The sequence below is a fragment of the Triturus cristatus genome, chromosome 8, assembly GCF_964204655.1.
Source record: "Triturus cristatus chromosome 8, aTriCri1.1, whole genome shotgun sequence".
Lineage (NCBI taxonomy): Eukaryota > Metazoa > Chordata > Amphibia > Caudata > Salamandridae > Triturus > Triturus cristatus.
The window spans coordinates 1676291412-1676435590 of NC_140591.1; positions in this window are offsets into that span (position 1 = coordinate 1676291412).

A 144179-nucleotide genomic window follows, 5' to 3' on the forward strand; every position below is an offset into this window, starting at 1 on the left:
GATATGACCGGACAGAGGGCATCTGGCAGGATCTGGTCTTCAGAAATTAGGTTGCGGTGGGCCGCGGTGACACTCGCCCCGGTATCGCGGAGGCCCTCGACTCGGTGACCGTTGATTGTCACCTGCTGTCGGTATTTCTTCGTGTTGGCGGGCAGGGGTGTTCCGGGGACCATTTCTCGATCCCCGAGGGAGACCAGGGCCATGGCAGCTGGTTCCCACTCTTCTGAGTCCTCTATCTCTTCTCCTAGGGCCACGGAGGCCATCTGCCGGGCCGGAGGGGTGGTCGTTGCGGGTCGTTGAGCCAGGGGACACTGGTGATCATTGGCGTAGTGTCCTGGTTGTTGGCAGCGGAAGCAGGTGGTCTTGGTGCGGAGCCCCAGCCGTCCCGGGGCTCCGGTGCTGGCTGGAGGTGGGGCTGGACCTGCTGACGGTTGGCTGCTGGGAGGGCTGTGCGGGGGTCCCCCCTGGAAGTCTCTCGGTTGGCCCTGGTTTCCTCCGCCCCTCTGGCGGGGGGGCCCTTGACTCTGGCGACCGTAGTCTCCCACGGGGCCTCGGGCGGCCCGGGTGTTCACCCAGCGGTCAGCCTCTGCGGCCAGCTTCCGATGGTCGGTTAGTTTACTGTCCAGGAGATGTTGGCGCAGTTCTACAAAGCAATTGGCCGCCAAATGCTCCCAAGCTATCAGGTCGAACAGCTCTTCGAAGGTGGAGACCTTGCTGCCCTTGATCCACCCGTCCAAGGCCCGGCTGTAAAAGTTCACGTACTCTACCCATGTGGTGCCGGGTATCTTCTTACAATCTCGGAACCGTTGCCGGTACATTTCGGGGTTGAGCCCATATCGGCCCACTAAGGCCTCTTTCATGTGACTGTAGGAGTTCATGACCGTGGAGGGCAGATCCAGCAGGGTATCTCTCCCTTCGCTTAGGAACCGTCCCCATAGTCCAGCCCCCCAATCCTTCTGCGGCACTCGGTGGGAGGTCATGGCGACTTCGTAGGCCTTGAACCATTGCTGGATATCGTCATTTTTATAATACTCCTTCACCACATCCTTGGGGATGTGGACTTTGGTTTCTACAGCGGGGGTGGATGGTGGATTCCCTGAGGGTCGTGACTCTTCGGTTTTAGCCCTTAGCTTGATTTCCTTCAAGCTGCGTTCATATCCCAGCTGGAGCTTCTTTTCCTTGTGCTCTCTCTGGCGTCTCTTTTCTTCGAGTTCCCCCTGTAGCCGTAATTGCTCAACGGCTAATTTTTTCTCGGCCAGTTTTATTTCTCCTTCGATTTTCAGCTTGGCCAGTTCTAGCTCGTGGTTGCGGCCTCTCTCTCTCTCGGTCCGCTAGTTCTTCGGGGGACAGGTTCCCCTCTGGCCCGCTGTTTCTCACCGGGATGCTTCGTGGTTCCTCGGCGGAATCTCCTTCCGTCTGGGTCGGGGACGCTCCTGTCTCGACCCAGGTTTTCAATGCTTTCTGTAAGTCTTCTTTCGTGCTTAATCCGGTGGTAGCGATTCCAAGGTCTTTGCAAAATTGCTTTAATTCTCGATGCGTATAATAGTCCAATTGATCCTCTCGGAATGTCGGGCTCATTTCGGTACCTGCGGCACCTAGGGAGGTTTCTCCTTCCATCTCTGTTTGGTAGTGCGTCAGTCGTTCACTGCACGCTCTCTTTCGGTGTCGGCTCGGATCCCGTCGTCTGCCACCAAATGTTGGAAAGGCGTTCGCCGGAGGGGGGTTTGATGCACGTCTCACCCACCCCTTTGACCCACCTCTCCCAAGTAGGCCGAACCAGGCGCGCACACCCTGTGGGACACCACAACATATTTCTCGTAAGACGATAGGTTCTTTATCGAAGGGTTCAAGGGATCTTTATGATCCAAGTTGCAAGGGATACACAGCACCACAAGAGACTGCAATCTTGGTGAAAGGGGAATGGGGGTAGCGGGACGGTCTTTGAATATAGTGTCGCTGCAGAGTACCCTGCGGACAGCTCCCAATCCTTGAGCTGGAGGGTGTTGTTTCTCTCGGCGTTCTCTTGCCGATCTTCTCGGAGGGGAGAGCCGCGAGTCTCTCAGCAGGCCCAGCTGGTTCAGAGTTCGGGGGCCGCGAGTCTCTCAGCCGGCCCAGGTGGTTCAGAGTTCGGGGGCCGGGAGTCTCTCAGCAGGCCCAGGTGGTTCAGAGTTCGGGGGCCGCGAGTCTCTCAGCAGGCCTAGGTGGTCCAGAGTTCGGGGGCCGCGAGTCTCTCAGCAGGCCTAGGTGTTTCAGAGTTCGGGGGCCGCGAGTCTCTCAGCAGGCCGAGGTGGTTCAGAGTTCGGGGGCCGCGAGTCTCTCAGCAGGCCTAGGAGGTTCGACGTCGGGAGCCGCGACAGCGTCAGCAGGGCTCCGATGGTTCCAGATCTTCTCTGCCGTTCGTCCCTTCGGCACCCCCTATTATACTCCCCCTGCCCTTTGAAGTCCGGAGTCCTCGCAGAGAGGGGTCTGGGTGACTGAGGGGGTTCGGCGGGATTTCCTGCCGCTCGGCCCTTTGGTCCTTTCAGGTGGGTCTGGGCGGGCCCCAGACGTTCAGCAGTTAAGGCGCCCGCGCCCCAGGGGCCGGGTGGCCAATCGAAACCCTCCTGGGAGAAGGCGATCCGAGGTGTGACTGGGCCGGCGCCTCTGGGTCTGGCTCGGGGGGGGTTCCCGCTCCCTTGGCCGGGCATGCGTGGTAGGGTGTCGAGTCTGGCGGGAGCTCTGGCCGGCCCTTGGGTCTGTGTGGCTGGGGCGGCCGGAGTCGGAGATGTCGTGTCTTAGGGTGGGTGCAGGTTTGCTTGATGGTCGGGAGGGCCTACGCCGTGAGGCCGGTCTCACAGATTTGATGGTCATTAATTTTATTGTCAATTGTAACTAGTTGAGTAATGAATTGTTAATTAATTATGTTAATTTATTAATATTTTACAATATTGGGGCCGACTCCGATCCGGGTCGGAAGGGCACCGAACGCGATCCGGCCGGAAAAACTACGAGCCGTTTTCCAGCCGACTCGTACAGCTGTACGAGCGAGCCAGTACGATGCGAGCTACATGAAATTCACCGACCGAGTCGTTTCGGGTTCAAACCGCTCCGTACGTCTCGGTCGTAAGCTAACCGTGGCGTGCAATGGATGCGATTCACGACCGAGCCAGTACGATGCACGCGTCGGACAGCCTGCGAGCCGGAGTGTCCGGCTCGCAAAAGCTCCCGGAGACGGACTTCGGGGGTCCACGTCGGACCCCCCGACACCCGCAGCCGTACGCCTCGGACCCCCGAAGTCCGACTCTGGGAGCTCCCGGAAAACAAGCGGGAAACAAGAAAACTGCGTTAAAAGGGAACCATATTTATGATGCAGCATTACACCCAAGAAAGTGGCTTAGTGCTGCCTCGTAAATAGGGAGCAGGCTTCTGCGCCACAGAACGTCGCAAAAAGTTCTGTTCTGGTGGCGCAAGGGGCCCTGAGTGCTTTACTAACAGCATTGCTCAAGGAAAAAATACCCAGGCTCATTCACATTTAAGTTTCTGTCTAGCAGGAGTCTTTTTTTTGTCCATATACCATGCAGTGTCTGACCGGGACCTCTGATGACATTCTGTGATACTGCATGCACCCAGTGTGGTGCCTGGCTGACTCCATGAGGGGCCTCTGGTGACAACCTGCAATACTGCACCCCTCATGTATATAGAGTGCGGTGCCTGACTGACTTGATTAGGGACATCTAATGACGACATGTGGTACTGCACTCATCATGAACATAAAGTGCGGTGCCTGGCTGACTTGATTAGGGACACCTAGTGACGACCTGTGATACTGCACCCTGTTGTACATACAGTGCGGTGCCTGACTGACTTGATTAGGCATGTCTAGTGTCGACATGTGGTACTGCCCCCATCATGAATATAAAGTGCGGTGCCTGGCTGACTTGATTAGGGGTGTCTAGTGTCGACATGTGGTACTGCACCCTGGTGTATTGTGGGAGCTGCCTAAAGCAGTTCTGCCAAGTACCACAAACCTGGTGTTAGAGTATCACAATTTAACAATCCTACCCATCCCCGCTGGGACTGGAGACTATCACACAATGTGTGGCACTTGGCAAGGTTGCAAAGGACAATCATGTTAATTTGATGGTAACGTGACGAAAATGCGATAGCGGTGCCTGATATAATTCTCTTGCTGCATTCACAGCACAGGGCCAGAGGTCACTGTAAACTTATTGCAGGCTGTAATAAGCGTTACCAGTCAGCTTAGCAGAGGCTATTCTCAGCTCTCAATACATTCACTTGTTTTTGGCGGAGGCTGATATGGCCCCTCCTCCAACCTCTTGATATGGACACTGAGGGGCTCATTCACAAGCCCATCGCGTTGCCGGTGCATCACTGTATTTGACGCACCGACAACGCAATAAGCTTGCCCATATTTACACTGCCACATTAAGTCACTCTGCCTAACTTTTCATGGCCTTGTAAATATAGGCCCCTTTCACGCATCATTCTGCGTACCACGCAACATACTTGGAACCTGACAGATTCCCAGATTTACAATGTTTTGTCAGGCTGGGAATGTGTCAGAATGCTGTGACCCTCTAGGGGAGGCATAGGGGTGGCACAACGGAGAGAAAATCTTTTTTTCTCCTTGTTTTTACTAGTTCTCTGCGTGCTACATTCTGCCATCAATTATTGTTTTTGTGCAGGAAGGTGTGCCTTCCTGCACAAAAACAATCATCCCCACAACACAGGCCCCTGTGCAACATGGTGCAAGGATGCCTGCATTGGCACACGGCTGCCGTTTGTGTGCCGGCGCAGGGGAGCAGGACGCTGCCGTGTGACACAATATAGTGGATGAGGTCCTTAGTGTATGTCACTGTACCACGTACACGGCATAGGTAGCGCACACTGCTTCACCAAACACAAGACATCTACTACCAAAACTTATAATCCCGGCCTCACTATTCGAAATCCGACAATCTGACAGTCACGTTAGAATCTTGATTTGAGGGAGTCTTCTGCGACCCGTGACATGAAGGGGCATATTTACAAGCCCCTATCACCACCACCACGTCACTTTTTTGGATGTTGTGGTGGAGACAGGGGCTTTGCCTTATTGACAAGGCAGCATTAAGCCACTTAACATGGCTTAACGCTGCCTTGTAAATAAGGCCCCCTTTCACGCTATACTTAGCGTGAAAGGGGAGGGCAATGGGTGTTGCAGTGGGCGTTCCAGCGCAACACTTATTGTCTTTGACGCTGCCCCCTAATTACAAGGGTGGCATAAACAGAAGGCAGCGCCAAAAACCTGGCCTTACCCTGGTGAAACAAGGAGAAATGTTTAATTTCTCCTTGTTTTTGCTGTTTCCATGTGTGGTGCGTTGTGCAGCACACATGGAAACAGCAAAACACCATTGATTGTTTATGTGCAGGAAAGTGTCCCTTCCTGCACATAAATAATCATCTAAAAAATTATGTTTTGCAACGTCTATGTTTGCTGCATTAAGCAGAACACATAGAAGTTAAAAACGCCTTTTAAAGATTGTTTATGTGCAGTAAGGCATACCTTCCTGCACATAAACAATCTTCCCCTGCATTACAGACACCCTTGTACTATGATGAAATTATTAACTACCCCCAACACACCATAACATTGTAAGTAGTTCACCAAGGACCACACGGGTCCCCTTGGACATGATCACAAGACACTATGGGGCATATTCACAAGGAGCTATCGCTGAATTAACAGCACTTTATCGCACCCAAAGTCGTGATAAATTTACCTCCCCATTCACAAGCTGGTGGTAACAGCCCACAGCACCAGTTTACCCGCGATAGCAGCCGCAAAAAACATCTCCACAGAGGACCCCCGCAACGCAGTGCACTTCGCACTACGCGAGCTACGCGTAGCACTTTGAGAACTGCGTAGTACCCTGTTCGCACTGTGCAAGATGTTGTTTTCAATGATTGCACAGTGCGGACAAGCATCCGGCACTGTCAATCATTGAAAACGGCATCTTGCACAGTGCGAGCTGTAGTTTTCTGCCGCTCGAGTAGATTTTTACTCGAGCGGCAGCTTTCTCAACCCGGACTGGTAGTTTCTCATCGCGAGCGGTCGCGAGCATACGCGACCACTCGCAATGAGAAACTTGACCTCCCCGCGTTGAGAATCTCGCCGGGAGGTTTATTTTCCACGCTCGCGTTCGCCAACTAGATGTTGCTGATCGCGAACGAGGAAAAAGTCTCACCGGGATGTCATTTTGCATGCTCGTGGTCGCCAACTTGACGTTGAGGACCGCGAGCAAGCAAAAAATGACCGCTGCACTATGTTACGCTACGCGTGTTTGCACTGTGCTACGTGCAATTCGCATAGTGTGAAGTAGCGCAAACTTCGCAAACTACGCAAGCGTAGCGTAGTGCTTTGCCCAGGCTTACCTGTGGTACCCCCGCATTGGATGCTCTTGACACTCACAGAAACAGCAACCCATTCTCCCCAACATTGCACACACATTTGAATCATTGCTCAGAGCTGTGGCATATCCTACACACAACTGCCGCAGTTCAGAAGAGTGCCGGTTCCACGAGACACACCAACGCAATGCCAGGCCATACCCAGCACATGTACAACCCCCGTCACGTGGAACAGTACCGTGCAAGTATGCTGCATTTTCTGGGCACACTGCCAATGGCAGTGCTGCGGATCAGTTACTGGCTCAGCTTCCGCATTGCCTACGTCACCTGCGTCCAGCCCTGGTTCCCCTGCCGAACATGCACATTCGAGTGTCCCATGGATGTCTGCCTATCCAACACAACTGTTGATGAATTGGACTATGACTTGTGTCTGCACCCCCTGTTGGATCATGAACAGGAGTGTACCGAGACAGCCGTGCATAGGATGCCTTGACATACTGCATATGTATTGGTAGTTGTGCATGGGAGATTACACAATTCCTCGTGTGCAGTGACCACATCGAGGCGCTCCCCTATTGGGCTGTGTTGCAGATTGGTGAAACGGCATGGGCTGCGCACACCTGCCTGGACCACTTAATGGATTGGCTCACCCTGGTGTTCCTTGAACACGACAAAACGACGTACTATTGGAACACATTGCACATGAGGCTGCACGGGCATTCATGGACAAGTAACTACATTCCTGCAGCCACATCCGATTGTCACCCACAGCACATGTCCCAACAACCTGTTGCATCGTGGGGATTGCTCACATATCCAACCACAACAGAGGAGACGTCTGCCTTCATCCGGGCTCTGGATGCATGTGCGTGGAACAACACGTGTGTACATACACCCGTGCAAGGTGATGCAGGAGCACCACAGCATCGTTTGTTAACGTTGCCAATTCAGACACACTGCTGGGGGAGAGCACACACATGGCAGTGTAGCACGACATGTGAACCTGTCAGACACTCACACCTGATCACTGTCAGCAGAGCAGACAATGGGGTCACTCCAGAGGCAGAGCACTTTGCAGATCCCATGTGCAGTGAGTCGTGCCCCCTCACACGGGGCAATGGGCAGATGCCAAACAACACATGACTCATCTAGCAAGGCAAGGTGGGCTGGGAGCGTTGCCATCTGTGATGAATGTTGTCTATTTCAGCCCCAACATTTACTGAACCTCGACATGTACCCATGCTGTGTGTAAGTGTCTTAAGCATGTCCCTGCCTGTTGTGGTCGTTGCCTCATCCGTTCTGACATGCACATGCCAATAAAGTCTATGCCACTCCACTGGTGTCTAACTGTGAGGTGTGTTGTTTAGATTGTCCACTTGTGTGCCACAATGAGCATCGTCCCTACATGGGGAGGAACTGACTGACAAATGTGCAATGGGGTTGTGTTCCTTTGTCAAGCTCCACCTCAGTGAGCCAGACATTGTTTTTGGATAGGTGCTGGACGACATGTGCACTTACATGACTTCAGCAATGTGAGTATGGTGCCCAACCTCTGACCATGTGGAGCAATGTCATATATCACAACAGAATGTGTCCACACAGATTTGTGTAAGTAGGTATGCGACGTAAAGTTCTGTTGTCACACGTGGTGTAGGCCAGCACTCCTGGCCTGCTAACCGTTTTGGTCAGTCCTACACACAGCTCTATTCAACACATGGATGTGTGCCTACGTTGAGGGGTTGTGAGATTGTTGTTGATGTGCAATGGGGACCCAGCTAGTACTCACCTTCACAGTCATCCAATTGGCCATGTGTCTCAGAAATACATATGCGCATAGATGTCAGTTACCAGGGTGTACCTTCATGTGCAATCATTGTCCCTACATTGAGCCATACTTCCATACGTGAGTGAACATAGTCATGACACATCTGTGTGATTTAGAATGTTTTATTCCCTTTCACGTGATTGACGGAGCTGGAGCTGTACATGGCCATCCAAGCCTACCTCACATGGAAGCCCAGTGGTGGGCCAACCAGAGTCCTTTGGGGATTGCACAGTGATTAGGAAGAGGGAGAGGGCAGTCCACAGCAGGATTGCTGTGTAATCGTCCAGCAGTGAATAAATTGCAGTCTGTGTCGGGGTCTGGGTGAATGTCGCAGTAGGAGGTATTTCCCAGGGCATGATACATAGGTGAGAACCAGGCAGGGACAGGCCATATGGCGGTGATAGATGCTACTGCCTTCTTCCTCACACAGTAGTTCCCATCCCCCTCTCACTCCCCTGATACGAGTTCTGTGTCCGGTGTGTGTGACAGGGTGATGGCTGCATCACTGTGTGCCACTGACACATCAGATTGCGAAGGTGATGGGGCAGCATCACTGTGTGTCCCAGACACATCAGGGGTTGGAGCTGTGTCTGTCGTTGTTCCCGCTGCAGTCATCTGGGACAGGCTCAGTGGCAGCAATGGCAAGATGAAGTACTGCAGGGCATTGAAGTTCCCAGCTACTACTCGCTGGTGTCCAGCCGTGGCAGACATATTTCCAGCTTACAACTGCTCCATGGTCTCCATTGACCTCTGCATCTGTGCCAACTCTGTGCTGTCATGGCTGGTGCCTGTCTGACCAGAAAGTTCTTGTATTCGATTCATGGCACCAGCGAGGTCAGCCAAGGTCTGTGGCGGAGCATGGTGCGTACAGGGAGTGTCCGATAGGGACTGTAAGTGGTCCCTGATGGGACTCAGACACCCATGTATGGCATAGAGTTTGGCTGCCACGATCTCGAAACCCACCCGCAGCTGATCAGCCAACTCCACCTGGCAACCCAACACACGCCGTTGGAATTCCATGTATTGGTCGGGGGTCCTGGGAGACAGCCATGGTGGTGTGTGTTTCCTGCTGTGTGGTCTGTGCAGGTGGTGGGGTCACCTCGAGGCAGCTGGCCTGCCCTGCTCCTGGGGGTGGGTTGCAGAGGCTGTCCATTATCCGTTGGAGGGTGTCTTGAAATTTGTGCAGGTTGTCCTCTTCATCATCAATGATGGGAAGTGTGGTGTGCTCTGCAAGAGGTGTTGTTTGTCCCTCTGCAATGTAAAAGGGGGATGCAGGTTAAAAGAGTTTCACATGTATGTTGATGATTAGCAGGTGTTTACATTCTGACTGCATGCCAATGTACATTGTGATTGTTTTGGGGAGCTGGCTATTTGATGGGAGTCAGTGTGTTTTTCAATACATGACGGATGTGTGATGGTACCTGTTCATTATCATCACACAGTGTCAGGCAATGCCAGATGTGAGTGGACAGTTACTACGCACAAGCCAAACCTGTTGTGAGCTCTGTCCTGTGGTGCTGGTGTTGCACTTTGTGCCACATTGCCTTCATTGCTGAGGGTCTGTGATTGCTATGTGTGATTGCTGCATTGTGAGTGAGTTGCCCCTGCAACTCTGATTTTGTGTAGCCTTCTCCCTTTGAGGCGGAGTGCCTTTAAATTGTGTGCTTTTCGGGGTTTGATTTGCTTTTGACTTGGGTCATATGTGCTCTCAGACAGATTTTGTGGCCTGGTGCATTGTTCGTCTGCTGCGTTTCTTGTATGGCATGGGTTGTCGGTGCACATGGACATGTCAGAGTGTGACCTGCTCCTTTACGGATGTGATCTGCACTGGGATACCTCCAAATCAATTTTTGGGCCATGTAATTTTTTGGGGCTGCTGTCATGCTATCAGGCATGCAGTGTTACTTGCATAGTCAGTGTGGGTCACAGAGCCGCAGCTTTGCTGGATTCAGCACATGTGCATGGGTCGGTTGTGATGTTGGTGATGGGGGGCCCTCTGTGCACATTGTGGGTGGGGGCTTACTTGGAATTTCCATGTGTGCTGCAGTGTGCCAAGACAATCAGGGACATGTTACACGATCATTGTGGGTGTGCAGTGTGCTACACATAATTGTGCATGTGTGCCATTGTGCCCATCTCCCCCGTTCCCCCCGTCCCTGGTGGTTACTCACCCTGTTGCTGTTGGTTCAGGTCGTATCGTGCTGTGTCCAGGCCCCCCAATCCTGCCACCGTCTCCACAATGCTGACTGTAGCCACCATTTGTTCCATCTCATCCAGCTCCTCGTGTGTCGCAGGTCTCCCACCTCCAGTCACTGTTGCTGTATTCCTGTTGGCGGCGAGCTTCTCCTTGGTTTGGCTGTGCACTTCATGCCAGCGCCTCTTGACCTCCTCCAGTGACCTCCTCGACACTATGACTGCTTTGAAGTTGGTAACGATGGCCTGCCATATTTCTGTTTGGAACGCCAGTGCTGCAGTGGAGGTACCGAACAGTTGTTGATGGTGTTCTGTCACCTCCGTGACGATGATCTGGTCTTCCTGCGGACTGAACCCCGTCTTCCTCTTCCTCTTGTCTTTGCCTTTCCCCGAAAACGGTGTTCCTGGCAGGACCTCCGTGGGGCTTGTGGAGTTCAGCTTGTCCTTTGCACTCGGTCTGGGTGCATCCATGGTGCTACGCAGTTTGAATAGGTTTTAGTCTTTTCTTTTTCTTTCTTTTAAGGTACTTTTTCCAGCCAGAGGCGTGGAATTTGCAGGCCTGTGGCTGGTGTTCACTGATTTTTGTACCGCGATTGGCCTCATCGCATGTTTTTTTGCGTTCGCATTTCTCCTTTTTGCAGCGTGGCGTTGATTTTCACACTGACATTTGACTCGTTATCTGGTGACTATCGCATGCTAACGCCTTGTTGTGAATTCCACGTTGACACTGGGTTATTTTCCCCCGAAAGGCTGCGATATTGAAACTTGCGCAACGCTACTCTTGCAGTAGTTATCACACATTCTTGTGAATATACCCCTATATCTTCCCCCTTGTTAAATAAAAAGTACGAACAACATATATACATTAGAGTTCCTTAATGAGTTGTGGAGGTGCTCGTACCACTCTTCCAGAAGGAGTCGTAAGGGATGAGGGAGTCATGCTGTCATCTGGCATTGCAGCTGTGGACTCTGATGCTGTCTCGGGTGCTCACATGGACTTGTATCACTTGTGAGAGCTGCGGCCAACGAAGTTCGAGGCAGATGCTTGAAGTGCAAGGAGTCTTGTGTAATTGACTTTCCAGGACTTTGGGCAGTCACCATATGTCCTTTACTTGCCATGACTCTCAAGAAATCAGCATCAAATGGAGTGGCAGTCTTGCGCTTTCGCTTCTGTTTGACTAGGACTCGGTCTCCATTCTTGATAACTTTGTCTTGACGCATCTGCGCTTATCTGCATGAGTTGTTATTTTGCGTTTGTGAACAGTGTCCTTGACACAGACTTCGTCAGTATCTATCCCTGGACTTGTTGTCTATTGCAGTTACATTTCTTCCAATGACTCTCCCGAACAGCAAGGTGGCAGGGCTTTCAATTGCTGTTGAATGGGGAGTTTACCTGTATGCACTTGGGGCTGGACACAAGGCTGCTTGAAGATCAATTCCTTTCAGTGCAGCACCCTGAACCACTTTCTTCAGGGTGCCCATAAATCCTTCAACTACGCCACTTGCGTGAGGCCAGAAAGGTCTGCTTTTCTGATGCTTCACATTCAAATGACTGACAAGTTCCCTTAACTCTTGGCTGTTGAAAAGTGGACTGCTGTCAAATGAAGGATGGAAGGAACACGCCAAGCTGAGAAAATATCATTCAGCCTCTCAAAAACATTTTAGTGACTGGTCGACGATAGATCTTCCATTAAGGGAAAACATAAGTGCTCATCATGACTACCATGGGATGAAATCCATTGTTGAGGGTCCAAAGTAATTGACTACAACCCTCTCCCACACTTATTTGGGTAGGTCGGACATATTCAGCGGATACTGTGTTGTCCTGAGAGATAAGCAACTACATAGGCAGCATGATTTCAGTTCCTTCTCGTCTTGTTTATCAAAGTGCAGAAACCAAATCGGTCTCTAAGGCCTCTCTTGGTGGCTACAATGCCATGATGTCCTTTGCGTGCCAGTTCAATACCTTCTTGTCTCAAACTCTTGGGTATGACAATTCTCGCACCTTCCTGAGTCACAGAAAGCTCTTCCTGAGTCACAGAAAGCTCTTCCTGAGTCACAGAAAGCTCTTCCTGAGTCACAGGAAGCTCGTCCTGAATATTCAAAGTCATCTTTTAGAGGTCGAGTATGTTATCTCCATGATTGTGTTGCAATGATATCCCTGAGGGCGAACATGTCTCTGTATGTATTGGTAGCTGCAAACATCTGCTCGAAGGAAAGATCTGCAAGAGAACTGGACTTTATTATGCAGTTAGTGTATTGTTCAGCCACTTTAGATGTTGCACTGTGACACTGTAACGGCACACGTGAAAAATAATCAGCGGCGTTTTGATCCTTCCCAAGCTTATGCACAATAGTGTAATTATTACACTTGCAATCGCAACCCCCACCTCTCGATGTGAGGGGGCATCTTGGCTTTCAGATTCCCGAAAATGATGAGCAACGCCTGGTGGTCAGTGATAAGTGAGAAGAACTTTCCGTATAGAAACACATGAAAATGTTCGCAAAACCACACTACAGCCAAACTCTCTTTTGCGGGCTGAGAATAGACACGCTCAGTCTGAGACAAACTTCTGCTGGCATAGGTCACAATTAGTCTCTGTGCATAGAGTGTCTATTGTATCAAATATGATTTCAGTATATTGCTTCAAATCAATATAAGCCATTACAGTCTCATTTTCAAGTGCATGTTTGATTTTCTTGAAACATCGATCACATTCAGAGGACCAATGGAAAGGACCATTTTTCTTGGCCAGCTTTCACAATGGGGCACTCACTGTAACAAAGTCACAAATGTACCTACAGCAATAGCTGACCATGCCTAAGAAGGATCGCAGCATGGTCACATCTTGTGGGGGACAAGAGGATGACAACGCTTGTAACATTTCAGGGTCAGGAGTTACTTCCCTGTCAGAGAAGGTGTATCCAAAGAATCAGACCTGCATCAGTGAACAAACAGCACAGTTGTGTTAGAGCTTTGTCATAATCCGTTCGTGTGACCCAAACACTGAAATGTCATCGCCGTACTTGAAAGCATGCGTGACAGGTTGAATCACTCGGCGAATACCCACCTGAAAGATATCTGCAGCCAATGACACCAAAGGTAAGGGCCAGATTTTTTTAAAAGACACGCAATGCAGTGCAGCACCCAAACAGGCTGCGATGCGCTGCATGACAGGGAGGGAGCAGGAGAGTGCCGTAACTGCAGAGATGGGGTTCTCGCCTCCCTTCTCCCTAGCGCCAGCGCTGATTTCTGCTGTCCTGCACCAGGAACACAACTTAGCGCCATAGCGCAAGGGTGCATGCCTGAGTCTCGCATAGGTTTTGTACAGGAAGGATATCCTTCCTGTACAAAATACTATGCCTAGACAAGTTGAAACATGTTTCCCACTTTGTATGTGTGCTGCACAATGCAGCAAGTATGCAAAGTCTGAAAAGAAAGGGGAAATTAAAAGCATTTCTCCATTTAATGGCTCCTTTGAAGTGGTGTTAAATTATTGGTGGTTAAGGCTGTCTAAGACTGCTTGTAGATAGGGTTTTGCATCAAAAGGCTTCGTGGTTGGATGGGAATGTCCATGCACCACCCATGTAACGCCGCCTTAGCAATAAATGATGTAAAGCAGTTCTTTGCTCTGCTTTGCGGCACATTTAGGGTACTTTCCAGAGCAAAGCAAGTTTTGCGCTGGAAAGTAAATTAGAACAAAAATATTTTGTGCTCGTTAGTGTCAATTTTGTGATGCTAACCCAGCGCAAAATGTTAGTAAATCTACCCCTCCGTCTTTTGTATCTGAACAGAACAACATGAGTTGGAAAAGCAATAATAAACCTACAGTTCTCTCCCAGCACAAATTGGTGATATCCTTTGTCCAAATCAAGACCGTAAAAGACTTTGGCGCCATTCAGCCGTACAGTCATATCCACTGGACGCCTTTCTTTCTCTGGATTGCTTTATTGGCCTGGCACATGTCAACACAAATGTGCATGGCACCCTGAGGATCTTTTTTGGGCACAACCCTGATGGTTTAGACCCATGGCATCAGACCAGTAGAGTGTGCTATGGCATCATGCTTTAACAGTGTCTATAGTTCTTTCTCAAATGCATCCTGCAAGTGAAGAGCAATTCTACGATTTCGCTGAACAACAGGATGAATGTCCTCATTAATGTGAATCTGCACTATCATCGTCCTGAGCTTCCCTAGTCCATGGAATTCAGACGGAAATTGACCCATGATTGTGCATGAGGATTGTAATTGATGGACATTAGTCCCATGTCAGCAGCAGTGCTGAAACTAAGGAGGCAAGCCCTGAATCAATCAATCAATCAATCAATCAATCAATCAATCAATCAATCAGGTTTCTTTGAAAGCGCAACTATTCACCCATTAGGGTCTGAAGGTGCTGACGTGGGATCTGTTGTACAGTTGAAGAGCCAGGTCTTGAGGTCCTTCCTGAATTGTGGCAGCGATGGTGATTGCCTGAGGTGCAGAGGCAGAGAGTTCCAGGTCTTTGCAGCAAGGTAGGAGAAGGATCATCCTCCAGCCGTGGTCCTGCGGATCCGTGGGATGGTGGTCAGGTCCCGTTGGGATGAGCAGAGATGTCTGGTGGGTGTGTAGAAGGAGAGGCAGTGGTTGAGGTGTGGAAGTCCGGCGTTGTGTGGAGGTCTCCTAGGTGGCCAGCTAAGTGGCTGCAGCAGGGATGTTCTGGAGTTTCTTTAGCAGCTTTTGGGTGGTGCTGGCGTAGAGTGCGAGCCTGCTGCTGACGAGTGTATGGGTGACCATTTTCCTTGACTCGAGTTGGGATCCACTTAAAAATCTTCCAAAGCAGGCAGAGCTTGTGGAAGCAGGAAGTCGAAACAGTGTTAATTTGGCGGTTCATTGAGAGCGAGAAATACAGGATGCCAAGGTTTTGTGCATGGTTCGGTGGCATGCTGGGGGTTCCGAGCGCTGCAGGCCACCAGCAGTTATCCCAGGTAGAGGGGGTGGAGCCCAGAATGAGGCCTCCAGTCTTGTCTGAGTTGAGCTTGAGGCAGCTGTCCTTCATCCAGGTGGTGAGAGCTTTCATCCTGTTGTGGAAGATGCTCTTGGCAGCTGTGGGTTCGTCTGTGAGGGACAGAATCAACTGGGTGTCATCAGCATAGGAGACGATGTTGAGTCCATGGCTTCTGATGATGACTGCAAGCAGGGCCATGTAGATGTTGAAGAGGGTGGGGCTCAGGGAGGGTCCCTGAGGCACTCTGCAGCTGGTCTCTGTGGGTTTTTGAATAAAACCTTGGAAGCCTGACTCTCTGTTTTTGACCAGTGAGGAAGGATCGAATACATTCTAGGGTTTTATCATGGTTGCCGGGAAAGTGGAGTCTTGCGCAGAGGGTGTGGTGGGAGATGGTGTCGAATGCAGCCAAGTGGTCAAGGAGGATGAGGGCTACAGTTTCGCCTCGGCCGAGGAGGGTGCGGATGTCATCTGTAGCAGCAAGGAGGACGATCTCAGTACTATGGTTGCTTCTGAAGCCCAATTGGGAGCGGGGCAGGATGTGGTTTGTTTCGATGAACTCAGAGAGTTGAGCATTGGTGACATTCTCGATGACTCGATGAAATACCTGGTAGAACATGAATTGGCACTTGCTCCGTTGTTTTTCTTATGCTTTATCCACGAATGATCCTTGACTTCTCAATGACATGGAAGCAGCCCAGGTGCACACCTTGTTTTTCGATGGAGTTAGACGTGGCACTGCAGACAATTCATTGTACTGGTCTGCCGGCATAAAGTTGAGTGATGCACCACTGTCACAAATAAACATTGTCTGGCAACCATTCACCTTTAGCGTGATTTTGGGGCAATGCCCAAATAAACGTAGTTGCTTCACATGGCAATATTTCCTTGAGTTTTGTTCTTCCTTGCAAGCAGCGAAAACCTACATGTGCACCCCGTTCGGCAATCAACATCACCATAGCACATCCATCTTCTTCATTGCCGCTCGTTACAGCGCCTTGGGAGGATGACTTTGATGATGATGGCCTTCGTTTAGTCTCTACTTGTCTCAACTGATGTTGCCATTTGGCCCTGTGGACGTGGTTCGAGTGCCTCTGGAACTTTCTGATGTCCATTTTCCCTTCTCAACGTAACACACCTAATTTCTCTTTTGTACCGCATGCTGTTATGAAATGGCTTTCTTTCCACAGCCTTTACATATCTGCCCAATGGCTAGTCATTTACCTTCGTGTGAAAATGAGAATCCACATCGGAAACACAATTTCGTTTTCTTCAAAGGCATCGTCTTTCGTGCCCCTGCTTTGTTTTTCTGCTTTCTTTTCATGATTGATGATGATTAGTTCTGGGCAGTTCCAGACTCCATTTCAGCGGCCTGTCGATCTGCCCATTCCTCAGCTCTTGCAGCCTTGAGTACCTTTTCTAGACTGAGTGTCTCTCTCAGAATGTGTCTTCGGAATGAATCAGAGAGGCAACCATCGAGGATTCAGAGACGTATGTTCTCTTCATTGTTGAATTCACCAAACTTGCAGTCCTTGATAAGGGCATCAAGTCTCTCAACAAACTCATCCATCCTTTCACCAGCACGCTGTCTAGCCTGGTTAAAGATGTACGTTTCATAGCCTACATTCGTAATCGAATTAAGATTGGCTTCTAACGTTTCTTTGATTTGACGGTAAGACGCCTCATCAGGTGGTGGCATTTTTTCATCACTTCTTTCACTCCGTAACCTGACAAGGTTCTTTAAGTATTTGATCATCTTTTTGCCATCTGCTTCTTCTAGAGCATCTATTAAGTCTTCGAACGTTTCAATCCATGCAGTCCATCCGGCAGTAATATTCTGCTTTTTAGCGGTATCGAACGGCGGTGGTGGTTTCAGGAATGCAGCCGCTCCGTATTTAGCATTCCTTTCAGAACAAATTTTACTATTCCAACTGGCTTTCATTGTATTGGATGCCACTGGGTACTTTGGATGCACCAGCCTCCAACTAGGGCACGATCCGGAGTCAGTCATCACTCCTTCGATCTTACGGGTAAGTGCACTTGTGCTTTCTGTACCTGCTTGTCACTGCTTTTTGTGTTTTCTGATACCTGTTTGTCTCTGCCCTTGGTGCTTTCTTGCACCTGGTTGTTGCTGCATTCAGCATTTTTTGCACCTGGTCGTTGTTGCCTTTAGCATTTCTGCTTTTTACAAACAATGGCTTTTGGCTTAAACAGCAGGCTGCCAGCAGGCTTTCTGGTTGTGCTCCTCTGTAGGGCCTTTACCTTCTTCAAGGGCCTTGTGGAAGCTCGAGTGGCGTTTTGAATCCACACAGGACAACCAGGGGCGGCTGGTGACATTTGAAAGTGGTAGGGTGTAAAATGATTGGCATACTGCACCATAGCGAGCGAGCGTAGCGAGTGAGCCCGCACAACCTAAGGGGGGATTTTGAAAATTTTGGGAAAAAAAGCGGAAAAATTGTGCATTTTCAAGCAAATTTGAGAAAGCAGGAAGGTTAATAAAGCAATTGTGAAAGTGCAGTTATTACATTAATAAAGAGATGCCATATAACATAGGGCGCTGCTTATTCAGTATAACCACAGAGCTTCATAACAGACTTCGAGATACAAAACAACTAAACTGGTCGCAAAGTAGCTGTTTACTTTTTGTAAATGAAATCAGCATGTCTTTCTTTGAGTGCAGCAAACTTTTCAATAATTTTAATGTTAAAAGTCTGGTATTTTTTTTAACTAGCTCGCTCTCTACGGGGAGCATTGCCGAAGCGTTCAGTCTTTCATCAAGCATGGTGTTTCTCATGAAAGTCTTAATCCTCTTTAAGGTTGAAAAACATTGTTCTGACTCTGCTGTTGTCATAGGTGTAGTTATGACAATTTTTAGTAAAGCCACTGTCTCTAACTACATAATAGATTATTTCAATACAATTATATTAGTCAAGCTGCTCTAGTCTTACAAAACGAAAAATAAAGGTGTAGCACAAGTCTTAATGTGCCGCTCAGTTTACACCAGCAGGTCACTCCAGTACCTGAATATTGCTTTTTGGTGTCCAAATTCCATTATACAAACAATTCATTCATTAGTCCATATTTAATAAAATTGTCTCCTACGAGGAAATGTCGACGTGCACCGGCCATTTCAATTGTGTGGCCTCTTTCCACAAGCACACTCGGTCGGACACTCAGTCCAAGAAGGATCAAATGATTATTGGTCGAAGAATCAGAAACGTTTATTTATTCCAGGGTTTATTTACCATTATTAAGATATGTTCCTCATGACTAGGTTTCAGAGGGGTTAGTCGGGCTGTTCCCATTGTTTATGCTTAAAAACTACAGAGAAAGTAGGTGTAAATGGTGCTGTTTTTAAGATTTCCTTGGGGAAGCAACCGAAAGAGTGCAGGGTTCGCTGACCTCGCCCACTCGCACAGTGCCACTAGGGTTATTTTTCAAAGTGCGGTTATTACATGTTTTTGGCTACTCCCTTGGAGAAGGCACAATGTCACAATGCAAAAGGATGGGGCGCCCCTGCAGAATGTGATGAGGGGCCCGTTAGTCCCCTATATATCTCAGGTATTTATATGGTCAAGGGTCTGTGGAAAAGTGGATTTCCCTGATCAGTTATGTCCCCTATCTTGGACCCCAACGGTTCTATATGCATGTTACAAATGCATGTATGTTCTCTCCAGTTCCAGTTTTGAAGACGCAAATACATGTGCGTCCACCGTCAACATGTTCTCTGTCAGATCCGCCATCAATGGGCTGAATAGTTAATTCCCAAGTAGGAAAGGCCACCGACTTTATATGGCTCAGTTACTCCATTTTTACAGTTCAGGCGAAGTAGGCCCGATTCTGTCCTCAAAACCTTTCCCTGCTCTCTGTCTCTGACAAGCGTCAGCTTGAGCTTGCATCCGTATCCATGAACTTTGTCCTATTTCCTGTGCAGCTAACGGTGCCTGCCTCGGCCAGTTTAGCCTGTCTGCCAAGAAGCTGTATTTCACCTTCGAATTATCTACTTTGCTCTTCTGCCGATGCATTCCTGTCTAGTGATTTAGGTAAACATTTCCTTTAGCTCTCGTGCAAAGGGCTGTCCTCCTGCAAGTAATTCATAGCCCAGTTGCCATGGAAAGTTTTCTGCCTCTTGCATCTCACATAGACACTTAGGCGTTTGTGCACGCACACAGTCAGTATAGAATAGATTCTGTTCGAAAGTCCTTCAGTCCTTCCTTGTGGATAACATAGTTCTTTAAACATAGGATGTTAGATATGATTTGGGATTAGGTTGATTTGACCCCTTAGACTTTTCGTCTCCACACGTAGAGTTAGTGACGAGCTCCCTTCTCCCCCTAGTTACACGTCAATTACACGTCATGCTGCTGCGCGCGCATCTATGTCAAGTATTATCTTATAGAACCACCTATATTTGATAACTTTAACCAATTATGTTTCTTTTTACTCCTTATTACGCCTAGTTTCGTTTATGTCACTTTTCTTATCAAATGTTACGCCTCCTACATTCGTTTCATTATAATGTAATAACTATAAAAATGTATGTCTATTAATAAAGAATCGTACTTCACTTCCTGAACCTTCTTGGTGACGGAACCTGAAGGCCGCCACTCGAGTCGGCCATTTTGGAATAAAGCCCATTCAGAAACCTCTTATACCACGGATTCTGCCTCTTATTATTCTGAGCTATTTGTTTAAAGTTCTCGTATGAAATTCAGATCGGTAATGGATAATAATATTTTATTTACCACATAATGGCGCCCGAACAGGGACACTTTCTCATCTCACGCGCCGGCGGTGCGTTGCAGGCCCGGTCTCCTGCCATAGCTGGACGGACCATAACGCGTACCAGCAGGATTTCCTGTAGCTCCCTCCGGTCAAGCGGGGGCGACTGAGGCTGCGATCAACCCAGACGAGGCGGTGAGAAGCGCAAAGTATCCCGACCAGAGCCTAGCTGAGAGAGCAAGATCCGAGGTATACAGAGGCCCACCAGGTTTCCGGAGTCTCGATGTCCAGAGGGTCCGATGTCCGAAATCAAGTCCAGTTTCCGAGGCCTTTCGTTGTGAGCTACTCGGTGAGTACCATCGCCGGGGAGGCATGTTGACGCGCACATAGGTTGTGCCGGTCAAGACGGATTTGGGTACACAAATCCGGTCTGCACTGTTTAGCAGTGTATATGTACGGTTTAGCCGTATATCAAGTATTCCGAAGTATCTAGTTATTATCAAGAATTCTGCTTGGTGATTAGTTATGCAGACTGTCACCATTGTTGGTCATTTTTAAAAATGTTTAGTGTTTTATTTCTAACGTGTTAAAATGTCCTGCATATTGTGGTATGAATGATTGTTTTACTGTGCTTTGCTCATTATTGTGTTTTTGTCCTAAGTGTGTTCAAGATTAAGTATCAGATCAGTTCCGTTCAAGAGTTGTCAATATGCCGCTCTTTTCAAAGTTGAGACAAATTACTACTCGAAAAGGGGTGCTTGAAGAGGCAGTCCCTATCCCTCCTAGGGACACTCCAGGACATTTCATGTACCATAAACATGGCTTAGATGCCATATTATTTCTAGATCTATGGGTGGACTACACCAAAGAGTTACCAGAGAACCAGAGGTGGCCCGTAGCTGGGACCTGGGATGCAGACTGTATCATGAAAGTAGAAGAAGAGTTGTGGAAGAGGAAAGCTAGACAGTCACAGAAAGACGCTATTGAATTATGGCGTAAAGAGTCGCATAGGCGCACTGAAAAGGCGCTGAGGCAAGAGGAGAGAAGTAAAGAAAGTGCAAATAAGGCTCGAGAGAAGCAGTTGATTGAAGAAGGTACAAGAGTACAAGCAGAACAAACAGAGAGACAAAGAAATGCCCTTATGAAAGGGATGTATCCCCTTCTGGCCGAGGGATTGCCTCAAGCCACTACGGCCATACCAAAAGACTTGCCACCCCCATTATTTCCAATAAAGGTACATCCTAAAGGACATCCTAGAACCGCAGAAGATATTTTTCTTTCCTCGTATTTAGATGATATAGTTCCCGAATATGCTAACCCTGCACCGCACAGACCGGCTGCTGGGGGGGTTCAACGTCAAGATCAAGTTTCTGTCCCGGTACCACCGCAAGCTCCGACACTAGTCACGACACAAGCCCCGGCAAGCACATCTGCTTCCGCGTCTGTCCCCGCAACTGTTTCCACAGCCGTGTCTACACCTGTAGTGGCTGTAGCACGTTCAACGAATCCCTTCACGTTTGACACCTCAGAGGGGGCTACTGGAGGTGCTACTAGCCTTCATTTCACGCCACCCAGAGGGAGTAAATTTTCTTTCCAGGAATCAGCACATGCACGTACGCCCAAACTTATAAATAACCGTACGCTTAAAGAGCTTATGGTGGATTGTAGATATGATCCGGTGCCTGGTAGAGAGGATGAAATGATTATAACCTCGTTACGTATTAGACGAGCTGCGTTATTTTTAGGAAGGCTGCCAGGAATGGCCGCGCATCTAGACAACATATATCATTTTGTCCAAACAGGGAAAGATCCTGAATGTATTAACAGAGCTATGGAATATCAGAAAGTCGAGGTACAGGGAGAATTGTTACGTTTTTTTATAAATTGTGTGATCAGAAATCAAGACCGACCGGGGGTAGACCCGGAAGTAATGCAAACTCTTACTAAATGGAGTCAGAATATATCCGATGGAAAACACAATAAACAGGGAAGTATAGTAGCCATGTGCCGAAAAATTAGGAAAGAAGTAGAACACATGCATGCAGAGAGACTGGAAACAGACGAGTTCGAGCAGGATGAAGAGTCCGAATCAGGAGATTCAGGAAGACAGGCAGACACCATAGCCTATGTGGGCAGAGGAAGGTCCTGTAATAATACCGGAGGTTTTTCTGATCCGATACACTCTACTCGTCCAACAATAATAAATATGAAATCTCCCGAGCGTTTGTTTCAAGCCGCAGATAAAATACTCCGGGAACGAAGGGGTTACCACCTCCTCGATTCTATGGACGAACAAGAATTAGCAAGGGCAGCTGTTCATTGGATGGACAGTCCCGGTAAATATGGTGACGTGACAGTCGCACACGCGTTTTTGAACCTCAGTCCAGACGAACAATGTTTAGCTGGGATTTATATGATCCAGCAACTTCTTATACAATATAAGAGCCAACATGCTGATCCTGGTCCCTTACCTGATATGTTAACCGAACTTCTCACGAATAGATGGAGAGGATCCAGTAACAAGTTAATCAAAGAAATACTAATGTCACGTAAACAGTACGTTCTTTTAGTAAATGCGGATCCTTTCTCGATTCCCAACAAAGAAGGAACACCGTACTATATGGATAGACAGAATCCTTTACGAGAGGTGCACCCGATAAAGGGCGATGATAATGAGTTTCATCGTGTATTTGTTTATACACCCATATCAAAAATGGAATTATTAGAAATGAAGAAAGTAGTGCCCAGTCATGACAAAGACCCAGCGGGTTTCCACCGAGAAATTAAAGACATGTTACTGATGGGAGAGTACACCTTTCCTGATATTATGACGATATTAAAGGTGCTTTTACCTGCTGGCATTTATGAAAAACTGAAAGAAAAGGAGTGGGAAGTGGGAGACCAAAAGATAGATTGGACCGCATTGGCAGCGGAGGAAAGGGACCGGACTGCAGGGTCAGGGCTCGGGGATAAAGTCAAGCTGTTACCAGGTTTACTAGTACAAGTACTGCCACGTTTACTAGCGACGAAAAAGGAAGATTGGGGTGCAATCTCAGCCTGTAAACAAAAGCAAGATGAAGACACAAGTGATTATTATGCCCGATTTGAAAAATGTTTTGGTATAAATAGTGGTATAAAGGCAAGCAGTGACTCATATCCACATTTATTTGTGACTAAGTTGGTGGAAAATGCGTTACCTCCAGTGAAGAATAGAATATTGAAATTCGAGAGTACCTGGCAAAGTAACACTCCGTCACAAATGCTACAAATGTTACAGTATCATCACAATAGAATTAGGGATGAACAAGAACACGAGCATAGACGCATGAAGGATACTAAAATGAAAATGCTCGTTTCTCAGACAGTACCAGCGGATGGTCACAAAAAGGGTGCGACACATTCTGGAGACTCTGCAGTCCCTGTAAAAGGAACCTGCAATTACTGTAAACAGCCAGGCCATCATGTACATGATTGTCAAGTCCTGAAACGTAATATAGCCTCAGGTATTGCAAAAGAGAGACCACGATTAGTTAGACAGGACCAGAATGAACAAGGAACTATGCAGCATGGACAGTCCATGCCAGGTCAGCAACAGTCTATGCCAGCCGCACAACAGCCCATACAGTTCGTGCCAGCTGCACCACCGTTGCCTGCTGCTGCCACACAAGTAACTTCACGACAAATGTATCAGACCGCACAGTACGAATACCCTGAGTATCAACGTTACGCATGAAGCAGCCTAGAGAGGGAAGTTGACTTACCCCTTATCGAGATTCCGGTAGATCAAGAAGGACCTTATGTCCATAGTGAATTATTAGGTCAAGACAGAAAATTTTTACTCGATACAGGGGCAAGTCGAACGACCATAAAAAGAAGTGAAGTTCCAGGGGCACCCCTCTCAGGCTCTCAAAATGTTTCCCTTGGTTTTTCAGGAAAGCCTATTGTTAATGAAGTAACACAGCCACTCCCGCTTACGATTGGTCCCTTGACACAAACTACTGACTTATTGCTTACCAAATCATGTCCAGAAAACTTGTTAGGTATAAAGACATTGAAAGCCCTAGGGGCTATTATTTGTTGTTCTCCGGAAGGAGTAAGATTGTTTTTACGTGATTTTAAAGGTCATTATGTATCCAGAGACATGGATTCCCGATTACAGAACTTACCAGCGCATCTATGGGCACAAGGCCCTACTGATGTTGGTTGCATGAACATTACACCCTATCGAGTTACACTGAAGGCAGGAGTAGTATTGCCACGCATGCGACAATACAAGTTACCACCGGATGCTGTAGCGGCTTTACTGAAAATCATTGACGAGCTAGTTGCGCAAGGAGTGGTTGTAGAAACCAACTCCAATGTGTGTAATTCACCGATAATTCCGATTCTTAAACGAACTGATCCTATGGCCCCACCAGTATATCGATTAGTTATTGATTTGCGTGAATTAAACAAATGCATTGTGCCACAATTCCCCGTGGTCCCCGATATCTCATCATTACTGACAGCCATTGATTCTCAAGCTACATTCTTTACCGTAATTGATCTCAAAAATGCCTTTTTCAGCGTCCCAATAGATCCGGAAAGCCAATACCTATTCGGATTTAGCTTAAATGGACGAAGCTTTAAATTCACACGCGCTCCCCAAGGATTTACAGAAAGCCCCAGCATCTATAGCCAAGCACTGAAACGAGAACTTGACAGTATACACATGCCAGTTAACACTGCATTGCTTCAATACGTCGATGATCTGCTGATCACTGCACGAAGCGAACCCGAATGTGAAAAAGCATCACTGACAGTTTTACATTTTCTAGCCGACAAGGGGCACAAGGTGTCCCCTTCTAAGCTGCAATTCTGTGTTCAGCGAGTTATTTATCTTGGTCACTCGCTGTCCAAGGAGGGAAGGCAGCTTACACCTGACCGCATTCAGTTAATTGCAAACATGCCAATACCGCAGACACAAAAGGAGGTGCGGGCTTTCATAGGCCTCACTTCATACTGTAGGCAGTGGATTCCTCAATATGCATTTCTAGCAAAACCACTCATTCAGTTGACATCACAGGAGGCAGCCACGTCGACTGTCCTCCCTTGGACTCAGGAACACACACTAGCTTTTGAGAGCTTAAAGAAAGCTCTATGTCAAGCACCTGTTCTAGCGACACCATGTTACAGCAAACATTTTACACTCTTTGTTACAGAGCGTGCAGGTACTGCCTTGTCAGTACTCACTCAGGAACAAGCAGGAGCATGTAAGCCATGTGCTTATTTTTCCAGTACATTAGATCCCGTAGCTCAGGCTTTGCCTGCGTGTCTGAAATCAGTAGCAGCAACAGCTTTAGCAATCAGACAAAGCGATGCCATAGTGTTAGGACATCCATTGACAGTACAAGTACCACATGCAGTAGAGGTTCTCGTGAACCGAACGCAAACGCAACACTTGACCATAGCAAGACTTACTGGCTACGAACTGACACTGTTTCAGCCACACATAGAAATCAGACGTTGTAATACACTGAATCCTGCTACACTTTTACCAGTAATTGGAACCGACCCACTAGCTCATGATTGTGTCGAAGTTATTGAAATAAAGACAAAACCCAGACAAGACTTAACAGACGTTCCATTGTTAGATCCAGACCTGACGTTGTATGTAGATGGTTCGTGTATGAGGACAAGTACAGGAAATTTAGTTGCCGCATACGCAGTCACTACAGACACCGAAGTTATTGAAACAAACTGTATAGATACTTTGTCAGCCCAAGCAGCAGAACTTGTTGCTCTAACACAAGCCTGTATTCAAGCCATAGACAAGAAAGTCAACATATATACTGATTCACGTTATGCATTTGGAGTCGTACATGACTTCGGGGTGCTTTGGAGAGAGAGAGGTTATTTGACTTCTCATGGAACCCATATTCAGCACGGGTCCCTCATTCATGCTTTGTTAGACGCAATTCATTTACCGACTGCAATATCAATTATGAAATGTAAAGCACACACGAAGGTTACTGATATCATTTCTCAAGGCAATGATTTAGCTGACAGAACAGCCAAACAGACTGCTCAGACTCGTACATCCGACATGACAAAGCCGATAGTTCAGACACCAACACAGTGTATGACAATTAAGGATCCCGCACTTGACGTAATTGACATACAGACACATGCTACAGAGGAAGAAATAAAGAAGTGGACTGAACTAGGAGGGATTCAGACAGATCAAGGATGGATGACGAAGGGAAAATCTGTGTGGTTTCTCCCTGATTCCATGGTTCAAGTCATTATAGCTACAGTTCACAGTCCCGCACATTTAGGAGAGAAGGCTATGTTAGACAGCATTCAGCACATTTGGTTTAACAAACATTTGCGAGCCGCTGCTAAACAAAAGGTCCGTACCTGTATGATATGTTGTCAGTTTAATCCAGGAAAGAGTGTCCCCGTAGAACAGGGTGGATTTCAGCCTCCTGATCATCCTTTTGAAGTCCTCCAGATGGATTATATTCAGATGGAACGTTGTCGAGGATTCAAATATGTTCTCGTAGTTGTCTGCGCTCTCTCCCGTTGGACAGAGGCGTATCCTGTATCAGATTACACTGCCCCGACTACCGCAAAGCAGCTAGTCCGAGAATTCTTCCCACGGTACGGTTTACCACGTGTGGTATATTCAGATAACGGCCAACCCTTCTCATCCGAATTAATGAAACATGTTTCACTTCTGCTGGGATATCAGTGGAAGTTCCACTGTGTCCGACACCCCGAGGCAGCAGGTCTCGTGGAACGACATAATCAACTTTTGAAAATCAGATTGTCAAAAATATGTCAGGAAAAAGGTGTTGACTGGATAGTAGCCTTACCAGTTGCACTGTTTTACATGAGAATGGTACCACACTCTCGAACAGGGCTATCCCCGTATGAGGTAATCTTTGGCAGACCGCCAAATATGTGGGGGACGCCTATACCACGTAAAATAACTGATGTTGACTGTAATATGCTGACAGATTACCTGGCTTCCTTGATGTCTGCACTACAATCTTCTCGTTCACAGGTGGTCGCAGCTTTTCCTGACAACACTGAGGTGAAACCCCATGACGTGGTCCCTGGGGACTTTGTTCTGGTCCGGAATTTCGATAGGAAAAGCCAATTGGACCCCAGGTGGAAGTTACCTAAACAAGTCCTGTTGACAACAAGAACAGCCGTGAAGATCGAGGGGAGGAAGGGCTGGCTACATTCCAGCCATATAAAGAAATTTCATGGACTTGCTCCTGATATGAACAATACTTCCCGTGCATCTTCTCCCATTGACTCAAAGCTACCTTTGGCTGAGGCCAGTAGCTCCGAACTCTATAAACAAAAACTTAGGCCCAGGCCTACACTGTCGGACGATTTGATTGTTTAAGTCCTCTCCAAGGTGAAGCGGTTGAATCTGTCCTGACATGTCTCCTTTAGGTCTGAATCATGAAGAGTTCCGAATCATAATGAAAAGACATACATACTGTAAATTACTGCGTAGCCACTGTATTGTGACTTTATTAATTTTGTTTTTCTTAAGTTTTATAATAGTTGCTGCAAGTATATTATTGCATATGTATTATCCTGTTTCTAGACGTGCTATTAATATAACTGATGAACATTCTTTTAGTGACCTACCCCCACATGAGTTGTCCTACAGACTTGCGCTGCGTAATAACACTTTCATTAGTATGTTACATCATTCTCACCAGACTAGTAATGCCACTAATTGTTGGGTGTGTGGTCGACTCCCTCCCTATCAGAATAACAAAGGAGTTCTGCCTTTCTTTCCACATCCGTTCACATATAATGGCACCTGTGGAGCATGGTTTAGTTTATTGAATTCCATAGATTCAAACACAGCAGTTTATCAACACCATTGGATATGGGGAAATCTGAATATAGTGTTATACAAAGTCTGTCATCCTGACAAGGAGGGTCACCCTAGTAGAACAGGAACTGACCTAGAAAACGAAGTGTATAGATTGGGTAATTTTACACCCAATCTCATGATTCTGAATGTTAAATCCGAAGTTGAGTTAATTTTGCCCACCATGTCAGTATTCCCAGTTAAAGGTGAATTATGTGTAAGAAAAGTTGGTTCCATACCTATGGGCCATAGCAAATGTGTTACTACAGTAGAATATAGTGATGAAGGAAAATCTACATTTAGAGCTTCTCGCCATTCCTACTTTATATGTGGTCAGACGGCATACATGCGTCTACCTCTAGATTGGGATGGTACCTGTTACATTGCATTCCTTCTGCCACCTGTTTTCTTAGCTCCTCCTGATTATTATCGAAATACTCGTTTAGCACACAATAGAGAGCGAAGAGATCTCCCAGTTGTCGATTATACTGAGACAGCGTGGGATAAGTATGTAGATTTCAATAAAGGTATCTTCCCATATATAGGTACAATTACAAATAGTAAGCTAATACGTAGACTAACTAAAACTCTTGAAGCTGTAGTGAATGAGACTATAGCCGCCCTAGGCAATCTGACAGAGGAACAATCAGTGATGAGGATCGTTGTCCTTCAAAATCGACTTGTCCTTGACGTCATCCTGGCCGATAGGGGCGGAGCTTGTAGGGTCATCGGATCCAGCTGCTGCGTATTCATACCAGAAAATTCGCCATCTGTATATAAAGCTATAACCCGCCTTCATAAGATTGTGAGCCAGATACACGAAGATCCAGGCACTTGGACTTGGTCCGGGTGGTTTTGGAGTCTGATATCAGCCTGGGGATGGAGAGTTCTATCCTTCCTAGGTATTGGCCTTCTTATACTACTCAGTTGCTGCTTATGTCTGCAATGTGGACCAGCGATTTGTGGTCTGTGTGCCACATCGTGTATTCCACATCAAGGTTTTCGTTCAAAATCTCGGAAGAAGAAAGAAGAAGAAATGATGCTCCATGAGCAAATCGATGGATTAATGAAGATTGATGTTTCTTGACGGGCAAGTAAGGGGACAAGGAGGGAATGTGGAAAAGTGGATTTCCCTGATCAGTTATGTCCCCTATCTTGGACCCCAACGGTTCTATATGCATGTTACAAATGCATGTATGTTCTCTCCAGTTCCAGTTTTGAAGACGCAAATACATGTGCGTCCACCGTCAACATGTTCTCTGTCAGATCCGCCATCAATGGGCTGAATAGTTAATTCCCAAGTAGGAAAGGCCACCGACTTTATATGGCTCAGTTACTCCATTTTACAGTTCAGGCGAAGTAGGCCCGATTCTGTCCTCAAAACCTTTCCCTGCTCTCTGTCTCTGACAAGCGTCAGCTTGAGCTTGCATCCGTATCCATGAACTTTGTCCTATTTCCTGTGCAGCTAACGGTGCCTGCCTCGGCCAGTTTAGCCTGTCTGCCAAGAAGCTGTATTTCACCTTCGAATTATCTACTTTGCTCTTCTGCCGATGCATTCCTGTCTAGTGATTTAGGTAAACATTTCCTTTAGCTCTCGTGCAAAGGGCTGTCCTCCTGCAAGTAATTCATAGCCCAGTTGCCATGGAAAGTTTTCTGCCTCTTGCATCTCACATAGACACTTAGGCGTTTGTGCACGCACACAGTCAGTATAGAATAGATTCTGTTCGAAAGTCCTTCAGTCCTTCCTTGTGGATAACATAGTTCTTTAAACATAGGATGTTAGATATGATTTGGGATTAGGTTGATTTGACCCCTTAGACTTTTCGTCTCCACACGTAGAGTTAGTGACGAGCTCCCTTCTCCCCCTAGTTACACGTCAATTACACGTCATGCTGCTGCGCGCGCATCTATGTCAAGTATTATCTTATAGAACCACCTATATTTGATAACTTTAACCAATTATGTTTCTTTTTACTCCTTATTACGCCTAGTTTCGTTTATGTCACTTTTCTTATCAAATGTTACGCCTCCTACATTCGTTTCATTATAATGTAATAACTATAAAAATGTATGTCTATTAATAAAGAATCGTACTTCACTTCCTGAACCTTCTTGGTGACGGAACCTGAAGGCCGCCACTCGAGTCGGCCATTTTGGAATAAAGCCCATTCAGAAACCTCTTATACCACGGATTCTGCCTCTTATTATTCTGAGCTATTTGTTTAAAGTTCTCGTATGAAATTCAGATCGGTAATGGATAATAATATTTTATTTACCACAGGTCGAAGGGGTCCCACAAGGGTTCATGATTGGCCCCGAGAGTGAAGAATTAAGGGTATAAGACACAAAAGGGATGGATCCAAGAGGAACTTTGTTCATACACAGAATACACTAGACTTTGCAGTTAATGGTACTTAGAAATGGAATGAACTGTGTCTGCTGAAGTATATTGTACGCCTACACTACTACTGTCTATATACCCATTGCCCAGACAAACAGAAGAATAACTATGTGACCGATAACTACTATGTCTGGATTTAAATTATGTCAATATAAGAATGTATGATTATTAATGCCAATAAACATATATATATTTTTTTTTAAAGAAGGGGTCCCTGAAAGGTGGGAGCCCCTCTGTGTTATGTCCCTGCTTGGGGAGAAATTAATTCGAGAGGGCCCCACACATCTTGGTGGAAATGCAAAGATAATGGTCCGTCCATGGGGAGGGGGGCTGGGCTGTATAGAGAGGTTGGAAGTGAAAGAGGGTGCAGTAGAAGCTGCCAGTGACCTCGAGGTATCTGTGACCTCCCAATCCAGCCCTGAATTTATAGCTAACCACACTTTTCATGGTGCTGGATATTTGGCTATTGTAAATATTAAACCAATATTTATCATTGAAAAAGCAAAATTGTAAGGCCGAGAATGTCTTGACTGACCGAAGGCAGTGGTGTGGCAAGGGGGCCATGGGCCTTGGCACAAACAAGGGAAGTGACAATCCCTTGCCACAGGTTGGCTATGAAAAGGCTGGCATCAGTGGTATGCAGTGGACGGACCTGGTGCCAAGCATGTTTCGTCAGCTGACTCCCTTACGGGGGCTGCAATGCAAGGCGAGGGTGTCAGAGACCAACTCTTCTGCAGAAAGAGTGGACCACCCATAGTGCCCCATGTCACGAGACCTCTTCAGCTAGTCCAGGATTCACAGCCAAGGCCACTTCCCGCCTTGTGTGCTGTGATTTGTAAACGAACACTTATAATTGGGAAAAGCAAAACTTAAACTTCCGCAATATCGTGTCCCGCTTGTTAAATATCAAGAAGTAAACCAAACGGGCCGTACCTGACATAAAAGACTCGGCCCCCTTGCCTGTGCCTCCTGGTGGCATTTTAAGGAGACCAACCCACCCAGCTGAGTGCAGTGTGAGGAGACCGACCCATGTCTTCAGGGGGTAGTGTGAGGAGAGAGGGATTCCCTTTAGAGGTCAGTGCAACAGAGGGAATGAAATCCTTCCTGGAGGCAGAGCCCGTCGCTCACAGCCCCAGGCCTGTACCTGGGAGGCTGGAGCACGGAACCGGCTGGGTGTCACAAGTCGGCAGCGCATCTGGCCATATTGGAGATGTGTCCAACATAGTTCCAGGAGGGCCAAATCCACGCCAGATTTTCAGGATAAAATAAATGTCGGTAGAATTAATCTAAATGCTACTCATTTACATACTAATTAGATATTTTGAATCTGTGATGATGGATCCGGCTCTCCTGGACCCCTGCTTTAGAAAATGGCAATTTTGTGTAACGTTTGTTGCTTTTTGCTGCACCCTAAAATGGATACCTTCGCTACCGTTAGGGAAGCGCCAGACTCAAATCAGAGATAACATCTAATAGAAAAACATAATAGTAAAGGGGACACTTATTTAAAGAGACAGCATGCATTTTACACAGGGCCGTCAGACAGAAGGGGCTTTTGATTTGGGACTGTACTTTACAAGGCCCTTTGTTGCTGCTTCAAATGTATAAATTATAAAAACAGGTCTTGCTTGCTTTTGTGGCATAATCGCAACATGGCAGATAATGGCGGCCGCCTATAAATGGCAGCATATATTAGTGTAGCCTTCAAACTTACATTATTTATTTCTAGTCTGAACGACATGGTCGTGCTGCCGGAAAACCATCTTACTGCCTGATTTTACTGTCTTTATGATTACCAAAAGCACACGGTACTCCTCTGTGAAGGAAAATTTCAAATGGAGTCCCATCTCTGCTCCCAGAACCCTGGGAATATTTGTGTTGAGTGTCAAGCAATGAAACGTTAGTTGGCATGGTGCTTCAACATAAAACAAAACCAGCATTTGTTAATGTTGCATACATATGCAGTATTTGAGCAAACAGTTCTGGGCAGAAAACAATTTACTGTCATCACACTAAATGTGTGAGGATGCCCTGGGATGTTAATAATTTAATTGCCTCGACACTGGTGCTGAAAATCTCATTCCAAGTTTTAATTTGATTAGTGTCTGTTCTCTTCCTGCCATACGTTAGATTAGCAAAAACACAGGCTGTGAGCTTTCTGCTAAATCTCAAATAACCTCTCCGTGGTCGACACGCAGCGGTTCGGTCAACAAGTCTTGTAAAGCAGAAATCTGTGATGTCGTCGCCCTTCCCCTGCGCTCCCGCCCTGATGTTTTTAAGAGTGTACTCAGAACACAGCAGATGAAAGTAGTATCGAGTTTGAAAACGTAAGTAAAGCGACATTGGCTCCCAAATGCAGTCCCATCACGTGCACTTAAATATACATATTATTTAGACCACCATAAATTACCTGAGTCAAAGAATCTGAAGCAGCATAAGCGAACTTACTTCAGCCAGCACAGAGGGCTACTAGTGCACAACTCGTGACGCGACGCGAGCCACTCAGCCACAAGCTAGCACACCGGCACGACGAGCCACCACGAGGTCTGAGGTGTGATGATGGCGGTGTGTGTCGTCGTGTGCAGCGCGATGACGTGACTGAGTCACCTGACGGACTGCTGCGCTGCGCAGTGGCTCAGCCAATCCTGGCGCTAATAGCCAGCAACAATGTGCAGGATTGGCTAGGGGGGCAGGGTTACTTCTCGCCCATAGATGTGAGACCCAGGGGGCTGCTGTACCCTCGGGTCCCTCCCAGCTCCCTTCCTCACCAGCAGCAGCTCTGCGGGAAGCCTTCAAGCTACTGCGCGCATGTTAGGGCTGGGGCATTGCCCAAAAATGAACATGCGCACACTACTTCACTACAGTACTGCCGCGCTGAGTGGTCTGTCACTCCAGCTGCCGCAGCCCCGCCCCCAGGCCACCCCCTTCAGCACCGTCCGCGTTCGGATAGCGCAGCAGCCAGCCACGAATCAGCCAGCGGCAGAGAGACAAACTTTAAGTTTTAAACTTTTAAATTATATCAGCGGTGATGATGGCTGGCTCCATGTCCATCTGTCCTTGTGGCTTAGTGGTGGGGCAACGCCCCAACGCCCCAACGGACGCACCGCCGCTGTGGACAACCATTGACTTTTCCTCGTGGTGCACGTGGCACACACAAGCAATTTGCTGGACCACGGGAAACCTTCAGGGAAAGTAATCATGTTCCTTTGTGGCACGTATCCCCTACTCATCGACAGTTGTAGCATTCTCCCCAGCTCTGGAGGACGGAAATGACCATGCCACACAAGTAGCTCTGTTATGCATGCCTTTATTCTTCAGCGTGCATCCGTTAACTGAACGCATTGCATCACAAACTTTATTAACCACACCCAGACACACCCCAACGTATAACGTAACATTGTGAGGATTCCGCCGAGGACCACACAGGTCCCCTTGCACATGACCATGAGACACTACGGGGCATATTTACAAAGAAAGTGGCGAAGCATGTCGTTAAGCCTAGAAGGATAACAACACGCTCCGTCACTTTAGAAACACAGGGCTGCACCATATTTACAAGAATATGGTGCAGCTCTGCGTTTACCCCTGCGCTGGCCCTAAATTTAGCTGCCGAACGCCAACGCAGACACCCTTGCACCATACCTCAACCTGTGTTGAGGGGAGTGATTGTTTATGTGCAGGAAGGTGTCCCTACCTACACATAAACAATCTTTAAATGATGTTTTGTAACTTCTATGTGTCCTGCTTAATGCAGCACACATAGAAGTTGCAAAACGTCATTTTTTTATAAAGAATGTTTTTGTGGAGGAAGGGACACCTTCCTGCACATAAACAATCATTGGCGTTTTCTTGTTTCGCACAACGCAGCACACCTGAAAAACACCAAAAACTAGGAGAAATTAAACATTTCTCTTCGTTACGCCAGGGGGATCACTGGCATAATGTCGACATACAAAAATATCGGCACTAAATTATCGATTAATACCAGAATCCCTTGCAAACCTAAAAAATTGCCCAAGAAAACGCATTTTCCCCACATTTCTCTGGTGGAAAGGTCTGGATTCTGCGTGGATCCACAAATTTCCACCTACCCCGCGTTCCCCAAAGTCTTCAGAGAAAAATGGTACCTCACTTGTGTGGGTCAGCCTAGTGCCCGCGACAGGAAACGGCGCAAAACGTAACGTGGACACACCTCAATTTTGTAGCGAAAAATGACCCTTTTTTGGCAAAGTGCCTAGCTGTAGTTTTGGAACCATAGCTCTGTCGTCACCTAGGGAAAACTAGCAAACCTATACATTTTTTAAAACTAGACACCCGGGGGAATCCAGGATGGGGTGACTTGACACTCCCTGGTGTCTAGTGGGTCGAGCGTGAGCTGAAGGAGAGTTCCTTCCAATGGCAACGCGTGCACGTCTGGCGATTCACTTGTGGGAGCGAGCTTTTTCGCCACGTGTTATCAATTATCTCTCCTGGCGCTGCTCGCTCCCGCAAGGAAAACGCTGCCTGCTCTCGTCCGCACTCCACTCCCTACCCCCTATACTTGCGCGAGGCGCGCGCATGCTTGTTTTTCTAAGCTTTTGGTCCTAATCACAGATCATCAAGAAGTAGATTTTCATCTGTAAAAACGTGCATCACCAAAGATCTGCCTGTGCTTTGACACTAGGGCGCACTCTCGCTGGGGCGCTGCAGAGAGACTGCGTAGTACGCACGATCACCGGTAGTAAAATGCCACTAAAGTACACTCCCAGATTTGCAGAGAAAAGCAGAACAAAGTCGAGCACGTGAACACTTTTGCCCGAAAATAGGCGTTTTCACTAGGTAGTGGGGAGGTGCGGCCCCAAGAGGAGTGTTTGCCAGGTCTGCCAACCCGAGTGCTATTAATAGCCCATGTGCGCTGAGTTCCCCCAGGGTTCCCCATTAGTAGTCGCAGCACCCACAGCAGCAGTAGCAGTGTGTCCTCTGCTCTGCCGCAGTCCCTGCCGCCAGGTCCGCCCGCCTGAACCTTGCTCTGGCTAGCAGGCTCCGCTCTGGCTGCCTGGCTGCATCTACTCGTTCGGCGGTTCTTGGGCACTGGGGATGGCGGCGGCGTTCCCCGGGTGGCAGCGGGCAGGAAGCACTGGACCCGCCCTGGGCCTGGAGGACAAGCCGCAGATCCTGTCTCTTCCTGTGTTCCTTTACCTTGCTGTCTCTGACCTCATACCCTGTTCGTGTCACTTGCTCATGGCTTGCCCTGCTCACTCCAGCCGTCTGCCCTGTTATTTCTGTCTTTAGCCCCTCGCCATGTTGTCTGTGTTTCCAGCCCATTGCCTGCCCCTGCTGTCTTTACCACCGCCCCTTGCCGTCTCTTGATGCATGCCCTGTTGTCTGTCACTGCACCTTGCTCTCTTGTCTCTTTCACTGTCTCTTGCCCAGCTGCCTCTCACTGCCCTTTGACCTTTCATTTCTGTTTCTGTCACTGCCCCTTCTACCACTGGTTTTCATATTAACCCGTTGGTCTGCTGTTTTAGTCACTGACCCCTAGCTTTTCTCCCTCCGTCACTGGACCCTTGCCCAGCTGTCTCTGACGCTGCCTCCGTGCCCTGCTGTCTCTGACACTGGCCCCTTGCTAACAGTGAGGTATGCCTCAGATGGTACGGACGCAGCTTCGGAACCTGACATGGGCGCTAACGCTGCTAGACAGCGCGGCGGAAGTTACAGTAGTGCGACAAGCACTGCGTCCCCATATCTGGTGGCGACAGCAACTGACACGTTCATTACTGTAGAAACTGCTGACACTAGAGTGGCTACCCCTGACAGATTGTATAATATAGTCCTTTTAATTGAAGGTGACTGTTAGACGGCGACCTCAGAGGAGCCCGGGAAGGGAGTCCTGACTACCCTGAGACCCACCCTCAAGTATCGTAGCCGGCCACTGGCGGGAGACTCCTCAGGAGGAGAAGTCTCGTATCGAGGATCGTACTTCGGGCACCACACGACACAGAAACAACACACCGTGCGTTCTTAGGAACCAGTTTTTATCAAGTAGGTTAGCACTGCAAATATGTACAAGGAGAGCGCGGGCTCAATGAGTCTCGGAAGGGGTAGGGGGTAGCGGGACAGTCTTTGGCACAAAAGTTCAAGGTAAGGAGGTACCCGGCGCACAGCTCACAATCCTCGAGCTGGGGGGTAGGCTGGTTGTCGTGGGGTCCGGCGGGACCAGTGGAGTCTGTGGAAGCTGCGAGTCACTCAGCGGGCTCAGGTACAAGTTCGGAGGTCTTACGATCTTCAGGGAGCCGCGAGTCACTCAGCAGGGCTCAGGTACAAGTTCGGAGGTCTTACGATCTTCAAGGAGCCGCGAGTCACTCAGCAGGGCTCAGGTACAAGTTCGGAGGTCTTACGATCTTCAGGGAGCCGCGAGTCACTCAGCAGGGCTCAGGTATAAGTTCGGAGGTGTTACGATCTTCGGGGAGCCGCGAGTCACTCAGCAGGGCTCAGGTAGTTCCAGTTCCAGGAGCCGCGACTGCGTCAGCAGGCTCTCGTTGTTCCAGCGTCGAATCTGCCGGACAGTCCCAGAGCACCCCTTGTTATAGGTCGACCCCTCTTTGATGTCCGGAGTTGGTCCAGGCAGGGGTCTTGTCACCTGGGGGTCGCTTGTCGGGGGTTTCCTGCCATTGTCTTTTGATCCTTTCAGGGCCGGGTCGGGAGGAGTCCCAGACACCCAGCAGGCATGGAGCCAGCCTCCAGGGAGGCCGGAGGGCCGATCGAAACCCATCGTCCCAGGGGAGTTCAGAGGTGCGATAGAAACTGCTCCTCACTCTCTCAACCCCTGGAAGCGTGATGTCCTCCAGCCGGAGTGGCGCCTCTAGGCCCGGGTCGCGCTGGGGCCAGGCGGCCTTCTTGGTGCATGAAGTGGGCACGCGGGCCCGTGGTGGCCGAAAGGAAAGAGGCCATGGAGGAGGATGTCCGGGTCGAGTGCGTGTGTTCTGGTGGAAAGGCTTGGTGCGGCCGGGGGAGTGGGGCTACCGGCACCAGGTTAGGTGGTGTGGGGACCAGTAGAGCCATGTTATGAGGCCGGGTCCAACACGCGTCCCCCCCAGCTGAAAGCCGGAGAGAACTGCCCATCATCTTGGGGGGTTCTCTTCGCTGAGGCGGAAGAACCGGGAGAGGCCATCGGCGTTGGCGTGGTCCGTCCCAGGACGGTGTTCCACGGTGAAATCCATCCCCTGAAGGGAGATTGACCACCGCAGTAGCTTGGGGTTTTCTCCTCGCATCTGCATGAGCCATCGCAAGGGCCGATGGTCGGTTTGTACTTTGAAATGGGTGCCGAACAGGTAAGGGCGTAGTTTCTTGAGTGCCCAAACCACGGCAAAGGCTTCGCGCTCAATGGTACTCCATCGCTGTTCTCTGGGCAACAGCCGCCGACTGTGGAAGGCGACGGGCTGGTCCAGGCCTTGGTCATTCATCTGGGACAGGACGGCCCCAATGCCATGCTCGGAGGCATCGGTCTGGACTACAAACTCCTTGGAGTAGTCGGGAGCCTGGAGGACGGGGGCCGTGCACATGGCCTTCTTTAGGGCATCGAACGCCTCCTGGCAGGCGGTTGTCCACTGAACCTTTTTTGGCTGTTTTTTGGATGTGAGTTCTGTGAGGGGACCGACAAGGCTGCCATACCCCTTGATGAATCTGCGGTAGTAGCCAGTGAGGCCCAGAAAGGCTCGGACCTCCGTTTGGGTGGTGGGGGGTTCCCAGGCCACGATGGCGTCGATTTTTGGCTGTAGAGGGGCGACCTGGCCACTCCCGACCTGGTGCCTCAGGTAGACTACTGACCCTTGTCCAATTTGGCACTTGCTGGCTTTCACTGTCAGGCCTGCCTGGCGCAGGGCGGTTAGCACTCTCCGGAGGTGCTGGAGGTGCTCACTCCATCCGGCACTGAAAACGGCGATGTCGTCCAGATAGGCCGCGCTGAACTGTTCTAGCCCGGCCAGGACTCTATTTACCAGTCGCTGGAAGGTGGCCGGGGCATTTTTCATTCCGAAGGGCATTACGCGGAAGCGGTAATGCCCATCTGGGGTGGAGAAGGCAGACCGCTCCTTGGCCCCCTCGGTGAGCGCAATCTGCCAGTATCCGCAGGTGAGGTCGAAGGTGCTGAGGAACCGTGCTGCCCCGAGTCGGTCAATGAGCTCGTCGGCTCGTGGAATGGGGTGGGCATCGGCTCGGGTGACGTCATTGAGCCCCCGGTAGTCCACACAGAACCGGAGCTTGGGGGCGACACCGGGGGCCGCTGCCTTCGGGACCAGGACCACGTGGCTGGCCCAGGGACTGTCAGATGGCTCGATCACTCCCATGGTCAACATCTTTGAGACTTCAGCTTGAATGCAGGACCGGACCCGGTCGGGGACCCGGTAGGCTCGGTGTCTCACCGGCGGGCTGTCCCCGGTGTCCACGTCATGGACACACCAGTCGGTGACTCGGGGGATCAGGGAGAAGAGGTCGGCAAATTGTCTTAGTAGCTGGCGGCAGTCCTCTTGTTGCTGGGCAGTGAGAGCTGGGGAGAGATTCACTCCCTCCACGGAGCCATCCTGCTCCTTGGCACACAGGAGGTCCGGGAGGGGATCGGACTCATCTTCGGCCCCGTCATCTGTGGCCAGCAGGGGGCTTAGTTCTGTCCGCACGAAGTGAGGCTTGAGGCGGTTCACGTGAAGGACCCGGAGGGGATCCCGAGGCGACTGGACGTCCACCAAGTATGTGACTGGGCTCTTCCGCTCAATCACTTTGTAGGGCCCGGTCCACCTGTCCTGGAGGGTGCCTGGCTTCACGGGAGCCATGACCCATACTTGCTGGCCCGGCTGGAACTCGACCAGAGTGGCATTCTGGTCGTACCAGCGCTTCATCTCTTCTTGGCTTGTCTCTAGGTTGGCCTCGGCCAGCGCTCGGAACTTCCTGGTCTGGTTCCGGAGGGTCAGAACATAGTGGAACACATCTCGTGGGGTGGTCTGGGGGGCCGCCTCCCACCCTTCCTTAACCAAGCTGAGGGGACCTCGGACGGGGTGTCCATAGAGCAACTCAAACGGGCTGAACCCTAGGGACTTCTGGGGGACCTCTCGGTAAGCGAACAAGAGGCAGGGGAGCAGGACGTCCCACTTACGCCGGAGGGGCTCTTCTAGGCCGGTGATCATCCCTTTCAGAGTCCGGTTAAACCGCTCTACTAGGCCGTTCCCTTGGGGATGGTACGGGGTAGTGAATTTGTAGGACACACCACATTGTTGCCACAGGGACGTCATGTACCTTGAGATAAAATTAGTGCCGCGATCGCTCACGACCTCGCGGGGGAACCCTACCCGGGAAAAGATCCCCATCAGGGCCCGGCCCACTACGGGGGCCTGTTACGGTGCGTAGGGGGATCGCCTCAGGGTATCGGGTGGCGTGATCTACCAGGACCAGGATGAAACGGTGACCTTGGGAGGTGGGGGGGTCCAGGGGCCCCACGATGTCGATCCCGACTCGTTCAAAGGGGGTACTGACGACCGGGAAGAGTTGGAGGGGGGCCTTGCGCTTCCCCCCACTCTTCCCGCTAGCTTGGCACGTGGGACAGGACTTGCAGTGGGCTTCTACGGCTGCTCTCATCTTAGGCCAGTAAAAATGGGTCACGAGACGGCTGTAGGTCTTGTCTTGACCCAGGTGGCCGGCAAGGGGGGTGTCGTGGGCTAAGCCCAGGAGGAAGTCTCGGAAGCGGAGGGGTACCACCAGCACCCGTCCGGATCCCAGCTCCACCGACTTCTGCTCACTATACAAAATGCTATTTTCCCAATAAATTCGGTGCGTGCCAGTTTGGTCGCCTGCGGCTTGGCCCTAGGCCTGGCGCCGCAGTCCGACCAGGGAAGGACAGGTGGCTTGCTCCCGGCAAAACTCCTCCCCCACCCTCGTGGCGCCATTGGGCCAACTCGGGTAGATCGCCTAACTCAGGGACCGGGGCGGTGTCGGACAGGGAGGGCTCGTCGCTGGCGACGGGCCCCTCCGATGGGGGGACGGGAGGACCCTCGGGGGTTACTGCTCTGACTTCTTCGGTCGGGGCGTCTTCGACTTCTCCCAGGGGGGGGAGTCGGGCTGACATAGATCGGGTGGTGGCGCACACCCACTCGGGGAGCCCCATCATCTCTAGGTGGGCCTTGCGTTCGACGTGCTTCCAGGGCGAACTCTCCAGGTCGTTCCCTAGGAGGCAGTCGACCGGCTGGGAGGTTCTTACGGCAACCCTCAGTTTACCTACTACTCCACCCCACTCAAACGGCACCAGAGCTACCTGACACATACTCTCCCTATTATCGGCGGAAATGACTGGGCAAAAGACGTTGGGGAGGATCTGCTCCTCAGGGACTAAGTGCCTGAGGACACCGGTGATGCTGGCCCCGGTGTCCCGCAGGGCCTCTGTTTGGTGGCCATTGATCTTAACGAGCTGCCCGTATTTCTTTGTGTTGGAGGGCAGGAGGCTACCAGGGATCATCTCCCTATCTCCCAGGGATACTAGGGCCATGGCTGCGGGTTCCCACTCCCCGGTTTCCTCAACCTCCTCCCCCAGAGCTACGTTGGCTATCTGTCTTGCAGGGGTGTTTTGGGTGGCCATGGGGCACTCTGGGTCATTGGCGTAGTGCCCGGGCTTCTGGCAACGGAAACAAGTGACGGTTACCCTGTGTCCCCGTCTCCCGGGGGGTCCGGATACTGGTGGGGGGGGGGTGCTGGGAGAGGTGGAGATTGGGTCTTCGGAGGACTAGGCTGGGACTCTCTCTGGCCTCCCTGGTTCCCCCCTCCTCTCTGGCGGGGTGGTCCCTGACTGGCTCGGGGGTGTTCTCCTACCATGCCCCGGGTGACCCGGGTGTTGGTCCAGTGGTCTGCTTCCACCGCCAGCTTCCTGGGATCGGTGAGTTTGCTGTCGAGCAGATGCTGGCGTAGTTCCACAAAGCAGTTCGCAGCCAGGTGTTCCCACAATAGGAGGTCGGTGAGCTCCTCAAGAGTGGTGACTTTGCTGCCCTTGACCCACCCATCGAAGGCCCGACTAAAAAAGTTTACATATTCTACCCAGGTGGTGCCTGGGATTTTCCTGCAGTCCCGGAATCGCTGACGGTACATCTCGGGGGTGAGACTGTACCTTGTGAGTAGAGCCTCCTTCATGTGGCTGTAGGAGGTCTGCAGAGAGAGGGGTAGGTCGAGCAGGGTGTCTCTTCCTTCACTCAGAAACCGTCCCCACAACCCTGCCCCCCAGTCCTTCTGCGGGACCCGAAGGGAGGTCATGGCGACCTCGTAGGCCCTGAACCATTGCTGAATGTCATCGTTTTTATAATATTCCTTGACCACATCCTTGGGGATGTGGACCTTCTGCTCCGCTGGGGAGGTCGCCTCTCGGTTTCCCGGGGGCCTCCCTTCCTCACTTCTGGCCTTGAGTTCGATTTCCTTTAGGCTGCGTTCGTGCTCCAGTTGGAGCTTCCTTCCTTCGTGTTCCCGTTGGAGCTTCTTCTCTTCTAGCTCGCCTTGCACGCGCATTTGCTCTACTGCTAGCTTTTTCTCTGCTAACTTTAATTCGCCTTCGATTTTGAGCTTAGCTAACTCGAGTTCGTGATTGCGGCTTCTCTCTCTGTCCGCGAGTTCCTCCGGGGATAGGCCCCCGTCTGGTACGATGTTTCGCACCTGATTGTTGCTGCTTTCGCCTTGGGGAGGTTCGGCCTCGTCGGGGCGCTCCCCCGTGTTTTCCGGGCGGGAGGCCCCGGTATCCACCCAGGCTTTCAGTGCTTTCTGCAAATCTTCCTTGGTGTTGAGACCGGTGGTAGCGATTCTAAGTTCTTTGCAGAATTGCTTTAGTTCTTTGTGTGTGTATTCTTCCAGTTGTTCCACCTGGAACACCCTGTTGGCGTTGATTTCTGCGGGGATCCCGGTGTTTCCTTCTGCCATCTTTGTTGGTAGTGCGTCCGTCGTTCACAGTACGATCTCTCGGTGATGGGCCAGAATCCCGTCGCTTGCCACCAATGTTAGATGGCGACCTCAGAGGAGCCCGGGAAGGGAGTCCTGACTACCCTGAGACCCACCCTCAAGTATCGTAGCCGGCCACTGGCGGGAGACTCCTCAGGAGGAGAAGTCTCGTATCGAGGATCGTACTTCGGGCACCACACGACACAGAAACAACACACCGTGCGTTCTTAGGAACCAGTTTTTATCAAGTAGGTTAGCACTGCAAATATGTACAAGGAGAGCGCGGGCTCAATGAGTCTCGGAAGGGGTAGGGGGTAGCGGGACAGTCTTTGGCACAAAAGTTCAAGGTAAGGAGGTACCCGGCGCACAGCTCACAATCCTCGAGCTGGGGGGTAGGCTGGTTGTCGTGGGGTCCGGCGGGACCAGTGGAGTCTGTGGAAGCCGCGAGTCACTCAGCGGGCTCAGGTACAAGTTCGGAGGTCTTACGATCTTCAGGGAGCCGCGAGTCACTCAGCAGGGCTCAGGTACAAGTTCGGAGGTCTTACGATCTTCAAGGAGCCGCGAGTCACTCAGCAGGGCTCAGGTACAAGTTCGGAGGTCTTACGATCTTCAGGGAGCCGCGAGTCACTCAGCAGGGCTCAGGTACAAGTTCGGAGGTGTTACGATCTTCGGGGAGCCGCGAGTCACTCAGCAGGGCTCAGGTAGTTCCAGTTCCAGGAGCCGCGAGCGCGTCAGCAGGCTCTCGTTGTTCCAGCGTCGAATCTGTCGGACAGTCCCAGAGCACCCCTTGTTATAGGTCGACCCCTCTTTGATGTCCGGAGTTGGTCCAGGCAGGGGTCTTGTCACCTGGGGGTCGCTTGTCGGGGGTTTCCTGCCATTGTCTTTTGATCCTTTCAGGGCCGGGTCGGGAGGAGTCCCAGACACCCAGCAGGCGTGGAGCCAGCCTCCAGGGAGGCCGGAGGGCCGATCGAAACCCATCGTCCCAGGGGAGTTCAGAGGTGCGATAGAAACTGCTCCTCCCTCTCTCAACCCCTGGAAGCGTGATGTCCTCCAGCTGGAGTGGCGCCTCTAGGCCCGGGTCGCGCTGGGGCCGGGCGGCCATCTTTGTGCATGAAGTGGGCACGCGGGCCCGTGGTGGCCGAAAGGAGAGAGGCCATGGACGAGGATGTCCGGGTCGAGTGCGTGTGTTCTGGTGGAAAGGCTTGGTGCGGCCGGGGGAGTGGGGCTGCCGGCACCAGGTTAGGTGGTGTGGGGACCAGTAGAGCCATGTTATGAGGCCGGGTCCAACAGTGACATACAGCGTACGATTCAAGGGATTTTTTGGGATAATCTGACCTCTTCGTACGATATTCTATTGGCAGAGGCAGACTGGCCCACGGCTTTCATTTTGGATGCTACCAGAGGGAGGAGGTGATCCTCCCGTCCTTTGCGCACACAGTGCCAAAGGACCAAGCTAAAAAGTTCGCCGAGGAGTGGGCTCTGGTGCTAGCACCGGCTTTGTATCGTAATCAGGTAGGCTGGGATAAATTGTCCCCCAGCCATGAGATTCCGTTGCGGTCCACGCCCCAGCCACAACCCCAATATCCCATGCATCGCGAAGCAAGACCTCACGTCGCGGCTATCCTTGAACAATTGGAATATCAAGGTGGAATTGAAACATGTGTGTCACCAATGAATAATCCTTTATTCACTGTGACGAAGCCTGATGGGTCGTACCGCCTGGTTTTGGATTACCGGCATTTAAACTCTCATTGCCGGACATGCGCAGTACAGAATACCCACAGTTCGGCTCTCGTCGATAGTCTCGTGAGAAAATGGTTTAAAACCACACTTGACATTTCCAATGGCTTTTACAGCCATGACCTATCCTCTCTCAGTAGTGAGTGGAAGGCGTTTACCTCGGGAGGCAAACAAAAAAATGTTAAAAGATTACCGATGGGCTATAAAAACAGCCGTGGTGTCTTTGCCGCTCGTGTAGTCTCTCTGTTAGAGAGTATAGACCCTGATGCGTACTCGTATGTGGATGATATTTATCTCACAGATGACGAGTTGTGGCCGCATCTGTGTCGCGTTGATCGCATTATTGTTTTGTTTGCAGACTTCGGTTACAAATTTAACTTTGCGAAGTCTCACATTGCGGAATACACAGTGTTGTTTTTGGGATACGAACTCAACAATGAAGGTCGAGGATTGGCTCCGCACTTCCTAGAGAAATGCGCATGCCTGCGTGCTCCTACGACACTGAAGAAATTACAATCTCTGCTGGGCTTTCTGAATTTCGGTCGAGCGTACATTCCTGATTATGCCCAGCGTATCAAGACGCTTTATGCCTTGGTACAACCTACTTTTTCCAAATCTTGTTGGCTGCCGGAGCATTCAGCTATATTGCAATCATTGCAAGCTGACCTTCTAGCTTCAAAATACTTACTGACGCGTAATAACCACACTAACCTGGACATAAGAATTGTGCCGGGCGCAGTAGGTTTCACATACTTAACGTTCAATGAGGGCGACACCGTCCCCATTGCCTACAAATCACACCTGTACACTTCAGCTGAACTGCGATTTTCCACTGTCGAGAAAGTTCTGACGGCAGCGCAGATGGCGATTCAGAAAGAACGAGCGCTATCGCAAGGAAAACGCATGTTGGTGGTAACACCATATCCTGCCCTTGAAGCGGTGACGAAAGCAAGTGTACCTAATTCTAAGGCTTTGCATCCAAGGTGGATACAATGGGCCACTTCCTTGACCTCGCCCGACGTCACATATATCTTTGACGCGGCACTACAGACTCAGGAGTTCTTGCAGTATGAATTCGTTCATCCAGCTCCTCTGTCTTTGCGCCCGCTCGAGGATTACCATTGTGTCATTTACACTGACGGTTCTGTGCAACCAGCTACTGGATCGAAGCATGCCTATTCAGCGGTCTGCGCAATTGTGGTCGGTACTTTCGTGAATGGTGAATTCCAATCCGATGTCGTGCATACGCAGTCATTGGGTGATTGTACCTCACAGTTGGCCGAGCTTCGTGCTCTGGTGCTTGCACTGGAGTTTGCTGATCCTCGAGTCACTACTCTTATAGTGAGTGACTCGTTTTATTGTGTTCAATCTTACAACGACAATCTACATTTTTGGTCTCGAAATGACTATCGTGATTCCAAAGGTAGCACAATTAAGCATAAAATGCTTTGGGCTCGAGTGACAGAACTTAAAGAACATCTGCCTCTCGTGAATGTTATTCACACTCTTGGTCACCAACGAGTTGGCGTCCATGCTGTCGGCAACAGCCTAGCTGACAAGGCAGCAAAAACTGCAGTGGCAACATACTTAGTAGCGCAGCAGTTACAAGATCACAAAGTAAGATCGATGATGACATCTTGGCAGCTATTGCTGCTACAAAAAAGGGAAAAAAAATTCCAAGAGGTTTCCCTTCTCGTTACCATTATCGCTTAAGTCCTGATAACGTCCCATTAGTGAGGATAAACGACGTTGGTGACAGATTGATACCCAATGCGGACTGCAGACGATCTTTGATATTAGCAGCTCACGAGGGCATGGCGTCCGCGCATGCCGGCGTTGCAGCAACTGTATCTCTGTTACAACAACGTTACTGGTGGTGCGGTTTCTACAAACAAGCTCGCGCTTATGTTCTTAATTGTGACATTTGCCAGCAGATAAAACCTTCATTGGCGGCGCGCCCACCACAAACTCAGTTGTACATATCTAATAAACCACTGGGTTGTGTTTATTTAGATCATTGCGGTCCTTTTTCCTCTGATACTGCGTACAAATACATCTTGGTTGCAGTGGATTCGTGCACACGTTTTCTGTGGGTGTGGCCACAAAGGAGTGCTGATGCCTGTACTGTCATCAAGGATTTGCGTATCTTTGTTGGAAGTTTTGCATGTGGTACCTTTCATTCTGATCAGGGCCCTGCGTTCGCCTCCAAGGTGTACAAAGAAGCCATGAGAAATTTGGGGGTCCAAGTCAAATTTTCGTCTCCATACCGACCTGAGGGTAATAGTGTGGTGGAGCGAATGAACCGTGACTTAAAGCAATCTTTGACCGCCAGGGTTTTAGGTACTGGCCGGAACTGGCTAGCCCACTTGTATAACGTACAACGTGCACTTAATAATCTCCCTAGAAGGTCTCTGGGTGGGCGGACCCCATACATGATGATCTTTGGCATACGAATGTTTGTCCCGGACCTTGATGGTCTAGACATGGTGGCGTCAGCCGCACCCTTTGACGTAGAGGATCACTGTGCTGTATTGCAGAATCTACAAGAAGCCAGAGACAGTCTAGCGAAGGAACATGTACCCCCCACATCTGATGCTGCGCTTCAGATTCCGGTAGTCGGCTGGTTACCTCGAGTTGGTGATCTGGTCCGCGAGAAGGTGGAGAACAAGAAGGAGTTCGGCCCCTCTTACCGTGCACCAGTTCCGGTGCTTGGAGTACAGGGTACACTTACAGTCATTTTACCTCCACTTCCTGGTCGCAAAGATAACAGGTACATCTCTATTGACAATGTCAAGCTACAGCGAGTGGCTGATTCTTCTTAGTATGACACCATCAGTTTCTTGCCCTTTGATGCCGAGAAATTCTGTTGCGGCCCCAGCTTCTAACACCTTGCCTGATGTTGCCGTCGAGATGCATACAGTTACTGGTCCTTTATTGCCACCAACACCTGGTCTATCTGAAGATATTGAGTATGCTTATCCTGCGGATGTCCCGTTGCCTGTTTTACAATCCACCACAGTTACCCAGTCGCGTTACTCCTTTGACACTAATTCTATGACTTCCATTGCCCCATCGAAAGTTTCGATTTTTGTGGCCTGGTTCAAAAGACATTTTTTGATTCCCCCTTGGACTTACATTTGGCTGGTGCTCACATGTATTTTTTTGTTTATGTCCATTGGTTTTGTGGTAGTGTTTTTTAGACTTATAAATGGACACTATCTGAATGAAGGATCTACAATTGGACTAATTGATGGAACTTTGGTCCCCCACTCCTCATCACATATCATGAAAAGGGACCAGACTTTTGTGAACATTACTGCCTGGCCTGTACATGATGGGATCGCTTGAGATGCTTTAAAATTTCAAATTCATGGCCCCACTGAAGTAATCAATGTGCCAAATGTATTTCGTGTTTCTATGGGTGATGTAGTTAAGCAAAACATCCGATTGGATGACTGGGATGTACAAGCAATAGAAGCACTGTTTTCTGATTTGAAATATTATGCTGCATTTGATGCTGAAGATTTGTATTTAGACACTGCTAATTATGATGAGCAATTCTTCTATCAACATTATGGCACACATTTCCTACACAAAGCAAATACGTTTCGAAATTTTGTAAATTAAACACAATGGGAACACTGTCCAGCCCCTAGGCAGGGCAGCTCCGCCACGTTAGTGGACAAATTCACATATTTTTCTGATGTCAGTGTGTCGAATCCGGCCTCCTTTTATTTTAAGGTTGCGGCTGAGTCTGCTTCTAAAGTTAGACTGACACACACCAAATTGTTGTATTCCAAGTCCTTTATGAACAAATTGGCCATTGGAGGATATGATCTATGGAAAGCTACTATCGATCTAAAATCGATTTGGGGTTCTAAACCGTGGCAGGTACAAGGAACAGAAGCTTTGCATCGTGCCTGCCTCATCCCGAACCACATGTTATTTTTGAATTCGTCAATTTTTCAGTCCGCCTGTTTTGGATTGGCTACTTCTAAAAAATTTAATTCCCCCTCCACTCCGGGTGCTTATCCTAATTGGGATAATCATACGGATCTGTCCCTTGCTACGTTGCAGTCATACATTTCCAACACATCCTTCAATATTTCTGAATTGAATCCGGAAGGGTGGTTGGTTTGGCAAACGAGCTCAGATTCCTGTCAACATCGATTTTTTGGATTTAGCACCGGGCTATACACAGGTTCGTGTAGACCCCCGTTTTGAATCATCTCACACTGTAACTACCTACTCGGTAGGGAAGTTATGCCAATCTTGGCTGCAACATTCCACCTTAGCATCTGTTAAACTACATTTATCACAATCGAACCACAAAATAGATTTGAATGATTTTGTTAAGGGTCCTGCGGTTGGCAGGTCCAAGAGATGGGTATATGCTGTTTACAACGAAGTTTGGAAGCTATCACAGATTGAAGCTGCATCCAGGCTACGAGCTATTGATCAAACTAATATGGAGAAGGTATTGGCTGTAATAGATAATAGCATTAACACCCTGTCTTCCAGAATTTATACCTTAGATAATATTGTTTCGTCTGTGGTAGACATTGTGAAGGATGATTTGTCTGTATTGTATCATGGTCAAGATCAATTGCGTTCCATTATGCAGTTTGCATGGACTTTGCAAACGTTAAAGGCTGGGAAAGTCCCTTGGGATTACATGAATACTTCATCTTTGTTCCTCCCTTTTAATTTAACTGCAAAACAACAGTTCATGTCCATGAAGGATGCGACATATTCATTGCTGCACATTGAAAAGTTAGAACCTTTATCTTTCTCTGTTGCCGAATTAAACTCCGCTGTATGGCTTATCCACGGGTTGATAACGTTACCATTCCCCCTGTTTAAGTTCAGTTTGTGCATGAAACATTATGCCCTTGGCAGATATGAAAAACTTGGTACCGCCTTCCTGCACGAAGTTTGGTCACTCCCGTTCACGTATAGATGCGTGAGGGACTGAAAAGAGGTTTACTTAAAAGGTGAAGAGTGCACTTCCTCCCCAGATCACTCTGTGGTATGTAGGCACATTCAATTGCATAGTGCATGTAATGTGCACGCTCCTAATTTAGCTTGCGTCCTGAAAGTGATCCCGGTGCCAGTTATAACAACGTCTTTTACGCTGCTTGCTACCGGTAGTTATTTGCTATTAAATAATGAAGCTTGCTGTGGGATGCTAGTGGGAATTCCCTACATAGTGACTGTATCACAGAGAGTAGTCTGCTGTAATAACGTCCTTTTCCCACCCCCGCATGGACGGCTCGATGTATCCATCTGGCCTTCCATTCCAACCTTGAAGGCAGAGTTCAATAAGATGAGCAGAATAAGGGCTCTATTGTCTCAAAAAGAAGTCGCGTTGACTTCGTCCAGGGAAACATTTGTCCTTCACGTAGCAAATACGCGCACAGAGGTGCAGGCGCTTTTGAATACTGATCTCCCACTTCATTTTGGGGGCCTGATTCAGACTATCTTTAATGCCTCGTCAACAAGTGGCCTGGCTCATTTTTTTGAAATTGTGGGCTCCGACCTCGTGACCTCCTTTCAAACTATTTTTGGTGTGATCCCGGCATTTTTTCATTCTATTTTTTCCAGCGTCTTCGGAGGTCTCCCTTTGCTTCTCGCCCTCGTAGCTGGAGTGCTTTTGTTGATCTGCGTACTACGCTATGGATGCACAACTTGCGTCACACTACAGCATGCCCCGGCTGCTCCTTCTTCGTAACCGGATGCTTGAACACTATGGCACTTTACCACTGGCGACCTTAAGCATAGCTTATGGATTGTCCTTCCGGTTTCCCTACTTTACTTGTGTGCAGCCTGTCTTTCATTGCCTAGATTGTCCATTCCAATGGGCTCTGGATTTGTGCCTGTCGAACTCGGTGTCTCCTGCCCCGGATTATGATCGGATAATGAGTCCATTAGTGGCTCATTAGTTGGACTGTACTGGCGTCAGGATTATGGCCTGTGGAGCAGCACATGGAGTCCTAGGGAATTGGGACATCGGAACGGCTGCAGCTGAATTCTTAGCGAGGAGTTATCTTGAAGAAACCACCTGCTGTCCTCGAATGGTGCTAGAGGCTCCGGTTGTCGAGGAACACGTGTGTTCCTTCCCCTTGCTGAACTGGATGGCAGATAATTTTGCAGAACATTCCAATGATTTCCTCTTGGAAGCTGTTGCAACTAATTGTGCTTATACCTTGATGGATTGACTTTTTTCCCCCTTCGTTTCATTGTACAGAGACCTTTTATTAGTCTAACAATAACCATATTAGTTTACTAGTGAAAGGAAGGTGGTTGTCATCCACCGTCATTTTTATTATGATTACTCCTTTAATTTTCTATGGTATTGTAACTATGCAGATGGTTTTAATCTTAATCATTTGTCTGCTTATGTTAGCCGAAGTACTGCATCTTAGGACACGAGGTTTATAAAATAAACTCTTTAAACTTTACTGTGTCTCTGTTTATTCTGTTGTGGACTGATATGAGAATAATTACGAACAGGTATTTCTGATTCCCACCATTCCTGAGAATACCCTAAGTCGCTTGTTCTGGGTTGTCTATACATTGGGACCGCCGAGATAAAACTCGGATAACTAATGGGACACTGATGCTGGTCGGATGAGGGGTTCTGGGTTCTGAGGTGAGTTTTTGGTACACCACAATTCACTGAGGTCCTGGTTTCCTGTGCATAGTTCTGTGCATAAGCAGAATCCCTGCAACACTGCCCTTTGACCTTTCGTTTCTGTTGCTGTCACTGCCCCTTCTACCGCTGGTTTTCATATTAACCCGTTGGTCTGCTGTTTTAGTCACTGACCCCTAGCTTTACTCTCTCGCCCAGCTGTCTCAGACACTGCCCTCTGACGCTGCCCCCTTGCCCTGCTGTCTCTGACACTGGCCCCTTGCTTGGCTCTCTCTGTCACTGGCCCCTTGCCCGGCCGTCTCAGGGAACTGCCCCCTGGCTTTGCTCTCTCAGTGACCGGCCCCTTGCCAGACTGTCTTTGACACCAGTCCCTTGCTTTGCTATCTCTGTCACTGCCCTTTGATCTTTCGTTTCTGTCACTGTCCCTTGTGCCACTAATTCTCACATTAACCTTTTGCCTTTCTGTTTTGGTTACTGCCCCAGCCTTTCTCCCTCAGTCAGTGGCCCCTTTCCCTGCTGTCTCTGACACTAGCCCCTTACCCTGCTATCTCAGTCACACCGCCCCCTTGCCTTTCTGCCTCTGACACTGCCCTCTTTCCCTTATGTCTCGGACACTGTCCTCATAGGGGCATATTTACAAGTAGGCGCTAAAAAATTATCGCCGCCTTTGTGGCCGTTTTCGGCCGAAAAGCGGCGATAATTTTATCGCCTACTTAGCAAGGCCACGCTAACGAGTGAAACCTTGCTTTAGCGTGGGGATTCTTTACGCCCAGCTTTGCATCTCTAATGAGATGCAAAGCGGGCGTTCCTGACCTAACATGACAGGAGAAATGTCGCTAAGCGACATTTCTCCTATCATCAAGCCCTACGCTATGAAGCATAGCGTCAGGAAAAGTAGCGATAACACCTGATATCGCTACTTTCCTTACGCCTGCTTCAGCACTGACTTAGCCATGATATCCTATGGAAGGTGGATATCATGGCTAAGTTTGTGAGTCCCTATCAGCAACCTAACGCCACATTGCATGAGATTATCGCTGGGTTTCCAGCGATAATCTCACGTTAGGCAGTTAGCGCTAGGATTTTTATCGCTGAGGAGATAAGCGTTGCTAATTGTCCTCACGCTAAGAGCGCTGAGCGATAATTATCGCCGGGTGTTGCTGATATGCCCCATGGTTCGGACACTGGCCCCGTTCCCTGATGCCTCTGACACGGGCCCCTTGCTTTGCTCTTGCGGTCACTGGCCTCTAGTTCTGCTGTTTATCTCAGTGAGCACTTTTGTTTCCGTCGCTGGCCCCTTGTCAACCCCACATGGCTGTCGCATCGAGTCACGCGCCAACTCAATCAAAGGACCGTCTATGTCTAGTTTAATGAACTCGACTTTAGATTGACAGTTTCAACTTTTATCAACTCAAAAGAATACAACGTCCGAGTAGTTTTTTCCATTTTTCCAATTGTTAATCAGGACTACATATCCCACAGTGCTCTTCGCTGCTCCGAAGGCTCCTTACCAATGTTGGGGCACCTGCTGTTTTAATTGACGGTTCCTGAGATTTAGAGGCCCCATGTATTAAAGGACTTTACCCATTTTGTGTCTATGGGAAAGGTATTCATACATGAGGGGCCTAATCTTCAGTCATCGTATTAAAAGTCCACAGTACATTAATTCATGAATTCCTAATGTCGCTTTTCTTGTCTCGGGGTATGTTACCATGGTAGACATGCTTACGGAAATCTGGAAAAACAGTACTGCTGGTGAGATTAGAGGGGCATTTACAGACGGCTATGGACGTTGATACTGCTTTGGGGGACTGGTGTTAAACTGCTATTTTTTGCGTGCCCTTTATTGACACAAGCGCCTAGAAGTAATGCAGCTCTCAGTGGGGCCATACAACTCATCTCTAACATCTCAGTTTAGCCCTTAGTCTGATGCTCACCGTAAAGCCAGTTTTGGTGCTAACGACTTTGCGCCCAAATCAGTATTATATGTGCGAACATTTTCCACAGGCCTGGATTTTTCTCGCGCACATCTCGCCACGTAAGAAGTGACGTTTGTATCGTGGATGGTGTGTTTAATTTGTGTTATTTGTTGCAGGTGTTGGACTAGACACCGGCACTCGTATTTGGGGCCGAGACTTTTCATCGTCAGACTTTAACCCAGGCGAAAGAAAGGCAGCAATGGCAAAATATGGGGCATATTATCAAGAAACGGGGTTAAAATGATCGCCGATTTAGCGACAGAAAACTGCCGCTAAAGCGGCAATAATGGGCTTGATAATATGCCGCAGAGAATTCCAATAGAAGCCCATGTTAGATGTGAAGGGCATCTAACATGGGCTTCAATTGGAGTTCCATAGAGCATATTATCAAGCCCATTATCGCCACTTTAGCAGCAGTTTTCTGCCGCTAAAACGGCGATAATTTTATGGCCTGTCTTGATAATATGCCCCTTAGGGGCATATCAGCAACAACCGGCGATAATTATCGCTAAGCACACTTAGCGCTAGGATAATTATCGCCGGCTAACGTGGATTTTTATCGCTGAGATAGCGTGCTATTAGCAACGCTTATCTCAAAAACGATAAAAATCCTAGCGCTAACTGCCTAACGTGAGATTATCGCTGGAAACCCAGCGATAATCTCATGCAATGTGGCGTTAGCTTGATGATAGGGACTCACAAACTTAGCCATGATATCCACCTTCCATAGGATATCATGGCTAAGTCAGTCCTGAAGCAGGCGTAAGGAAAGTAGCGATAACAGGGGTTATCGCTACTTTTCCTGCCCCTATGCTTCATAGCGTGGGGCTTGATGATAGGAGAAATGTCGCTTAGCGACATTTCTCCTGTCATGTCAGGTCAGGAACGCCCACTTTGCATCTCATTAGAGATGCAAAGCTGGGCAATAAGAATTTGTGCGCTAATGCAAGGTTTCACGCGTTAGCGTGACCTTGCTAATTAGGCGATAAAATTATCGCCGGCTTTGAGCCGAAAACGGCCCAAAAGCGGCGATAATTTTCTATCGTCGCCTTGTAAATATGCCCCTTGGTTCTTAAAAAACGTCAGGGCCTTGCTTCACATTGTACTGTACTACTGTAGCTTTTATAAAGCGCTTCATACCCCTCTGTGGTCCATCGAAGCACATTAATAGTGGAGTCGTGCACTATACGTGGCTTCAGAGAGTGCTGTATTTGTTGTGATCCTTTGTGAGACGCGTTGAGGTGACCAGTGAGGCTCTCCTGTCTTGTGGTCCAGCACCCAGGGGCTGATGGAAGAGGAGATGTGAGAGAAAGGCCCACAAATTCTGACTATAGCCAAGGCTACTGGAATTATGCGGCAGGAGAGGGCCAAATTATGTGGCAGGGCTGAGAAAATTAGGTGTCAAGAAAAGGCAAATTATGCAGCATAATGTGGCACATTTTGTGAAAGTATTACTTCATTATTTCGTCATTTTTAAACTTGGAAATACTGTCTGGGCACAGGTTACACCGCATTAGTACTAGTTTAACGCTAAAATATAGCAATAAGCAACAGAAAGGTGACCAGTCCAGCTGTGCAAAAGGCCTTGCACTGCGCGGCAACACAGCTTCCCCCCAGACAGACACCCGAGCCCGGACCCATAGCAAAGAGACACACTGAGTCCCGCACAGGGAAAACACGCTAAACTGGCTTCTGAACGGGTCACTCTTTATTCATACAGGGCTGGAAGCTTTTAGGAGTTTGGGACTCACAGCATCACGGGTCACATTTATTGATGCATAAGGAACTCACTGCTTAATAGTTTACTTTTTAATTTACGTACACTGATCAGCGACTCATTGTTAGGTCTCGCCTGCAACAGCGCACACAGTGCATGCGCTCTCACTTGTGTCTCTCGTGCCCTAACCTCTCTCCACTGGCTGCCGGTGAAGGACAGAGGGTTGTTTACATCTCTCTGCCTAGTACATGAAACACTTTTTAATGCTTGTTACACACCTTTGTCACTTTGCTGTCTTGCTATAAACCCAGCAGTTGCTTGTGGTCTGTGGATGTCTTCCTTCTGTCAGTACATCAGTTTCTCCATTCCGCAATTAGTGGCAGAGCGTTTTCGGGGGCAACTGCCTCAGATTTGACCTTGCTTACTCTATCTTTGCGTAACAATTATTTCTTCTAAACATCGGGAAAGATCTGAAGACCTAGCCTTTTCTCTCTCTGTTAATTAGGTGTCATTTAGGCACTATGCCCTTGCACCCTTTCTACTGTGAACCCCCCTAGTGAAGAGTTACCTGCAACAATCTTCAACTGTGCAGCGTGCCCTCGCATGCTCCTTGATGTTCTCCCTTATGCATTTTAGTGAATTGCGATCCCCTCAATATCTGCACTGCTCCCTCACACCCTTCTGTCTGTGGAACTCACGGGTGCCAGTAAATGGTGCCCTGCGCCCTTACAATGCAAACAAGCATTGGCATAGCCAATAGGTCTCGCCTTTCGGACCTTATAAGTGTTTAGCAATGCAACAGTTGATGTTGTTGCACCAAGGATATTGTGCTGCATAAATAAATACTTATAAGGTCCTAAAGGCGAGACCTATTGGCTATGCCAATGCTTGTTCTATTTTGCCACTGTTTTATCTACTTCTGATAACTGCCACTGTTGCTGTGTTTCTCTTTTGCCTTTCTCCCTTTTGTCCTTTTCACTTTGCCACTTTTCTTTATCTGTCTTGACCTATTTCGCCACAGTCTCTTATTTTCCATTTGCTGCATCTCTGAATCTGTTACGTTTCTACCGTTGTCGCTGTTGCTCTTGCCTTCTCCTCACAGCTTGTTACCTGCTCATCGCACTACTCCCCTTTCCTACACCCATCCTACTCACCTCCGCCCATGCCCTGCAGCCCCCCCCTCCAAGGACCCACTAATGGCAGCCGCGGCATGGAGCAGCCATTAAGCAGGTGAACAGTCGTCGTAGCCCCTCGGGCTTCCCTATCTGCTGCTCTCTATCGATTCTCTATAATGTGGTATTACCCCAAGGGATGAGAATGGAAGAGAGGCCACGCACAGGGCTGGGATAAAAGGACCTTTCCATTGACTATGCTCCTGTGTAGTCTGTGGCCAGTGCTAAAGTTGAGCCGGTTGTTTCCGGGGCTGGCTCCAGCAGTTAGTTTTCAACACCGGCGCTAGTGACAATCTACCGCAAAGTGACACTGTTTAGTTGATTTAGAAATGAACACAACAACAGGTCATTATTAATTCTATGTACATTAAACATGGCCATTACCTGCCGCCCAAACCATTCTAACGGCTGTGGGGGCCTAAAATAGTCTGAATTGTCACACCTGCGGCAGTGTGATGGAGAGTAGTTCTGTTGTTACTATAATTGACAGAATAGCAGAGTCAATGTGTAGTGCATGCGGCAGTGGACCCCTGACGAGGGCCCTGGCACTTTTTGAAATTACAAATTAGCCACTGTCTGTGTCCCATCATCAACCCCTCCCACTACCCCCGAGCCATCAGAAGGAAGCAACCACTGAGTGACTCTTATCAGACGGTGCGCTGAGCACCTGTGCAACTGGAGGGGCGTGTTTGCGTATGATGTACACCAACAAGCATGGTACACGCCACGCAAAGTGCTATTACACACGTAGAGTAGCGTTGTCTACTACTTGTGGCCCTACATGAACAAGTACCCCCAGAGGAAGCTATGGACTCCGAGTAACATTCAGACCCCAAAGGCAACGTTATCCTATTCATTGGCTTCGCTGTAAACTATTTCACTGCCTTATGGCTACATATAAATCCATATATATGCACACTTTTACAAAGGATGTTTCTGCCATATAGTGCATAGAAACTCCCCTAAATCAGGAGCTGAGGCCAGGAGGTGTGCATCAGTGAATCTTCCACAGAAGAAGTACAGCGACCTCAGAGCATTCAAAAACGTTACCCTGGCAAACAGACTGCACCAACCCTGACACGGGGAGGGCTATCCACAGAGAATCCTTGCACCTTTGTAGTTCCTCTCTGCCGGTGGCAATCTAACTCTGTGTCACTCTGGGCCGGCACCATGAAGGAAGACAGTTTATGTGCAACCACCCCGTGGAGGTCTGACTGTGTGGAACCTTTATAGCCTTTCTAGATTAGACTATTGTATGTATTTTATTTGTACAAAAATTAAAGGCACATGAAATATGGACAAATTACGATCTTAGAAAACACCACTGTTCTTTCAATCAGAAGTAAAAGTATCCTTAGGATAGCTTTACAAAATCATTTTTCCACAAGCTTTATATAGATGTGGCATTAGCTCAGACCTTTTCATTTTACTAAACTGTTATCTATATTATACTTACTTGTAGGGGCTTTTAGCCAGTCCTCTTCATCCATTGGTCTTTTGTTGTGTCAGTCAAGTTTTTCTTCTGCCCACTATAGCTTACAGCATTGGGCAGTAGTTCAGACCACTTCAGCCATTGGCTGGCAATTCACTATAGTGACAGTGTTTTTTTTTTCACAAGAAACACATCTAGACACTAGGGGGCAGAATTACCAAAAGTGACGCATCTGTAAAGATGCGTCACTTTCCCTGCGCCACCCTGAGTAACCCTAACGCCACAATAGATGAACCATATTTACAATACGGCGCACCATGGTGCAAGGATTGACAGATGCGTCAGAAATTCTGATGCATCTATTGATGCAAAAGTCACGCATTGCTGCAGTCGTGTCGCAAGCACGACGCAACTCCAGCAATGCAGGGGAGGCCTAGCCTCATTGTGCTGCGTCACTCCTTACGCCTGCTTCAAGCAGGCGTAAGAATTTGAAACAGTGGCGTCCTAGAAGTGGCGCAGTGAAATCTTGTAGATTTCACTGCGTCACTTCTATGAGGCTTTCTTGCGTTAGAACGCCCACCCTGCATACATTATACCTGATGCAGGTATAATGTGACGCAGGGCTTTACAACGTGACGCATCTCCCTAGATGCGTCACGTTGTAAATGGGCCGCATTTTTACGCTGCTGCTGCGTCACAAAAAGTGGCGCAACGGCGGCGCAAAAATGACGCAAGGGGCTTGTAAATCTGCCCCTAAGTAGCTCCCTTTATGCTGGAGGCTACAATAACAGACTGTGCTTTTTGAGACAAAATATACTTTTATTGTTTTAGGATGTGTGTGTGTTTGTGTGTGTGTGTGTGTATATATATATATATATAAATATAGATATATTTGTTTATTTTTTAATTATGTATGTACCGATACTAGAGCCTATGGGCTCGGAGTAACATTAACACCCCAAAGGTAATATGCTATAAGTAAGGCTATAAGTATATAAACGTATAGTCAAGGGCATGATGGCAATGCTGAAACAAAACACGCGCTGGGCTGACAGCTGATGATAGATCAATTGCCTTTTCCAGTGGTTGTTTCTTTCATGTACTTAGATTTGTTACCAGAGGTTTATACTTCAGGCTGCAGCCCTTGTGGGCTTCTGTATAGATGGCAAGCCCTTCTCTCAGGGGCACATCACAACAGGGAGGATTAACATGGATGAGTCCACATACTGTTGATGTTGAACTGAAATAATGCTCCATTCCCCTGACAAGGCCAGACCCTCTGGTTCACATCATGTTCCAGAGCATCCTTTCATGGTCCATGGCTGATAATATGCGCATCCTTCTTAGGCCTATGTAAGAGGTTTAGTGAGGTGTGTGATGTGCTCTGAACATGGTGACGCAGACAGGTACCTGTGCATTGAGCCAATCACAAAAGGACCATGCACGCTGCCCACCATGTTAGCACACAATTACCTCAGAAGCATTGTGCTGAATGCAGTGCATGATTACACTCAGTTGAGTCTTTAGTAGTCACCATTTTAGTGCAGCCATTGTTCAGTTCGCCCCAGTGCACTATGGTAAATGCAGTGCATGATAACACTTATCTTCAGTGGCAGTTTTTTTGGTGCGGGCAGTGCTGTATATCTCTAGACACATGTTTCAGGATTGTTTTCCTTCTTTAGTAGAGAGAAACAAATGAAAGTTGAGGTGCATAAGCATTACCATTGCAAATGATAATGCCTTTTGAAAACCTTCAAGTGGTGCGTAAACACAATCACTTTGTACTTATAGTTGTTGCTTACGAAAAGCAAGGCTGGCAGTAACTACACCTCTTTTACTGCCAGCCTTGCTTCTGGTAAGAAAGGAATATAAGTACAAAGAGTGTGTTAACACAACGCTTGCAGTACTTCAAAACACATAAATAAAAGGCATTGTCATTTACAATCCCAATAGCTCAAACTCTCGCAAATACGAGACCTACTGCATTGCAAATGCTTGTTAAGTTTCTTTTACTATTAAAGACAACCTTTTTTCTTCCTTTGTTCACTGTACTTTGTGTGATAGTGAACGGGGAGATACAGTGTTACATTTTTGGAGGATTCTTGTGGTGATCCGATAATCGCCCGAGCTTGTGTTGAAGTAAAGCAGCAGCCGCTCCATGTGCTCCTTCAGCCAGACCGCCGTCTTGCCGTGGCAGCTTGAAAAAGGACGGGCAAGCAGCGGCTCTATAAAACAAATTAAAAAGACATTGCCTCGCGCGAGCTTGCGTTGAATTAAAAAAAAAAGAGAGATCCACTAATAACAACAGACACAAAACAAGCATTGGCATAGCCAATAGGTCTCGCTTTTGGGACCTTATAAGTATTTATTTATGCAGCACAATTTCTTTGGTGCAACATCAACTGTTGCATGGCTAAACACTTACAAGGTCCCAAAGGCGAGACCTATTGGCTATGCCAATGCTTGTTAATCTTGTAACGGATGTAATTTGTATTATGTAACTCAATGTTCCTCATGTAAAGCGCTCTGATACCCACGGGTCTAGCCAGCGCTAAATAAAACTCAAATAAATAAAACCAGCATTTGCAATGCAATAGGTTTCGCAGTTACGCAAGTTTAAGATATTGCTATTGTAAATGACAATGCCTTTTATTTGTTTTTAAAACGAAAACAAATATAAAAGGCATTGTTATTTGCAACACCAATAGCTCAAACTCTAGTAAATGCGAGACCTATTGCATTGTAAATGCTTGTTTAGTTAGTGAAGAGCCAGGTTTTTAAGGCTTTTCTGAAGGCTATAAGAGTAGTTGTGGATTTCAATAATTGGGGGAGACTATCCCATTTCAGGGCAGTATTTCTGATGAAGCTCTTGCCTCCCCAGGACATCCCCTTTGTAAGAAGGAACAACTTGACTTTTTTTTAAGCTGGAGCATAGGGACCTTCCTGCAATATACCATTTTAGATTGTTTTTTAGGTAATCTGGGCCAGTTCCAAGCAGCGCCCTATATGCAAGGCTCAAAGCCTTAAAGGTGATATGCTTTTTGATAGGAAGCCAGTGTAGTTGCTTCAGGGCTAAGGATGCGGATTCAGACCTAGGGATGTTAAAGAGCTGCTGCATTTTGCATTGTCTGAAGTTTTCTCAATTATCTTTTTTGAAGGCTTTGGAAAAGATCATTTCAATAGTCGAGTATTCCTAGAGCAGTAACCACAGCCTTTAATGAGTCAAAGGTGAGCAGCTGAGCGATTTTCTTTATTATTTTTAAAATATAAAAATAGGTTGAAATCACTGTATTGATGTGTTCTTTAAAAGTGAGCTTGTCATCTACGAACACGCCCAGATTTTTTACCTTTGTCTCTGGCTTCCACGCTCTTGAGGCCACCAAGGGGCATATCAACAACAACCGGCGATAATTATCTCTAAGCGCACTTAGCGCTAGGATAATTATCGCCGGCTAGCGTGGATTTTTATCGCTGAGATAGCGTGCTATTAGCAACGCTTATCTCAATAGCGATAAAAATCCTCACGCTAAGTGGCTAACGTGAGATTATCGCTGGAAACCCAGCGATAATCTCACGTTAGCTTGTTGATAGGGACAGACAAACTTAGCCATGATATCCTCCTTCCATAGGATATCATGGCTAAATCAGAAAAATACCAGACGTAAAAAATCAGCGTTAACCGCGGTTAGCGCTGCTTTTTTTGTCTGTAACAGGGTTAGCGATATTCTTGATAATAGGAGAAATGTCGCTTAGCGACATTTCTCCTATTATTTTACTCTGGAACGCCCCCTTTGCATCTCATTAGAGATGCAAGGGGAAGTGTAGAGTAAAAGGGTGCTAACATGTTAGCACCCTGTTGTTGATAGGGCGCTAGTTTTATCTCTCCTTTTTTGGCTTTTAAAGCCAAAAAAGCAGAGATAAAGCCCTTGTTGATATGCCCCCAAGAGAGGGACCAAAAAGACACATCACTCCCGAGTAGCATGACTTCTGTTTTGTTGAGTTTCATTTTAAAGCGCTCTTGCTCATCCATTCGCTAACTGCCCTAATACAGTTAAAAAAAATCTCAGCTGCATTTTGAATATCGTTGGTAACTGACACAATAATCTGAGTGCTGTCTGCATAGGTTACCAATGAGAACCCAAATGATTTGATCAAACTAGCCAGAGGGGAAACGTGGACATTAAAAAGGGTCGGGCCCATGACGAGCCCTGTGGGACCCCACATGGCAAAGGGAAAGCCTCTGAGGTAAAACCTGTGTATGTTACTGTTTGAGTCCTTTCACTAAGGAATGAGAGAGGAGGAGCCAGGGCTGTGTCTTGGACCCCTATGCATTGCATGGTGTGCTAGCCCTGTGGACAAGAACACAACGCTCTGTCCGACTGAATCACCTGAGAAACGCAGACAAAGAAGCATATTGCACGTGTTTTCATTTACCAGAGTCGGACCCTTTTTGGTGAGTGTGTGCCTTCACCAAGAAGGAGATATTGAATTTATTCAGAATGTTTGCCAAACATTAGTCATGAAGTTGATGTCCTGAACGCCAGAAGGCTTCTACAGCGTTCCTCCAGCCTTTCCAAGAGCAAAAATTCCACCACCGTTTGGGGTCAGATGAGGGTCCCGGGAGCATCCACAATGCTCTCACAATTTCACAGAACAGTGAGAAGGGTGCGGCGTCTCTTGTGCCCGGATACCCTTTATGTGAGGGAACTCATTCCGCGGGTGATGTATGTGAAAGGCGCCATGAGTTTCATGACACATTATGAAATGTGCGACCCACTGAGTGTATTTGCTCCATACTCCAGCGAGCTCCTTCTCTTTGCTCGTGCAGTGTCCATTGTTTTCGGGCCTGGTCTGCTCCGAGAAAGCCCAGGAAGTGAGCCGAGCACAGATGCGCTTCATCAGCAGGCTTTACTTTAGATTTCTCTTCCTTGGCAGAAAGCATGTACAGTGAGGAAACAGCCCTTGGCTGACATGAATAAAAGAGAGAGGGAGATAGAGAGACAGAGAAGGAGGGGGAGAGAAAGAAACAAGATGAGAGAGGAAGGGAGCAAAAGTGAGAGTTCAAAGGAAAACAATCTGATTTATATAGAGAGAGAAGCATAGAGAGAAAAGGTGAATGGAAGAGATGGATGGGTGGATGGAGGGACTGTGAGGGTGACTACCTCGAAGAAGGGCAGATGGATAGGAAGGGAGTAGAGTTGACCAAATGTACTAATACAAGATGACGTGAACATAGAAGGGACAAAAGGAGTGAGAGAGACAAGAAGAAACGGTCAACAAGAGAGACAAGAGAAGCTAAGATATAGAGAGTGAATGAGAAAGAAGGAAAACCAGAGGTAGAGATGGAAAGAATGATAGAGAGGGTGAAGAAGAGAGAGAGATGCGAGAGAGGGACAGGCAGAGAGGAGGAACCAAGGTCTTCCACAGAAGAGTAGGTGGTTGGGGCAGCTCTGCCAGGCGCTATGGACAAGGAGTGAATATTAGGTAATGAGTGCCCGAGGTAGAGAGAGAAAAAGGTGAACCCTGAAAGAGATAAAGACACAGAATGGAGAAAGCGATAGAGAAACAGAAAATATTGGGGTTTCAAAGCTGCCTTCCATAATTGTCCGACACCGAAAAAAAACAATATTAAATTACATGTGTGTCAGTATCACAGCATAGCTACTAACAGAAACAAGTAAAAAAGGAGACAGGCAGAGAGTGAGTGTGGCACTGGAAGACAAACTGAGCCAGAGGCAAAGAGAGAGGAAAGGGAGAAAGCAGCGGAGAGAGAGTAGAAAGAACACAAGGGCAGGGAGGAGGCGGAGAAGAGGCGAGATTAGACGTCGCGCCTGGAAGGGAGCCAAGCATAAGAGCCAAATTAGATAAAATAAAAATAAATGGTCCGCGGTTGCTCCCTGTCTGTTCAGGGAGTTCGTGCAGAAGGCAGCGCTCCTATCTCGGGTCCCGCTGCAATCCTAAAACAAGCAAATCGCTGGGTAGATAGGTAGGAAAAGCAAGAGCTTCTGAATGTAATAGAGATACAGGGACTAACGAGGGTAAAGAGAATGTCTCCGTGTGCCTTTGGCTCGGCTGGCGCCTCGGGCATGTTTATTGCTGGAACACATGGCAATGCAAAGCCATTAATCAAGCAGGATGGCTCTGTCTCCCTTCACGCCCAGGGAGGAGGGAGATACGAGCAGAGCATCAAAGGGCTGGGTGAGAAGGGAGGGGGGGAATGCAAGGAGCAGAGGAGCAGCTGTGCACGTGCACGTCATCGTGCACTCAAGCTCTAGGCCAGCAAAACCATGTGGGTAGCACTTACAAAATGTCTCACAGAGACAGCTTTCGCTGTCTCAGCGAGACCTAAAAAATGCACTTAACACCAGTAAATGGGCCAATAGCCATAGGCGTGCCCAACAGGGAAAAAGGAGGGACATAAAACACGCTAACCCAATTAGAAGTAAGACATTTTAAAAGATACACTCACAAACAAAAAATGAAAACGGAGGCGGAGACACCCTCACTAAAGCATATACTGCATGTCTCAACGAGACAGTGCATGCGCTGCCTAGGCGAGACCTAAAAACACACAGTAATGGCTGATCCATATTTCAATGCCTTTCTGTTTTGTTCTACTCATAATAAAGTGTCAGTCAAAGTGTTGCACTCAAGACAAGATGTGACACACTCTGAAAGGTTGAACATGTCACTCATAAGCACACTTAAACCTTGGCAGCTATGCTGCAGGATCTTGTGGTGCTCCATTACACGAGTTTTGGAACCTAGGTGCATATTTATTAAAGAGTTGTGTCACTCTTGTGCCAGAAACCGGAGCGCAAGAGGGATGTAACTCCTAGGTTAGATTTATCAAGCCATGCAAGGCCCCCTTGCGTTGCCTTGCCTGGCTTTATAAATCTAGAGTAACACAAAGCAGCGAAAATGGCTGCGTTGCATTACTCTGCCGTGGGAAGGTGTTCCACTGTCGCATTCCAAGAATTACCATTCCTGGTAAACCTGGGAATGCATCAAAATGCTATGCTTCCCCAGGTGAGGTGTAACAAGGAGAAATATATTTATTTCTCCTCATTACTTCCTCTTTCTGTGTGTTCTGCATTCTGCACATAGAAAGAGGAAAATGCCTCACAGGATTGTTATTGTGCAGGTAGGTGTCCCGTCCAGCACTAAACCAACCCTGCATACAAGACAGGCACCCTTGCACCATGGTTCAAGAGTGCTTGCATTGCGCTGGGCAGCGAAGGTAAAAGACAGGAATGTGTCATACAAGTTTAAGTGCGGCACATTCCTGCCCTTTCCCTGTCACGCAGTGCAACGCAGCAAGGTGACTTGCTGTGCTGCGTGATGTTTTAATATATATGCCCCTTAGGAGCATATTTATAAATGAGTTACATCCCTCTTGCACCACGCAACGTAGTGCATGCGAAATTTAACTCCAAAATGTGATTTATCAAGGCACGCAAGGCCACCTTGCGTGGTCTTGAGTGGCTTGATAAGTCCAGAGTAACGCAACGCAGCATAAATAATGGTGCCGAGTTGCTCTGCCCCAGGGAGGCATTCCATGGGTGTTGCGTGGGTGTTCTCATGCAACACCCATGGGTGTTGATACATTTCCAGCGCAGGAGAGAGTAAAGGAATCCGTCATATAGTTGTAGATGTGACGCATCTCTTTGCTTCGGAATTAACGCAGTGCGGTGCAGTCAAATGGCTAGTGGCACCGCACTGCGTTAATTCCCTTTAAATAAGGCCCTTCATGTCTATAGAAAGCAAGCACTCCATAGGTAACTTGGGGGCATATCAACAACACCCGGCGATAATTATCGCTCAGCGCTCTTAGCGTGAGGATAATTATCGCCGGGTAACGTGGATTTTTATCGCTGAGATAGCGTGCTATTAGCAACGCTTATCTCCTCAGCGATAAAAATCCTAGCGCTAACTGCCTAATGGGAGATTATCGCTGGAAACCCAGCGATAATCTCACGCAATGTGGCGTTAGCTTGATGATAGGGACTCACAAACTTAGACATGATATCCACCTTCCATAGGATTTCATGGCTAAGTCAGTCCTAAAGCAGGCGTAAGGAAAGTAGCAATAACAGGGATTATCGCTACTTTTCCTGCCGCTATGCTTCATAGCGAGGGGCTTGATGATAGGAGAAATGTCGCTTAGCGACATTTCTCCTGTCATGTTAGGTCAGGAACGCCCACTTTGCATCTCATTAGAGATGCAAAGCTGGGTGTTAGAAATCCCCACGCTAATGCAAGGTTTCACGCGTTAGCGTGGCCTTGCTAATTTGGCGATAAAATTATCGCCGCTTTTCGGCCGAAAACGGCCGCAAAAGCAGCGATAATTTTTTATCGCCAGCTTGTAAATATGCCCCAAGGTAACACCCTTGCAATACCGCTCAAAGGAATACATCTTTGTTCTCACGAATCTTCAAGAGAACTCCATCAATTAAAGCCACTTCTGTCTTCCAAGTAGCGTTTACATTTGTGATTAACCAATTGCGCCTATTTCCATTTCTTTCAGGCAGCAGCACCCTGGCAAGAAGACTTGTTCCTTCTATCGCCGTTTGTCCCTCCTTTGGCTTCACAGATCTGGAGACTCCCGATCAGGGAACTATTTTTGTCAAATTTAAAAAGTATGGGCACGCCATGCCCCTTAGACTTCAGCCTCTGTTTATAAGTGGGTTAAATATGCCAATAAGGAGTTTACCTCGTCAAACCTGTTTTAAAGGGGGAGCACCGCACTTTACACTGGTTAGCAGGGGTAAGGTGCAGAGTTCGACAGTCCGCAAAAATAATAATCAGCAAAAAGGCAAAAAGTCCAACATGTCCAGGCAGAAAAGGGGAATTCCATACAGGCTGTTGCTTTATCTCCGGCATTTCGCATATTGTGAAAGCACACACAAAGGGTTTCATGGCGTTGCGGGAAGGGCCATCTGCGGCACTCACTCAGTTGGTGTCTGAGGCAAAAGGTGCACTTTGCATGACACTTCTCCAGGAGGGCCAACAATCTGCAGAGGAGCAACAGGCTGAAACCTGCAGAAAGTAAAGAAGACATTGGGAAGTGTTTCCATGCCACTGGAATCAAGCTATCCTGGCTGAAGAGGGGTGAAACCCCGAAACCGGTCCCAGGATGCTTGTTTCCAGTCCAGGAAGGACCTGGCTTGGCAGTTCAGGCTGGACCGTTCCCATGAGGCACAGGGTCAAGACTGATTTGCATATGGCTGGGTTCAAACTGGATCGGCATGGTGAGCAAAAAAACGATGGCTTTAGGCCCAGATCTCTGTACTGGGGTGAATGTATGACATTGTTCTGTATTCTGTCCATCAATTGTTGTTTTTGCATCCCTTCACATTGTGGCACTTTCTTATTCTTTTTAAACTATACGCAGAGTTTCCGAAGTGAAAACACCTGTTTTGAGATATAATGAGATATGTATTTATAAATCGCTTACTGCCTCCAATATTAAGTCTATTTTTAAAATGCTGCTCTGCAGAGTTTGGAACAGCCATTAGTTTTGTAGTCATATTATACACCTGAGATCTCTTGGCTTTGCCAGTGCTTTCTTGTGACGTTCACACGAGTACGCACAGGTTAAACACAACAAGGCCCTTATTGATGGGATTTCGGTGTAGGGCAGTGCAAGTCACCTTACCAAAGTGAAAGAGCAATACATAGGGCAATGTGTGCTGCAGTAAAAAGAGGAAACAGGCAGCACTGGAAATACAATAGGTCTTGCATTTGTTTGAGATAGAGCTATTGGCATTGTAAATGGCAATGGGGCATATTCTCAAGGACTTATCGCTGAGTTAACCGCACTTTATCGCAGCCATAGTGGCGATAAATCTATCGCACCATTCTCGATCTGGTGCTAACAGCCCATAACACCAGTTAACCAGCGATAGCAGCCGGAAAAAACATCACCACAGATGACCCCCGCAACTAACGCTAATGAGATGCAGAGTAGGCGTTCCCGTAAAAAAAGCAGCGAACACATCACTTTGCAACATTGTCAATGACCAGCAAGATCGGAGATAAAATCACAAAACAGGCGATAGGGCGCTTTAGCGCCAGGAAACTAACACCTGCTCTGACCTGGTGTAAAGTCGGACGACAACCTGCGCCACGAAAGGGAGCCCAGCCCAGAGCCACACCTGAAGAACAACAGATACCATGGAGCCAACGAACATGCAGCTCGGACACCCAAGAGGGCCACCACTCCCACCGCCACCACACCCAGGACGCCTCCAACCTCCACGGGGCCCTACCCCGTGCAACCCCCACCCCCACCCCCAACCAAGAAATTGCACATCAACGTCTCGAAATCATGACCAAAATCGGTCGCCTGATGTCGCACAATTACAACAAATAACATACATGTGTGGCAGAAAAAGGAGAAACATTGATTCACCCTTGAAAGTCCAAACAAAATATCACATTCATATGTGACTCAAAACAACTATTAGGAAGAGTCATGGCGGCTCATCCCAGGACAATCTGTAAGTCACAGCCTGCAAGACTAAATCCAAGATAAGAAGGTGTGTCATATGCTCATCAATGAACAGAGAGAGAAAGAGAGGGAGAGAAAGAGAAATAGAGAGAACGTACAAGGACCGCAAGGCCAACCGGGCCCTTGGCACATCCTTCCCAAATGTTGTGGGGCTATCGCTATTGGTGCAACATAATTCAAAGGCCTGGCATAAATTGCAGCACCAAGGTCACATCACATTCCTAAAATGCAAGCAGTACTCAGACCGACATTAGGAAATGAAGCTACTTTGTCTCAATACATAAGGCGGAAGGACAGCTGCACCTCCGACCTTGGTCATGAATGAGGCTGCCACCCCCCGAGACAGATACCATACCACATTTTGACGTCTCCCACACCATAAACTGCACTAATGAAAGACCTACTTGTCCACACCCCACACACAGTAGTCACTGCATGAGGTACTCCTGCATGGGATGACCTTGACAGTGAGAATACAACCAATTCATAAGTCCAAATGTTGCACAAACATAGGACACATTGCTCAGAGCTGTGGCATATCATCCACATACTGCCGCAGGTCGGGAGAGTGCTGGCTCCACGAGACCAACAAATGCAACGGCAGGCCAGGCCAGGGACATGCTCAACCCCTGTCACATGGAATTGTACCATGCACGTATGCTGCATCTGCTGGGAGCTCTGCCAATGGCGGACAGGTACCGTCTGAGCTTCCGTCTTGCGTACGTCACCTGCATCCAGCCCTGGTTCCACTGTCGATCATGCACATTTGAGTGGCCCATGGAGGTCTGCCTATCCAACACAATGGTAGCTGAACTGGATTATGACTTGTGTGTGCGCCCCCTGTTGGCCCACAAATAGGAGTGTTACCGGGATTCCCGTGTCTAGGATGCTTTGATATGTGGCTTATGTGCTGGCAGTAGTGGATGGGAGATTGCACAATTCATCGTGTGCAGTGACCACATCGAGGCGCTACCTTATTGGGCTGTGGTGCGGATATGTGAAACGGCTTGGACGCAGCACATATGTCCAGACCAGTTAATGGATTGCCTCTCCCTCGTGTTCGTTGAACTTGAGAACGACGTACTTCTGGAACTGATTGCCCATGAAGCTGCGCACGCATTCATGGACGAGTAACTAAGTTCCTGCTGCCACAACTGATTGACACCCAGAGCACAGGTCCCAACACTTTGTTGCATCTCGGAGGAATGGTCACATATCCCAACACAACAGTGGACATGTCAGCATTCGCCCGGACTCAGAATGCATGTGCGTGCACCTACGCGTGTTGGAATCACCTTTGCAAGGTCATGCAGAACCCATGGGTTGTGAGTCGTGTTCCCTGACACGGGGCAATGAGCAGACGCCAAACATCAAATGACTCGTCCAGCAAGGCAAGGTGGGCTGAGTGCGGTGCCATCCGTAATGATCTGTGCTCATTTTTGTAACCCCATATAGTGCACCTCGACATGTGCCTATGCTGCCTGTTATTTTCTGATGTATTTGTCTGAACTTTGTGGCTCTTGCCATGCCCGTACTGACACGCACATGCAATTAAAGCATACGCTACTTCACCAGTGTCCAACTGTGATGAGTGTTGATTTGAAAGACAAATCGTGTACCTCATTGAGCATTCTCCGTACACAGGGAGGGACTGACTGAGGCATGTACATTGGGGGTGAGTCCCTCTTGCCAGCCCCACCTCTGTGCGCCAGACATTGTGGTTGTGACAGCTGCGGATACACCTGTGCCCTTACGTGTCTTCAGCAATGTGAGTATGGTGTCCACCCTCCGCCATATGGATCAATGTGATCCATCATAACAGGCAGTGCCCACACAGATGTGTGTGAGCAGGTAATGCGAAGGGATGCTATGTTGCAACATGTGATGGGTGACACTGCTTGAGGCCTGCTTCTGACTTATAGTGATGTAATTTTCAGTCTGCTCAAGCTTGATTTGTACAGATTCTCTGCCGAAAATCACCTGTACTTTGTCGCTGCAGTATACAAATAGAGGCTGATTGTTTGTATTTGTTTTCCTTTTTATCTCCTTTTTCTTGATTTAGGATGTTTTGTAGTATTGTATTTATTTCTTTTGCTTGATGCTGCATTCCTATATTCAAGAAAGCAACCAATAAAAAACTTTTGAACACAAAATCGCTCCCAAACTTGGTATCATTGCTCCAAAGATATCTCCATTCACTGCTCCTGCACTTGCATCTCTCCTCGACCTATAGTACTCTAAGCTCTAAGGGGCATATTACCAAGGGCCGGCAATACAATTATCGCCGCTTTAGCGTCCGTTTTTCGGGCGCAAAGCGGCGATAATCATATCGCATTATTTACAAAGACACGCTTGCGCATGTTTCCTTGACTCAGCTCCCGTTTTTCACACGCCTCGCCTCGCATTGATAATGAGATTCAAAGTAGGCGTGGCTGTGAAAACAACATGGGAAAATATTGCGAAGGCAGCTTCCCGATATTATCAACCAGGCGTAGCGATAATTTAAATCGTGCTAACTCCACTTTAACTCAGGAATTTAACATCTGTTAATTTCCTGACTATGGCATACCTAACATGGGAGGTGGATTGTGGGGCTAAGGCCACATGGCCTATCATCAAGCTTATTGCCGTTTTCCAAGGAACATCGCTGGAAACCCAGCGGTGTTCCATGGAAATCCCTGCTATCGCTGGTATATTTATCGCCATTGCGCTAAACGTTGATAATACAGCGCTAGCTTGGCGATATATTCCAGCAATAGCCGGCTATAATTAAAAAAGCGCTAAGCGTGCTCAGCGATAATTATCGCTGGGGCTTGATAATATGCCCCTAAGTCTTCTGCATGAAAGATCTTTGGGAAAATAATCCCCAAGTAACACATACCATACCAATTCGCAGGCAACCTCACATAAGCATTTTTCCCACACACATAGGGGCAGATCTACAAGGAAGTGCCGCAGCGTGGCACCGCAAGCCCTTTGGCTGCGCCATGCTGCGGCACTTCCGAAGCACAGGGATGCGACATATTTACAAGAACATGTCGCATCTCTGTGCTTCCTCCTGCGCTGGTGCACAAACTACTGTCATGCGCCGGTGTAGGCACCCTTGCACCATGGTGCAAGGATACCTGCGTCATGGGGAGATTGTTTTTGTGCAGGAAGAGGCACCTTCCTGCACAAAAACAATCACTACAGGCATTTTCCTCTTCCAATTCGTGCTGTAGAATGCAGCACGCATTGAAAGAGGAAAAAACGAGGAGAAATTAATACATTTCTCCTCGTTGCGCCTCGCTACGCCACCTCTAAGGTGGCGTAGCATTCAGACGCATCTCCAGATTTACGATTTCTCGTAAATCTGGAGACGTGTCTTGTTCCATGGGTGCTGCGTGGGAACATCCACAGCAACACCCATTGAATGCCCCTTCAACACAAAGTGCTGCGTGGGAAGGGGCCGTATTTACAAAGAGAGGAAAAGTCATGCAGGGTGGCTTTTCCTGTCCTTGTAAATGTGGAGGAGCCCCCTGCGCGAACAGTACGTCACGAAAAGTGACGTACTGGTGGCACAGGGGGCTTGTAAATCTGCCCCCAAATATACAGTTGGTATCACTTGCACATCACCTTGCAGAAAGATCTTCGCTGACGCTTCCATAGTGAAAACGTGATCACGCGCACTCTGACCACCGATACCTTATCATAATAAGTCTGTACACGTCTCACACACAACTTCCCTCTTTGCACCATATCCCATGCCATAGGACCATTGCTCCTTTTCGATCTATGAAGTCTCTCCTCATCCGTCCAATCTACTGGACTCTCCCATGTCTCTCGTATTTGTGTTAGTTGTCTGTATCTATCTTCTACTTGATCTACAAACGTCTTCTCTACTTCTGTTAGTGAACATGTCAAATTGTGTCTATGGGCATATGCTGTATCTAATTTTGAAGTCGGTATGAAGTACTTCCCAAGTCTATCGTCCTGCTTATAATAATCGCACTTATTCAGGTGCTTATAAGCTGGAACCTCTGAGAGCACTGCATCATAGTTGGAAAAGAAATACTCATAATGACCTCTTCCAAAGAACACACTAAGCAACACACTACATGAAATCCCATACGTCAGTGGAAGATGGTGATACTTAATACCCTCATCCACTGAAGCAGGCAACTGCATACACACATAACAGTCTTTCGCATCCATCACATCTACATATTCATACAGCAGCTTGGCATATGCATTAAGCTTGAAATCACTTCTAGACAAATCTATATGCAACCTACGACTATTTTGATCTAGCAAAGCTCTTTCGGCTCCTATGGTGTCCTCTTTCTTGCTAGAAGTGGTGGGTGTAGGGGTCCCTTGCACCTCCCCCACTGCTTGCTCATGTGGAACTAAATATGAAACTACAACTACTATGATTATGTAAACTATCACTCCACCTACAAATGTGCCTACTATCAATTTGGACCTACAGTGTGAATCTCCAGCCTCCATTTTCTTTCGAAAGTTCTCAAAAGTTCTCGGCTACAGCAATGAACACTCAAAGTCTCTTTTCTTTCACCAGTTGCTGTTTAACTTGTTTGAGCCACCTAAGTCCATAGTAAGATCAGATCTGATTATGGCTAAAACACGCTGCAAAAGTTCAAGACAAAGCACTATCGTTTCATGAGATGGCGGCTCAACAACAAACGACGGAAAGGTCAACCTTTGCAGAATCAGATGACGAACTCTGCTTAGAAGTGGAGGATTCGGAACTGTGAGAGTCAGCACTCAATTTCAAGTCCTGGAACTAACAATTCCACATCGAACATCACATTAGGATTCTTGCTGATCACTGTCACGGACCTCAGTCTCCCGGAACTCACCACTCCCGGCATCAGTTACTGCGCAAGTCCACTCCGGAGTTGCGTACCTCTGACAAGGCACTCTTGTCTTTCTTGACCTTTTCGACCTTCCTGAGCTCGCTCTCCCCGTTTCTTACTTCTGATTCAGATGTCTCGGACACAAGGGCAAGATCTCTTTCTGGTGCCAACCTCAGATTCAGCCATCTCTGTCTTGCAGGCCAAACCTCTTCTGCTTCGGTTGCTCTTCTGCTCTTCTGCCTTCTCCCTGAACACCCTGTGCACAACTTTCTCCTTCTGCTGAATTTGACTCTACACCACCCACAGCAACACCTCCTTTGTCTGAGTCAATGTCAGGGTTCTGATTGACATAAACCTCTTCAGCTTGTCCTGGTGCACAACCAGCTGCGTCAGCGACCCTCACAGCTTGACTTGCCCTCTCATTTGGCCACGCCACATCAGCTGGATTTTTATTCATGAGAGGAGCTGTTTCTTCCAAGGGTGCTGGAACTCTGCGGGTATGGGAGGCATGCACCCAGATTGGCAATCCTCATCACTTCACTGCTGTGTTTGTTGCAAGTATTACCTGGTAAGGGCTTCGCCAACGAATATCCAAGCAGTTCTTCCTCTCGTGCTTACGGACAAGCACCCCATCACCTGGGCTCAAGTCATGGCACAGGTCACTTGAGGCTGGAACAGCTGCCGCTTGCACCTGATGAGACACAGAATGGACCACATCAGCTAGTCCTATGCAGTTATCAATAATCAAGTCATCAGTGAAGTTTATCAAGGCTGCAGCTGGTACTGCTGGCAATCGCATCGCCCTCCCCATCAGAATTTCAGCGGAGATAACCCGGTCCTCCTGTCTGAGACACTGCGAATGCTCATTAGGACAAGAGGCAAAGCATCAGGCCACTTTAGAGGCGTTGATGAACAGACTTTTGCCATTCGGGCTTTAAAAGTCCCATTAATCTGTTCCACAATCCCAGAAGCCTCTGGTCGATAGCTGCAATGTAGTCTCTGATCAACATTCAATGCGGCACAAAGCAACTTCATGATCTCACTGTGGAAGTGTGTTCCTCTATCTGATTCCAAAGAGGTTGGAAAACAGAACCTCGGGATGAGCTCCCTCAACCACAGCTTAGCTACTGTAAGAGTGTCACACCTTCGTGTTGGGTAATCCTCCACCCACCGTGAGAAAACACACACCACAACTAGAATGTACCTCAGCCCGTTACACTTAGGCATCTCAATGAAATCCAACTGCATCCTGTTGAAAAGCCCTCCCGACCTCCCAATGTGACTCAAAGTAACCGCAGTCTTCTTTCCAGCATTCATCTGTTGACAAGTAACACATCTTTGACACACTGCTTCAGCAACCGCACAAAATCTTGGATTATACCACGTCTGTCTGAACACACGCACCATCGCATCGCTTCCTAAGTGTACTGCACCATGAATTTGCCTTGCCATTGGGTTCAACAGATTCTCCGGTAACACTGCTCGACCATCACTTGAGACCCAAACATCAACATCTCCCTTCTCACATCCTGACCTGATCCATCCATCTTTTTCCTGCTCTGAAACTTCGTCCTGCAAAAGCTTGAGTTCCTCCCAAGTGTCTGCCATGGCTAACATTATGTTGAGCTCGGTTCTCTCTTGGCTCTCTCCTGTGTAATCTCCTGTGAATATGCACCCTTGCACTGCACAGAACCGGCAACTTCATCAGCATAATTGTTACCCAAAGAGACAAAATCTGTCCCCCTCCCATGTGATGCACATTTCACGACTGCGATCTCTTTTGGACATTGCAATGCTTCTACGAGCTGTGTCAAGTACTCCCCAATCCTGATAGGCGAGCCAGATGATGTCATAAATCCCCTCTGTGACCATAACTGTCCGAAGTCATGAACCACACCAAACCCATACTGGCTGTCAGTGTAGATCGTGATTCAGATTTGATCAGCGGCCAAACAGGCACGAGTCAAGGCAATGATTTCAGCTACCTGTGTGGAGTGTACTCCTTCTAGACAAGCAGCCTCAACCGCTCCCGTAATGGTACATACAGCAAACGCTGCTCTCAACTGACCAATATCGTCCCTTAAGCATGAACCATCGACAAAGAAGATTTCATCAGGGTCAGTCAGAGGTTCATCGAGAATGTCAGGTCTCGGTTTGGTGCATAGTTCAGTTACATCGAGAAAATCATGGTCCTCACAATCTCTATCATCTGTATTTGGTACAGGCATCAGTGTAGCAGGGTTTAAAACAGAACACCTTTTCAGAGTCACATTCTTTGCGGCAAGTATGACTTGCTCGTATCGCATTAATCTATTGTTTGTCAGGTGCTGTGTCTTAGTCCTTGTCATTAACAATTCAACAGAATGTGGTACATAAACCGTCAAAGGGTGACCCATCACAATGCTTTCACATCTTTCAATACTGACACCTGTTGCAGCAACGGATTTGAGACATCCGGGCAACGCAGAAGCTACTGGATCTAAAGTAGCTGAGAAATAGGTAACTGTTCTACGGACACCTCCATGACTCTGAGTCAAGACTGACAATGCACAACCTTCTCTCTCGCAACAGAACAGTGAGAAAGCCTTGTAATCAGGCATTCCCAAAGCCGGGGCACAACACATGCCCTCTCTTAATTTCAAGAATGACACCAAACAGTCATGGTCCCATGGTACCGGATCACCTATATCCTTGTGCGCCAGCCTCTGCAAAGGCTTCACCATCAAGGAGAAGTTGGGAATCCATTGGCGACAATAGCCAACCATCCCCAGGAACATTCTGACTTCGCTCTGAGTGGTGGGCACAGCCATATTCATGACTGCCTGAATTCGGTCTGGTGACACCTTCCTCTTGCCTTTCTCAATTCTATGGCCCAAGTGCTGCACCTCGCTCATACAGTACTGCAACTTGTTTGGGGACACCGTGGTGCCGATTACGATCCGGTAAAAAATTTCCCCGTGCGACTCGTATCCGGTCTTTTAACCGTATGAATCGTACAAGTGCCGTACGAACTGGCAATCACGATTCGCATGGTAAAAAGTCCATACGAACCGCATTGGGAATCATTCCCCACACGTCCTCGGGTCGGAAAATGTGTCCGACACGTCCTCGTACGATTTACCGTACAAATGTGAAAGGTGAAGTCCGACCGAGGAATCACGATCCATCCCGTGCGTCCGAGGTTACAACCGTATGGAAAAAACACCGTCCGCACCGAACTCCCATAGCAACCATGGAGACGTGCCCGCATACGCGCCGACCCCCCCCAGCCCCGTATGTACGCGCCGACCCCCCCCAGCCCCTGTACGTACGCGCCGACCCCCCCCCAGCCCCCGTACGTATGCGCCGACCCCCCCCAGCCCCCGTACGTATGCGCCGACCCCCCCAGCCCCCGTACATACACGCCGACCCCTCCCAGCCCCCGTACGTACGCGCCGACCCCCCCCAGCCCCCGTACGTACGCGCCGACCCCCCCCAGCCCCCGTACGTACGCGCCGAACCCCCCTGTATGTACACCCGTGTACGTTCGAGTCGAACCCCCATGTACGTTCGAGTCGAACCCCCCCCGTGTACGCTCGAGTCGAACCCCCCGTGTACGTTCGAGTCGAACCCCCCCGTGTACGTTCGAGTCGAACCCCCCCGTGTACGCTCGAGTCGAACCCCCCCGTGTACGTTCGAGTCGAACCCCCCCGTGTACGTTCGAGTCGAACCCCCCGTGTACGTTCGAGTTGAACCCCCCGTGTACGTTCGAGTCGAACCCCCCCGTGTACGTTCGAGTCGAACCCCCCGCGTAGCGCTGGGGGTACGCACCGTACATACACGGGTGGGGGTACGACTCGAACGTACACGGGTGTACATACACGGGGGGTTTGACTCGAACGTACACGGGGGGGTTCGACTCGAACGTACACGGGGGGGGTTCGACTCGAACGTACACGGGGGGTTAGATTCGAACGTACACGGGGGGTTCGACGCGTACACGGGTGTACATACACGGGGGGGTTCGACTCGAACGTACACGGGGGGGTTCGACTCGAACGTACACGGGGGAATTAGACTCGAACGTACACGGGGGGGTTCGACACGTACACGGGTGTACATACACGGGGGGGTTTGACTCGAACGTACACGGGGGGTTCGACTCGAACGTACACGGGGGGGGTTCGACTCGAACGTACACGGGGGGGTTAGACTCGAACGTACACGGGTGGGGGTACGACTCGAACGTACACGGGTGTACATACACGGGGGGTTCGACTCGAACGTACACGGGGGGGTTCGACTCGAACGTACACGGGGGGGTTCGACTCGAACGTACACGGGGGGTTAGACTCGAACGTACATGGGGGGTTCAACACGTACACGGGTGTACATACACGGGGGGGTTCGACTCGAACGTACACGGGGGGGTTCGACTCGAACGTACACGGGGGGGGGTTCGACTCGAACGTACACGGGGGGGTTAGACTCGAACGTACACGGGGGGGTTCGACACGTACACGGGTGTACATACACGGGGGGTTCGACTCGAATGTACACGGGGGGTTCGACTCGAACGTACACGGGGGGTTCGACTCGAACGTACCCGGGGGTTAGACTCGAACGTACACGGGGGGGTTCGACACGTACACAGGTGTACATACACGGGGGGGTTTGACTCGAACGTACACGGGGAGTTCGACTCGAACGTACACGGGGGGTTCGACTCGAACGTACACGGGGGGTTAGACTCGAACGTACACGGGGGGGTTTGACGCGTACACGGGTGTACATACACGGGGGTTCGACTCGAACGTACACGGGGGGTTCGACTCGAACGTACACGGGGGGGTTCGACTCGAACGTACACAGGGGGTTAGACTCGAACGTACACGGGGGGTTCGACACGTACACGGGTGTACATACACGGGGGGGTTCGACTCGAACGTACACGGGGGGTTCGACTCGAACGTACACGGGGGGGTTCGACTCGAACGTACACGGGGGGGTTAGACTCGAACGTACATGGGTGGGGGTACGACTCGAACGTACACGGGTGTACATACACGGGGGGTTCGACTCGAACGTACACGGGGGGGTTCGACTCGAACGTACACGGGGGGGTTCGACTCGAACGTACACGGGGGGTTAGACTCGAACGTACACGGGGGGGTTCAACACGTACACGGGTGTACATACACGGGGGGGTTCGACTCGAACGTACACGGGGGGGGTTCGACTCGAACGTACACGGGGGGTTAGACTCGAACGTACACGGGGGGTTCGACATGTACACGGGTGTACATACACGGGGGGGTTCGACTCGAACGTACACGGGGGGGTTCGACTCGAACGTACACGGGGGGGGTTCGACTCGAACGTACACGGGGGTTAGACTCGAACGTACACGGGGGGGTTCGACACGTACACGGGTGTACATACACGGGGGGGTTCGACTCGAACGTACACGGGAGGGTTCGACTCGAACGTACACGGGGGGGTTCGACTCGAACGTACACGGGGGAGTTAGACTCGAACGTACACGGGGGCGTTAGACTCGAACATACACGGGGGGTTCGACTCGAACGTACACGGGGGGGTTCGACACGTACACGGGTGTACATACAGGGGGGTTCGGCGCATACGTACGGGGGCTGGGGGGGGTCGGCGCGTACGTACGGGGGCTGGGGGGGTCGGCGCGTACGTACGGGGGCTGGGGGGGGGTCGGCACGTACGTACAGGGGCTGGGGCGGGGTCGGCGCGTATGTACGGGGGCTGGGGGGGGTTAAGGTGCATACCGGGCCACCTACTCTGGTCGATTCGCGCCGTACTTCGCTTTTCCGGCACTTTTTGGGTGCCGTGAAAATATTGCCGTCCGGACTGCTGTCGGTTCGAATCGTAATTCCTGGGTCGTGAAACGCTGCCTGAAAGCGTCCCGACGTCACGTCGCAGCATTCCCGGATCACATTCGTATGTATATTTTCGTCGGTCGGTGTTTTTTACGATTCGTACGGAAATGGTGTTTCCGTGCGAATCGTAATTCCATGTTTGTAAAGTTTTACGACCGGGTACGAGTCGGACGGGGAAAACGCTTCGACCGACGGTTCGTACCCGGTTTTTACCGGATCGTGATCGGCACCTTTGTGTCCATTCTCTGCCAGATGATTCAATAAGGCTATCGTATCAATCCTGCAGGCATCTTCCCTCTCTCAGGTAATGAGCAGATTATCTATGTACTGCACGAGAACTGAGTTCTGCGGCAATACGAGACTCTTAAGATTCTTCTTTAAGAGCTGGTTAAAACTCGATGGACTCTCTGTATACCCGTGAGGGATACAACACCACGTTAAGACCCGATTCTCCAGCTTGGAAGCAAATAAAAATTGGCTATCCTCATGGAGAGGTATCGAGAAGAATGCTTGACACAGGTCAATCACTGTAAACCACTCAGCTTCGCACGGAATATGAAACAGTATCACTGATGGATTCGGTACCACTGGACAACAAGGAACAACTATCGTGTTGACTTTTTGCAGGTCTTGCAAGATTCTGAAATTCCCGCTCGGTTTTTGCAATCCCATGATGGGTGAAATACATGGAATGCCCATTATCTCCTTCAAATTACCCTGTTTGATCATTGACTCGATTACAGGTTTAATCCCTGCAATAGTCTCAGGTGACAGATTATACTGGGATGTTCTAGGGAACTCAGGGGCATATCATCAAGAACGGCGCTAAAATTATCGTCGCTTTAGCGTCACAAATCTGCCGCTAAAGCGGCGATAATGGGCTTGATCATATGCCCTTGAGAATTCCAATAGAAGCCCATGTTTACACCAGAACATGGGCCTCTATTGGAATTCCCAAGGGCATATTATCAAGCCCATTATAGGCGTTTTACCGGCAGTTTTCTGCCGCTAAAGTGGTGATAATTTTAACGCCATTTCTTGATAATATGCCCCCACATATTTTGCTCAACCTGAATCTTCACTGGTTCCACGCCTTTAATCAATCCAATCTCTTCTCTGCTAAAATCCCACACTTCTTGTGAAACAGAATATCTCAGGTCAAGTCGAAGTTCTTCCACTGTCAACACAGGGTACATTTCTATACACAAGTGCTGATTGGCAACCTTAAAGATGGCATCATCGTCCCTTGTCTGTACTTCAACTCCCTTGGGTGTGCCAGAGATGGTACAATTCAGCTTACAGAGTTGATCTCTTCCCAACAAACAGACTGGACTCGAGTCGCACACCACAAACTGGTGTCGGTCTCGGAAAGTTTCTTTTCTCACAGGAATCGGCTCGGTCAATGGGCTAATCATTTTCTTGTTTGCTACTCCAACAACTTGGATCGATTGTCCCGAGAGGAGTAGGTTGAGAACTACTGCAGATCTCACAGTAGATCGGGTAGCACCAGTGTCAACCAAAAAGGTGGTAGGATGACCGTCAACGTCTGCTTCTACAAACGGTCCCCTCTGGTCTACCTCCAAGACTTCCCCAAGTGTGCAGTCTTCCTCCCCCCCTCAGGCACCATCATGCCAACGGGTCTGGGCTGTACTCATCATACCCCTCAAAAAGAGGCATCTGCTGGTACCTCCGAGTCCCTTGAGGGATTCTCGGTGGCTGGGGGACCTGTACCTGCGGACCCAATGTCCCCCCTTTGATCGATCTTGGTCTTGTCACAGTATTGACCACTTCAGGTACTTTCACCATCTCTACCTCCTGCTGCACCTGATTTTTTGGGTTAAAAGGACACTCGCATTTCCAATGCCCAATCTGATGACAGAGATGACACACAGTGGTGTTCTTCAGTGTCGCCACGTCCACATCCGTCTTAGGGGCATATCAGCAACACCCGGTGATAATTATCATTCAGCGCTCTTAGCATGAGGATAATTATCGCCGTGTAACGTGGATTTTTATCGCTGAGATAGCGTGCTATTAGCAACGCTTATCTCCTCAGCGATAAAAATACGCACGCTAACTGCCTAACGTGAGATTATCGCTGGAAACCCAGCGATAATCTCATGCAATGTGGCTTTAGCTTACTGATAGGGACTCACAAACTTAGCCATGATATCCACCCTCCATAGGATATCATGGCTAAGTCAGTCCTGAAGCAGGCGTAAGGAAAGTAGCGATAACAGGGGTTATCGCTACTTTCCCTGACGCTATGCTTCATAGCGTGGGGCTTGATGATAGGAGAAAGGTCGCTTAGCGACATTTCTCCTGTCATGTTAGGTCAGGAACGCCCACTTTGCATCTCATTAGAGATGCAAAGCTGGGCGTAAAGAATCCCCACGCTAAAGCAAGGTTTCACACGTTAGCGTGGCCTTGCTAATTAGGCGATAAAATTATCGCCGCTTTTTGGCCGAAAACGGCCGCAAAAGCGGAGATAATTTTTTATCGCCTGCTTGTAAATATGCCCCTTAGGGTCTACAGGTTTCCCCTTTCCCTGACCTTGCACGTTTTGATTTCCTCCTTGGGTATTTCCCTGCCTTCTTCCTAATGTCCCTCCACTGGGCTGGATCTGGTGTCGCCTATCCGCTGTCTGCATTTGAACAGGCATCAGTTTATCCTTCAACTTTCTGTTCTTCAAATCCACTTCATCACTACAGTACCTGGCATACCGCAATATGTCATCCACTGGCTTGTTCTGACAGCAAATCAAATGTTGCTGTATCATAAGACTAACCTCTGGTCTTAATCCCAAAACGAACTTCGAGACAAGCTGCCCCATGTCCTTGGGGTCTAAGGTATCTAACCCACTGTACTGCTTAAAGGCTTGCAAGAGTCATTCATAATACTCATGCACTGTCTCTTTTGGTTCCTGAAGAGTCCGATCTATCTTAACCCAATCGATATCCTGAAGCGAAACCTTTAGTTTCAACAATGTTATTACCTGTTCAAATTTTCTAATGACTATGGGTGATGGACCATTCGTAACAGAGTCCCTGTCTGGTTCAGAAGTTGGCCAGTCAACTGCAACTTAACAAGCAGCCCACAAGTCACCTGGTACTACAATGTCAAACAATGTGTTCAGATCAATCCACAATACTTTTGAGATCTTAACAAAGCGATCCACCTGCTTGTACCACTCTATGGGTGTTTCCCTCAGCCGAGGAAAATCATTTGTGAATGCTGCAAAATCATCCCTACTCCAGGGCACATGCACATACCCTCCATTCTGTACCTCCCGTAAAGGATAGTTCTCTACCCCCACCGTCCCCCCTCCTGGAGGCGGAGTTTCTCCTACAGTATTTCACATATTCGCAACTCTGATCTCGACACCTACTTTCGTCTACTGTGTTCCTAACAGCTGATCTGTTTCCTGAGTTATCCCGATCACCACTTCCTGCTGTCCTATCACTCTAATTCCTCTCAGGTGGTACTCATATTCTTAGATCTGATCTCGACTCGGCCAAAGACTTTGGTCTTGCTGGTCTCACATCCACCTGTCCACCAGAGGAGTCTGTGGTGGCTGGCAATGGCATACTCCACTCTATGGGTCTCGGAGTTTGTGTTATTTCACTCACAGTGCCATTCACTTCGGCAGTGATCCTTTCTCCTAATGTTGACTGTACTAAACTGCTTCTTCTCTCTTGGTCTGGGTTGTATACCGACACTATGGGTCCAATGGTAACCGGTACTGAGAGAGCATTCAGTAACTTCACAACGTCCGTTGTTCCTGTAACTGTTGGAGACTGCGTTCTCATTTCCTCTCTTCCTGTTGAGATTTTCCCTACTACTCTCATTCCCGATTGAGCCTGTGGTCCAACTATTCCCTCTACTGGTGCCGACTTCCCTTCATGGAAGTCTGGATTAAGTGGAGGTGGTCTCTCTGACAATAATCTATCTAACATGCTGTCATCTGCATCACTATCGTCGTCTTCTACGCTTTTCGCCAGCGCACCTCCCGTTTTTACCATTAGCGGGAACAATCTATCCCCCTCAATCGTTTCCAATCTCCATCTTTTCTCCAGCGCATCCCACCTCGCATCTACAAATGCCCTGATTGACTTTCTCACCCTTTCTTGACTTCTGTCTCTTTTCCTGGCATACGCTGCTCCAATCCATGCATGTAGCGCCTCAAATTGTGTCGGTCTGGGCAGCGGTCACAAAGTAGACATCACGGATTTCAATTGATACAATACTTCCAACCTGAAAGTACCATAAAGTGGGAAAGTCAATTCTCTGTTTCCTTGAGTCATTTTATGCCAATTTTCAAGCCAAATTATCGTATGCAATCCCACATTCTTAGCCATGTAATAAGCTGGAGTATCCTCGGGAGGGGCTTCTTCTCCTCCCCGAGTAACCACATGTCCAACAATTCTACACAAATTCTCGTAAAACTCTAAAACATTTCATGCTGAAATCGATTTTCGTTCGCGCACAATATTTTCCATTTTACTTCCTGATGTCAATCCACCAATACCAGCGCGACTCACACCAACCGACCCATCACAGCGCGGCACACTCTGACATCACTCTTCCTCCACTCGCAGCAGTTCCCCTCCTTTACAATTCGCTTCTCACTCTCTCACGCATCTCATTGACACTCTGAAGTAACTGTCTGTCCATGAAAATGACCAGACAATCACCTCTCTGATTGTCTGTCCACCAAACGACCGGACAGTCTCTCGAAATTGTTGACCTCAAATCTGGCAATTGTCTGTCCGCGAAACGACCGGACAACTGCCTCTAGCTCAATCGATAGGATTCAAACACTCGATGTTCCACATACAGCAACCTACGACCGGCGTTGGTTACTCACACACTCTCACATACGCTCCCTATCATCCGTGGGTTAGTCAACGACATCTCATGACTCCCAAAATCTCTGGTCAACAATCTCAGCTCTGGGTGTCTTCTACACCACAATCTCTTATCCCGGGATATCAAAATCAAATCTCTTGGGCCGCGCGCGCTCACGGTCCAAACCTCAATCACTCGACTCTCATTCCAACTCCGCAAGACATCATACAATCAAATCAACACCGCAATCTAACAAACATCCCCCTGTTCATACTCACTCTACCACTAACTGCCACTTCCACCACACCGTTACTCTCCGTAGGTTTCCATCAAGCGCCGTCGTCCTCTGCTCACAACCCAGTGGATCACCATCACTCGGGCTCTATGGGACTCAGTAATCTCTTATCCTAATCTAGATCTCCCCTTACTATCAGTGGAAACCATCCTACTCTGCTACCAACTGATGTAGCTGGATTCTTATCTTATCTTACCATCACTAAGAATCCTCAGGTCGACTGGAACTTTTTACCTGCTGAATAGTGTGAAGGGGAGAAAATCCAACTTATTCAACATAATCAAATAGACTCCAATTTAGACTCCCAAAGGACCACTGACTCCGAATTGAAATTTTTAGGGATTTATTACAAAGCCATAAATAAATAATACAAGCATGTCATCACGAAGTTGACGAAATAGATGGGCACTAATACAAACTGTATTCTACGCAGGAGTCTCATTTGCTTCAAGATAAAGAGAGTAATCACTTCCAGAATCATCAAACAAGCAATGACTGCTCCAATATCTATGTCAGTCTTCATTAGTCTAGAAAAGGAAAAGACGGTTACTCTGTCCCTACACTATCACTAAGGTGACATCCCTGCTTAGCAGTTTCCCCAGGCAAGAGAAGGAAAAGGTGTCAGATGTGAAGACTGCCTAAGGAGTACACTCACTTTGCTTAATTCGGTAGCCAAAGCTACAGAGCTCGTTCTAAGATGCTCCTTCCTTCCCCAAATCCCTCTCTGCCCTTCCTCTCTCCTACATCCCATCTGCTCAGTCTCTGCCAAGTCTCTGTCTCAACCCTCGGGGCACTGTCCTAATACAAAACCCACAAACAATAGAAAACGCCCTTGTCACTCTTCGGCCAGGTCCTCTTCATTGTAATTTTCCACCAAAACCTTTACTTCATCCAAAGACCGTTAGTGTGGCCTTGAGTCCCAGGCACCTTCTCCGCTGAAAGTATCCTATTTGCATTCCTGTGCACTCCCATGGCGGCTTCTCCTAACATCCTAACTCCTGAAACAAAGGGTTAGTATTCCTAACAAGACATGTGTCCTTGCACCATCAACAGAAGCAAGTTAACGAGAAACCTTCCCCTTGCACAAATCTGCTGACTGCTTCTAATGAGAGCCTTTCCAAGGGAAAACGTTTTCAGCCTACAAAAATCAGCTATCATAAGAAACGAATATGCCTTTCTCTTAACGTATATGCGGTTAGGCCTTTATACATTTAAACACACATTACTAATATTGCATCTATTAGAATTAATTTCATTACATCTCATGCATAACTAAGCATGACTACACGTGCAGACATTAATATGGTGCACGTTTAAACCTAATGCATTACATTACACATGAACTACTTCATTGAGCATCATCTAAAATAAATTTTTGTAAAAGCACTACATTGGTTTTCATAAGTGGCTTGATTACACCTCTATCCACACTTGTATATACTGCGTTAAAACTACATTTCTACGAACTACATTTCATTACACACAATTGAATATATGTTGCTGTGAACTACTCGTGATTATGATGCACCCCTACATTTTTCAGAATAACATGACGCTCTATCACCCCTTTCAACCAAAGTGCTGCGTGTAAAGGGGCCATATTTACAAGGACACGCAGGGTGGCTTTTCCTGTCCTTGTAAATATGGAGCAGTAAGATACGTCAAACGTACGTCACAAAAAGTGACGTACTGGTTGTGCAGGGAGCTTGTAAATCTGCCCCAGGATTTCTATTACTCTTTGGTACCTTTTGTTTGGCCGAGATAAATGGATACCCTTTTTGATGTGCGTGGTCGCATGAAAGCGGTGAAGATATATTAACACAAAGAAAATCACTAATAGAGGTGGGCAAGCCACGTGGCGTGAGGTGCTGGGGGAGAGCACCGCAAGGGGAGATTAGGTAGCAAGAGCAAGGAACCTAAGACACAAGCTTGGTTTGTAGTGTAAGGAAGCGCAGCAGAACGAAAAGAGTTCTGCTAAATAGCAGATACACCCTGAAAGCGTAGGGAGACTGTACTTAGGTTTCAAGGATGCAGGAACCATTTAGGAGCCAGGAAACAAGAGCATGGGAGCAGTTAGCCAATGGCAATCAGCAGGTGGGATTACTCTCCCGCTACTAATTACTAGCGCAGGTATGTCTTCGGGTAACCAGGCGTTCTAGAAATGCAGTTTCAATTCAATTCAATTACAACAGGTCTTCCAGACAGTGCATGCGCGATGCCCCGTCTAAACCTAAGAACGGGGAGGAATAAAGAAATTTCTCCTCGTTTGTTAACACCCAGCGCAGCGCAGAGAAAGGCCACACAGGGGCGCCTTCGGGCAACCAGGCGCTCTAGAAATGCTATTTCAATTCAATTCAATTACCCAGTCTCGACCTAAAAATGGGGAGAAATAAAGAAATTTCTCCTCGTTGGTTAACACCCAGCGCAGCGCACAGAAAGGCCACGCAGGGGCCTGAATCTGTCCATAAACGTAGGGGAATATTATCAAGATGCAGCGATATTTATCGCTGAACGCATTTAGGACGTTTTTTTCAATCGCCTGGTATCGCTGGATTATATCGCCATGATAGCGCTGTATTAACAACACTTAGCGCATTGGTAATATAAAATCCAGCGATAGCGGGGAAACCAGTGAAAATCAATGCAAAAAGGAGAACTTGCTGATACAACCATGTATGCCTTAGTCAGGAATTTAGCAGACGTTAAATCCCTGCGTTAATGGTGAGTTAGCGCGATTATTTTTATCGCTACTACGGTCGGGCCTCGTAAATATCGCAAAGCTACATTAGTGATATTTTCCTGTGAAGTTTCGTGAGGCACCCCTACTTTGCATCTCATTAACGATGCGATGCAAGTCGTGAGTAAAACGGGTGCTAAAACATGGAAACGCGCTAGCGTATCCTTGATAATGCAATAAAATTATTGCCGGCTAAAGAAGCGGCGATAATTTTATCACCCCCTTTTATGCCCCGTAGTCTCTCTCTGACTAAGGGGCATATTATCAAGACATGCGATAAAATTATCGCCGCTTTAGCGGCAGAAAACTGCCGCTAAAACTGCGATAATGGGCTTGATAATATGCTCCATGGAATTCCAATTGAAGCTCAGGTTAGACGTCCTTCACATCTAACATGGGCTTCAATTGGAATTCCATAGAGCATATCATCAAGCCCATTATCGCAGTTTTAGCGGCAGTTTTCTGCCGCTAAGGCGGCGATAATTTTATCGCCTGTCTTGATAATATGCCCCTCAATGCGCTGCAACTTTCAACCTTTCTTTTTTTGACAACCAATTTTATTGAGTTTTGGATATAACAACAAACAGCACCATTCAGAGCTACATATGCATTATCCTAATAGGGAGAAAAACACATTGCAGTGACATCAAGGCTACAGAAGGAATTCACTAAAAGCATATTCACGTGTACCTGAAGAGAGGACCACACCATCTCAGACATCAAGTACCCCGACCCATTTGCCCCACATACAGCAAAATTTCTCAGGACACCCCCTGGCTACATATAGAGGCCGCTCCTGCGCAGCGCACCAATCCACCCCCCCGGCGCCAGCGCCCTAGAGTGGAAGGAGCAGTGTCAAGCCAATGCGCAGCAATGTCCCTCTTGGCGACCACCAGTGCTGTGCTAAGGAAAAACTTCTCAGGCCTGGAGCTGTCCAATCCATCTGTGACTACCAGCAGAACATGTATGGGATCGAGAGGCACCTCCCACCCCAGAACCCCTGTCACATCTTGTGTTAAAAATTCCCAATATCTCTGAATCGCAGAGCACGACCAAGGGGAGTTGGCCTAACGGCTAGGGCACTTGACCTCGGACCTGGGGAACTGGGTTCGAGTCTCGGTAATGACGCCGAACATACTGTGATTCTGGGCAAATCACTTGGGGGCGTATAAGCAACAACCGGCGATAATTATTGCTAAGCACACTTAGCGCTAGGATAATTATCGCCAGCTAAAGTGGATTTTTATCGCTGAGATAGTGAGCTATTAGCAACGCTTATCTCAAAAGCGATAAAAATCCTAGCGCTAACTGCCTAACGTGAGATTATCGCTGGAAACCCAGCGATAATCTCATAAAATGTGGCGTTAGCTTGTTGATAGGGCCTCACAAACTTAGCGATGATATCCACCTTCCATAGGATATCATGGCTAAGTCCGTCCTGAAGCAGGCGTAAGGAAAGTAGCGATAACAGGGGTTATCGCTACTTTTCCTGCCGCTGTGCTTCATAGCGTGGGGCTTGATGATAGGAGAAATGTGTCATGTTAGGTCAGGAACGCCCACTTTGCATCTCATTAGAGATGCAAAGCTGGGCGTTAGGAATTCGTGCGCTAATGCAAGGTTTCGCGCGTTAGCGTGACCTTGCTAATTAGGCGATAATATTATCGCCGCTATTCGGCCGAAAACGTCCGCAAAAGCGGGGATAATTTTCTATCGCCGCGTTGTTGATATGCCCCTTGATCTCCCTGAGACTAACAAGAGAATGAATGTGTGTCTTCATGTAACATAACTGGCTCTATGTTAAGTGATCTGATACTTGTTTGAAACCCAGCTCAGCGGAGACGCAGAGATGACTGTTAAAAACATTAATTTTTGTTGTACCTTAATTCCCTCAAGTGTATTCTTTGCTTAGCTGCTCAGCCAGAATGAATGTGATGGATGCGTGGAATGTTGGAATGCCTGATGAGAGAGAGAGTGGAATGTTTGTGGGCCAGCTTGCGTGGACAGAGTGACAGTTGGAGAGAGTGGGCTGAGCAGCAACCATGCTGCTCCTGGTGGGGCCATCATCTGGACTAATCTTGTCATCTACTGAACTACCTTGTACCATCTGGTGACCGACTAATAAACCTCTACTTAAAATATATCTCAAGGCTACGTCTGGAATTTCCTACCATTTATCTTTTCTACATTGGTGACGATCTGGAAGAAACCTGCGTGACAACTCTACTGGAGGTGAAGATATTTACATTTATCCAGAATTTTTTTTTATCTACAAGAAACTACGCAAAGCAAAGTAACTTTTTTAAAAAAAAAACAAGGAAAAGAACGCCCTCGCAGGTCCCACCAGTGTCCTTCACCAACTGGACAGCCTACCCAGGGCGCTTCACATTCCTCATACTTATGGATTTACTTTTCAAAGGAAAATAGATACAGCGTTGATCAATATATGTTCAAGACTGGCTTACTTTCAAATCCTGCCTACCGAACCGTGAACTTAAAAAAAAAAAAAAAGAAAAGAAAATGTTTCACAATCTCTAATTTACTGACTTCACCAGAGTCTAGCAGTGTGTTTAAACATTTGGAGATGCCCTTATCTGCAATCTTTTGAAAGGGTTACGACAAACTGTATTTATATTGGCGCGTAGAGCACCATCCACTCTGAAGTTTGTTTTCAGTCATCTTTTATCGGAAGACATCGTTCATCTTTGTTCTTGCAGAGCTGCAACTATCACCATTGGTGTTGATTTGGCATTGAGTAGCTTATCTACAGTGTTTGGAAGCGAGTGCTCCCTGATGGACATGACAAGCGCTATCTACGATCACCTGCATATATATTTCAACTGACACCACAGCATTCAGATTGGACAGGTGTCGTGTGTCTTGAGTCATGGGCAAGTATGGAACCATATCTATGACATGTGTGAGTTTTTGTCCGTGTTAGTTTTCCAACTTTGAGCCTTATTGGGGGTATCTGAGCCGTTAGCAATGTGCGCTGGTGTTTGTGATTTGAAAATGTTGCGCGTGGATGCCTCAGCGCGCTCGAGCTCACCTGCATTCCCTCGTGAAGCGTCTCTGCCTCCATGCATGTTGGAGCTGCTCCTTGACGCATGGGTGCACGGACGTACTGTGAGCCATCCGGCACTGCGTCATGAAGCGTGCCGCCATTTTGCGCTTCCACCTTAGCTATACTCCCTAGCCACGGTGTCTTCTGCGGTGTTCCTCTGCCAACCACGTTTGTTTTTCTTTTATGGTGAACAATAAAGTTATTTTTCCGAAAAACACCAAGACATCTTATCCTGTTAATTCTTCAAATGCCTGTAAACTCAGATGTTCGGCGGAAGTCGAGTAGTGCGGATTAATGAACAGTCGCACTGGTGAAAATACCTTTTGAACTGAACTGATCTAAACAATTTACAATAAGGAAGCAGAGAGCCAACCATTGAAGCGCGCACAGTAAGACAAACGCCGAAAATTTCCAGTCTGGATGATCTAGTACTATTGCAGAGAAGTACATTTAAAAGTGGAACTACGGTGACAACTTTATTTGTTTTAGTTTATTGTGTTTCAATGGACAGTGTTTCTTGACATGTGTTTTGCATTGTAGTTACTTCATATGTTTTCATGCTTTCTTTATGGGCAATTTATGCTTCAACAGTTATTTTACAATGTTAGTGACATCGCACAGTAGTGAGTTTTTCACTCTTCATAATGTTTATATTGTGATTACCGTTCATACTTTATAGAGAGTTACGCTTTGCCTTCTGTGGTTTTTTTTCTCTCTCCTGATTTAGATACTTTCAGGGTATCTGGCATTTTCTTTAGGGTATTTGTTGTTTAGGAGCTGGTCTTCTTACACTAGTTTCATTCTTCAGTGGGGGTAGTGCGCACACCCTTCACAATGATTTCACCCTACACAGTCTAGCAGTAGTGTTACGCTTGCATTACCCTTTAAATTGTTATCTATCAGTGATTACTTGCGCAGTGGGCTGTGTACCCATCTTTAGTTAAAATGCGCAGTGGGCAGTGTACCGATATTTATTTAAAATGCGCACTGGGCGGCGTACCCATCTTTACTTGAAATACGCAATGGGCATGTACCCACTCTTTAGTTTGTTATACTCAGAGGTGCTTTAGTATATTAGTACATGAGGCGTGCAAAAGAGGATGAGTGCATAGGTATTTACATCTCTCGGGGTTCTTATTTAATGTATTAGTATATTAGGTGTGCAAAAACATCTCCCGGGGTTTTTCACTCTCCTATTCCTGCACTATTTCCTCCATTTTGCTGTGTGTAGAAATGTAGTTGGGGTGTCAGACCTTTTGGTTTCCTTTTCCCCAGCTGTCGGTTACGCTACCACTTTGCACATTTATCTACTTTATGTGATCTGTCTTCTCTAATCTCTGTTATCATCTCCTTATATTCTGCCTTTCTCCTTACTTTAATCATACTTGAATGTTTTACATGCAAGGTTTCAACCTGTTTTATTGGTTTTTCCCAAGGGAAGGGGAAGTGCTATTTGTATCTTTAGAACTTGAATCCTTGCTAACTACTCCTCTTCTTTCATTCTTGGTGCTTTTTACGATTTACTCATCCCTTACTTCTCTTGCACTGTACTTTCATGTTTTCTCTTCAAGATTATTGTGTGCGAGGTTACACGCATGCTCAATCTTACTTTTGCTGTGTTGTTGCAATTATTGTTGTTTATTATTGCCAAGGGAAGGGGATGTGTTGTACCTTAATTCCCTCAAGTGTATTCTTTGCTTAGCTGCTCAGCCAGAATGAATGTGATGGATGCGTGGAATGTTGGAATGCCTGATGAGAGAGAGAGTGGAATGTTGGTGTGCCAGCTTGCGTGGACAGAGTGACAGTTGGAGAGAGTGGGCTGAGCAGCAACCATGCTGCTCCTGGTGGGGCCATCATCTGGACTAATCTTGTCATCTACTGAACTACCTTGTACCATCTAGTAACCAGCAAATAAACCTCTACTTAAAATATACTTCAAGGCTACGTCTGGAATTTCCTACCATTTATCTTTTCTACAATTTTCTACTAGCACTTTCTATAAACTTGTTCAGATTTCCACTTAACTACCAAAATTGTATTGGATTAATCGTAGAATTTCTCCTCAACGATTCATTCAGCTTTCTACGGCTTATCAAGACCTACGTAACATCCACCCACAATTAAAAATTTGTGAACATTCGTGACAAGAATTTTCAATTCTATTAAGGACAACAGAGGCGAGGATTATGCTTCTCAATCTCTGCTTTATTCAAACAGCAGCCAATAAAAAAACATCCTTTTTTATTATTCCAACTACAAATCCCATGAGTCTATGCATCACGATACCATAGAGACTATAACCATATAAGGTCCCGACGAGGCAGACACCTCCTCTTTCTTTGCGTGACCGTTAACTGTTAAGGCCGTAACTTGAAACAAAGTAGTCCTCTTTGAACTGAGATCCTGAACCAGAGTCTCTGCAGGCCCAAACATCCGGAAGTAGTACTTGAACTTCGGCTCCGCGGGACGAAACCCAAATGATCACAACAGGTGAGCGAGCTCCACATCGCGAAGGGGCGACCATGCCCAACGAACTCCTTGGACAGCAAGCAACCTTCACTTGCCACTGGAATCTGAAACAAAGATAAAGGTCCCGTAATAACGGTAGTCTCTCAAACCATTTTGCAATCAGAAATGTCATAAACCGTAGAGACATAAAAAGGGGGGGGAACTAGAAGCTAAAGAAGGCAATACAATGCAATCCAAATCATCAACAACTGATTCATATAAACATTGCAAGAATCATATAAATTCCGGGTGGGATAATCCTCGCCTCCGTTGTCCTTAATAGAATTGAAAATTCTTGTCACGAATGTTCGCAAATTTTTAATTCTATGTCAGGACCGGAGGCTCCGATTATGCTTGTTTAAAGCCCAGCCACCACCACTGATGCGATATCCACTATAGGTTTATAATAAAACGATTTAAAGGTAGACTCATTAGACCAATCTGCAGTGCTCATGATGTCGGATAGGGTCACACCTAAGGAAAAAGATTTAGACGCCATTGCGCCCCGCACAGAATGTGCACCAAACTGAGACACATCAATGCCTGCTTCATTCATGAGCCAACGCACCCATCGCGCCAAAGTAGCTGGTGATACTGGGCGAAAAGGCTTCTGCAATGCAATGAAAAGCTGACCCTGCGGATCAGAACGGAAGCTAGCTGTACTTACCTCGTACGTTTTGACACATTGTACCACACATAATTTGGGATTATCCGGAAAAGCCGGGTAAGACACTGAAGTGGAATTGGTTTTGGTTCGTCTGGAAATAGAGAAAGTCACCCCCTCTGGGGAGAACTTACGCCCCGCTAGATCTAAAGCTCTGATATCAGAAACTCTCTTGCACGAGACCAAACATAATAACATCGCCAGCTTGGCGGAAAGCTGTTTCCGTGACAGGCGCTCGTTCGGTGGCCAAGATTCCAAAAAGCGGAGGACCACTGTCACATCCCACAAAAAAGAGTACTTTGGACACGGGGGTTTTACCATCCGGATACCCCTAAGCAGTTTACACACCAGAGGATGTTCTCCGACTGGCTTACCCTCCAAAGGAGCATGCCCAGCGGAAATAGCGGATCTAAAATTGTTCACTGTCCTATACGCAGAACCAGAGGACGCCAAAGAAGCAAGGAAATTCATGACCATGGAGACATTAGCTGTAGTGGGATCGACGTCCCGTTGAATACACCAGCTACACCACCTGTTCCATGCTGATGAATACTGCTTATGGGTATTATCTGACCATGCCTGCTTGATGAGGTTGGAAGCGTCTGCCGAAAGGCCTGGGACCTTCCGTCTATCCCTGAAACTCGCCATGCCACCAGCAGTAGTTGGTCTGAGGTCACTAACGGATGAGGGGCCTTGAGAGGGTCCAGCAATAGGTTCCATCTCTGAGGTAGGAGAACTGGTGTCGCACAGGACATTTCCAGAACTATCGGAAACCAAGCCTGAGCCCTCCACAAAGGTGTACCCAGTACCATCTCCGTCCGCTGGCGTCTGGCTTGAGCCAGGACTCTGGGAATCATGACAAACGGCGGGAAGGCATAACAAAGGACTGATGGCCAGGTTTGAAGAAACGCATCCGAGGCTAATGCCTCCGGATCCGGACGCCAGCTGTAGAAATCCGGAAGTTGCTTGTTCAGCCGTGATGCGAACAGGTCCAACTGACACGGACCCCAAAGGAGGTTCAGCATCCGGAAGACTCGAGGATGCAATCGCCAATCGCTGTAATCCCGTAGATACCGGGAATGCCAGTCGGCCACCTCGTTCTTCCGGCCCGGAAGATATTCCGCTACTATTGACAGATTGTATTGAAGGCAATAATGCCAAAAATCCTTGGCAATCTCCGCTAAAATGCGAGATCGAGTACCCCCTAGTTTGTTCACGTACCGGACTGCCGATATGTTGTCCATTCTTAGAAGAATGCAGCAGTTCATCTTCTGCGGAGAGAGGCTGCGAATCGCGAAGGATCCCGCTAGCAACTCCAGGCAATTGATGTGAAGGGAGAGTTCTTCCGGAGACCAACGACCCCCCGTCGAGATCGGACCGCAGCGGGCTCCCCAGCCCCAACGGCTGGCGTCCGACTCTATCACTACCTCTGGATTGAACCCGAAAATGGCCCTGCCATTCCACGATTCCATGTGGTCGAGCCACCACAACATTTCCCACCTCGCTTCCTCTGACAGAGGGATCTGATCGGTATAGCTGAGGCCTTTGCGGAGATGTTGAATCTTTAATCGTTGGAGAGCTCGGTAGTGAAGGGGTCCCGGAAAAATAGCCTGAATCGAGGAGGCCAGTAAGCCCACTACCCGGGCTATGGACCGTAAGGACACAATCTGCTTGGTCATGATCGATCTCAATTCTCTCTTGATCGTTTTGATCTTGGATGCGGGAAGGAGAAGCTGGCAGGTGCGAGAATCCACCTGAAAGCCCAGAAACTCTATAGATTGCGTGGGTACCAGAACTGATTTCTGAGAATTCACAATGAAACCCAGATTTTGAAGGAGAAGGATGGACCACTCTAGGTGAGTCATCACTAGACGCGGACATTGCGCCATGATAATGACGTCGTCCAGATAGACGATCAGCCTCACTCCGCGGGAACGTAGGGACTCCATGACTGGACGAAGGAGTTTCGTGAAGCACCAAGGTGCTGACGAAAGTTCGAAAGGAAGAACAGTGTACTCGTAACAGACGCCTTGCCATAGAAACTGTAGAAAACGGCGGTGAGGGGCGTAAATGGGTACGGCCAGGTAGGCGTCCTTGAGGTCCAGACGGACCATCCAATCGCCCTCCTGCAGCAGATCGCGCAGAAGATGGATGCCCTCCATTTTGAAATGGCGGTAAACGATCCATCCATTGAACTCTTTGAGGTTCAGGACCAATCTGTGTCCGCCCCCTTTTTTCTCGACCAGGAACACGTTGCTGAGGAAGCCGTGGGAATGGAGTCGCGACTCGACAATCGCCCCTTTCTGTAAAAGAGAATGTATTTCTCCTGCGATAAAGCTCTGATCGAGTTGGGAAAAATGGATGGGATGGGGAGGAGAATGCTGGATGGGAGTGTTGTACATCTCCAATTTGTAACCCTGCACCGTTTCCAGGATCCAGGGATCCTGCGAGAGCGCTTGCCAAGCATGCAGGCAAAATTGAATGCGACCCCCCAACCGTACCTCTGAACAAGGGATAAGTCTCACCTGCAGATCCGGACTCCTGGTGGTTTCCTTGGTTGCCACCGAACCTGCCTCTGCGGAAGCGGTTCCGCGCTCGTCTGGAGGGGTAGAAGTTGGAATTTCCGGAATAATTGTCCTGGTAACCTCCTCTGTTGTGGTGTTGACCACGCTGGGCGCCTTGGGGTTGACCTCGGCCGGACGACCGCCCTCGATTTCGTCCGGCCCTGGCGAAAACCGGTCGGAAGGCCCGCGGTAGCCATTCCTGCGCCTTATCAAGGCCGCTGAAAGTAGCCACAAATTTGGTGAGCTCCTTTAAAAAGGGTTGCCCAAAAAGGAGACCCTGGGCTACGGGGCCTGCCTCCGAGGAAGATAGTTCCGCCAGTTTAGGGTCTAACTTGAGGAGGATCGATCTTCTCCGTTCGCTAGACATAGCGCAGTTAGCATTGCCCAATAAGCATACCGCACGCTGCGCCCAACCAATGAGGTCATCGGGGTTCACTGGGGACCCGGACTCCTTTGCCTGGAGACCCATTTCAAGAATCTTTGCCAACGGCCCGGACAAATCCAAAAGCTTGTCCTGGCATGACCGCCAGGCGCGGTCAATGCCCTTTTTCGGGTCCTTAGAATATTTGCGCAGGTAGGTTATCATGGTTGGATCCACTTCAGGGGTTTCCGCCACTCGGGCCGGTAAATCAGGTCTGGGGCACTCAGACTTAATGCGTGCCCTGACGTCCTTTTCGAAAGGGCGACGCAGGTTGGACTGGAGGTAGTCAGCTACTTCTTGCAAGGGGGTCCATGCCGAGGAATTGGGGTGGATGATATCTGACGGGTCGAAGGTCAGGTGTTTAGGCTGTGGCGTGGGTTCAACATGATGCTCTTTCCGAGCTTTTTTAGTGTGGAGAATGCGTTCCTCCTGATCGGACTCACTGAGCGCCGAGGAACCTCCCTCGTCTTCGTGAGAAGACTCATTCTGGTCAGTATGCGCAAAATAAGCATGATCATTCGCTAAGGCCTTAGACAGCCTAGCAAAATCCTCCGTATGAGGATTAGAAGTCTTCTTGCTAACCGATTTGGGGTGACTAGTCGTGGCCGGCAGCCAGCCTTGCTGGCGCGCATAATCATTTAGATGCCGTTTAAGGGGCGCAATCGCTCTCACCAGCGCAGAGCTGACAGAATGCTGAACTCCAGCATCTAAGGCATCAACGAGCTCTTGCTCAATGAACCCGCAGATTCCGATTCATAGTATTCCTCCTCATAGGTATAATCAGCCATGACGGTAGTAATAATCTGATAGCACTACAAAGGTGCGCCGGGAGGAATAAATCAGGGGGAGAGGGACAACCCCAAGCAGGCCAGGCACAAATGCCACAATATGTGATTTTGATAGTGGAGGGAGGGCCTGCTACCTCTCTCGGCAGAGCCTATGCAAATTGTATAGCCCTGAGCACAATTTCCACTCCGGGCATCAGCTGGGGCACAATACGGGCTTAAATGTTTGAAATACGAGCGTTTCCCGCTCCGAAATTTCGTTCGCTACACAACGCTCAAAAAGAAATGGCCGCCGCGCATGCGCGGAAAACGGCCGCCCGTAATCATGAAAAGAGGACGCGCGCGAGCAGAGACGCGCCGTCCTCAGGGCCCCGATTACTCTCGCTCCACTTAAATACAGGCTACGGGCGCCGAGCGCCCTGCCGGAGAGGCCGAAGCGCTCTCCGCTCACGAGAACACCCACACGCGAATGAGGAAATGCAACCGGGCACAGAATAAACAGAAGACGAGCGAGATCGCCTCGTCAAGCCAAGCAAAATAAATGCACTTTGACAATTTACACCAAGATAAATATTAAAGAAGCGGCAAATTAATCAGGTAACACCAAGAATCAAGCACAGTGCGCATCAACCCATACACCACAATCATACGAAAACAGTAAGGGAGAGGCACTTAACTGGCTGCGGGAGCAGCAAAGAAAGAGGAGGTGTCTGCCTCGTCGGGACCTTATATGGTTATAGTCTCTATGGTATCGTGATGCATAGACTCATGGGATTTGTAGTTGGAATAATAAACAAGCATTTACAATGCAATAGGTCTCGCAATGACATTGTTTTGAACTATTGGCATTGATAATGTTATTGTTTGTTTTTTTCCCTTCGTGAAGCATTAATTAATTAATGGCGTTGTAAATGACAATGTCTTTTACCCCCTTTTGACCCCGCAAAGCTCATCAGCATGTGCCGGTCACTGTTTGCTGTGCACCCAACAAATCCAGAATGGACAGCTGTTTCTTCCAGTGGAGCTATTTCACGAAACTCGCTTAAAAGGCCATTAAGATTGTATTTTAAGTGCGCGTTTACTGTATATTTGGACCAGTGGCTCAGCTATCAATAGTGCAGAGTGGGGGGGGGACAATGAGGTGCGCACCTTATACAAATAATATCTGGCAAACAACAGGGTTATACCCAATTGACCCTCTATATACCTGGGTATGGAACAATTATATGCAAACAAACGTGGTACAAAGGAATAGATAGGAGAATTACTTTTGCATAGAGCACACTTAGTTACTCTATCTCTAGTTTATTAATCTAGAAGGATTTTATCAAAACATTTAAACATTTCTGCATCAAAAATGACATCGGATCAAGAAGGGAGCAACAACTCAAAAAGTACAGATATACACATAAATTATACATATACAAATTACTAACATACAGAAAAAAAAACACCTTATACATACAAGTTAACCCCTAGAAAAGAACAAATGATTTCTACTAGTGTCCTCCAAATAATTTTAGGACGGACCACTGGGAGGTAGTCCTGAAAGTACGCTGCGACTCAATCAGTTATTGTCGGGCCTTCTCAGCGCACTTGACAATGAGTTTCCAAACTATGCTTAATTTCTGTGACTCCTCCTCAAGAAAGGTCTACGCAATTGCGTTTCGGCCATACACTTTCCTCGGCCTCCTCAGGACAGGGTTAAAGCATCGACTATACCCACAATTGGGGCGGTGGACGTCCGGATGCTCATATTTCGTGGTCATCCGGGACCCCGGCGACCCATTTGATGACGGGCCTTACTCGCCCGCAAATTCCCTCCTCGACAAGCTACGGGTCGAAAACTTCCGTTTGGTCTTTAGATCTGATCCGCGACTTTAAAAGAAGTCCGACTAATTTGTCCGGATCCCGCACCAATGCTCGAAAATCACAAAAGGCGCCGGTCAAGCCGTCACATGCTGACTTCGTCGGACTTCTTTTAAAGTCGCGGATCAGATCTAAAGACCAAACGGAAGTTTTCGACCCGTAGCTTGTCGAGGAGGGAATTTGCGGGCGAGTAAGGCCCGTCATCAAATGGGTCGCCGGGGTCCCGGATGACCACGAAATACGAGCATCCGGACGTCCACTGCCCCAATTGTGGGTATAGTCGATGCTTTAACCCTGTCCTGAGGAGGCCGAGGAAAGTGTATGGCCGAAACGCAATTGCGTAGACCTTTCTTGAGGAGGAGTCACAGAAATTAAGCATAGTTTGGAAACTCATTGTCAAGTGCGCTGAGAAGGCCCGACAATAACTGATTGAGTCGCAGCGTACTTTCAGGACTACCTCCCAGTGGTCCGTCCTAAAATTATTTGGAGGACACTAGTAGAAATCATTTGTTCTTTTCTAGGGGTTAACTTGTATGTATAAGGTGTTTTTTTTTTCTGTATGTTAGTAATTTGTATATGTATAATTTATGTGTATATCTGTACTTTTTGAGTTGTTGCTCCCTTCTTGATCCGATGTCATTTTTGATGCAGAAATGTTTAAATGTTTTGATAAAATCCTTCTAGATTAATAAACTAGAGATAGAGTAACTAAGTGTGCTCTATGCAAAAGTAATCCTTATACAAATAATAGCATTTTCTGTGCTTACAGTACAACCCAGCTCTAATTAAGCACTGGTTGGTGAGAAGAAGGAAGATGAGGAGGGTTTGTGGTCAGGTGAATACTGAGCGCACCATTATCTTTGTAAAGAGAAACGTCACACGTAAAACGCACTCGGTGTTAATTTCTGTGAGAATCCAGCTCGAGCCAGCGAGCAGAGCCTCTTTCCGAAAACCGAGGCACACGTCGCAGGGTTACGGTGCAGAAAATGTGAGGTACACCTGACTGGAAGCTTCCATGAGAACCCCACTTCCAGCAAATACTGTACTGATTACTCTGTTACTCTGTTTCTAAACAACTGTTCTAAAAAACACAAAAACAGAATCTTAATTAGACCCCTGAAGAGCAGAACATACTCCCTTCTACACGGCAAAGCACGCTCCCTTTCAGACGTGAACATCCGCGTTATATAACACAGCAATAAAAAACAGCAAACGGAACAAAAGTGAAGGGAAACAAGGATTACCATCCTGACCGAATTTAGCGCTACAGAATAATTGGCAACATAACGAAAGTACAGTTTTTATATTGCGAGAGCCTCTTATAAGGTAGGTTATTCAGCAGACACGTGGACTTCAGTAGTGGAAGTTTATGGTTGGCTGTGAAGTGGGTGAGGGTTCCAGAAAGGATGAGTAAAATGGAGCACAGCGCTATAAATCCGGCCATACGGGTAATTTACACAAGCCAAGGCTTTCCTCAAGAGTGCTGGCCCATTAATATTCCTGGGGGGAGAGGTGGTGTCTCCCGAGGGAAAGCACAGGCCCTTCTGGCCTGTATACACCAAGAACAGACGGGCCAGTGGTGGCTGGGCAGGCATCCACCTACCAGGTCCCCCAATGCTGAAAGAGTGCGCTGTTTACACACAGCAGACTGAAAACAAGCATTTGCAATGCAATAGGTCTCGCATTATAAAAGTGTGAGCAGCTGGCATTGCTAATAATAATGCAACACTAGCTATTGGCTTTGTAAATGATAAATAAATACCATTATGTGTTTGTTTTATAAAATAGATTAAAAAAGGCATTGTCATGAACAATGCCAATAGCTTAAACTTTTGCAAATGCGAGACCTATGGCATTGCAAATGCTTGTTTCATCCGACTTAAAGTCCTGGCCACATAACTTTTAAATTGGTTTTGTTACCGCATGGAGCCACGAAGCTACCCTGGCAAAAAGATGAATAGCTGGATGCACACTTTGCTTTAGATGTAGTGCTAGTCATTGTACGCTACTCCGGGGCATTTAAATGGGCCAAAAGCTCTATTTAAGTCTGGAAACATTATGCATCCTGCCCGACCTGTAGTGACGCCAGTTTTTTTTTTTTTGGGGTGGGGGGGTGGGGGGGGGGGGGTCATTTTGCATCTTTCTATATAGCGCGCACTCGACCCGAAGGTTTTTGTGCGCTTTACGTATCATCGTATTTACATTACACATTTATGCACGGGGAGATGAAGTGATTAGCACAGAATCACCGGCTGTGGACGCGACCTCGAGGCTCTATCCCTGTTTTCCTGCACCAAATTCGGCATTTTAATCCGACAGACCACATCCCTGTGCGTGCTTTAGCTTTGGGGCTTAATGGGAGACGCTGTAAACTGCCTGCCCACTTTCTGTAATATTGCAATGAAGGCGCCTGTCCCCAAATGTGTTTTTCTGAAAGCCTCCCACGAAGAAAGCGAATTTATTATTCGCGGTGCATTGTGCACCTCGCATTTGAACCCCTTGAGTTATTGTCCCGGCAAACGACTGAATTTGGGGAGGAGGGGGAGGAGCGGCACTTTGTCAGTTAACGGCAGGTAGTGCTTTATGTTGCAGCCAGAGGCCCCGCTTGTATCAATTTGTGTGTGCTGCTGACACGTGACCTCTGTATTTTTTTTTCCTCCCCTTGTGTTGTGGCACTGTAGTCCCCAGTGCCCTCAGTGTGTTTTGGCTCCAAGTTTCCTAGAACTCACCAGCTGGACTGTTTTGGGATGTGCGCAACCGGACTCTGTCGAATTTGTCTCCTTTTTTTTTTTTAATGTTAGAAGTAGTGGTTTGTACTCACCCCTGAAATGTTCGCGTTTGAAACACGACGCGGACTGCTGAGGCAGTATTGTATTTCCCGGCAAGCATGTGTTTGTCAGCAGTTGCGAAGGAGAGGTTCGAGTGTTGTGATTTGAATCTAAGGTAAGTGTACCTTTTTCTGGTGAGGGAGTAAAATGTTATTGTTTTTCTGAGAGGGGGGTGGGTGGTGCGTGAGCGGAGAACCTTGCACCGGGATGGCCAAACCCATCCCCCCGTCAATGTGTGTCTGCCCCCCGTAGAATGCTGCCTTGAATCGGCTTATTGCCATGTATGGGCTATTAAAGTTGTGCTGCTGCCGGACCAAATGCATGTTTGTTTCTTCATGGAGTGCACTGCCAGGCAGAGAGAGGGTGTCCCAATTAACAGGTGGCGGTGCAAACCCCCCCCCCCCCATGTGTGGCAGCCTGGCCTGAAACAGTTTTACGGGCACCCACACAGTGCCACCGAGTACTTCACAGGTCTTTGAAAGGCCTATTGCTTGGGAATGGTGCTTTGTTGGTTTGTCACCCCTTCTAGTGCCCCCTGCCTCTCCACGCTGAGTCTTGCTGTAAGATTTCGGACGTTACACAATTGCAAGGCCTGTCAGCTGAATCTTGTTTGTGGATGCTTGAAACATGAGGGGGGAGACTAGCCTTGAAATCGGTAGTCTCCCGCTTAAATCGGGAGGGTTTGCAGGTCTGTCCTTGTGACCCTTCGTTAAAGGAAACTGCTTGTGCTGTGTCCCTCCTCAAAATTGATTTTCAAAAATTTGTTGCAGGTGAGCAAAGAGTGCCCGATTGTAGGAGCCTCCTATTCCAGCCCCCCGGCCCGTACACACCTGTCCCCTTTTATAGCGCCATGTTGTGGAATTGAATGTGGTGTGTAACTTACTGCAGTCTCACAGTGGTTTTTTTTGGTAATGTATCTCCCCCAAAGCTGCCCTTTGTACGGGCCGTCGTGGATTGCGGCCAGTATGTAGTCACCGTGTACTAATGCCCTTGCCACATGACTATGAATGTTTTCTTGTTACTGCATGCAGCGACTGAGCTACCTGGCAAAGAGAAGGAAACCTGGAAGCACACTTAGCTTTAGATTTTGTGCGAGTCATTTCACAGTAGTCAGGGGTATTATAATGTGACCAAAGCTCTATGGGGCATATTAACAAGGCAGGCGTGTAAATTATCGGCGCTTTAGCCTCGGAAAACTGCCGCTAAAACGGCGATGACAGGCGTGATAATATGCTCTATGTAATTTAAGTTAAAGGCCATGCTAAATGTTTTGGACATATAACATGGACTTGAATTGGAATTCCATAGAGCGTATTATTAAGCCCTTTATCGCCGTTTTTGCGGCTTTTTTGGGCCGCGAAAGCGGCGATAATTTTTTCGCCTGGCTTGAAAATATGCCCCCAAGTAACTCCGGAGACAATTCGCACCCGAACAAACGACGAGATGTTTGAACCCTTCCAGGTGTTGTGTGGAGTCACTCTAGCATGCGCAGACTGTTGCAGGCATCGCCAGGGTGCACCAGCGACAGTGTTTGAGTGTTTCTTGCTAATGCAGTTGGGAAAGCTGTGCTACGGGTCTGATTCGCAAGCCCTTTTCCCTGGCTGGACGTGGTTTTTTTTACGAGGCAAAGTGATAGACCTGCGGCGGTGCAGCCTTGTAAACTCCCCCCTTACGTTTGCCCACCCGGTACACAGTGGCAGTAGTATCTCCCTTGAGGTGCGTGAGAGTTGTTTTACGAGCGTGTTGTCTTGTTGCAGAGGCGCAACGTAAGCCAAATTTCGGGGGGGGGGGTGGGCTTAGAATACATTTTTTGGGGGGGGGGCTGAAACGTTAAGCAATAGGCAGCGTGGAGCTGCAGGGTCTCGTAAAAGGGGTGACACAACAGCGAGGCCTCATTAACATGCAAATGCTCTTTTTAAGACCTGTGAACTGCAGCTGGCATGATGACAGGGTTCAGAGGTGTAGAGAAAGAGGGTTTAAGAGAGGGATAGAGAGAAAGCTGGAGAGAGAGGTTTAGAGCTAGAGGTACAGAGAGGAATAGAGTGTGAGTATAGAGAGCGATGGGTAGAGAGACAGGTATACTGTGAGCAGAGAATGCGGGTTTAAGAGAGGTAGATATGGGTTGAGAGGAAGAGATACATCTGTCTCCTCCGTCTCTGCAAAGAGGTGGGGAGAGAAGGGAGGGGGAAGGGCAATCCGAGGAGCAGGCTCTGTCTCCTCCGTCTCTGCGAAGAGGTGGGGAGAGAAGGGAGGGCGACAAAGCGGCGAAAGTGAAAGTAATCGAGCAGAGCATCAAAGGACTGGGTGAGAAGGGAGGGGGGAATGCAATTAGCAGAGGAGCAGCTGTGCACGTGCATGTGATCTCGTGCACTCAAGGTTTAGGCCAGCCAAAAGACTGGGTAGCACTATGAAAATCCCACATCTAAAATGTCTCTTCGAGCCTTTGGCTCGCGAGACCTAAAAAGGATGTTTTTTATTGGCTGCTGTTTGAATAAAGCAGAGATTGAGAAGCATAATCGGAGCCTCCGGTCCTGACATAGAATTCAGATTCTGATTCTATATTAACACACATCGTTAATCGAAACCAAAGTTGCAGATCTTTCATATGTTCTGATTGTACTCTGACGAATATTAGAGCGTCTCCACGAAGTAAATGGGGATAGATGCAGAAGGATGATTAACATGTACTGTACGAAAATTGAAGACATTAACGTCTTATTAATGAAAAGTATAATGTGTTTAGTTTTAAATGCGAAGGGTTTGTCATCCTTGTAATGCATTCTGGGCAGCCGGATATCCGTTCAGAGTTCGTCACCTTGCAGGAAGTGCTTCTCTCAGCGTCACTCCGGGATAAAACAAAACAGGCGTGGTGACGTCACAGCTTTCGTCCGTCAGACGTCTCTAGTTGTCCCTGTATAGCTCGGACGCCTGCTCCAGTGGGACACCTAGTGACAACGTGTGGTACTGCACCCTGGTACTCTGACGAATATTAGAGCGTCTCTGTTAAGAATAGATTCACGCTTGGATGAAGCAGAAAGATTCTTTTATTACAGATACCAACACATGCTCCGACAGGGAGGAGCGAATGACGACTTGCTGTGTCGGCGATCAGCTGTCAACTGTCAGTGGAACAGTTGGACAGCTGATGACCTCACAGGTATGGTGTCCGCGCAGGGACACACAGTAGCAAACTAGAACGGTGTCCCAAGTGGGACATAAGAGGAACGTAACACATCTTCCCCCTTTGAAAACAACGTAAAAGTCTGGAAACTATGGAAGGGTTGACAGGTCTCTTATGAGGTAAGGATCATTCACAAACAAAGTCCTTGAGCTTCATGGGTGCCCCCAACAACCTTCCTGCACGTGTTCTGCGGACTTGTGGTAAATTTCCTTCAAGCGGTGTGGGTGGCAACTTGCGCCGGTTTTCCTTAACGGCCTGAGTGTCGTTTATCGTTATTGATGGATCCATGGTGGTTCTAGTATCGCTTCTTCCCATAGTCACGGGTGTTGCAGGGAACTCATAGTCAGACTCGTAGTCCGAAAAGTCTATGGATGTTTTGTTGTCTTTGGCGGCTGTACCTTGATTATCCCCGTAGCTTTCCGGAACGGGATCCTTCTTGGACTCAGCTTCAGGGTTTGCTGGATACTTGTACGCTGACAGAGCTGAGAAATGCCACACTCTTCCGTCGCTCAAACGTGCTGAGTTGCCATAAACGTTTCTTACTGACAAGGGTGGGGTATATCTATTCTGCGTTTTCCCCACGTGACCACTCCTTCTCACCTTGACAAGATCTCCCACTTTGATTTCTACTTCCTTGCATCCGTGCTTTTTGTCATAGTAACCTTTTGTTTTGTGCTGAGCTTGCCTAAGTCTCTCTTGGATTGCTCTTGCTGACCATTCCACTCTTTTGGCAGCATTTATCCACCCCACGTTGTCTTTTGATAGTGGCGTTCTGCCGCGCATAAGTTCAAATGGGCTATGACCCGTGGTGTCACTTGGTGTAATGCGGTAAGCCCACACAGTTTTCAACACTTCTTGTTTCCAGTCGAGATTATTGTTCGCTGCCAGTTTGATGGTCCCCTTCAACACTCTATTAAATCTTTCGACTGCACCATTGGCAGCGGGGTGATACACAGATGTGGTTTTATGTTTAATATTGTGTTTTTGTATATAATTTTGAAAAATGTGAGACATGAATTGTGCCCCATTGTCACTAATAATCTGCTTGGGTAGACCTTCCCTTGTAAATGTCTCGTCCATAAATTTAACAAGGTTGTGTGCATCTGGCTTACTGGTTATTTTTACTTCCGGCCATTTGCTGAAGTGATCCTTAATTACTATCACATACCATTGTTCCTGCGCTTCAGTGATGGGTCCCATCACATCAATCCCAATTCTTTCCCACGGCATGGTGGGTGACGCAATGGGTTGTAATGGTGGTCTAAAAGGGACTTGAGATTTGTCTGCATCCATGCATAACTTGCATTCTCTGATTGCCCTTTCAACGTCTCTGCTCACGCCTGGCCACCAGTACATATTTTTCACCCTGCTCTTAGTCTTGGCAATACCCAGATGCCCTTCATGGCATATGTTGAGAATTTTGGTACGTAATGACTCCGGTGGTACGAATCTTCCGTTTCTGATCAAAAATCCATCCTCCTGGCACAACTCGTTCTTGACTTCCCAAAAATGTTTTAGTTTTTCTTGTAGCCTATTCTTTGCTGGCCACCCCTTATTAATTTTTTCCATCACTTGAACGATGGTGTCATCTTTCCTCTGTTCGGCGAACCATTCCTCTTTTTCTAACCTGCTGTCCTCATCAAAAATTTTAGCAATGCACATTTCTTCATTTTCCTCATCAGTCTGTTCCCTGTTCTTCAAAGGCATTCTGCTGAGATAGTCAGCTACGACATTCTTCACACCTGGTATGTAATGTACCTTGTATACGAAGTCAAACAAGCGTACAGACATTCTCGCCAACCTTGAGGATGCAGTGTATAATCCTTTGGTTGTCAGCACTTTGACTAGTGGCTTGTGGTCAGTGCAGAGATGGACCATCCTTCCCCAGATGTACTGCCGGAAATGCTCCAATGCCCATACACACGCAAGTGCTTCACGTTCAATCACGGAATACTTTTCCTCCGCTGGAGTTAGTGATCGCGAAGCAAAAGCCACAGTGTTCTCATTGCCCTTGGAGTCTTTTTGGGTTAGGACAGCACCAATGCCTTTGTTACTGGCATCAGTTGTCAAATAGTTTTGCAAGGTTGAATCGTATCCTTGCAATGGTAACGCCGTGCACATGTCGTTCTTGAGGTTTTGAAAGGCGGTTTCACAGTCCTTGTTCCATTCGAATCTGTTCTTTGTTTTGAGCAGTTGTCTAAGATCGTAAGTTTTCAATGCAAAGTTTTTGATGAATTTGGAGTAAAACTCCACCAGTCCTAAGAACGATCTTACTTCATCCTTGTTGGATGGAACAGGGGAATCCTTAATTGCCTGTAACAATTCCATTTTTGGGCTAATACCTTCACCTGTTATCTTATGGCCCAGGTAATTTACAGATTTACATGCAAATTTGCACTTGGCATGTTCTGCGGTAAGACCTTTACTTTCCAGGATTTCGAGGACTTGCTCAACTCTTACATCGTGTTCTTCCTTGGTCTTCCCCATAATCAGGATATCATCCTGAAATAGTAAAATTCCTGTAATTCCCTTGAAGACATGGTTCATAAGTCTTTGAAACATAGCTGCCGCTGAGGCCAAACCAAAAGGTACTCGGGTGACCCTGAAACAGCCATGTGGAGTAATGAAAGTTGTCAACGACCTGCTGTCACGATGTAGAGGCACTTGGTGGTATGCAGACTTCAAGTCCACTGTTGAAAACCATTTTATACCCTTGGTTGCAGCCAACATTTCGTTTATTTTTGGAAGTGGGTACTGTTCTACAATGATGTTTTGATTGAGGTCTCTCAAATCGACGCAGAGCCTCAATTTTCCGTTGGCTCGTTTGGCAATAACCAAAGGTGCGACCCATTCAGAGGCATCGACTCTTTCAATAATTCCTTCATTTAGGAGTTGGTTCAATTGAGATTCCACCTCCTCTCTGATGGCAAAAGGGATATTTCTTGCTTTATGTATCACGGGTGTGTTAATAGGTTTAAGTTGTATATTATGTTGATATCCCTTGAGCTCTCCAACAGTCCCACTAAATACCTTGGGGTATTTTTTGAGCAAGGAGTCTGCGTAATTCTCGTCATCAAAAAGGCTTAGAACGGGATCCTCTCTGCTCGGATCAAGGATGATTCCCAAACTTCCCTGATCCATCCACCCCAATACAGATGGACCAACTTCAGAAACATACAGTTTACTGTCGGAGTCGCGACTTTTATATTTGAAATTGAGTCTCTTGTAGCCACATACCTCAATAGGCTCTCCAGTAAATGACCTTATTTTTATATCTGGTTTCTCTAGGTCATTTCCCAGTTTAGTTTCGAACTTATCCTTCCATACTTGCTTGTTGACTATGGTGTATGGTGACCCAGAATCTGCCACAATGTCAATATTTATTCCTCCAATCGTCATGTGACATATAGGTTTTCTTGTTCTGGTTATTTTTTCTGTGGTGTTTATTACATCTACGTACTCGCCCTTTTCTTCATCAATGTTTAGAACATACATGTTAACGTCATCATATTCATCTTCATTATCACTTGAGTTCCCACTGTACTCAATCATTTTAATTTTTTGCGGTTTTCTTTTGTTGCAAGCTTTCACATAATGCCCTTTAACCCCGCAATGTGTGCATTTAATTTCTTTGGCTGGACATTTGGGATCATTAGCCAAGTGAGATGGGCTCAAACATCGATAACAATGAAATTCAGTTTTGGTATCATTTTTGTTGTACACTTTTCTATAGTTTTTTTGATGTACATTGGTTTTGTTATAGTTCTTTTTCTCAACCACTTTCCCCACGACATCACCTTTATTTTTCTCTTTCGTTTCCGCCAGAACTGCCTTGGCGCAACGCCCTGTAAGTTCTGCCTTTCTGGCTATATCAATTATGTTCTGTAAAGGATACTCTCCCTTAGCCCACAGATTGTCTTGTATGTTGGAATTAGATCCTTGCATTACTATCTGATCACGTATAAGTTCATCATGCAGGTCTCCGAAACGACAATTTAATGCTAGGTTTTTCAATGCAGACACATAGTCGTCAATAGATTCATTGTCACCTTGTTTTCTGTGGAAAAATTTGTATCTGTCCACACCGACGCATACTCTGGGTTTATAGTACGTATTGAGGTCGTCAATGGCATTACTGAAAACGTCGCCTTCATTTTCGGCCCTAATCCTTTTGTTTATAGCATTATACACTTTTATGCCACCGGCCCCCAATGAATGCATTAGTAACTTATACTTCCTTTCAGGTTTAACTTCGTCATCTTCTTCTAGTGTGGAGATGTAGTTTAAAAAGTAATCTCTCCACTCTTCCCATCTGAGAACTGGTTCATCCCCTGCTCTTAAAAATGTCTCGGGAGGTGCGAGATTCCACACGTATCCAGATGCCATGGCACAGAGTTATGTGAAACAGGTTGGTCAAAGTACAGTAGTAAAGTGAGGAAAGCACACGTTATAAAATAGTGAGGGTGATTCTAATATTAGACGAAAAGGAAAAAAAAAAAAATATATGCTTAATTGTGCAGAGAATCACAGTATCTGCCAAACCATGGGGAGTGAAAGGGTTTATATTGCCCACAACATGCCAGTTTTACAGTCAATCAGAGGAATATTGTCAAACTCTTACTAGTGGTGAAGTCCCAAAGGAAAGTCCTGGTACACCGTGTAGTTTTTCCTCGAGCGCGCGCTGCACCGGTGAAGGTTAAGTTGCAAAATCCGGTGCGTGCGTTGAAATTGACTAGAGGAAGGAAGATTGCAGCGTAGAGCGTCGTGGCCAATGCGATCGTCAGCAAGAAACACTAGACCGCTAAAAGCTGAAAGAAGGGTTTTCCAAGATGGCGGCACGTATCACGTAGGAGCGTGATGACGTGTGGAGCAGCTGAGAAGCGAGTCTTTTAATGTTGACAGTTGACGGATGACAGTTCAGATGACAGTTTAGGCGGTTGAGAAAACCGTTGAATGGCAGTCAGGGAAACGGAGGTTTTCCTCACAATCAGCCACTGCTCAAATATTAAATCAGAACGCCACAACAGTTTCTGTTTTTTTGTTTTTTTTTACGTGGAAGCGTTAAATTGGCAGATATTCACCTCAGAAGGAGCGGATGTTCTTTGTAGAAATTTGATTACACTCCGCTGGGCACGACAAAGGAGAAACGAAGTCCATTGAAATTGAAAACAATAGCCCCAAACGCTGGGTGATGTCCTGTCGAAATCCGACTAATGAAACTGCAAGCCTCTTGTCAGGAAAGAATTATTTTTCTTTCTTTGTTCGACGAACGTGGGTTCCGTGTTGGCACTCGTCGCCAAGTTGTTAAGAATAGATTCACGCTTGGATGTAGCAGAAAGATTCTTTTATTACAGATACCAACACATGCTCCGACAGGGAGGAGCGAATGACGACTTGCTGTGTCGGCGATCAGCTGTCAACTGTCAGTGGAACAGTTGGACAGCTGATGACCTCACAGGTATGGTGTCCGCGCAGGGACACACAGTAGCAAACTAGAACGGTGTCCCAAGTGGGACATAAGAGGAACGTAACAGTCTCCACGAAGTAAATGGGGATAGATGCAGAAGGATGATTAACATGTACTGTACGAAAATTGAAGACATTAACGTCTTATTAATGAAAAGTATAATGTGTTTAGTTTTAAATGCGAAGGGTTTGTCATCCTTGTAATGCATTCTGGGCAGCCGGATATCCGTTCAGAGTTCGTCACCTTGCAGGAAGTGCTTCTCTCAGCGTCACTCCGGGATAAAACAAAACAGGCGTGGTGACGTCACAGCTTTCGTCCGTCAGACGTCTCTAGTTGTCCCTGTATAGCTCGGACGCCTGCTCCAGTGGGACACCTAGTGACAACGTGTGGTACTGCACCCTGGTATACTGTGGGAGCCTTTGACATCACTTCTCTTGTGCAAAGCATCACAGAATCTATACTATTTTCTTAATGCAGCCCGACCACAGACCTCAAGATAAAAACCCAGAAAAAATATTGCACCACTCACATGTGCTTTAAAAACTGAGCATGTTGACAAAGTTTCTGTAAATATTTTGACATCTTATCTATCACCACACGAAAAACCACTGACATAAAAAAACAAGCATTTACAATGCAACGGTCTCGTTGTTAAAGTTAGAGCTATTGGCATTGCTCATGACATTATTTTTGTTTATGTTTTTGTTATTAAAACATTTAACCCCTTCGACGCGTATGACGGAACCGTTCCGTCACGGTCCCGCCCGCGCACGGAACCTTCAGCGCGGAGCGGGAAGAGTACATCTGGGAATGCTGATGAAGAAATAGATATTGTTTGTGTGTATTTTACTTCACCGACACTGGCACTGAAATACAAATTATATAAACTGCATAGTTGATATAAGGTTGCATTTTCATGGTAAGTATTGAATTATTTATGTAGGAGTTTTATGTAGCGCTGTGCATAGTGGCACTATAACTTCACCGTGCCAATATATGAAGTAGTATTCACATTTCCTGGGCATGCCCTATTCATTATGTGTTGATGAGCAGCTTATGCAGCACAGAACTCTATTGCACTGAAAAGTTATCAGGTAATCTGCTGAAATAGAATAACTTTTTTCCATATCAGCTCATAGTGCACATCTGTGACACACATACACGTCTGGGGAGCTACCCCGCGGCATGCCCCTGCGCCTCTCCATGCCTAGCTGCCACAGGGCTGAGAGTTCCCTTCCTGCAGAAGTAGCGCTAGCCTCTCGGTGACAGCCACCGTTCACTCCCTCTTCCTCGGTACCCGCGTCGGCTCGGCCACCATGTCGACTCCCAAGATAGGCTTCTACCGGCAGGAAATCAACAAGACCATGTGGGAGGTGCGGGAGCGCTACCGGGACCTACTGACGGTGGGCTCCGGAAGCCTACGGCACTGTCTGGTGAGAGCCAGGGCTCGGGGTGCAGGGAGGGCTGGCAGGGGGTCGCAGTGTGCCCAGGCAGCAGGGAAATGCCCAACCTGTCCTCTCACCTTACCACGTCCCACCTCCTGCACAACTCACCTCCTACCCCATACCATCCCGTGCCTCTGTACCTTGTCTCCATACCTCTCACTCTAATTCCTCATGTCACGTTTCCTTACCCCTCTCACTCCATATACCTCTCATAACATCCCCGCGTCACCCTGGCACGCGTCTCCTTCCCTCGCCTTTTTCCCAGCGCCTCGTCAGGGGTAGTAAGGTGATCTATATGGATACAATTAGTTAGCCCCACCGCGGCATATCCGTTGGCAGATGACACTCACTGCAGTCGCTTGACGGACTCGACCTACCTCTCATAGCCAAACCTTTCTTTGAACCCATTCTTTATTTTGACATCTCCTGTCACACGCGCTCCCCTGTGCATGTATCCTCTCCCATACAGCTGTTCTTCGCCCTCCATGTATCTCCATATCGGCACGTGCTTCCCAGGCCGCTCCAGGTGTGTCTCTCCATTGATATTCCACCACCCCCTTGCGCCGCTGCTCTGCCTGCGCTCGCGCCGCTGCCCCCACCCCTCGCTTCCTGGTTCACCCTACCAGCTCATTCAAGCCCCAGCACGCACTGTGCGGCCCCTCACTTCCCTGGTTAGCCGTCCTCTTCCTCATTCCTTGCCTTATGGTCGTTTCGTTGTCTGTGCACGAGTAAGAGGCGCCCCAAGTTTCACTCCGGCTTAGCCACGACTCCCGTGACACCGAGGGGCTGAGGTGCGTGGATTGTGACGGAGAGCTTGCACTGAAAAGTTATCAGGTAATCTGCTGAAATAGAATAACTTTTTTCCATATCAGCTCATAGTGCACATCTGTGACACACATACACGTAGGTTCTCACACAGACACTAACACGCACATCATTCGCTAAGACTGATTTTCACAAATGCAATTTCCAAGCTGTACTTTAAATGCATGTGTTTACCCTGATGATTAGTGGCATCCCACCCCACCCTCAGCCTGACAACAGGCACTCGGCACCCAATGTCATCATTTCCCATGTTTCATACAGCCCCATTATGACTGCAAGAGAAAGGTGCACAAGCGTTTCTCAAATTCATACCAATTTGGGATATCTACCTGCTGACTGCCCAAAAGTAAAAGGAGTCCTGACCAGAAAGTTTCTTGAGCTATTATTTTGTTCCACTAGCAAATGTTCTGAAACTGCTTTTCCCATGATTGCCAAACTAGGACAGGACGCCTGTTTCACCTCGAGGTTTGTGCTGTAATCACCCGGATCTCTAGGCGGCGAAGCAGAAGAGTGAAAGAAGCTATGTAAATACGTGTGGAGACGCAGGGGCTGTAATAAGGGGGCTGCAATAAGACGGTCGCCAGAAGCTGTTCCAGAGGGGGGGGTCTGAAGCCCTACACCGCCGCCGTTCTCCGAGGTGAAGCAGAAATGCCTCGGAGAAAGGCAGCGTCACTTTCGGATTCGGGGGCGTGTTTTTCTTTTCTCTCCTCTTGCCATTGGCTGGAGGAGAGAATTTGAAAAATTGAAAAAAACACGCCCCCCAATCCGAAAAGGACGGGGCCTGTACGGAGCGAAGGGACCTCTTCTCCAATGGCTGGCCAGCATTCAAGAGGCCAGCCAATGGAGAAGAGGGGAGTAGAGGGGCGGGTTCAAGCCCCTTTACTCCAAGTCATAAGATCTCGCAAGCGAGACTGCGCAAGCGCAGCCTTCGCTAGCCGAGACCTAACAAGCATTTGCAATGCAATAGGCCTCACATTCGCAAGTGTTTGAAATATTAGCATTGTAAATGACTAAGGGGCATTTCAGCAACAACCTGAAGCGCTAGGATAATTATCACCGGTTAGCGTGGATTTTTATCACTGAGATAGCGTGCTATTAGCAAAGCTTATCTCAAAAGCGATAAAAATCCTTGCGCTAACTGCCTAACGTGAGATTATCGCTGGAAACCCAGCGATAATCTCACAAAATGTGGCGTTAGCTTGTTGATGGGGCCTGCAGGAGCGGGATTTCTTTAAAAAAATTTGTATACCCCTCCATTATCTAAGGTTTGTATTACCTAGACTAATTAACTAATGATAATCATACTAATAGAGTGAAGTGGTCCGACTAATCAATATTATTAATAAAAAGTACACGTGGGAATTGCTATCGCATGGCTAACTAATACGTGAACTAGATTTTGTACGCATATTAATAGTAATATTTAGAGTTTGCATGTTACATGATGCTTTCGTATTGTATATCGTGTATTTGTGCTTTAAAAATAAGAATTATTGCATTAACTGTCGTTTTTTGCTAGATAAATGCATACACATAAGGGGTTTAGCGAGGGAAAACATTGTATGAGTCGTTGTTGTAGTTACTTTATTCGATATATTAAAAAAATATCATAAAAGTTTGGTACAATAAATATAAAAACAGTTTTAAAAACCCACTACAACTATATGCTTTGAACCTTATACAATTAAAAGCAAAAAAAATGGCAATAAATATGCATGTACAGTGTAAACAAAGACCCCCATTTGTCAGTACCTTTGGCATTGATATTCTTTATGGGCAACAGGGATAACTTTATATCTTAAAATTGTTGCACCTTAAGGAGCTTGCGTCTAATCCTCCAGGCCCAGCCCAGGTATTTAGCAGTCCCACAGATGACACTAGGGACTGATGTGTCATAGATCAAGATACGCAATGCCACCCTGGCAGACCTGGTCCCCATATTTTTACAAACCGGTGTCAACCATCTCGCTCTTGGTTGCCGGTATGCTTTGCATGCAAACAGAAAGTGACCAGTAGACTCCAAGGGCGAGGCACAACCGGGACAGCCTTTCGGACTTACGGGTGCCGTGCTCCATCTAGATTGAAACTCGAAGAGTGGGAGTGTACCATATCTCATCTTGAGATAAAGGGACCTATCTTCAGGAGATTCAATAATGTCAAGAAAGGGTTCCATGCTAGGTGCAGGTTTCACATCCAGGAAATTCAAAGTTAGCTCACCTCCCTGATTTCTTAGGGTATTAGTCATAACCCATTCCCAGTAAGCCTTCTTTATCACAGATTTGGGTGGGGGGAGCTGGGTTACCCAGGCCTCTTCCAGACCTATCTTCTGGAGCTCCTTTTTCAAATTTGATACCCAGGGGATTTTACGCTCAGCTCCGAGTTTTATTAGCTCGTCGAGGGCAGATGCATAGTGGAGGAGTTCAGGGGTTCTCCGGAGCCTTGCCCAGTATAGTAATGGGCGCAGCCTGGCTACATTGCTAATGTTTTGTCTGCCAAGATCATAACGGAGAGGAACTAGTGGGGTAGACAGAGGGAGCGACAGTAAGTCTCTGAAGAACTTATTCTCAGATCTAAGCAGCTCTGTTAGGTTTTCGAACCCCCACAGTTCCGCCCCGTATAGGGCCGCTGGCATTGCCTTCCCCTCATAGACCTTAACTGCCGCAGCAATGGGCCTGGTGTAAGAGAGTCTCTGGTGTTTCGCTATTGCCCCTGAGGCTCTCTTATGGGCAAGAAGCATTTTCGATAGATGGGGAGCCCATTTTAGCTTATTGTTTACCCTGACTCCAAGGTAATCAAAAGCCTCAACTAGCTCAAGAATAGTGTCGTTAAGCTTAATATTATTCCTAACATTTCTAGAGGGTGATAGTGCCATTAGCTTGGTTTTAGAAGTGTTTATTTTCAAGCCCCTGGTGTCACAAAAATGGGAGAAGCGGGAGAGCAATCTTTGTAGGCCCATAGGGCTTTTAGATATCAACAGAGTGTCGTCAGCAAAGAGCAGGGTGGGTGTTTTTTCCCCGCACAGGGTTGGTGCATCGACCATGTCCTCTCTCAAGTGGTCTGCCACCCCATTTATAAAGAGAGAGAACAGGGTCGGGGCTAAAACACAGCCCTGGCGTACTCCTTTCTCGACGGTAATCCTCTCTGTGAGCTGTCCCTGATGCCCCCATCGGACTTTAGCAAAATTCCCTTCGTGAAGGCGTTTGAGGAGGTCCAAGATTAGGGGGGGGATGCCCAAGTCATACAGGACCTGCCACAGCTGTAATCGTTGGACCAGGTCAAAGGCCGTTTTTAAATCAATAAAAGCCAAATACAGGCTGCCTTTTTCAATAATTACAGATTTCCAATGTATGGTACAGAATCTGAAGACCTGGTCAATGGTGCCAACCCCCTCCCTGAAACCGGCTTGAAAATGGCTCAGGATACCCTCCTCATCTATCCAGGTCTTGATTCTAGTGAAGAGGACTCTGCCGACCACTTTTTGTAGGACATCGATTAAACTAATCGGTCTGTAGTTGGCAGGGTCCCCCCTATCCCCTTTCTTATAAATGGCCACCACCTCCGCCCCCTTCCAAGAATCCGGGACCGGGCATCCCAAAGCTAAGTTATTTAAAATGCGTAGAATAAATTCTGCCCATAGGTCTTTGTCGTGTAGCAAGAGATCGCCAGGGAGGCCATCAGGTCCTGCTGCTTTTCCTGGGGCAATCATATTAATTGCAGAGAGGACCTCTGATAGACCAAACGCGGCCTCTATCTCCAGGGGTACCAAGTTCTCAATTTCCGGGGTCAGATTCTCTGGAGCCATTTTTTCCCCAAAAGAGTAAAGATCAGAGAAGTGCTGGTGCCATTGACTCCCCGTTATATGATTGGGGATTGGGTCAGCTCTTCCCTTGGACCGGACATTAATGAGACTCCAGAAGGGAGTTGAGTCTTTTTGTAAAGCTGCGGCCTTTAAATCCTGCCAATGGCTTTCCTCCCACAGTCTCTTTGCCTTCCTGATAGTTTCATAATAAGTTTTTCGGGCTTTAACAATGGCCGGTTGAACCTTATGTTTAATGGCTTCAGATAGAATCTGTCTTTTTTCCCTGCAGTCCTGTGAGAACCAAAGGTTTTCTGATTTGGGGGGAGGGCACTTATGGTCCCCCTTTTCCTGCATCACAAAAAAGTTCCCCACCCTAGTCACTGTTTGATGATAAACCTCTAAGAAGTGTTGGGGACAAGGGGCCTGTGAAAGACAGCCCCTGGGCATATCCAGGGCTATAGAGCCTTCTTCCACTATCCTTTTTATTTTTCCCAGGTCCAATTCGCGTTTTACCACCCTTGGCCACTTAAGACGCCTATTACAATTGGTCGGGACAACCTCTCTTGCCCCAGGCCTCTGTTTGTTGGAATGCTCGATGGAAGTAGTAACAGACTCACGCTTGAGCTTCATGAACAGGGGGCTGTGATCGCTCTCACACCTGTTGATTACTTCCATGTCGATAAGATCTGGCCAAAGCTCGATGCCCAACAGAATGTAATCAATGCGCGAGGGAGCTCTAGTCCTCGTGAAAGTAGGGGCTCCCTGACCATCTGAGCAAGTTCGTCCATTTGTGGCCCTCAAATTGAACTCCAGTGTTAGCGCATTAAGTTGTAGAGCCCTCTTAGACCATTTCTTTATTGGCGGGAGAGTAAGTTGGGGTATGCCCTGCTTAGAGTCGGCATCTCCAATGCCCAGGATGTCGTCGCTGCTCAGGGGCTCAAAAGTGCAATTAAAGTCCCCGGCAACGACGACATCCACCTTGAAAGTGAGTGCTGTTAATTCGGACTCAAGAGCCGAAACAGCAGGGCTTTCCCGTGCTCCAGGGGTCCCCCTAGCATAGATGTTGAATATTTCAAGCGGGGGTTGGTCGTCGACCCCGTTGATGGATAAATGGAGGAGGTCGTGAGATGTAATTACGTGCCTCTTGATTGCCCAGTTCAAGTTGATGTTAATCCAAATTAGGAGACCCCCCGATGGACGTCCTCTTATGGATCTGATTGCGGGGACAAAATGAGTGATGAACCCTGATCTATGCAGGGGTACCAAACTCCAGGTTTCCTGAAAGAGGATAACATCAAACTTGTCGATGAAATCGCTCCAAACAGGATCTGCGAGATTCTTCCCGAGCCCCGCAATGTTCCATGATAAAAAATTGATAACGCTCGAGGGAGCAGGAGTTAGGGGGGTCCTCAAGTCCACCACCTGACTATCTTGGCATCCCTCATTGATTACCAGAGTATCAATTGTTTCACCCAAATCGTTTGAGGACAGGTTGGGAATGGGAATAGTGTTTGAATCCAGCCCTCCAATGGAATGAGATGTGAAAATATGTGCAGGGGAAGTCATGTAGAGATTGGTTAGTCAATCCACCTGTCCTAAGCCTGAGTCCTGTCCCCCCCTCTGTTCAGACCATGCGGGGAACCTACGAACCTGGATTGAAGAGAGAGCGGGAGGAGATGACCTAAACTCCAGGAGTAATACATTTTCTGCTAAGACAGGGTCCCCAAACACAATCTCGATACAATCTGTAGAAGCATCCGCCCGTGATAGCCTTTTTGCCCTTATGATGTCCTCTCTAATGATTGATCTACACCCTCTAACATGTCTCAACCAGTGTATGACTTTGTTATGAAGAGATACACTGTTTTCAAAGGTGGACCTTGGTGACAATTTTGGAACATGGGTCATAAAGACAGAGGAGTTGGCGTGCACAGGTTGGAAATTTGCCGAATTGGCTGTGGAATGGAGTGGTTGGTTGTTATTGCCCTGTCTATGAGATGGAAAGGAACGAGGGGGGCGTCTATTAAAGGTCTTAACATTCGGTGTGCTTGCTGGGTCAGGGCATCTTGTCATGTCCTCATATGAGTTAATCTGGCCGTTTATTCTAGATGTAATATCCGCATTATGAGCCCCCTCCTGTACATGACCGGCATTAGTTTTGGCAGGAATTGGCTTTGGGGGAGCAGGCTTCATCCTGCAGGGAACTGCCCCGGAAGATGGTAGTGGTAGAGGAGAAATCGTGGGGGGTGCTTGACCTAAACTAAGGCTCTCGACCCTCTTGGTAAGGGCCCCCACTAACTCCTCTAATTTCTTGATTCTCTCAAAAAGAGTCGCTAAGGAGTCAGCATCAGATGTAACTGGGGCCTCGGAATCGTCAGCAAGTATTGCGACAGAGCTAGTTACTTGAAATAAATCAGGATCAAGGGGGGCAAACCTGTTAGAGCATAAGATGGATTGGGGGGCACAATGAGGAGTGTCTAAATCTCCTTCAATACCATTCGTAGTGCCCACGGTCTGTTTAGATGATATTTGAGGGTCAGAGGTGATTATATCGGGGGGTGAGATAATACTTTGCTGTTTAATCGAACACTGAGTATGGAACATAGATGGGATCGTGCGAGTAGAGTTAGAAGGTGTTTTAGTTAACTGATCCTCCGCCTGCCCACCAACTAGCGAATCCTCACAGTCATTAACTATCCCCTCAATTCTTGTCAGGACGCAATTCATGGCAGAGTGAATACTTTTCTTCGGTTTTTTACCCTTTTTACTACTGGCCATGGATCCTCCTTCTACAGCTTTCCTTTTACCCATAGTACACGATCCACAACCGGAGGAATTACCACAAACACAGAGGAAACACACACTAGTTTATGGAAGTCTTAATAGTAATGGAGCGTAAATGTCACAAGCCCCCTCCAAAACTGTAAAAAGCCTTTTAACGTGGCACAGTACCTCAGATCTCAGTCAATACGATGTCATCAGTGCACTCGAATTTGGGGGGGTGGCCCGACCCGACCTCCAACGTCCTCGGACGGCCTTAGACGGCCCGCCCTTTGCCCGGGCTTAGCCCGGCGCACACCCGCGCGCGTCCCGCGTTGCGGGAGGCGCGAGTTGTTTTAAATCAATGCCCGGTCACAGGGGGCGGTGACGCTGCTGCTGGGCCGGGCGCTCGGACTTCTGGGGCTGGTAGTGTGCTCCTGACGGCTCCTCAGCTTCCCCCGTATCGGCGCTGCGTCTCCCGTACGCATATTAATAGTAATATTTAGAGTTTGCATGTTACATGATGCTTTCGTATTGTATATCGTGTATTTGTGCTTTAAAAATAAGAATTATTGCATTAACTGTCGTTTTTTGCTAGATAAATGCATACACATAAGGGGTTTAGCGAGGGAAAACATTGTATGAGTCATTTCCATGTATTAATTACGGTTTTTGTGTTTCCTTGCTTAAGTTGGCCTTTCGAGTGGCCACAAAATGGCTGCCGTGCCTAGTTGACTGACGGACAGCTCGCTGCACAAGTCTGGTGAAAATGCGCATGCGTTACCATCAGCAGAGGTGGCCTTCCTGTGACCTGACCAGACTGTACTACATGAGAACTTTTCTGGGACGACCGCCAAAGTGTCTTCAATAGCAACAAATGGAACATGTCTAACCAAAGAATTACATCAAGAGCAACATTTCCCGAATGGGAAAGCTTCAGACTGTTAAAATTTCCCTATGAACAATAGATCTTTGAACATTTGAAAGTTGGAATAAAAATGATATTATGGGACATATCCACTGAAGTATCGACATGTCATAAGCGGATGAAGAATAAGTTACAATCGTTTGTTAATTGACTTTTCTAAAGAAGAGCAACTTTAGGCGCTTGAGAACCAGTTGAGTAAGAAATGTCAACCAATCAGGAACCATTCTGAAATTAAAATGTTTCTTTCTTATTGTATAATTTACTATAAAAGACGTAGACTAGTGAGGTTTGGAATCGCTTCATTTTTCCAATTATTTGATGTGTCGTTATGCTGACGGAGAGGATGGTGACTTTGCAGGCCAGCTGATTGCCTTAGAAACCTATCCGAGACTTCACGCTGACTTAGAGGACGACATTTAGCCAGAATAGGTAAATATGACGACGCAGATATTGAATGTCTAGGACTTATGATTATGCACATTAATTTGGATAAAGAATTGTTTAACCTAAAGATTGCGTTGGGTTATTATTGAAGAGTCTATTTAGTGTCTATGATTATTGAATTTGATGTCACTTCACCCAGCAACTGGCTGGTTCATCGTCACCCAGTGAGAGAAAATAGAAATATTGTGTAGATCTTATTGAATGTGAATAATAGGGAATTGTATATTCATTGGGATTTATGGGTATTTTCTCTCATTCCAGCGTTCGGAATTAGTGTAATCACCTCCCTAAGAAACCATAGATCAGCGTGAAATGTATGACTGGTGTTATGGGCCCCACTAGTGAATGTATTGAATGAGTGTTGGTTGTTGAGGATCTATGGTTTAGTAAACCTTGCGCTGGAGGTACACGTATTCCGCGCTCCAACAGTTTTTGGCAGCAGAGGAATGGTTAGCTATTGTTATGGGTTTAGTGACGATTTGCTTGTAAATAGCTTATTGATTATCGATTGATATTGATTAATGTACTAACACTCTATGTGAAGTTACGTCGAGTTTTATGTTGTCTTTACGGCTTCTGGGATGTAGGAAGTCGGGAATAGTAACAGTTCCGTAGCAGAACAGAGGTAAGCGCTGTTCTCGGGAAAGACGGAATTGTGGAAACCCGTATGTACACGGGGAACCTGTGTAACAAGTGAAGTTGCACAGCGCATGGTCTGGGTTCGATACGGTAGCATCGTCGCGTGTTGCTATTAGAGATTCTCGGTGTGAAAGGAGAGTGTGTGATAGCGAAGGTAACCTGTGAAATTTTGGTCTTAAGTACCAGGAAACCAATTGGCATACCCATAACGCTTACTATTGAAAAGGTAGCAGGTATATTCTGAGCTTGTTAGAAGGACAACGGAGAGGGAAGCGCTGCGTTGTTAACGAATGATATATTCTGTAGTAGAGCAGAGGTAAGCGCTGCTCTCGGGAAAGACAGAATTCTGTGTGAATATACTACATTTTCTGTGTGGAAGTGCGTGAATGAGAAGGCATTCAGGTAATTGTGAAACTCTGGTTTATTTCTCAGGAAAACTCTGGAGAAGCAGTTAATTGATGCTTGGTAGAAGGGTAAGGTAGAGGGATGTGCTACTTTATCAACGGAAGTAACGATTTCGTAGAAGGGCAGAGGTAAGCGCTGCTCTCGAGAAAGACGGAATTCTCGTAAGAAAGGTCTTTTGCTGTTCTTTGGTTAGCGAAACAGACTATGGAGATGTTTTTTGTGGTCAATTAACAGATTTGTGAGTCTAAGGAGTTGAGAAACCTTTCCGAGAAAATTTTGTAAAGGAGGGGTCAGTAGGAGCAAGAGTAGGAGCGAGAGCTGCCACAGCGGCTGTTGACGTCAGAACGACCGCGCTAGGATTGGACGATAGGGAAAAGGCGTAAACGCTCTCTATTGGTGCGTTGGTGTAAAGCCGCGCTAGGAGTGGAGAGACACAGTGTGACGTAGACACTCCCTATTGGTGCATTAGTGTGAGTCGCGCTGGGATTAGATGACTGCGGTAGTGACGTAGACGTCTTTGATTGGTACGTTAGTACGAGACACGCTGTGAGTGGACCAAGTAGCGGTACCATTCTAAACGAACTAAACGGTACGCGCAAAGTCGAGAAAAATGTATTACCAACCACCAGAAAAGAAAAAGACGTGGTTTGGGAAGATTAAGAAATGGTTCAAGAAGGACAAGCCAGTAAAGACAAGGGAAGGACAGTTACTTCCTCTGCCGAAAACGCCCGCATCTCTGATGATTACAAAATATGGCTATCATACGTGCATTTGGCTTGATAATTGGGTAAAATATACCAAGGATGATGGAATCCTGGCATTTCCAGAACATGTTTCCTTTAATTTAGCAGTTTTAAGGAATTTACGAGAATGAATGACAATGTTAGAGCCGAGACCTAGACCGACACAGTTTGAGGCATTAACGGAATGGGAAGACGAAGTACATGAACAGGAAAAACGACGAGGGGGTAGAGGGTATCGATTTTTCCTTGGACATTCGTATGGGTATGAAGCTCATGAAGATCGAATGAAAAGGTGGCGGAATGCAAGCATGACTGAGGGTCTGTATCCTGTAAAAATGGCGGGAGAGAATGAAGGGAGAAAATGTACGGAAAAGAGACGAAATGTGGAAATGAGTGGGTATGGTGCGAATGAATTAGAGGATGACGTGCTGGATGAGGTGTTTTTCAAGAGCCCACCACCGTACAGACCAGAACCAGAATCATTTTCGCCTAGTGCCCCAATGAGAGAGACATTACGTACAGTTAAAACAGAAGTTAATTCACCAGAATTAGGGAAAAATAATTTGGCTAGAGAAGTAGGGAAACAGACAGAGGAAAGAATTAGTAATGAAAATTCAGCAGAGTTAGCAAAAACTACTCAAGAACTAACCGAGAAAAGAAGATAATTAACCAAAAATCTTGAAGCAGTGACTGTCCCAGTAACTATAAGGTCCAGTTGTACCCATATTTGATAAACAGCAAGGGAATGAACTTTGTTTAACTGTCCCGTACCGAAATCAATTACAGACAGAACAGCCCCTAATGAGTCAGACTAGAGTTGAGAACCAATGGGGACCGACTTCAAACATACTAGAGCCAAGGGTGTCAAGTAATCCATTTTTGAATCAAAATTATGTTGAGAATAATAGAATGACAATGGAAAACTTATTAGAACCACAAAAAGTTGTAGAACAAGGTAATGTGGAAAGCACTGTAGGACCCTCGGTAGAAGAATTAAGCGAATGGCTCAGAGGGTTGCAAAGGAAGGATTCAGAACCCCAGACGTTAGATGTGGCAAAATTACGAATGATATTGGAAGAATAATAGTAGGAACTATTCCTATTGAAAAATTGAAAACTTACCAGGATGAGGAAATATTGTTTCTGTGTAAAAGTATAACATGGAAGGCGAAGAATTTGCATGAAAAACTGGGAGAAATAGCAAATGAGTTAGGAGTAGACTTCGACAAAGTAAAAGCACTGCAAAAGCCTTATCGAGTTGATTTTACTGACAAGGACATAGAAAATATGAATACATCAGGACGAATAGGCCAAATCAGAGACATAACTGGATTACTAAGGAAATGGGGTGATGCAGATAAGTGGAGAAATAAATGGTGTAAAAAGCGAGAAAATAGTGCAGAAAATCAGGCTTCAGCATTTCCCGTCAGAGAAAGGGAAAGGGTAGCGACTGAATACCCTATGAGAGAAATCCCAGGAGGAGGATACGTACATGTTCCATGGACACGACAGGACATATTGTCATTTACCAATGATTTCCCTCGACTACGCGAAAAGCCTGTCGAGTGGTACCGACAAGTGGACAGATTTGTAAAATTGTCTAAGGTACTATGGATAGACCTGAACAGCTTATTTGACATAATAGTGCCAGCAGAGTTATGGACGGAATGTAAATTGATGATTAACTGGCCTACTCAGGAATATCCCCGCGATCCAAAGACAGGAGCTCCCGATCCGGAGGTAATGAAAAAATATGAACAGGTAATGGTATTCCTGAAAAATAAGGTACCCCCCAAGGAAACTGACTGGGTAAAGATTGACAGAACCCATCAGGAGAGTAAGGAGTCGGTACACGTGTACTATGAGAGACTAATTCAGGTGCTTAAACAGTTCAGTGGAGACGAGAACTTGAGTGACAAAGATTTGAGTCATTTCGTTTACAGGTTTGTATACGGGTTACGTCCCGAAATTGGAGATATGATAAAACAGCACACAGTAGATTGGCAAAATAAGAAAATAGATGAGGTACTGAGACATGCTAAGTATTTTAGTGATGGAATTGAGGCAAACCAGCGAAAATTAAAAGAAAAGGCAATGTGGGCACAGGTCAAAGTAGCCGAGCGACAGGAAGCTCAGTTAGTGGAACAGGCAAATAATCCCGGAACTAAACCAAAATACAGTGCAGGGAAAGGGAAGACTAATCTAGAAGAGCAGCCGCGGTCCGTGGTAGGAGTACCTGCAGGGCGGTGACGTGGGGAGGGGGAGGGGCAGGGTGGGGGGTAGTAAACTATGGATTACGGAGGTTTACAGGTAAATTAACATATAAATTAATAAAACGAATTTCGTTGCGTGCACTGCATCGCATTTGGGGATGGAGTGCTAAAGTATTAGGTGAATTTTTCTTAGAAACTGACACACTGACATTAAAAGATATATTCAAATATAATCTAACTTGTAGTCTACAAAAAGAAGAGAAGTTATTTTTAGAAATGGTGGAAGAAAGAAGACTTAAGATGTTTAAAAAGAGCACGGAAGGGAGAGTTGAGAATGTAGCATGGGATGTAGAGAAGGAGAAAAAACTGATGAAAGGGGAAGCAACACCAACAATAGCTTTAGACGGGCCTCAGAAAGGAAAGTTTTGTATAAGAAGGAATCAAACGGCATATGATAATAATTATTTCTTAGGCAATAGTGAGTGCCATGATACATATCGAATCATGGGTGGATGGGGATTTAAAGGAGGAAAAGATCCAGTTTTCCCTGGATTGTACTTCATTTGTGGGAACAGGGCGTATTACCGTTTACCAGACCATTGGTATGGCACATGTTATGTAGGCCTGGTCTTTCCGAAAATCTTCCACATGGATAGAGAAGATGGTGTACATAGTTTAAGTGATAGCATAATACGTAGGAGAAAAAAATCTTGGGCAGAAATTGTAGGTGATATTTTTGGAGCATTGATACCAGCAGTGGAAATATCTCTGAATGCAAATAAAATTAGGAAATTGTCAACAGTAGTGGATCGCTTGTCAACAAGCACCGCCGGAGGATTTTTATTGGTTAATACTGAAATGATTGCCATGCGTGCTATGGTTATGCAAAATCGACTTGCCCTTGATATCTTATTGGCGAAAGAGGCTGGAGTCTGTGGAATGCTGAAAGTTCAACATTGTTGCACTTACATTCCAGACAAAAGTAAGGACTTAAATGTTTATATAAAGAATATTACTGAATTGCATGACAAAATTGTACCACTGGAGGTTGACAATGTTTGGACGAGAATGGGAAAGAAAATAGCTGCTATTAAAAATTTCTTATTTAATTTAGGTAGTACAATTGTAGGTAAAATTTTATTTCCATTAACTTGTGTGATTTTTGCTTTACTAATTTTAAAATTAGGATATATGTGCTGTAGAAGAAAGAAATCAGAAAATAAAATAAAAAGAGAAAAATTAAAAAGGAAGAGAAAAGATGATGACAGGGATTTAGAAGAGATAGAATTAGAAGAATGGAAAGATAATATGTATAAAAAGTCAAAAAGAGAAGAGTGTGAGGAGGTTGAAACTAACCTATGAACGAGAAAGTCATTTCAAAATTCTCTGAGAAAAAGGGTACCAAATTTGTGGTGTGGTGTGGTGATAAAATCACCAAAGGGGGGATTGCAGGAGCGGGATTTCTTTAAAAAAATTTGTATACCCCTCCATTATCTAAGGTTTGTATTAACTAGACTAATTAACTAATGATAATCATACTAATAGAGTGAAGTGGTCCGACTAATCAATATTATTAATAAAAAGTACACGTGGGAATTGCTATCGCATGGCTAACTAATACGTGAACTAGATTTTGTACGCATATTAATAGTATTATTTAGAGTTTGCATGTTACATGATGCTTTCGTATTGTATATCGTGTATTTGTGCTTTAAAAATAAGAATTAATTGCATTAACTGTCGCTTTTTGCTAGATAAATGCATACACATAAGGGGTTTAGCGAGGGAAAACATTGTATGAGTCATTTCCATGTATTAATTACGGTTTTTGTGTTTCCTTGCTTAAGTTGACCTTTCGAGTGGCCACAAAATGGCTGCCGTGCCTAGTTGACTGACGGACAGCTCGCTGCACAAGTCGGGTGAAAATGCGCATGCGTTACCATCAGCAGAGGTGGCCTTCCTGTGACCTGACCAGACTGTACTACATGAGAACTTTTCTGGGACGACCGCCAAAGTGTCTTCAATAGCAACAAATGGAACATGTCTAACCAAAGAATTACATCGAGAGCAACATTTCCCGAATGGGAAAGCTTCAGACTGTTAAAATTTCCCTATGAACAATAGATCTTTGAACATTTGAAAGTTGGAATAAAAATGACATTATGGGGCATATCCGCTGAAGTATCGACATGTCATAAGCGGATGAAGAATAAGTTACAATCGTTTGTTAATTGACTTTTCTAAAGAAGAGCAACTTTAGGCGCTTGAGAACCAGCTGAGTAAGAAATGTCAACCAATCAGGAACCATTCTGAAATTAAAATGTTTCTTTCTTATTGTATAATTTACTATAAAAGACGTAGACTAGTGAGGTTTGGAATCGCTTCATTTTTCCAATTATTTGACGTGTCGTTATGCTGACGGAGATGACGGTGACTTTGCAGGCCAGCTGATTGCCTTAGAAACCTATCCGAGACTTCACGCTGACTTAGAGGACGACATTTAGCCAGAATAGGTAAATATGACGACGCAGATATTGAATGTCTAGGACTTATGATTATGCACATTAATTTGGATAAAGAATTGTTTAACCTAAAGATTGCGCTGGGTTATTATTGAAGAGTCTATTTAGTGTCTATGATTATTGAATTTGATGTCACTTCACCCAGCAACTGGCTGGTTCATCACCACCCAGTGAGAGAAAATAGAAATATTGTGTAGATCTTATTGAAGGTGAATAATAGGGAATTGTATATTCATTGGCATTTATGGGTATTTTCTCTCATTTCAGCGTTCGGAATTAGTGTAATCACCTCCCTAAGAAACCATAGATCAGCGTGAAATGTATGACTGGTGTTATGGGCCCCACTAGTGAATGTATTGAATGAGTGTTGGTTGTTGAGGATCTATGGTTTAGTAAACGTTGCGCTGGAGGTACACGTATTCCGTGCTCCAACATTTTTTGGCAGCAGAGGAATGGTTAGCTATTGTTATGGGTTTAGTGACGATTTGCTTGTAAATAGCTTATTGATTATAGATTGATATTGATTTATGTACTAACACTCTATGTGAAGTTACGTCGAGTTTTATGTTGTCTTTACGGCTTCTGGGATGTAGGAAGTCGGGAATAGTAACAGTTCCGTAGCAGAACAGAGGTAAGCGCTGTTCTCGGGAAAGACGGAATTGTGGAAACCCGTATGTACACGGGGAACCTGTGTAACAAGTGAAGTTGCACAGCGCATGGTCTGGGTTCGATACGGTAGCATCGTCGCGTGTTGCTATTAGAGATTCTCGGTGTGAAAGGAGAGTGTGTGATAGCGAAGGTAACCTGTGAAATTTTGGTCTTAAGTACCAGGAAACCAATTGGCATACCCATAACGCTTACTATTGAAAAGGTAGCAGGTATATTCTGAGCTTGTTAGAAGGACAACGGAGAGGGAAGCGCTGCGTTGTTAACGAATGATATATTCTGTAGTAGAGCAGAGGTAAGCGCTGCTCTCGGGAAAGACAGAATTCTGTGTGAATATACTACATTTTCTGTGTGGAAGTGCGTGAATGAGAAGGCATTCAGGTAATTGTGAAACTCTGGTTTATTTCTCAGGAAAACTCTGGAGAAGCAGTTAGTTGATGCTTGGTAGAAGGGTAAGGTAGAGGGATGTGCTACTTTATCAACGGAAGTAACGATTCCGTAGAAGGGCAGAGGTAAGCGCTGCTCTCGAGAAAGACGGAATTCTCGTAAGAAAGGTCTTTTGCTGTTCTTTGGTTAGCGAAACAGACTATGGAGATGTTTTTTGTGGTCAATTAACAGATTTGTGAGTCTAAGGAGTTGAGAAACCTTTCCGAGAAAATTTTGTAAAGGAGGGGTCAGTAGGAGCAGGAGTAGGAGCGAGAGCTGCCACAGCGGCTGTTGACGTCAGAACGACCGCGCTAGGATTGGACGATAGGGAAAAGGCGTAAACGCTCTCTATTGGTGCGTTGGTGTAAAGCCGCGCTAGGAGTGGAGAGACACAGTGTGACGTAGACACTCCCTATTGGTGCGTTAGTGTGAGTCGCGCTGGGATTAGAGGACTGCGGTAGTGACGTAGACGTCTTTGATTGGTACGTTAGTACGAGACACGCTGTGAGTGGACCAAGTAGCGGTACCATTCTAAACGAACTAAACGGTACGCGCAAAGTCGAGAAAAATGTATTACCAACCACCAGAAAAGAAAAAGACGTGGTTTGGGAAGATTAAGAAATGGTTCAAGAAGGACAAGCCAGTAAAGACAAGGGAAGGACAGTTACTTCCTCTGCCGAAAACGCCCGCATCTCTGATGATTACAAAATATGGCTATCATACGTGCATTTGGCTTGATAATTGGGTAAAATATACCAAGGATGATGGAATCCTGGCATTTCCAGAACATGTTTCCTTTAATTTAGCAGTTTTAAGGAATTTACGAGAACGAATGACAATGTTAGAGCCGAGACCTAGACCGACACAGTTTGAGGCATTAACGGAATGGGAAGACGAAGTACATGAACAGGAAAAACGACGAGGGGGTAGAGGGTATCGATTTTTCCTTGGACATTCGTATGGGTATGAAGCTCATGAAGATCGAATGAAAAGGTGGCGGAATGCAAGCATGACTGAGGGTCTGTATCCTGTAAGAATGGCGGGAGAGAATGAAGGGAGAAAATGTACGGAAAAGAGACGAAATGTGGAAATGAGTGGGTATGGTGCGAATGAATTAGAGGATGACGTGCTGGATGAGGTGTTTTTCAAGAACCCACCACCGTACAGACCAGAACCAGAATCATTTTTGCCTAGTGCCCCAATGAGAGAGACATTACGTACAGTTAAAACAGAAGTTAATTCACCAGAATTAGGGAAAAATAATTTGGCTAGAGAAGTAGGGAAACAGGCAGAGGAAAGAATTAGTAATGAAAATTCAGCAGAATTAGCAAAAACTACTCAAGAACTAACCGAGAAAATATGAGAATTAACCAAAAATCTTGAAGCAGTGACTGTCCCAGTAACTATAGGTCCAGTTGTACCCATATTTGATAAACAGCAAGGGAATGAACATTGTTTAACTGTCCCGTACCGAAATCAATTACAGACAGAACAGCCCCTAATGAGTCAGACTAGAGTTGAGAACCAATGGGGACCGACTTCAAACATACTAGAGCCAAGGGTGTCAAGTAATCCATTTTTGAATCAAAATTATGTTGAGAATAATAGAATGACAATGGAAAACTTATTAGAACCACAAAAAGTTGTAGAACAAGGTAATGTGGAAAGCACTGTAGGACCCTCGGTAGAAGAATTAAGCGAATGGCTCAGAGGGTTGCAAAGGAAGGATTCAGAACCCCAGACGTTAGATGTGGCAAAATTACGAATGATATTAGAAGAATTAATAGTAGGAACTATTCCTATTGAAAAACTGAAAACTTACCAGGATGAGGAAATATTGTTTCTGTGTAAAAGTATAACATGGAAGGCGAAGAATTTGCATGAAAAACTGGGAGAAATAGCAAATGAGTTAGGAGTAGACTTCGACAAAGTAAAAGCACTGCAAAAGCCTTATCGAGTTGATTTTACTGACAAGGACATAGAAAATATGAATACATCAGGACGAATAGGCCAAATCAGAGGCATAACTGGATTACTAAGGAAATGGGGTGATGCAGATAAGTGGAGAAATAAATGGTGTAAAAAGCGAGAAAATAGTGCAGAAAATCAGGCTTCAGCATTTCCTGTCAGAGAAAGGGAAAGGGTAGCGACTGAATACCCTATGAGAGAAATCCCAGGAGGAGGATACGTACATGTTCCATGGACACGACACGACATATTGTCATTTACCAATGATTTCCCTCGACTACGCGAAAAGCCTGTCGAGTGGTACCGACAAGTGGACAGATTTGTAAAATTGTCTAAGGTACTATGGATAGACCTGAACAGCTTATTTGACATAATAGTGCCAGCAGAGTTATGGACGGAATGTAAATTGATGATTAACTGGCCTACTCAGGAATATCCCCGCGATCCAAAGACAGGAGCTCCCGATCCGGAGGTAATGAAAAAATATGAACAGGTAATGGTATTCCTGAAAAATAAGGTACCCCCCAAGGAAACTGACTGGGTAAAGATTGACAGAACCCATCAGGAGAGTAAGGAGTCGGTACACGTGTACTATGAGAGACTAATTCAGGTGCTTAAACAGTTCAGTGGAGACGAGAACTTGAGTGACAAAGATTTGAGTCATTTCGTATACAGGTTTGTATACGGGTTACGTCCCGAAATTGGAGATATGATAAAACAGCACACAGTAGATTGGCAAAATAAGAAAATAGATGAGGTACTGAGACATGCTAAGTATTTTAGTGATGGATTTGAGGCAAACTTGCGAAAATTAAAAGAAAAGGCAATGTGGGCACAGGTCAAAGTAGCCAAGCGACAGGAAGCTCAGTTAGTGGAACAGGCAAATAATCCCGGAACTAAACCAAAATACAGTGCAGGGAAAGGGAAGACTAATCTAGAAGAGCAGCCGCGGTCCGTGGTAGGAGTACCTGCAGGGCGGTGACGTGGGGAGGGGGAGGGGCAGTGTGGGGGGTAGTAAACTATGGATTACGGAGGTTTACAGGTAAATTAACATATAAATTAATAAAACGAATTTCGTTGCGTGCACTGCATCGCATTTGGGGATGGAGTGCTAAAGTATTAGGTGAATTTTTCTTAGAAACTGACACCCTGACATTAAAAGATATATTCAAATATAATCTAACTTGTAGTCTACAAAAAGAAGAGAAGTTATTTTTAGAAATGGTGGAAGAAAGAAGACTTAAGATGTTTAAAAAGAGCACGGAAGGGAGAGTTGAGAATGTAGCATGGGATGTAGAGAAGGAGAAAAAACTGATGAAAGGGGAAGCAACACCAACAATAGCTTTAGACGGGCCTCAGAAAGGAAAGTTTTGTATAAGAAGGAATCAAACGGCCTATGATAATAATTATTTCTTAGGCAATAGTGAGTGCCATGATACATATCGAATCATGGGTGGATGGGGATTTAAAGGAGGAAAAGATCCAGTTTTCCCTGGATTGTACTTCATTTGTGGGAACAGGGCGTATTACCGTTTACCAGACCATTGGTATGGCACATGTTATGTAGGCCTGGTCTTTCCGAAAATCTTCCACATGGATAGAGAAGATGGTGTACATAGTTTAAGTGATAGCATAATACGTAGGAGAAGAAAATCTTGGGCAGAAATTGTAGGTGATATTTTTGGAGCATTGATACCAGCAGTGGGAATATCTCTGAATGCAAATAAAATTAGGAAATTGTCAACAGTAGTGGATCGCTTGTCAACAAGCACCGCCAGAGGATTTTTATTGGTTAATACTGAAATGATTGCCATGCGTGCTATGGTTATGCAAAATCGACTTGCCCTTGATATCTTATTGGCGAAAGAGGGTGGAGTCTGTGGAATGCTGAAAGTTCAACATTGTTGCACTTACATTCCAGACAAAAGTAAGGACTTAAAGGTTTATATAAAGAATATTACTGAATTGCATGACAAAATTGTACCACTGGAGGTTGACAATGTTTGGACGAGAATGGGAAAGAAAATAGCTGCTATTAAAAATTTCTTATTTAATTTAGGTAGTACAATTGTAGGTAAAATTTTATTTCCATTAACTTGTGTGATTTTTGCTTTACTAATTTTAAAATTAGGATATATGTGCTGTAGAAGAAAGAAATCAGAAAATAAAATAAAAAGAGAAAAATTAAAAAGGAAGAGAAAAGATGACGACAGGGATTTAGAAGAGATAGAATTAGAAGAATGGAAAGATAATATGTATAAAAAGTCAAAAAGAGAAGAGTGTGAGGAGGTTGAAACTAATCTATGAACGAGAAAGTCATTTCAAAATTCTCTGAGAAAAAGGGTACCAAATTTGTGGTGTGGTGTGGTGATAAAATCACCAAAGGGGGGATTGCAGGAGCGGGATTTCTTTAAAAAATTTTGTATACCCCTCCATTATCTAAGGTTTGTATTAACTAGACTAATTAACTAATGATAATCATACTAATAGAGTGAAGTGGTCCGACTAATCAATATTATTAATAAAAAGTACACGTGGGAATTGCTATCGCATGGCTAACTAATACGTGAACTAGATTTTGTACGCATATTAATAGTATTATTTAGAGTTTGCATGTTACATGATGCTTTCGTATTGTATATCGTGTATTTGTGCTTTAAAAATAAGAATTAATTGCATTAACTGTCGCTTTTTGCTAGATAAATGCATACACATAAGGGGTTTAGCGAGGGAAAACATTGTATGAGTCATTTCCATGTATTAATTACGGTTTTTGTGTTTCCTTGCTTAAGTTGACCTTTCGAGTGGCCACAAAATGGCTGCCGTGCCTAGTTAACTGACGGACAGCTCGCTGCACAAGTCGGGTGAAAATGCGCATGCGTTACCATCAGCAGAGGTGGCCTTCCTGTGACCTGACCAGACTGTACTACATGAGAACTTTTCTGGGACGACCGCCAAAGTGTCTTCAATAGCAACAAATGGAACATGTCTAACCAAAGAATTACATCGAGAGCAACATTTCCCGAATGGGAAAGCTTCAGACTGTTAAAATTTCCCTATGAACAATAGATCTTTGAACATTTGAAAGTTGGAATAAAAATGACATTATGGGACATATCCGCTGAAGTATCGACATGTCATAAGCGGATGAAGAATAAGTTACAATCGTTTGTTAATTGACTTTTCTAAAGAAGAGCAACTTTAGGCGCTTGAGAACCAGCTGAGTAAGAAATGTCAACCAATCAGGAACCATTCTGAAATTAAAATGTTTCTTTCTTATTGTATAATTTACTATAAAAGACGTAGACTAGTGAGGTTTGGAATCGCTTCATTTTTCCAATTATTTGACGTGTCGTTATGCTGACGGAGATGACGGTGACTTTGCAGGCCAGCTGATTGCCTTAGAAACCTATCCGAGACTTCACGCTGACTTAGAGGACGACATTTAGCCAGAATAGGTAAATATGACGACGCAGATATTGAATGTCTAGGACTTATGATTATGCACATTAATTTGGATAAAGAATTGTTTAACCTAAAGATTGCGCTGGGTTATTATTGAAGAGTCTATTTAGTGTCTATGATTATTGAATTTGATGTCACTTCACCCAGCAACTGGCTGGTTCATCACCACCCAGTGAGAGAAAATAGAAATATTGTGTAGATCTTATTGAAGGTGAATAATAGGGAATTGTATATTCATTGGCATTTATGGGTATTTTCTCTCATTCCAGCGTTTGGAATTAGTGTAATCACCTCCCTAAGAAACCATAGATCAGCGTGAAATGTATGACTGGTGTTATGGGCCCCACTAGTGAATGTATTGAATGAGTGTTGGTTGTTGAGGATCTATGGTTTAGTAAACGTTGCGCTGGAGGTACACGTATTCCGTGCTCCAACAGTTTTTGGCAGCAGAGGAATGGTTAGCTATTGTTATGGGTTTAGTGACGATTTGCTTGTAAATAGCTTATTGATTATCGATTGATATTGATTTATGTACTAACACTCTATGTGAAGTTACGTCGAGTTTTATGTTGTCTTTACGGCTTCTGGGATGTAGGAAGTCGGGAATAGTAACAGTTCCGTAGCAGAACAGAGGTAAGCGCTGTTCTCGGGAAAGACGGAATTGTGGAAACCCGTATGTACACGGGGAACCTGTGTAACAAGTGAAGTTGCACAGCGCATGGTCTGGGTTCGATACGGTAGCATCGTCGCGTGTTGCTATTAGAGATTCTCGGTGTGAAAGGAGAGTGTGTGATAGCGAAGGTAACCTGTGAAATTTTGGTCTTAAGTACCAGGAAACCAATTGGCATACCCATAACGCTTACTATTGAAAAGGTAGCAGGTATATTCTGAGCTTGTTAGAAGGACAACGGAGAGGGAAGCGCTGCGTTGTTAACGAATGATATATTCTGTAGGAGAGCAGAGGTAAGCGCTGCTCTCGGGAAAGACAGAATTCTGTGTGAATATACTACATTTTCTGTGTGGAAGTGCGTGAATGAGAAGGCATTCAGGTAATTGTGAAACTCTGGTTTATTTCTCAGGAAAACTCTGGAGAAGCAGTTAGTTGATGCTTGGTAGAAGGGTAAGGTAGAGGGATGTGCTACTTTATCAACGGAAGTAACGATTCCGTAGAAGGGCAGAGGTAAGCGCTGCTCTCGAGAAAGACGGAATTCTCGTAAGAAAGGTCTTTGGCTGTTCTTTGGTTAGCGAAACAGACTATGGAGATGTTTTTTATGGTCAATTAACAGATTTGTGAGTCTAAAGAGTTGAGAAACCTTTCCGAGAAAATTTTGTAAAGGAGGGGTCAGTAGGAGCAGGAGTAGGAGCGAGAGCTGCCACAGCGGCTGTTGACGTCAGAACGACCGCGCTAGGATTGGACGATAGGGAAAAGGCGTAAACGCTCTCTATTGGTGCGTTGGTGTAAAGCCGCTGTAGGAAGGTGGATATCTGACTATGGTTACCCCCAACTTTTTGCCTAGTGTCTAGCTGGTTTTTCGACTTAGTTGGCCTGAGATCCTGCCATTCAGGGTCTCAGGCTGTCTGCTCTCTCTTTAAAATGGATTCCATGTACCCTAGGTACATTCCCAATTGGTAAGGATCACCTTATTGGACCCTGTACAGTGTACCCTAGGTACCCAGGGCATAGGTGTACCCTAGGCCTCCCAGGGGCTGCAGCATGTATTATGCCACCCCTGGTCTGGCCTTCCAATCAGACACAACTGGCTGATCACTCAGCTGGGGCAAGGTCGTGTAATCACCCCTTGCTTAGGTGTAGTATTCCTATACCTACCCTATATATAGACACATGTGTACCTATCAGTCACTCCTATGGCAGGCCTTGACAATCCTGGAGGCAGAGTGCTTGGTAACATGTGAGATGGTGCTCTAGCATGAGCTGAGCCTGTCTGCAGCTTTCGGAACCATGTCCTTATAGCTGTTCTATGATATAGCCTACCATATACTCTTAAAGTGCCTTATAATCTTAAACGGTTATGGTAACTATGGTTGGGCTGTATCAAAACATGTCGTGTAAGGTGTCTAACACTTTGGAATAATACCCCCATACCATTTCTGGTGATGAGGATATTATTCCTCCCTTCTAGAGGGAGAGACATGTTAAAATCCTACTTTGCTGTGTAACCTCTGACCAAAGCCTCAGCATCACAAAATGGATGCTGCTGCCACGACACAAGTCTGACCTCCTGCAGCTGGGAGTGATCCCAGCCAGGGAGGCTTGGACAATAGGTTTCCTGCTTGGGGAGGTGCTAGCACCTCTCCTGACAGCCTTTAGTGTATTGGGGCAGGGTGGGCTGAAAGGAATGAGACATGCCTGGGGCACACAAGGTGTTCCTTGCATAGTCCAGTTCAAACCGGTGCTGGGGCACTCCAGCCCCAGCTCTGGCGCGAAACTGGACAAAGGGAAGTGGGTGTAACCACCCCCTCCCAGGTCCCACCCATAAGGCGTGACCTAGCAGGTATCCCAGCCCCCCAGATTAGTATAAGAGTGGGAGTTGGGCCTCAAGACTTTAGATTATCCTGAACCTGCAAAACTGAACAGAAACTCTGGACCTTCGACATTCGACGAAAGAAGAAGACTGAAGAATCTCCCTTGTGGCCAAGGAGTGGCTACCCTGTGCAAACAGGCACCATCAAGTGACTACCCTTTGCTTTGCGAGACGTTCGACGAGGAACCGACTGCAGAGCCCGACCAGAGCCTTGATTTCCAGACTTCTCCGACCCTCATCCACATCTGCAGCAGAGCTGAGATCCGTGGAGGCGACGAGCGACGTGGGACCGGCTACCTGGGAAAAGTGGCTAGTAACTTACAGCGCAGCTTCTGAGGCACCCTCGAAGTTGTGCACCGGGGATTGAGAAGCCCCACCCCCAAGCACCATCTGCACCGAAGATCAGCCCCCCACACTCCACGAGTCCTGCGTGGGGCCCTTCAGCATTTTCCTGCTTGCCGCGTTGTCCGGTTGCTTGCCCGCTGGCTAGTGGCCTTTGTGACGACGCTCCCTGAAATCTTCTGCGCTGGTTTGGCTCCTCCAGACTGGCTCCCGCTTCTCTGCAAAGAAGAAGCACCCCAGACCCTCCTGGTCTGCACCAGAAGCAAGTCCTTTGTTCTTCGTGGGTTCCGCTTGCCAAGGCTTGGTGAGTCCTAGTCCAACTTCGACGCCGCCGACAGCAAGAGCCTTCGTGGGACAGCTCGCCTCCTGGTCCTGGTCGCCCTCGACGCTTCCTGGTCCTCCTGGCTGCAGCGACAAGCTTCACCTTCACCTGCAACTCTTCACGACATCGCCTGGTTCCCTCCTGGTTCCACGTGGTCACTGGCTAGTGACCTTGACTCTGTCCCTTCTGCTTGCAGGTTTCTTCTCTTCTGATCCCAGGCTTGGGATCCACCGGACACTCTTCACTGACTGCCTGTCAGCATCTTTTCTTCAGGCATCCATAGGAGTCGACGACGAAACCCGACGCAACTTCACCCCTATGCACCCGCAGCCTGTGGGCTAGGTAACTTGGGTACTCCGGTGCTCATCAGGATAGTGACTATCCTAGTGTCTAAGTTTCAAGTCTCAACTTCCTAGCTACTCCGGAAGTGTCCTAAATCTGTCTATTTCTAAACTGTACTATTGCTAGTGACTTTTACGCATTACGCGTGAGTGTTTCCACTCTGCATACGAATCCCGTGGGCCTCCCACTTCCTATCCTGTGGTAGTCTAGTGTAGCCCCAGCGATTCCCTAGGCCTAGGCCTACTCTATTTCCGTGACAGTGGTTCTTATACCACTTACTTAGTATATGGTTTGCGTGGCCCCTAGGGCCTAACTGTATTACTTACCTGTGTGACTTACTGTATGCATTAATAAGACTGTGTTGTACTTACCTCTAATCTCATAAAGAGTGCTGAGGGTTTTCTTAGAATAAATACACTTTATTTTATATATATACCTGTTGTGGTGTCCTTTCATTTGGTATTCAAGGGATTATATATGGTATCACAGCTGGCTTCACATGCCATTCAGAGTTTAGCCTAAGACTGCTCTTGTCCATGCTACCACTAGGATAGCTGGTCTAAAAGGTTGACTTTACAACCAATCACCATAAGGGTCTTTGGACTGATATAAGGTGTACACTAGAACTAGTGACATCATACATCAGGCCAACTTCTCACATTGGTGAGCAGCGGTTGGGATCTGAGCTTGCTGTTGTAATACCATTGTAATCTTGAGATACTAAATTGAAAGATCACACAGATATTGTCTAGGTACATATAACATAGTTTATTATACTTAAGTCCTACTGGACTTAGTAGTTGTAGGTTGAAGGGAGTAACACACCCTGACTACAACTACTAGAGAGGTTTAGTAGAAACAACTAGTGTAGGTAGGTGCACACACCACACCCTCACTAGAATCATGCCCCTGGATGGAGATCACACTGATGCTCCCTCAGGAGAGGAGAACCCTAGACAGGTTCCCTCTAGGTATGATGCATTCACATTCCAGGAGATGAGACACTTGTGTACCTCCAGAGGAATAAAACAGGGTGCAAACCCTACCCTTAGACAGCTAGTGGAGCTTCTGGAGGCCTATGATGCTGAAAGAGCTGCCAGGGATGGTGCCATAGCTGCAGATGGGGGTCTACCCACCACAGAGGAGTCAGATGGGCCTTCAGATGGGGAGGTAGACAGCCAGGGCCAAGTAAGGAGACTTAGCCAGGCTAACCTAAGCTTACATGGGAGTTTGCATGGGGTCCCCCCATACAGACCCCCAAGTAGGTTTTCACAGAGAAACAGGAGGGACAGATCCCCTTCAGTGGAATCCATCCACTCCCATGTTTCTAGCATCTCTAATGCTTCCTCTCACAGGGGAATGAGTTCACCTGAGAGAAAGGAGCATAAAGCCAGAATGAGGGAAGCTAATCTGAGGATTCAGAGGGAAGAAATTGCCCTTGCCAAAGAGAAGCTTGCTCTGGCTAGAGAGCAAAAATTGTGTGGGTCAGAACCCACTGGTGGCAGCAACATTCCTAGAGATAGGGATAGGTCTTATGACCATAGAAACCTAAGCAAGATAGTCCCCCCATATCAGAATGGGGATGACATCCACAAATGGATGACTGCTTTGGAGAGGGCCTGCAAAGTACAGCAGGTACCCCAAAGTCAGTGGGCAGCTATCTTGTGGCTCTCCTTTTCTGATAAAGGTAGAGACAAGCTCCTCACAGTCAGTGATGAGGATGCAAACAATTACAAAGTCCTGAAGAGTGCTCTGATAGATGGGTTTGGCTTAACCACTGAGCAATATAGGTTGTTGTTCAGAGACACCCAGAAGACACAGACACAGGACTGGTCTGATTTTGTGGATTGTGCCACTAAGGCTTTGGAAGGTTGGTTAACTGGCAGCAAGGTGCAGGACTATACAGGATTGTACAACTTGATTATGAGGGAGCAGATCCTTAGTAATTGTCAAAACCAGCTTCTCCATCAACACCTGGTAGACTCAGATTTGACCTCTCCCCAAGAATTGGGAAAGAGGGCAGATAAATGGGTCAGGACCAGGATTAGGCCTAAAAATCAGGGTGGTGACCAAAAGAAAGATACCACCAAGCCTCAAGAGAAGGGTGGGGATAAAGCAAAAGAGAAATCTTCCTCAGGGCCCCAAAACTCCACACAGGGTGGTGGGTCCCAAGCTCCCTCTTCTACCACAGTTAAAAAGCCTTACTGCCATGTGTGTAAAACACCTGGGCATTGGAAGACTGATAGCAGTTGTCCACAGGCTAAAAACAAAACTGTTCCTCCAACTACTCCTGTCACACCACCTATTACTGTCAGCAGTAATCCCCCAGGTGGTGGGAGGGCCCCCAAAAATTTGGTTGGGTTTTCTTGGGGAACACAGGGGGATCCTGGCTTAGCCAATTCCCCTACAGCAGCTACTCTTGTCTGTGATGGTGGCATGGGGTTTGCCAACTTCACTGCCTGTCCCAACACTTTGGGTAGGTACAGACAGGAACCCTACATCAATGGTAGAAAAGCTGAGGCCTACAGAGACACTGGAGCTAGCATCACTATGGTGGCCCATAGGCTAGTTCCCTCTGAGCAGCTTTTGCCTGGTTTCTCATACCAGGTAACTAACATTGATGGCAAACAGAACAGTCATCCCATGGCAGAGGTATGTCTCAGCTGGGGAGGTGTCACTGGCCCTAAAAGGGTGGCAGTGTCTCCAACCTTGCCTGTGGACTGCTTGCTGGGGAATGACTTAGAACTCTCAGCTTGGGCGGGAGTTGAACAAGACACCCATTCCAAAATGGTAGGCCTTTCCAAAAAGGGTAGTGGGGTTGTGCCAGTCACAACCCCTGTCCAAGTAGCTTTCCTCCCTGAAAAGGTTGGAAGGGCAGTGGTAGCCACAGCCCAGGCACAGACAGACTTCCCTGTAGGGACTGACAGAGCTGTGACAGTCACAGCTCAAACCCAAACTGAGTGCCTTCCTGAAAAGGTTGGCAAGGCTGTAATGGTCTCAGCCCACACTCAGACTGATATAGGTGTAGTGAAGCCTGAAACAATGGATCACTCCACACAGACAGAGAGTAGTGGGGAGGAAGAAAAGTCTCCCTCCCCCCAGACATTAGGAAAAGGTCAGCCTCCTCAGGGATATGACCTCACCCCTTGTGAAGGAACTGCCCCAGAGGTAGCCAGGCCTGGCCTGGCAGAGCCTCTGATGTCAGTGGCCCCTTCCAAGGTGGGACCCAGTCTGGTGCAGGTAGCCTGCCTCTCTCTACCCTGCCTCAGTCAGCCCAGGGCTGCAGAGGTCAGGGAGGCCAGTGGACCCCAAGAGGGCCCCTGTCCACAAGAACCCCCCCGTCAAAAGAATGAGGATTGCCTGGTTAGTTGCCCTAGCCAGGTGATGGGTAAAAACATTCCTGAGGGATCCCCTTCACAGGTAGTTAGGGACCTCCCCCAGAGGGATTCTGTTGGGCACAGGCAAACCTGGGACCTTAGGGCCCCAAACCTGACCTGTCCCTCCAGAAAGCCCACAAAAGGGACCCAGCCTCCAGCTTTAGGTAGCCAGAGGCTGACCCTGAGAGCACAGTGCAACTCAGTTAGAGAAAGAAAGGCATCCATGGTGGAGGATGATTGGAGGAAGCTGAGGCCTCACTTTGAGGACACTCACTTCAGTACTCCATCTCAACACCAGCCTTTTTCTTTGCAAAGACACACCAAAGGTAGAGATTCCCTATGGTGGAGACCCTATGATATCTTTAGGATGAGGGATTGCTTAGTGGACCATGAGACAGGGGGTAACCATGCCAGTGCTGGTTCTTCCTTATATGGCCACTCAGGCAATAGAGGCTTGCCTTGTAAAGGCCAGCCTTATCTCCTTTCGTTTGGGGGGGGGGGTTGTGTAGGAAGGTGGATATCTGACTATGGTTACCCCCAACTTTTTGCCTAGTGTCTAGCTGGTTTTTCGACTTAGTTGGCCTGAGATCCTGCCATTCAGGGCCTCAGGCTGTCTGCTCTCTCTTTAAAATGGATTCCATGTACCCTAGGTACATTCCCAATTGGTAAGGATCACCTTATTGGACCCTGTACAGTGTACCCTAGGTACCCAGGGCATAGGTGTACCCTAGGCCTCCCAGGGGCTGCAGCATGTATTATGCCACCCCTGGTCTGGCCTTCCAATCAGACACAACTGGCTGATCACTCAGCTGGGGCAAGGTCGTGTAATCACCCCTTGCTTAGGTGTAGTATTCCTATACCTACCCTATATATAGACACATGTGTACCTATCAGTCACTCCTATGGCAGGCCTTGACAATCCTGGAGGCAGAGTGCTTGGTAACATGTGAGATGGTGCTCTAGCATGAGCTGAGCCTGTCTGCAGCTTTCGGAACCATGTCCTTATAGCTGTTCTATGATATAGCCTACCATATACTCTTAAAGTGCCTTATAATCTTAAACGGTTATGGTAACTATGGTTGGGCTGTATCAAAACATGTCGTGTAAGGTGTCTAACACTTTGGAATAATACCCCCATACCATTTCTGGTGATGAGGATATTATTCCTCCCTTCTAGAGGGAGAGACATGTTAAAATCCTACTTTGCTGTGTAACCTCTGACCAAAGCCTCAGCATCACAAAATGGATGCTGCTGCCACGACACAAGTCTGACCTCCTGCAGCTGGGAGTGATCCCAGCCAGGGAGGCTTGGACAATAGGTTTCCTGCTTGGGGAGGTGCTAGCACCTCTCCAGACAGCCTTTAGTGTATTGGGGCAGGGTGGGCTGAAAGGAATGAGACATGCCTGGGGCACACAAGGTGTTCCTTGCATAGTCCAGTTCAAACCGGTGCTGGGGCACTCCAGCCCCAGCTCTGGCGCGAAACTGGACAAAGGGAAGTGGGTGTAACCACCCCCTCCCAGGTCCCACCCATAAGGCGTGACCTAGCAGGTATCCCAGCCCCCCAGATTAGTATAAGAGTGGGAGTTGGGCCTCAAGACTTTAGATTATCCTGAACCTGCAAAACTGAACAGAAACTCTGGACCTTCGACATTCGACGAAAGAAGAAGACTGAAGAATCTCCCTTGTGGCCAAGGAGTGGCTACCCTGTGCAAACAGGCACCATCAAGTGACTACCCTTTGCTTTGCGAGACGTTCGACGAGGAACCGACTGCAGAGCCCGACCAGAGCCTTGATTTCCAGACTTCTCCGACCCTCATCCACATCTGCAGCAGAGCTGAGATCCGTGGAGGCGACGAGCGACGTGGGACCGGCTACCTGGGAAAAGTGGCTAGTAACTTACAGCGCAGCTTCTGAGGCACCCTCGAAGTTGTGCACCGGGGATTGAGAAGCCCCACCCCCAAGCACCATCTGCACCGAAGATCAGCCCCCCACACTCCACGAGTCCTGCGTGGGGCCCTTCAGCATTTTCCTGCTTGCCGCGTTGTCCGGTTGCTTGCCCGCTGGCTAGTGGCCTTTGTGACGACGCTCCCTGAAATCTTCTGCGCTGGTTTGGCTCCTCCAGACTGGCTCCCGCTTCTCTGCAAAGAAGAAGCACCCCAGACCCTCCTGGTCTGCACCAGAAGCAAGTCCTTTGTTCTTCGTGGGTTCCGCTTGCCAAGGCTTGGTGAGTCCTAGTCCAACTTCGACACCGCCGACAGCAAGAGCCTTCGTGGGACAGCTCGCCTCCTGGTCCTGGTCGCCCTCGACGCTTCCTGGTCCTCCTGGCTGCAGCGACAAGCTTCACCTTCACCTGCAACTCTTCACGACATCGCCTGGTTCCCTCCTGGTTCCACGTGGTCACTGGCTAGTGACCTTGACTCTGTCCCTTCTGCTTGCAGGTTTCTTCTCTTCTGATCCCAGGCTTGGGATCCACCGGACACTCTTCACTGACTGCCTGTCAGCATCTTTTCTTCAGGCATCCATAGGAGTCGACGACGAAACCCGACGCAACTTCACCCCTATGCACCCGCAGCCTGTGGGCTAGGTAACTTGGGTACTCCGGTGCTCATCAGGATAGTGACTATCCTAGTGTCTAAGTTTCAAGTCTCAACTTCCTAGCTACTCCGGAAGTGTCCTAAATCTGTCTATTTCTAAACTGTACTATTGCTAGTGACTTTTACGCATTACGCGTGAGTGTTTCCACTCTGCATACGAATCCCGTGGGCCTCCCACTTCCTATCCTGTGGTAGTCTAGTGTAGCCCCAGCGATTCCCTAGGCCTAGGCCTACTCTATTTCCGTGACAGTGGTTCTTATACCACTTACTTAGTATATGGTTTGCGTGGCCCCTAGGGCCTAACTGTATTACTTACCTGTGTGACTTACTGTATGCATTAATAAGACTGTGTTGTACTTACCTCTAATCTCATAAAGAGTGCTGAGGGTTTTCTTAGAATAAATACACTTTATTTTATATATATACCTGTTGTGGTGTCCTTTCATTTGGTATTCAAGGGATTATATATGGTATCACAGCTGGCTTCACATGCCATTCAGAGTTTAGCCTAAGACTGCTCTTGTCCATGCTACCACTAGGATAGCTGGTCTAAAAGGTTGACTTTACAACCAATCACCATAAGGGTCTTTGGACTGATATAAGGTGTACACTAGAACTAGTGACATCATACATCAGGCCAACTTCTCACAGCCGCGCTAGGAGTGGAGAGACACAGTAAATGTAAATTGTAAATTGATACTTGTATAGCGCACTACTCACCCGCAAGGGTCTCAAGGCGCTTGTACGAATACCGCTGTGGAACCCATCCTGGCTTTCCCTGTGAGGCGTCCACTCCTGGGCACCCCCAAGGTGGAGGCCAGGCATCCTTAGCGTTGTGGGGGCCGTTGTGGAGATTAAGCAAGCTATTGCCCAGAGTTGCAGAGTGGGACTCCATGATTGGAATGGCACCGAGGCGAGAATTATCATGTCCGTGGAATTTTTGAGCCCAAGACCCACCGAGGCGGGGAATTGAACCCTGGTCCCGGGCTAGACCTCTGCATCAGGGTCTGCCGCTCTAATCATTGAGCCACACTTCTCCACAGTGTGACGTAGACACTCCCTATTGGTGCGTTAGTGTGAGTCGCGCTGGGATTAGAGGACTGCGGTAGTGACGTAGACGTCTTTGATTGGTACGTTAGTACGAGACACGCTGTGAGTGGACCAAGTAGCGGTACCATTCTAAACGAACTAAACGGTACGCGCAAAGTCGAGAAAAATGTATTACCAACCACCAGAAAAGAAAAAGACGTGGTTTGGGAAGATTAAGAAATGGTTCAAGAAGGACAAGCCAGTAAAGACAAGGGAAGGACAGTTACTTCCTCTGCCGAAAACGCCCGCATCTCTGATGATTACAAAATATGGCTATCATACGTGCATTTGGCTTGATAATTGGGTAAAATATACCAAGGATGATGGAATCCTGGCATTTCCAGAACATGTTTCCTTTAATTTAGCAGTTTTAAGGAATTTACGAGAACGAATGACAATGTTAGAGCCGAGACCTAGACCGACACAGTTTGAGGCATTAACGGAATGGGAAGACGAAGTACATGAACAGGAAAAACGACGAGGGGGTAGAGGGTATCGATTTTTCCTTGGACATTCGTATGGGTATGAAGCTCATGAAGATCGAATGAAAAGGTGGCGGAATGCAAGCATGACTGAGGGTCTGTATCCTGTAAGAATGGCGGGAGAGAATGAAGGGAGAAAATGTACGGAAAAGAGACGAAATGTGGAAATGAGTGGGTATGGTGCGAATGAATTAGAGGATGACGTGCTGGATGAGGTGTTTTTCAAGAGCCCACCACCGTACAGACCAGAACCAGAATCATTTTTGCCTAGTGCCCCAATGAGAGAGACATTACGTACAGTTAAAACAGAAGTTAATTCACCAGAATTAG